This window comes from Lytechinus pictus, chromosome 13 (assembly GCF_037042905.1).
Source record: "Lytechinus pictus isolate F3 Inbred chromosome 13, Lp3.0, whole genome shotgun sequence".
Lineage (NCBI taxonomy): Eukaryota > Metazoa > Echinodermata > Echinoidea > Temnopleuroida > Toxopneustidae > Lytechinus > Lytechinus pictus.
Genome location: NC_087257.1, coordinates 15,172,581 through 15,316,759, shown reverse-complemented (window position 1 = coordinate 15,316,759; position 144,179 = coordinate 15,172,581). Strand labels below are relative to the sequence as shown.

The 144,179-nt window shown below is 35.5% G+C and overlaps 5 protein-coding genes and 1 long non-coding RNA gene across 15 annotated transcripts; 2 read left to right on the top strand and 4 right to left on the bottom strand.

Moving 5' to 3' along the window:
* Nucleotides 1–529: 529 nt before the first annotated feature.
* Nucleotides 530–3,635, bottom strand: LOC129273106 (uncharacterized). Of its 3 annotated transcripts, none has more exons than XR_010295479.1 (4): nucleotides 3,312–3,597; nucleotides 1,751–1,847; nucleotides 1,239–1,358; nucleotides 530–763 (listed from the first exon to the last, which is right to left on the bottom strand). It is a non-coding gene; the product is annotated as an uncharacterized LOC129273106 (long non-coding RNA). The 3 variants fall into 3 exon arrangements; XR_010295480.1 differs by having other exon boundaries at nucleotides 3,316–3,597; XR_010295478.1 differs by having other exon boundaries at nucleotides 1,751–3,635.
* A 2,119-nt stretch (nucleotides 3,636–5,754) lies between these two features.
* On the bottom strand, nucleotides 5,755–16,906 carry LOC129275063 (carbonyl reductase [NADPH] 1-like). Its single transcript, XM_064108186.1, has 6 exons — nucleotides 16,745–16,906; nucleotides 11,700–11,966; nucleotides 11,213–11,319; nucleotides 9,654–9,779; nucleotides 8,698–8,842; nucleotides 5,755–8,234 (listed from the first exon to the last, which is right to left on the bottom strand). The coding sequence occupies exons 1-6, from the start codon at nucleotides 16,763–16,765 to the stop codon at nucleotides 8,028–8,030; spliced, it is 873 nt and encodes a 290-aa protein (XP_063964256.1). The 5' UTR covers nucleotides 16,766–16,906; the 3' UTR covers nucleotides 5,755–8,027.
* A 13,464-nt stretch (nucleotides 16,907–30,370) lies between these two features.
* On the top strand, nucleotides 30,371–32,203 carry LOC129274079 (uncharacterized). The gene is made up of 3 exons (XM_054910938.2): nucleotides 30,371–30,701; nucleotides 31,270–31,321; nucleotides 31,821–32,203. The coding sequence occupies exons 1-3, from the start codon at nucleotides 30,371–30,373 to the stop codon at nucleotides 31,972–31,974; spliced, it is 537 nt and encodes a 178-aa protein (XP_054766913.2). The 3' UTR covers nucleotides 31,975–32,203.
* Nucleotides 32,204–35,432: 3,229 nt separating this feature from the next.
* Nucleotides 35,433–51,692, bottom strand: LOC129275057 (oxidoreductase NAD-binding domain-containing protein 1-like). Of its 2 annotated transcripts, none has more exons than XM_054911832.2 (7): nucleotides 51,492–51,692; nucleotides 49,133–49,196; nucleotides 47,648–47,754; nucleotides 43,831–43,972; nucleotides 39,908–40,153; nucleotides 38,383–38,476; nucleotides 35,433–37,124 (listed from the first exon to the last, which is right to left on the bottom strand). In XM_054911832.2, exons 1-7 carry the CDS (start codon nucleotides 51,572–51,574, stop codon nucleotides 36,958–36,960), a joined length of 903 nt encoding a protein of 300 aa, XP_054767807.2. In that variant the 5' UTR covers nucleotides 51,575–51,692; the 3' UTR covers nucleotides 35,433–36,957. The 2 variants fall into 2 exon arrangements, with proteins under 2 accessions (XP_054767807.2, XP_054767808.2); XM_054911833.2 differs by lacking the exon at nucleotides 43,831–43,972 and adding an exon at nucleotides 40,885–41,026.
* Nucleotides 51,693–64,282: 12,590 nt separating this feature from the next.
* Nucleotides 64,283–70,342, top strand: LOC129274564 (uncharacterized). Its single transcript, XM_064108486.1, has 2 exons — nucleotides 64,283–64,576; nucleotides 65,583–70,342. Exon 2 carries the CDS (start codon nucleotides 65,704–65,706, stop codon nucleotides 67,579–67,581), a length of 1,878 nt encoding a protein of 625 aa, XP_063964556.1. The 5' UTR covers nucleotides 64,283–64,576; nucleotides 65,583–65,703; the 3' UTR covers nucleotides 67,582–70,342.
* An 8,711-nt stretch (nucleotides 70,343–79,053) lies between these two features.
* On the bottom strand, nucleotides 79,054–140,746 carry LOC129275056 (ATP-citrate synthase-like). 7 transcript variants are annotated; one of them, XR_010295444.1, is made up of 30 exons: nucleotides 140,626–140,742; nucleotides 133,619–133,834; nucleotides 128,148–128,270; nucleotides 127,231–127,392; nucleotides 123,840–123,931; nucleotides 121,867–121,946; nucleotides 120,602–120,729; nucleotides 119,422–119,540; nucleotides 118,729–118,927; nucleotides 117,849–117,966; nucleotides 116,741–116,886; nucleotides 111,418–111,447; nucleotides 109,283–109,333; nucleotides 105,490–105,624; nucleotides 104,309–104,415; nucleotides 103,691–103,859; nucleotides 102,942–103,046; nucleotides 101,604–101,800; nucleotides 101,142–101,223; nucleotides 99,316–99,426; nucleotides 98,328–98,455; nucleotides 97,215–97,308; nucleotides 95,340–95,494; nucleotides 94,718–94,868; nucleotides 94,099–94,242; nucleotides 92,567–92,680; nucleotides 86,974–87,056; nucleotides 84,908–84,984; nucleotides 80,968–82,995; nucleotides 79,054–79,839 (listed from the first exon to the last, which is right to left on the bottom strand). XR_010295444.1 is itself a non-coding variant. In XM_064108460.1 (29 exons), exons 2-29 carry the CDS (start codon nucleotides 133,769–133,771, stop codon nucleotides 82,907–82,909), a joined length of 3,342 nt encoding a protein of 1,113 aa, XP_063964530.1. In that variant the 5' UTR covers nucleotides 133,772–133,834; nucleotides 140,626–140,742; the 3' UTR covers nucleotides 79,054–82,906. The 7 variants fall into 7 exon arrangements, 3 of the variants coding, with proteins under 3 accessions (XP_063964530.1, XP_063964531.1, XP_054767804.2); XR_010295446.1 differs by lacking the exon at nucleotides 109,283–109,333 and having other exon boundaries at nucleotides 79,054–79,806; nucleotides 80,231–82,995; nucleotides 140,626–140,746; XR_010295447.1 differs by lacking the exon at nucleotides 109,283–109,333.
* Nucleotides 140,747–144,179: the final 3,433 nt, after the last annotated feature.

Here is a 144,179-nt window from a genome sequence, read left to right as displayed (position 1 = left end):
CGTGTTCTGTGCCCTTTCATCTGAGGGCCCGTTTCATGTGTTAAAGAGTGCCCCCTTGCCTTCTTGTAAGTGCCCTTTCTCGAATCACTGCCCCCCTTTACCCAAGAAAAGTGCTCATAAAGAACTTGTTCTGTGCCCCTTTCACCTGAGAAGGACCCGTTTTATGGTCACCATGACGATTGCCCTTTGAAACAAGAAAACAATATTCTCATTTCGATAATATACTTATGAAGGAAATCCTTTGTGCATTAAGTTTAATAATTCATGAGTGGGGTATATAAGCAGTTTCGTACAGATGGAGGGGGGCTTGAAGGACTCTTGCCCCCCCCAAAAAAAAAAAAAAAAAAAAAAAAAAAAAATCACGACCAAGAAAAAAAAGAGAAAAGGAAAGAAAAAGGTGAAATATATCATTCTGAATATTTTAGATTTTCTTTTTCAAAATGTCAAAATTTTGCTCGCTCGCAACTTCTTAAAAATTTCATGTAATACAGCATTTTCCCTATGCCCCCCCCCCCCACTTTCAACTTCACTCCGCCGCTCCTATTTGTATGTTTATAGCTTCTCCTTTTGCAACTAGTTTTAATGAAAATCAACAAGAAATTTCATACGTCATGAATTTGGGGTTGTGATAATAATTTTTTTTTGGTGAAAAATTGGACTTGGAAAAAAAAACCTTTTCCATCTTCATCAAGTGGTTCCTAAGTCAGACTCTTCAATGTTGAATTGTTGGATTTCTTGAATGAAAACATCTGTTACACCAGTCCTGCAGATTGAAAAAATAGAGAAAGAAAATCAATGAATTTAAATTAAAATTGTCGTGATTTATGAAACTTAAATGTTTTAAGAAAAGTGAGACTATACATATATATGTTTCTTCAACACATAACAGGAAATCTTACTTCTACTAATTATAAACTTGTACTTATATAAAGCATATCACTTAAACCTGTTCTATGCAGTTTACATACCACTCTCTATTATAACTACATGTACTCTATGAACAAATGCCAGAGATTTCTCATAAATATGAATATATGAATCAACATATGTAAATTATATAAATAGTCAGAATTAAAGTTGATATGTTTGTTGCACAGAATATTTTTATCTGTGATTAAAAACGACACTAACTATAATCTAAAAACAAAATTGAAATGGGTTTTTCAAAGGCAGGTCTATTTGTTGCCAGAAAAATGTGAACAACCTCCATTATTAAAAATATTCACTAATTAACTCACTCATATAACTGCTGTAGGTTGTATTTCTCTTTGTGGTCTAGTCGCTGTTCTATTAGGCCTACGTCACCAATTATTTATCATCATCAATCACCTCCATGGAAATTGTAAAACTGCATCATCCTATTGGACAAAATGTAAAATAACACGATTTAAAAAAAATCGTAAATCTACAAATATGAAATATGAATATCAAACTAAAGAATGCATAAAATGAATTTTGTAAAATATGACAAATAAATATTGCTTTGTTTATAAACAAATAGGAAATAAAAAGGCCATTTATTTACTAGTAGATCAAGGACATGACCTTATTTTATAAATTTGCCCAAGGTACATAACTTTTGGCATTGGTTCTATTTTAGACTCGAGAGCCTGTATATTTAAGAAGTGTATATTCATTACAGATCCTACCTCTTTGTGGCTCAGATTATTTTTATTTAATGTAAACATGGTTAACATTCAATGCATGTAATGTATCTGTAATTTTGTATGGGTTAGTTTAAGTTTTATACCTGGATGAGAATCTGCAAAATGATGCATGCACTTATGATCATCATCTTGAACCATATAGGTAGACCTCTACTGTTTTTCTTGTTCTTCAAACTCAACCTGTTTGTGAAAGAAGAGAGAGAACAATAATGAGAAGTGATCTTTTTCATGGCCGTATGTATAGGGGGAGGGGTTTGGGTAAGAGCTGAAATGTGAAAACCTTCATCAAAAAGAGAATTGCATGACATCCTTCAATTTTACTTTAGAAAATGCACAAAACGGCCCTAGGTAATATTGGTCGCTTCTGGCCCTCGCTTTCTGAATTTTAGGTTTCTCTAAATTTTTTCACATGTCTGCCCCCCCCCAAAAAAAAAAAAATCTGGATCTTTTTATTTCCGAATCTTATTTCATTAGATTTTAACATAATTTCATAATCTCATGCACTAGGTCTAGATCTATTTGTAAGAAAGTATAGATCTAGTCCAACGAGACTCAATGCTGTGCGACAGCATTCATGACTCATGTATCTAAAATAGGTCTAGATCTAGACTAACGATGGACTCTCGATCTATCTAGACCTAGAAAGTAAAGCTTCGGTTCTAAACCCTATATCGGTTTAGAAATTTTTGATGTCTGACTTTGACTTTTATTCCTGGCTAAGACTTCATTGCCATTATTGACCGAGAGTAGATCTAGATCTAGTCCGACTCCTTGGTCCACTGACAGTCATACTCGTAGTAAATGGAGTCGTTTAGGCCCAGACCTAGATCTAGGCCTAAATTACAGACCTAGATCATAAGCCCTGGGGGTAAGTATCGAGGGTTGGGAAAGTATAAGTTAGACTAGATTTCAATTAGGTAGGCCTAGCTCTTGATAGCATCGATTAATAAATAAAAGTAAAGTAGCCTAGGCCTAGATCCAAGTATAAAGTAAGTAGGGCCTAGGATTAAGAAGATAGGTCGTAGATCTATTGATAATAAGACAAACATGCAGAGCAGCATGTTATTTCTAAGACCGAGTCTATATATTTATGAATAACACTAAGAGTTAAAAAATGGTGGGGGCTAAATGCAGAAGCCTGAAGTTATGCAAAATAAATTTGATATCTGAAACAAAGTGAGGACTGACACAATGTCAATGACAGGCATGACCGGCGTATCTTCATCCACACTCCGCTTCACAGTTTATTCCTGACTGAGTCTCGATCTACTGAAGACAGATGCAGATCTCCCTCTAGATCTAACGTTACGGTGTACAAAAAGAAGCCCCAAGAAGCCTCATTCTTCTTGTTTTAATCAATCGTGGGTTGGTCCTTGTTGGAGGTGAACCAAACCAGCCCGATTATCTCTCGATTCCCAGCCGGCTAGGAGCCCGTACAAAATACACTGCAAGCAACATACAGGCTGCACTGGGCGACGATGACAGTCTAACTTCAATTTCAAAGACCAAATTCTGCTTTCCTTTAACAGAAGAATGATAGCAAACTCTCTAATTTGTTAAAGAAATAACCTAAGATCACAAAATGCAGTGTGAAATGTGTAAATAGTCCACTGAATTCATGTGGTTATATCAATTAATACGTACTCACCGGAGTGTTCGTAGGTCCATTTTGTGTGTGGAAAGAAAAGTTTCAGAATGAATAAATTAGATGACGTAATGAGGTCAAATGAATAATTATTTCTGTAACACGATACCACTAGTATCGATGACAAAGAATCGGGGAAATCGCGTATTAATGACGCTCTTAGCCAATGAAAAGGCCGGATTATGAATATCTTCATGCTCATGAATGTCAATGAGGGCTTATTTTTGTCTTCAAATGATCGCGGTAGGCGGAGCCTAATCTCATTTGTTTTGTGCTGAACGCGCACGCAGCTTTCGGTCTAGTAATATATTATAAGGTCTTTGATTTGCGCAGTACGCGCACCGATGTGTCCCGGAAGTTTCGGCGCGGCTTTGCCAGAAGATCAAGGTATTGGCTCTCGTGTTGGCTGGTGTAGCTTTGTAGGGGCAGCGAAATTAAGCAGAAAAGAGGTAATTCAATGTCATCAGACTATGTATGTTTATTGATGTGCAAACTACAAGAATCATGATTACGTTTTGTCTTACTTTTTTCAAAAAATAAATGAACAGTTATTAAAGAATATTTACATTATTTCGTGGAGTTTTCAGTATCCATAAAAAATAGTAAAATTGAACAAACGAAAAAAAATCAACTCTACAATCTACCAAAAAAGTGCGCTGAGTGAGGGGCGGGGCTTAAGTGGTCACAAAATCTGAGCGGAGTGGACCTTCCTAAAAGCAACACTGTCGTGTGTTGCTGCCCTCTACGTTCGTTGCTTTGGACCAAATGCAAATATCATGCGCCGCTACGCTATAGCGCTAGCGCGCGCTAGCTAGCTGCTGCTAGTGATCTATGGTACGCTAATACATTTACAAGTTACGCGGTGTTTCAGTTTATTAAATAACCCCGATTCATAAATCACTTCGGTCATTTTGATGATATTTGTTCACTATAAGCGTTAGATTTTATGATTTTGTTATCAATATGGTAACTATGTTGCTATTCTTCGTAATTGGATATGAATATTTATTAAATTAATTGCATCAGGCTGCTTACCATACACCAAGGAAATGTAAAAGGGGCGTGGTCAATGGATCTGCTGTACTGTGCAGACAGTACAGACACAACAGAGAGAACGCGGTCCCTCTCTTTCTTTTTTCCTCACATATAAATGCCTCTCAGTTTTTCCTGAGGACTTCCCGTCACTTTCTCTTCCATCATTCCTCCTTCTTCTGCCCTCTCTGATCTTCTCCTCATTCCTATATCCTTCCCCTCTCCTAATTGCTTTCTGATTCTTCTCATTCCCCTCCCCCTTTGATCCGGGCCTTTGATTAAATTTTTTTTTTCCCTTCTTCACCTCGCTCTTACCTTTCTCCTCTTCCACTTTAAAAGGAAAAGCAATTCATATTTTCTTTCTTCTGTCTTTTTTTATCCCTTTATTTCTCATCATTTCTTTTCCCATTTCATTATCCTACCTCTCTCTCCCCTTCTCCTCCCCCATGATCCTTCTTCTCCTCCACTTTCCTTTCTTCCTCCTCTTCACCTCATTCTTTATCTTTCTCCATTTTTTGTAAATATCATATCTTATACCTTATATTAAAAGACAAGTCCACCTCAACAAAAAGGTGGTTTGAACAAATAGAGAAAAATCCAAGAAGCATAACACTGAAAATTTCATCAAAATCAGATTTAAAATAGGAAAGTTATGACATTTTAAAGTTTTGCTAAATTTCACAAAACAGTTATATGCATTTCCTGGTCAGTATGCAAATGAGGGGAATGATGACGTCACTCACTATTTCTTTTTCTTTTCTATTTAATAAAATATGAAATATTTCAATTTTCTTTTCATCGGAAGGTAAAATAAGTTTTCTTCCTCCATGAACATGGGGAATTAGAATTGTTCTAATATTTTATGGTTCAGTAAAGCTGGTCCTTATTGTCAAATCTGTAAAAATTGAAATATCGTTTGATTCAAACAATAAAAAAACAAAATAGTGGGTGAGGGACATCGACTCTCTAATCTGCGTGTTGCTGAGTTGTGCATATAACTGTTCTGTGAAAAATAAGCAAAACTTTAAACTGTCATAACTTTCTTATTTTACATATGATTTTGATGAAATTTTCAACGTTCTTGTTTGATTTTTCTCTATTGATGCAAATCAACATTTTCTTAGGTGGACCTTTAATGATGATGATTATGTAAAATGGTAAGAATCAGTACCACTTGATCTTTATATTTCTACTCTTTCATTAGTTCATCTTCTTCTACCTTATTCTTATATTAATGGAGATTTCATTTTTTTATCTTCGTTTGTCTCAATCCTTTTTCATCCCTCTTATTCGTCCTCCTCGTTTTCTCTTTTCCGTCTCCTCTTCCTCTTCTACTTTTGGTAGCAAACTTTCAAAAATACTGCCATATTCCACACATTGAACAGGATGGAATCCACATAGCCCTTCTAATTAAGAGAAAAATTATCTAAATTTTATTTATAATGTGTTACAAAAATTTTACAACTTCTTCGACCTAGATGAAAACATGTAGATGCTACACCAATGTATTAATTCTGTTAGTACAAACATTGTACTGCTATGCACTATAGAAAAAAGAAAACACAAAATTGAAATAAAATAGACTGAATAAAGACTGAATGAATAAATTCATCCATACATAATATCACATACAAATAACGTGATCAGATTGTGAACAATCTGGCTTTTCTTTCTGTTAGGGGTGGATTTACTTGCCCATTTTCATTTCAAATGACCCTTTTACCTAATTCACTAGGTTGTTTGCAGTTACAGGTGCTCATATTGACATTTCAAGTGGCAACGTCACCCTAATCCCCGAGTATCTTCAATTTGTTTTATTTATTTTCTTGTTGCTACAGTTGAACAAGAATCTGATTATCTAATGGTAACTTTAACTTAAGAAAAAGAAAGAAGATTAATAGCATCCTATAAAATCAGCAAGCCATGTCACATCAAATAGTCTGCTGACAGTTCAACTTTACCCCTACCAGAGCATAGTAAAACGATAGTTAAAATCAAATTGGCAGAAGCTTTCTAAACAGGGTTGATCATAAATCTTTAATCTGTGCAAAAATCTACAAAATATAATCTCATATTGCTACTCAAACCTATTCAGGAACAGTTTAAATTATATCCTGGAATGATTATTACTATGCAACAACTGTTGTAATTACCTTTAGACCGATGTCAAAAGGGAAACCCCACCCATTCAAATTGAGAATCCACTACCATATTAGTTATTAAGAATCTATCACAATTGGACAGTTTTACAAGCATTTGACAACATATGTATCTGTATGGTAAGCTGATTTAACCTTTTACATATTTTTTTTCATATCATGTTTTCAATTTTTTATATTAGGACTTGCCAATTACTAAGATGACAATTATTTCTTGATATCAATAAATGAATGGTTGACATGAGGAATTTGATTATTTTCATGATATTACAAATTGAGTTCTTGAATAGGATCAAATGATAAAATGGCTGGTCATACATACATTGGCATACACTGGCTATAAGGTTATCAAGGTGTGACAGCCCTACATTAAATCAAGATTTATATTTTAAGAAGTATCTGATTCAGTATTTTTACAAACAGGGCATATAGTTCCATTTAAATCATAAACTAGAATTAAGTATATATTTTCTTTCATATATAAAAAATTTGAGGGTGTTCATCCCCAATGAATGGACAGTGATTTTGAGTTTTCAACTTAACCCTATCTAGGACAGGGGGGGGGGCCTTGGAGGCCCCCCTCAACGATTCGCGCAATATTTTTGGCACGCGGAATTTTTGAGCGCGCCGCTCGCTGACTTTTTACTTTCAAGTCTTGCGCAATTTTTTAGACCAATTTTGTGTCACCCAGGTACGTGGTTCGGAAATTACGCAACATTATTTAAGTGCATGTCAGATCAAAATTGTTCAAAAAAGTGATTTTGTGTACAAAGTCAACACAAATTGTGTTTTCAACCAAAAATCATAAATGTATGATTATTTTTATTTTTACTGGTCTAAATGTATTTATTTTATGCTTTTTATGATCTCAGAAGAGTCCCCAACAAATTTCATTGAAAAAGCAATGAAAAACAAAAGGTACAAAAAACAAGGAAATACATAAGAAATTGCAAAAAACAATATAATACATAAGAAAATGAATTGATATCGCAATTTTGTTCATGTCTACTTGCTCAGAACACCACAAAGAGTTTCTATACCAAAAATTAGAATATTTGGAGCTTTATTTAGGGAGTTAGAGGAAAAAGTATGATTTTGCATACTAATTACGCATAAATTACTTAACACTTAACAGCTATTCGCATGAAATAAAGTACTATACCATTTTGTAGATTATGTCCTAGACAACCCGTGTGCCAATTTTCGGCGCGATCGCGCGGTCGATAGCCGAGATCTCAAGGGGGGGCCTGGGAGGCCCCCCTGGCCATATGAACTCCCAAAATACCCCGGCCTAGATAGGGTTAAAAACAGAATTAAGAGTAATACTTAAAGTAATATTCATAATATAACTAGTACTAAGAATTTAATAATAAAAAAGAATATTATCATAATTCTTTTTTTTTGGTCTTAGAAAATAAATCACATTTTCCTGATATTCTGCGATCTACCAATATCCTCAGAATCTCTCTCATTTCCACATCAACGATAACTGAATACTCTAATTTGTGTATAAAAGCTATCAACTTAGTTGAATGTAATGGGCCCAATATCACCAGCAAAGAAATCTTTAACCTGTCTCTTGGAGAGCAGCTTGCCCTGAATGTTGTTGGTCCCGGCCGGTAGGAGGGACAGGTAGACCGGGGTATCTGCCCCCTGGTCCGGAGTGAGCCTTTTTGCGGGATCACCTTTATGATGTGCCGTCATGCCGGTAGCAACGTAGCCAGGGCAGCACTGTCGAAAAGAAATAATGGACATAATTATGTTAAAGATTAACATCATCATTACCATGGACGTAGTCAAAGCCTGTACTTACAAGTCGAGAGGCTGTTAGAAAAAAAAAATCCCAGAGTTTGTTCACATGATTCAGCCCGAGGCCGGCAAAATGTAGCCTCAAGGCCGGCTTCGACTTCATCCTGTTCACAAGAAATCACAACCATGATAAATAGAGAACTGCCAATAAGAAGTGGTCGTTCAACTTCCAACCTGGGGTCAAGTTGGTTTTCATAAAAGTAGAAAAGTTTGAGAAAGGGTGTTTTGGTGATGTACACCAAGAAAAAGAGCAATCTTTTTTCTTTTTTTTCAAGGGTCAAATGCATATTTTGTGAAAATTCAAAGTGAAAAGTAAATTTTCAAAATTAAACATACATACAGGCTCGATCTCCAACCATGTATTTAAAAGAGATCAGGTACTTACACAATTGATGAGGACATCCTTTTTGCTTGAATCCTTGCTTACGCTTTCACCCTGTATTTTGGTGAGGGCTACGACTCCAAGTTTACTGGTCCCATAGGCCCAGTCTGCCCAACCTTTCTTGACATGGTCTCCAGTCTTGGTAGCCCTACAAAAAAAGAAGGCAAAGGGTGAGGGGCAAGTTTTAAGAGGAAAGGGGCATGAAAGATGGAAATGAGAAAAAAGAAAAAATTATCAATTATTATTATCATTATGATTATTATTATTAATATCAGTATCATTATTATCATCATCATCATCATCATCATCATCAACATAATCATCATCATCATCATCATCATCATCATCATCATCATCATCATCATTATTATTATTATTTGTCTGGCATCACCTGTTCCTGGGAGGTGAAAAGCAAACTGAATCACTCTGAACCACAGGTCATTCTTCATTATCATTGGGTAACCTATAAAATGCTTTTCCAAATCGCAGTATATGAATTCAAGACCTTAATTCAGTTAAATAAATAAGGTCCATAAATCGGTAGAACTGCTCAAATGAGTGAAACAATGTTTCCTTTGGACTATGCAATAGTTACAAATGTCATATTTTCTCCATTTTATCTGTAAAGTTGTGACTTGCCTCTTTGTAACTTGATGTATAATATACACACTTCCCCAATTATATATGTAGGCAAGTGGCATATTTTACAATAATGGATAAAAGCCAAAAGTTGTTGGTACAAAAGTCAGCCTTTTCATGGCACTATTGCTTATTTGAGAATTTATATTAATTAATTAATCATTGAATCTGTACCAAACTCCAACAACTCTCCAAATACTCTAATACCAATTTAAATGACATTCAGTTATTTTCAATCATTGAAACTCTCTATCCCGTTGAATAATTAAACTATACAAAATCTTTCCCCAAATATTTTGGTTTCCCTTGTGTCTACTCACTCGATGAATTCATTCATGAGGTCCGTCACATCCTGTACAGTAGAGACTTGCTTGAATCGCTGCTGAAGCTCTTTGCTCATTTTGTTGTAGGTCATGGGCGCCACCATGCTAGCTACATGTGTGATTCTGTCGAGAGAAAAGCAGACGGGAGAGTGGTATTAACCAAGGGGTCATTTTATGTTTTAAAAAAATAATAATTCTAACTGACATTTGTAACAAGCTACTGAAATCCTTGAATCTGATTGGCTGAGAGCAAATTGTCGGAAAACGTCACTGTTTTGTGAAATGCTTCCAGTGGCTAGCTGCACCCGTAATCCTATCAAGAGAAAAGCATGTGGGAAGTGGTAAACTATAATCCGCTGTTATATAGCACTTAATACATTGTAACGACGTGTCTAAGCGCTTTACAGAAATATTATAACCCCGGTCATCAGATTCAATCAGTCATTCCAGCACACAATGTATGCACATCCTCCACTCCCCGGAGAGTATTCCAGTCAGTCGCCGTTTAGACACACACAGTACTGAAAAAGTTACAATGACTTTCACATCCTACCGGGTATCCATTTAGCACCTGTGTTGGTAGTGGCAAAGTGTGGGTTAACGCCATGCCAAAGGACTGGGGAGCATTTCATGACCGAAACAGTCAGAAATCATCAGCGACTATCGTCATAAGCTACTGAAATCATTGCATCTAATTGGCCATAAGAAAAAAGGTCGGTACAAATTACTGACAATCCATTTTGTGAAATGCTTCCCAAGACTGGCTACATGTGTGATCCTATCAAGGAAGAGATAGCAGGTTAGGGTGTGGTAAACAAGGGGTCAATTTAAGTAACAATTTTCTCTGAATATTGTTACAAGCTACTGACATCCTGCATCTGACTGACAATGAGCAAAATTCCCAGTATAAATATACCGTATAACATTGAGGTTTGGTTCCATGACATTTGCTCTGACCACAATTGCTCCGATGGAAAATCTGCCATTATGCTAAACATTAAACCAAACCTCCCAAACTAAATAAACCCTAATCCTTATCTTTACATTATTCTGAAACAAAAACTCAATTACATTCCTCACTCTAACACTATGCCCTCTGGGATTTTAAGACCGGAGCTATTTAAATGCTGTAGAAGCAAATTTTGTGTCACCTTACGTTTAAGCATGATTTTGAATCACACTTTGTGAACACACCCCTGGAGATTTGAATTAAGGAGGTGTTAGTACTGCCAATCAAATATTTACTTTTTTATTCTGGTCATCTTTGCAAGGTTGAATGGAGTTCGCCCTTTTCTGTGTATATTGATTAATCATATTTAATACATGTATATATATATTTTTGTATACTGTTCTGTCAAATTTATATGTGAATCATTTTACCTTGTTAAACATTTGTAATTCAGCCTTTGGCTGCCAAGAATGTTTTGATGCTTAATAAGGACCATTATTGTTATTATCATCATCTTTAAAAAATTATTATTAGTATAATTGGTGATTAATAGCCACAAAGTGTGAGGGAAGGGGAGAGGGCCAAGCTAATCTCTGGTATACTTTACCTTCCACCATCCCTGATGATCGGTAGGAACGTATCAGTCATTAGACGGACACCATGGTAGTTGGTCTTGACAGATCCTGCAGCTTGCTCAGACATTGGAGGGTTACCCTTTCAAGACAAATATCAAATAAACAAAACTCAGCTCTCTATTCTATAAATAGTAAGTAGTTCTACAATAAATAGTTGGCTCATATACAGTACTCAAAATTGAATATTGCACTGTGCAGTTCTTTTAATTGATATATTGATCCGTAAACATTTTACATTGTGGTTTATATTTAGCCCCCCATTTTAAAATAATTCCATACATAATTACTACATTTTCATTGGTCATCCTATCTTTCAAACTTATTTCTTCAATTTTTTTTCATAGTTCATACCCAGCCATATTTCTTGGCCACCAATTATCTACTCTCCTAATTTCCAGACCTGTAAATACCCAATTTTGTGGTGCACTCCTATAGAACTGTATGAAGAGTCTTGCTCACCTTATAGGCGATTCCTGCATTGTTGACCAGGATGTCCAAGCCCCCATGCTCAGTCTTGATATCATCTCGAAGCTTCTCCATACTGCTAACATCGTCCACATCGAGAAGATGGAATCTAGGATTAAGGCCTTCTTTCTTCAAGACTTCCACGGCCTGCATCCCTCGCTCCTTGTTCCTTGCCGTCAAATATACAGCTCCATTCTCACCAAACTGCTTGCAGAAAGCTCGGACGATGGCAAGGCCAACTCCCGAGTTGCTTCCAGTTACCTGTAATTTGACAAGAAGATTATTGTAAAAAATATTGAAAAATCACCTTTCCTCCTTTTTATTTGAGGGGGAAGGGGGGGGGTTGCCCATTGCTAATCTGCACTAAAGAAAGCCCTGACTTGAGCTTATTATCTATTTCATGCTTGGTACGCAATTCAAAATTTTCTGTCTGAAAAATCAGCATAACTTGATGGACTGAGCTTCAGTCCTGCCATTATAAATATAAATTTCGCCTTCTATAATTGATTATACTGTAGTTTATAAAGACTAACTGAGAGACAAGTTGTGAGCTGCGGAGTGATCGCATTATGAAATTGGATTAACAGATCCATAAAAATTTGAATTGTGCGTACATGTAGAATCGAATCCAGGGTAGCATTTCACGATTCAAGCCTGAAAGGACATTGGATGTTTTAGCATCGTCTGTTTACAGACAGTTACCATAGTGAGTGTTTCTCAGCCAATCAAAATCTAGGAAAATTGTCAGATCGGACAACTTGTCAAAAATTTTGATGAAATGCTCATAGTACATCAATAACATGGCAACATGCTCTAAGATTTAAAAAATCAAGAAAAAATTTCAAACCAAAACAATTCATTATGTTTCCTCTGTTTAAAAAATACCCCACCAGCTACTTATAACACAGGAACCCTGTTGCCTTGCGTGTTATGTCAATGGGAGCTCAAGTGGGGTATTACCACCCCACTTTCAGTTTTTGAGAGAGTTTTTGTTTCTCTCGTTATTGTAATAACTATTTACAATCAAGTTTCAAATTTTATTATTTGTTAAATAATAATTTTTATCTACAAATTGTTCTTCAATACGGCATTTTTTAACATTGCTTATCGAAGCTACGTCATAACAAAGTGGTCCAAGGGTCAAGCCTATTGTATTTGTGGTGTTTACGAATGGATCGAGAGATCTACACGAGATCGATCTGGTAAGAAACCTCTCATTTTTCATATTTATACTAACAGTTTTTTTTGGCACCTTCATACGCATTAGGCGTATGAAGGTGTATTCAAGGTGCGACATAAGCGCTTGCCCGATTTCCCGGGGCAAGAAAAAGTTAGAGTCGGGCAAGTGTTTTGAAGCAAAGACAAAAACTGATTGCCCGAATCGGGCAAGCAAAATTCTCCTATGGAAATTATATTTTAGAAAGATTCCCCATATTTCACCCCCGGGGGGGCCACTTCCATTGACGAGTGGATACCATGCGCGATCACGGGGTCTTGAAAAGCACCCTAAACACGTATTTTCCATATTCTAAAAATGCACCCCTTAACAAGTATTGGCGTGTGAAACCCTACCCTTAACAAGTATTGGAAACAAATACTATTGTTAAGTATTCCCAGAACTGAGCCCCTAAACAAGTACAGCGATGTATTTTCCATATTCTGAAAATGCACCCCTTAACAAGTATTGGAAACAAAACGATACTCTTAGCAAGTAATCCCTGAAATGAAACCCTAAACAAGTACAGAGATATTCTATTGTTATGTCACGCGTCCGTCGATCGGTCGTCGGTTTTATCTTTAGACACCATTATTTTGGTTTAGTACGGCCCCACCTTCCACACCTCGCGCAAATCGGACTCTAAACACGTAGTGTTGGGGCAAAAAGGACATCCTTTATAAAACATTTTGATTTTGTTTTATCATCCCCGCATATTTGACCCTAAACACGTATATTTTTCCGAGCGAAATAGATACCCTTTTTTCAATATTTTTGTGTTTTTGACACCCTTATCACGTTACGTACGTAACGTGCCCTATCTTGAAAAAGACATCCTTTTTACGTGTTTTTTTGGTCGCGCATGGTATCCACTCGTCAATGTAAGTGGCCCCCCCGGGATTTCACCATCAAAATATAGAAAAGAAAAAGAGACAAAAAAAGCAATATCATTAATTTCTTCTTTCAAAAAAGTTTATAAGTCATGATTCGAATTGCAAAATTTGCGCCATTTTCTGCAATAAACACACAGCCCAGAGACGTACACACACACACAGAATCAATGGCAGTCTAGCATACCTAGCTAGCTAGCGCCTAGTCCACGCAACCGATGCTTGTAGTTAAGTTTCTACGGAGTACGGTGCTGCACGAACGAAGTTTTCTCTGGAAGAAATCTCCCACAGAACTGTCAAAATTCACATTTCTTACCAATGAAAATTCTTGTAATGTCCATATTTCCTAAAAATTGGGGTAGCTCTGTCATTTGTAAGCAGTAAAAGGAGAAATTTTCACTTCTGTTATGCTTCAAAAAGATCGGGTTTCGAATGATCGTCTGTATTGCACACACTGAAATACATTGTTTGACAGTCCCACATATATGCATTTGTTTGTATGTTGATAAACGTGGTTTCTTTCGTAACTTTTTTTTTAGCCAAGGAAATTTATAAATTTTCTTCTTGATTTATGACTGCATGGATAGTTTGAGCTTTCTTCCTCTTTATTTTCTTTCTTTCTGTCTATCTTTCCTTTTCTTTTCATTCTTTCCTTTTGAATCTCTCTTTATTTCTTTAAATTTCCTTCTTTTGTTCATTTTTTCTGTTATTATAGCTGTCTTTCTTTTTGTCATTCTTTTCTTTCTATCTTTTTTCTTTCTTCCTTCCATCCAACCTTTGTTTACTTCTTTCTTTAATTCTTCCTTCTTTTTCCCCTTCCTTTCATTCTTTTATACTGTCTTCCTTCCGTCCATCCATTCATTACCTTTTCTTCCTGTCTTTTTTTCTTCCTTACTTTCTTCATCACTTTCATTCTTTCTTTTCTTTCTTTATTTCTTTCCTTCCTTCATTCCTTCCTTTCATTTTGTCTTTCATTCTTTCTTTCTCCTCCCTTCTTTCTTTCTGATTTTCTTTATTTCTGTCTTTCGTTCTTTTGATCTTTATTTTTTTCCATCCATCCATCCTTTCTTTTCTTCCTTTTCTTTCTGCCTTTCTTCATTTCTTTCTGTCTTTCGTTCTATCTTTCTTTTTTTTCCTTCCTTCCATCTATCATTTATACCTTTTCTTTTTCTCTTTTCTTTCTTCCTTTCTTACTTTTTAACTTTTTTTCTTTTTTTATTCGTTCCTTTCTTTCCTTCCTTTCTCTTCCCCTCAGATTTTTTTCTATTTTTTTCTTTCTTTCTTTTTCTTTCCATCCTTTTTTCCCTTCTTTCTTCCTTTCTTTCTTTCTTTCCATCTTTCTCTTCCCCGCAGCCATTTTCTCTCTCTCTTTCTTTCTTTTTTTTTTTTTTTTCTTTCTTCCTTTATTTCTTCGTCCTTTCTGTCTTTTTTTTTTTTTCTTTCATTCTCTCCCCCTCTCTTAATTTCTTTTTTTTTCTCTGGTTATTTTCAGTGATTTACCCTTTTTTTATTGTGTGTCCTAGTCCCCTCCAAAATATATGGAAAATATATGAGATTAGGAAATTAATTAAAGAGCATATTGACCATATATTTTCTCATGTTCAAGATAAAAATCATAAAAAAAGAAAAGAAATACAATTACAAGGTACATCAGTAGTCATGTTGAAAAATGTATTTTTAAAGCTGTCAATGGTATGGTATGTACCATAAGGCTACAACTTGTTTTGAAGCAATAAAACTTTGTTGTGAAGGATTTTTTCTGGCAAGTGAAATCTATATTCGGGCAAGTATTTTCCAACTATTTGAAAATTTACTTGCCCGACTGGGCAAGTGCTTCAAAAAAGTTATGTAGCACCCTGTGTATAGATAAATAAAATCCAACAAATTTACATGATTTCTATCTTATAAGATGGATTTCCTAGGGAAATCCATCTTTTAGTATCGGAAGGGTTTCAAGGCTTCATGATGAAAAAGTATGTATGTCAAAATATTAAAAAATATCATCACAAAGTCCTCAAGGTTAGGCAATTCCAGGCAAAAGTTGACATTTTCCAAAAATTTATATTGGCTCTATTTAAAATCTGGATCAAATTTTTCTATCTAAACTCATGGAATTTCATAAATACAAATTAAAGAATTGCATGTTCAGAGGAACATAATCCCGGAACATAATTAGCCACAAAAAATTTTTAAGCCTTATTTTTCACTATTTACTAAATTTTTAGGTAAGATTTGAGCAATTTCTGTATTAAAGCTAATAAAGAATATATATATCTTTTTTTTTACCATAGCGCTCATTGAGGGAGCAGCTCTGGAACTCTCTCTTCTCTAAGTATTTTGAATGGAATTTGTTGTTCTATGAAGTATAATGTATTATTTTTTTTTTCTCCCCGTAACCCCTCCATCCCTCTGCGCCTCGGAATAGTTTACTATAGATAGATGGCGCATAATAAATGCTGTGTATTAATTAATTAATTACCATAAAAGGCGTAAATAAATGCTTTTTAGGCTTTGGCTTTGCGTGGCTGTTTCTTGTTTTTTGCATTTTCCTACCTAGCTAACTTGGCTAGGGCTAGGCATTCTCTGTCTCTGATCCTCTTTCATAAAACTGCTGAGTCAATTCACTTTATTCTTAAGAATTGCTGACTCACTATTGTTATATTGACAAATGTACTTAGCTGACCATAACACTAACACTGTAACAGCGCGGCCACTGACTGAGGATCACTCAGCTGTGCAGCATGCAGCGAAAAACAATACCACGACCACACTGCCCTGCCCTGAATGCTACAAGTCCAGGGGGGAAATGGGATAGAGATTCGATGCGTGTAGACGGCCGCTAAGTTGGCAAAAAAAATAGCTATTTGTCGCCGTTTAAAGAAACTGAAAACCTGACAATACGATGCAAGACATTTACAGTCAGATATACTTACAACAGCTACTTTTAAAGACATGACTGCAATAAAATATATAGCAATTCGGGCCTGGATGAATGGACGGACGTCGGAGACGTGTGATGCGCTGATGATCTCTGAGCAATGTGCAAGTGTAAAATGGCATACTTATGAGATGCCACATGAGTTTGACTGAAATCTTCAGTACAGTCTGGCCAATTCGTTTGTTTGTTTTTTGTCTTAATAAGATTTGTAGTTTTTTAAGATAGCTGTTAGTGATAAGCCAAATGGGTTAACATCTTTTTCTGTATACTGCGGAAATTGGGGGGACTGTGGGCAAAACCCCCACTTAAAAAAAAATGTGTGCAATAACGTAAATATTCCTACATCAAATTGTTAATTGTAGTTCATAATGATTTTGTTTTATAAAGGTTACGGCTATAGGTTTCATCAAAATCGAATGGAAAAAGTAAAAAAAAAAACACAAACAGTGACATTTTAGAATACGGTGATATCTGGTCATTTTAAATGATCTTAATGTGGTTTCTGCTACCTACATATATTTCTTTTTATCATTAATTTGCAAAAAATTTCCTCACATATAAAAATATGAGGTCTGCTACAAAATGAATATGAAGAAGATCGAAAGCAATGAAAGAATTCTGAAGAATAAAAGGTATGTGAATATTTCAGCCATATGCCTCCATCAGGAGATAAACACTGTTCACCTAAAAAAAATGTGTTTTTCGAGTGATTAACAATGTTTATTAGTGATAACTTTTTAGAATATTTTAAAATGGCACTGTTCATACTCCACTCCAGACCTGCCGAATATAGTACGACAATACACCAGTCGGTGGACTGTACTTTATCAGAAGAAGAAGAAGATAAACAGTATTCACTGCCTATTAAATGTTGATAAACACTGCAATATTTCGCCCACATATTAGTTGTTCTCCATATATGTAACCATCTTGCAAATTAACTGTTCTTGCTGCATATTTAGCCAATGTATTGTTACAATGTCTTTATTGTAGTTATGAATCTCTTGTTCGGGGTGGTTGATCACAATAAAGCTAAAATAAATTAACTAAACAAATTAAAACAGTGTTTATCGAGTGATAAACATTGTTTATCGCGAAAAACTGTGTTTATCGTCTTATTGTACAGTTGGCTTGCCATATGCGCTCATTCCTCCGGTTATACGTAAGTACTGCGCCCTGATTGGATAAAAGTCTTTATTCTGCAGTGTCATTGTGATGTCACACAAAATAGACCAATCAGGTGCGCTATGACAGGCCAAGGCTAAATACAGCACAGTCGAGTCATGGTCTAAGATATTCGCTAGTATAGTATTTTGAACGTTAATAAGACTGCGGTCAACAGTGGCGTAACTACGGGGGGGGGGGGATGGAGGGGCACGTGCCCCCCCCCCCCCCATCGGCTGGCCAAAAAAAAAAAAAACGGGGAAAAGGAGAAAAAGAGGGAGAAAAGAAGAGAAACGTAGTGGGAAAGAAGAAGTTATTGTTCATTATATAATGCTATATTATATTATAATTATGTTCTGTTATAATATAATATAATGTTTTCTTGTCCAACGTAATGGAAATTCATTTTGTTTACATGCAAACATACAAATTACAACACATAAGAAAATATGCATAATCAAGGAGTGACAAATACAAAATATTGGCATGCACATAATACATTCATTCTTATACATAAGACGATTAAAAGAGTATAACGAGTTCATAAGAACAACAAGTAGGCATATTCGGTGTAATTATCATTATCATCATTTTAGAATTGTTAAATGAGTAAAAGTATCAGGTTATTTTATTTTATTTGTTTATTTATTACTTGAAGCATAATTCACATATGAAAAATCATAACTTGAACGTTCCTTTTTCGCACTGATTGGACTTAATCCGTTGTTTGTATTTTGGTAAGAAGTGAACGGTGTGATGATCGGAAATTTGTATGCATTTGGTATCGAACTGTAACATCTGTCTAAAACATTTCTTACCCGTGTAGCAAAATCAACTAACTGATGATATTGGGACAGTGGCGTACCGTGGGTCACGGCATTGGGGGGGACACCAGCAAAATTTTTGAGTAACTTAGTGAGCGCGCGAAGCGCGCTCAGTAGCAAGGTATACTGACCTAATATAGACATTTTAAAGACAGTGCCACTAAACGGATATGTATCTCACTTATCACATAGTGCGAGATGAAGTTTTATAATATTCAGACCTAAAAAGGGACATGATAAGCAAATTTTTGTAATCATCTGCATCTGTCTCGCTAAACAAACAATGCGAGCGCGAAGCGCGAGCTGAAATTTTTGTATATATTGACCACAAACGGACATTTTAAGAACTCTAGGAATCCATTAGGAGTATACATATCTCACCATAGTCATCTAATGCGAGTGCCAAGCGTTTGTTGATTTTGTTAGAATTACTTCTAAATACATGAAGCACTAGTAGTCATTGGAATCATGATTAACATACACATCTCACTAATCATATATTGCGAGCGCGAAGCGCGAGCTGAAAATTTAGGAAAATTCAGACATGAAGAGGGTAATTCTAAGGCTTGTTTGTAGGAATTCATGAAGACTATACGTATATCACCAACCCAAACCTGCGAGCGCGAAGCGCGAGCTGAAATTTGTGTATATATTGACCCCAAACAGGGATACTTTAAGGACTATTTTTCGAGGAATCAATTTAAAGTACACAACATATATTTTGCCATAGTCATCTAATGAGAGTGCCAAGTGCATCCTGATTTTGTTAGAATTACATCTAAACACATGAATCACTTTTTGTAGTCATTGTAATCATGATTATCATACGCATCTCACTCATCAGATATTTCGAGCGCGAAGCGCGAGCTGAAAATCTAGGAAATTCAGACCTGAAGAGGGGCATTTTAAGGGTTGTTTGTAGGAATTCACGAAGACCATATACGTATTTCTCTAACCAAATGCAGCGAGTGCGAAGCGCAAGCTGAATTTTTTTTATATTCATATCACAAAAAGGAACATTTTAAGGACTGATTTTAGGATTTCATGAAGAGCAGACATATCTCACCAATCCACAAATGCGAACGTAAGCACGGACAGGAAATGTTTCATATTAGGACCTTAAAATGGGGCAATAACTTTAAGTAGTCATAAAAAAGAAGCATGTCATTCATAAAACAATATTAATTCGAAGTGCGAGGAAATATGTCTGGTGTATATAGACTTGAAAACGGGAGGTTTCAGTACAACAGGATTATATATCTCGTTAAACAGGCAATGCGAGCACCAGGAACAATAAAGACATAGGCCCTGAGCAAATTATGTTTCATAAAGTTATGAAAGAAAAATGCGTTTTATGTAAGATAAGCTAATTATAACATAACATTATAATGAACAATAATTTCTTCTTTCCAAATACGCTTCTCTCTCTTTCTCCCTCTTTTTCTCCTTTCCCCCCTTTTTTTTTGCCAGCCGATGGGGGGGGGGCACGTGCCCTCCCCCCCCCCCCCCCCCCCGTAGTTACGCCACTGTATTGGGACATGGTATCCTCTAATTCACAATGGTTGAAGTCTCCAAAAATAATAACCGGGGAATCAGGGGATCGCGTTTCGAGTTCACTCACGTTATCTTCGATGATCTGAATAGCTGTTACTTTATTTGCATCAGGGGGGATATACACCAACACAACGTGAATTTGTGGAAATTCTCGAGGGAGATAGAATGGTCGAAAAGAGAGAGACAAAAGTTCAATATCAGTATACATGTAGACGATCTTACAGTATAAAGTTGTTGCACCACTGTTTGTTTACAAATACACATATCCCACCTCCTCTCTTTTCGTTTGTTAATTCAAAAGAACGATCAAGCCTTTCTACATCAAAACCGGCTATATCAATATTGTTGGAATAAATGCCATTATTAAGCCACGTTTCTGTATACAAATTAAGCTAGAGTTTCTATATTCGTGATCATATCTGACGTTAGCCGAAGTTCGTCCATCTTATTTACAATCGATCTCACATTACCGAGGGTGATCGTTGGTAAAGGTGGACGATGGCCCCTCATCCGTACCCTTTGTCTGACGCTAGGATTTTTTTCCTAGGGGTGCACTGGGGGTCCTTGCTTTTTCAGGGGGGACACCTTTTTTCCGGTCTGTGTGTATGTGTCACAAGGGCGGATCCGACTTTCGCCAATAGGGGACGGGGCCCGAAATTATCTTCACCTATATTTTCCCCGATCAGTCACTTTTTAGTTTTATTCTTATAAAACAACATAAACATGAAATAATCTCATAAACCTTATAAAAAGTGCGAGCGCGAAACGGGAGCGATTTTTTTTCACTTTCATGTACTAGTATTTTGTCCTAAAAATTTAATATTCTGGGCAATGTTATGTGTGATCCTGAACAAGATTCGTATGTAACTAGATGGTTACTGCGACCGCCAAGCGCGAGCAAATTTTTTTAATTTTTTTTAGACAGGTATTATGATAACAAAATTTGCTTATAATGTCCCTTTTTAGGTCTGAATATCACAAATTTTCAGCTCGCGCTTTGCGCTCACATTATTCGATCAGTAAGATACATATCCGTTTAATGGCACTGCCCTTAAAATGTCTCTATTAGGTCAGTATACCTGGCAACTAAGCGCGCTTCGCGCTCTCACTAAGTGACTCAAAATTTTTGCTAGTGCTCCCCCCCCCCCCCCATGCCGTGACCAACGGTACGCCACTGGCGGTCAAGGAGAGTCCGGGGCAATGGTTTCTGAGATTCATATACAGTTTGTGTTTGTTCTGAACCTCCCACAGTTAACATGAGACCATTTGAAGCGCGCCATGAATCGATTAGAATTAATTCAGGTCGGACAATATACTCCTGTCAACATTGAAGCTAGAACTTTCAGATGGGGAAAGTAGAAACGCAAATAGCTCTTCTCTGCGGGTTTTTCTTGGTAAGCGGAAGGCGGAAATCTTGTCGCAACAGCAATATGGCGATTTCATTGACAAATATTCCCCCACAAAAAAGAGAGAAAATAATGATGATGATGATGATAATAGTAATGCCAATAATAATACTTCTACTACTAATAATAATGATGATGATGATGATGATAATAATAATGATACTACTACTACTACTACTAATAATAATAATGATAATAATAATAATAATAATAATGATAATAATAATAATGACAATAATAATAATAATAATAATAACAATATTAATAATAATAACAATAATAATAATAATAATAATAATAATGATAATAATAATAATCATAATGATAACAATAATGATAAAAGGGGCTGCTATCTTCTTCTCTCTCATGAGATTGCTCTCAAAGAACAATTGAATATCGGCTTTCATGTATTTCATTGACAAGGTATACAGGTACATAGTATGATACATGTTTAACTGTTACATCACTTTTGGTATGGGCTGAGAGGCCATCCTGGAAAATTAATTGACCTTATTTCTATTACCATTTTGGATCTAGTGATTTCTGAAGTCGAAAGTCTTTTTTATCCGTCTTGACAACTTAATCCACTTAATCGTGATTGGAAAAAATTAGCCGATTTTGGATTCATATATAGCCAGAAAAACTTAATTCATCTTTATTATGATTTCAAGTTACGGTATTTACTCTTAGACTTGCAAGGCTTAACACAGGCAATTTCGGATTGAAAATATTCAAATTACGGTGTGTTGGCCTTCTTATGGAAAAGAATCATTTAGTTGTCACAATGAAGGATTCTACTTTGTATTTTCCATCTATAATTTTGACATTTATTTTTATAATCAGCAATATTATTTATACATGTCAATTGCAATGTGATTTTCTTTATGTTGCCATGTCTACAACTAATTTGTTAATACTTTAAAACTAGAATTATTCTGTGTTGTTATTTTGCTCAGGTTTAGAATCTTTTCCAGCAGAAAATAATTAAGTTGATTATTATGAATCTTAACAGCCGTGAAAGTAGTAGTAGTAGTAGTAGTAGTAGTAGTAGTAGTAGTAGTAGTAGTAGTATATACTGATTTGTACTTTACAGAAACTATGTGCATATATTCTTCTGCTCTGTTACTATATAGAGCTACTGAAATTCTTGAAAACAGATTTATAAAATAAGTAAAGAAGAGTGTTGTAGTATCAATCCTTGAAAATGCATTGCTGAATTAATTTTTCTATACTGTATTAAGACTTTAAATTCTACATTTTAATTGACAAAATCTTTCACATCCCAACTCAGTATCTAAGGCTTATTTTCTCAAATTCAAATTAACATTTATTTGGTATAAGATAAAATCAAGATACAATCATTGATATAAAAAATGTATATACATGAAATACCAGGTTTGCTAACAAAACTTAAAAACTTGTAAACAAGCAACCCTCATACAAAATAATGAAATAAAATGAGAATACAATGAAATTAGATACAAAATAATATGAAATAATTAATAGAAATTTAACTATGAATTCATATGAAAACTATAAGAATTACACTCTTAAAAATGTTGGGCAACATACGGTCCACACAACAATTGGTTAAAACTTTATCCAATTCTGGGTAGTTTTACACCAATAATGTGTGCTTTGGGTGAAAACTACACAGTATTGGTGTAAAACTACCCAGAATTGGATAAAGTTTTAACCAATTGTTGTGTGGACCGTATGTTGCCCAACATTTTTAAGAGTGTAACGAACATAAAGAAATAATCAGAATCATAATTTCAATATATCAATAAGTGGCAAGTATTGTGCTCTTTAATTTATTTTGAATGAAATATAATTCAAAGTAAAATCTAATTGATCTATTTTGTAAAAAAAAAAAGTTGTAAATTTTGGAAGACGAAAGTCACCCATTTTTCTTGTAATGTGTTAACAATGTCTATCAAATCATCATTACCTCAAAGACATGTGTTTATAATCTTCTTTCCGAATCGGTGAAAAATCGAACTTGACTGACGAGGCATTGTGAAGTTATTTCCAAAAATGTAAGATAATGTCTGCGTGTAAAGGTGAAAATTCAATTACAATGAAGCGTCCGCAATGACAATGGCAATGACATTTATTCCCATGTCACCCAAAGAGTGGGTATTGGAGAAAAAATCATACAAACGTACAAAATCATAAATAGTATTTCATCAAGTAATTTACAAATCATTTAGAGTACATTTAGAAAAAAATCAATTAAAAAGAATAATGATGTTGCATGATGCTGCAAACAAACGTAACAAGTGCAAGGCATGCGCTATAGCGTGCACTTGGTTACCGCGCGCTGATTGGATAAAAGTTTTTACTTTATGGAGATGTCATTGTGATGTCACACCAATAAGTTCGGTCACAGGATCGGTTGGTCCATCATTACTTTAAGGTGAAGGTGTACTACACAATATCATTGATTGCAGACTGCATGTGTTTATTTTCTAATGTTGGCATTTTATGCACCTTTTGGCTATGCTTTTTTAACTAAGTTCGCTAGTATTTTTTTTTAACAATAGCCCATTTCTGCTCAGTTGGTTACCGGGAATCTCATAGATATCAGTATTGGCAAAGAATGGCTATCTCAAGGTTTCTTGGACAAAAAGATAAAGCCCCCCCCCCCCCCAAAAAAAAAAAAATAATAATAATAATAATAATAATAAAATAAGGTAGGCCTACTATATAATCTTCTTTCGATGATTGCTTCAACTGAACGATATCAGCCTACGTACTTCAGAAGATGGAATATTGAACAAAAATTATCGGTATGACTTTAGTTAACTTATTTTGTACCTTTCTAAGTATAACATCCGGGATAACATCAACTATCCTGGGCCGAAATGCCATGGCCTCGGGAGGACTTGATTTTCAATGCAGATGTGTAACATTATAATATCCAAGGGCGGAAATCTCTCCCCAAAGGTCCGGGCCAAAGGTACGGGGACCAGGGGCTGGAAAATTTGACAAGCAAAAAAAAATAAATAAAAGGTTATCACCCCAAATGAAGGTCATTTCGCCCAAAATCAATTTGACAAGCAAAAAAAATAATTATAAAAAGGGTAATCACCCAAAAGTAAGGTCATCATTTTATTTCGATTTTGAATGATGTATTTCTTTCCATCATAAAAGACCAAAAATAGTAGGGTGGACATTTGATATTGTGTCCCCTTACTATTTTGGGTGGGGGACGCGCCCCCTGGGATTTCCGCCCATGATTTTATCACCAATTCGGATATACTCTAACAATATTTTCTTTTTATCATTGCTACAAAAATAATTTTACCATCTAGACATGTTAGACGTACCGGTATTTTGGTAAGGTTTTGGTCATATTTTGTTCATTTGATTGTTTGGGGGGTTTTTTGCCTTCTACTTAGACGTATCGGTATTTTGGTAATGTTTTTTTTTATTTAAAAAAAGTTAAAAAAGATTTTGGAAAGCTCAGGCGCCCAAGATGCATGCTTTTTGGCCTATGACCGTAACCTTAACCGAGCCTCGCGGATAGCTCGCGTGCTTTATTTTAGCTCGATCTAGTTTTTGTCTCGCCTGCATAGCAGAGCGAGACTATAGGCGCCGCTTTTCCGACGGCGGCGGCGGCGGCGTCAACATCAAATCTTAACCTAAGGTTAAGTTTTTGAAATGACATCATAACTTAGAAAGTATATGGACCTAGTTCATGAAACTTGGACATAAGGTTAATCAAGTATTACTAAACATCCTGCCTGAGTTTCAGGTCACATGACCAAGGTCAAAGGTCATTTAGGGTCAATGAACTTTGACCATGTTGGGAGAATTATTTTCAAAATCTTAACCGAAGGTTAAGTTTTTGAAATGACATCATAACTTAGAAAGTATATGGACCTAGTTCATGTAACTTAGGCATAAGGTTAATCAAGTATTAGTGAACATCCTGCTTGAGTTTCAGGTCACATGACCATGGTCAATGGTCATTTAAGGTCAATGAACTTTGGCCGTGTTGGGGGTATTTGTTAAATTACCATCCTAACTCTGAGAGTTTACGGATTTAGTTCATAAAACTTGGACATAAGAGTAATCAAGTATCACTGAACATCCTGTACGAGTTTCAGGTCACATGACCATGGTCAAAGGTCATTAAAGGTCAATGAACTTTGGCCGTGTTGGGGGTATTTGTTAAATTACCATCCTAACTCTGAAAGTTTATGGATCTAGTTCATAAAACTTGGGATATAAGAGTAATCAAGTATCACTGAACATCCCCTGTGAGTTTCAGGTCACAAAACCAAGGTCAAAGGTCAGTTAAGGTCAATAAACTTAGGCCATGTTGGGGTAATTGTTGAATTGCCATCTTAACTTTGAAAGTTTATAGATAGAGTGATTGAAATGTGGACATGGATGTAGTTGACAAGTCTTAAGTCACCGTTCAAATGTCATTTATGGTCAATGAACGTGGTATTATGTCATTATATGAATGGAGTTTTTGTGAATGATTATTTTATAGTAGTTTTCAAAGTTAGCACTGCTGCTATATTAAATCGCGTAATGCAGGCGAGACTGCCAGATCGAGGCGTTCCACTTGTTGTCATATGCACAGGAAAAGGCGCCGTTGTTTGACTTGTTTTGAATTTGATAAGGTGATATTCTGGAATAATTTGTAAGAAATCATAAGATTTTCATTTAGTAATTTAGATAATCTTATCAGCAGTAGTTATACCGGTACATGACACATTTGTGGTTTAGCTTATAAATTAAAGTCTTTTTATTTGGCTAGATCTAACGTTGGATCTATTTTATTTAATTATTGGACAGCCGTACCACCACCCGCTGACGTTGCTATCTACGGTAGATAACGCCGTAGGCCGCCGTTAGCTGCAGGCAAGGCAAAACCTTCTGCCGTCGTGGGGTAGGTTGGGCCACCACGTGAATGGACAATTTATGCCTGGCACTGGGGGGCGCTTCCGTGTAGGTTTGATAATTAAAAGTTAGATAGAAATTAGCTGATATTTTGAACCTATATGCTATACTTTTAAATTTTAAGTTAGAACTTGAGTTATAGATGACGGATCTACTACAAAAATAAAACTAAAAGACCTCTCTAAAGTCTAATGAAGTCTACGGTAAAGGGTGTCTGAAGCCACACTGAAAAGTGTCAGCATAAAACAGGCTGATTTAGGGGAAAATATGGCACATATTTTGGGGGAAGTTCAGGCTACTAGAAAAATGTGATCTGAATTGATTATTAACTTGTGTTTGGCATGTATGGAAAGAGAAAATTCAGGGGCTTCTTTTGACAGTAAGGACAAGTTTATATGATCATTTTAAATAAGGATTTAGTCAGAGATAAATTGCAAACCCTTATTTTTGTGTGTGTTGAGATTGCCATTTCTCCATGCGTTTTCTATGGGAAAATGAAATTTCTGTTTTGCACAATTTTTTTCACTTTGTCGCAATTTTTCATTGTGATTTGGTTTCCAAATCTTTATAAAAATCATACCATCAGATAGAGCATAAAAAATCCTATTGGACTCTTTATGGACAAGTTTTTGGCATTAATAATAAATTTATAACAGCTCTCGGAAGCTAAAAATTTGGATTTGTGTGTGTCCATTTCTTAACTACACAGTCTATGGCAGAGAAATGCTGAAAATTTACCTAATTTCTTTCTTCTTTTTTGCAGCCAATAATTGGATTTTTTTCAAAAATGTTACATTTCTGTCAGTCTGAAGGTAATTTCTCTTCAAATTCACAAAGAAAATGTGATATTTTCTTGAAATAAGAAAAATAATTTTTTTCTCCAGACACAGTGAGTAAGTTAGATAGACAGAACTGACTTTGAATTGAATCTTGAAGTTTTGCTGTATTCTACTTCTAGGCCTACATCTAGAATATACTTAGATCTAACGTTAGATCTAGACTCTAGGCCTAACTTAACGGTTACACTTCGTAATTCCGAAACATGTAAATTGCCTACATAAAATAACATGTTCGTTACTCCGAAAATGGGTTCGTTAATCCAAACATTTATTTTGTGGCGTTATTCCAAAGGTTCGTCAGTCCAAAAACGAAATAAGGTTTGCTATTCCGAAGGTTCGTTCATCCGAAAACAAAATAAGATTCATTGTTACGAAGGTTCGTTCATCCGAAAACAAAATAAGGTTCGTTATTGCGAAGGTTCGATAATCCGAAAACGAAATTGTTCCAAAGGTTTGTTAACCTGTGAATCGCAAGCTCAAACTTTTGGAAATTTCAATAAGAAATGAAAAAACTTTCTGAGCAGTTTTTGCAATCATTAAAAAGATGTGCATCTAACTGAAGAATTAACATGAGCGCGAAGTGCGAGCTGAAATATACTGACCAGAAAAGGAACCTGTTAAGGGCTGTGTTTAGTGACTCATAAATAGGATACATCAAATAATGCGAGTGCGAAGCGCACGCTAAAAAGATATTCCAGTCTGAAAACTGGACATTCTAAGCCTTCTTATAACTATAAACTGGAAACAATAAATGATAACAATAACCAAAAAACTTGGGATTTTCTAATCTAAAATGTATACTTAAAAAGGGTATTTCATTTCGAAAAACAAAATAAGTTAACTAAAGTCATTTTGGAAAAATAGTATTTCGTTCCTACAGGGATTATTATTATTGGGGGGTGCAAGTACTCCCTGCCCCCACCCGCTTTCACCGCACCTGTGGGAAGGGGCTGAACTATCGTTACCAGGGGCGTTAACGACTACGTACGCAGAATTCCAAAAAACTTGGGATTTTCTAATCTAAAATGTATACTTAAAAAGGGTATTTCATTTAGAAAAACAATAAGTTAACTAAAGTCATTTTGGAAAAATAGTATTTCGTTCCTACGGGGATTATTATTATTGGGGGGTGCAAGTACTCCCTGCCCCCACCCGCAGAATTCTCTCAAACGAATGATTCATAGGCTTATGAAGCTAGTTCATGTTTTTCGCTCATTTCTAGACCTGCAAATTTATTTGATCATTTTATTTATCCAGTTTAAAAGTAAATTAATGTACATGATACAAAGGCACAAGGACCTAACTGAACATGTTTACGATACTACAACTTTAAACACAGACTACAGAGCATCAAACAAATAAAATTTAAATGCATTCAACGAGAAAACTACTATTAACCTATTAACGAAAACCAGTATTAAAGCAGATAGCAGTTATCAAATCAAATATCGATAGGGGCGCGTTGATGCATTTTGAAATTGTTTTGTCAAAGTTCAAAATGCCTACTAAAGAACTATTCTTGATTGAATGTTTACCACTTATAAACCTATTTAAGAATTCGCTCTGCGCGCGGGATGGGGGTTGACTGTTTAGACCAGAATAGGGGTGATAAGACCCTTTTTTGGCCTTTTTTTTCATTTTCGGATTAACGAACTTCATTTTGTTTTCGGACTAACGAACCTTCGGAATTAAGAACCTCATTTCGTTTTCGGAGTAACGAACCTTCGAAATTACGAACCTCATTTTGTTTTCGGACTAACGGACCTTCGGAATTACGAACCTCATTTCGTTTTCGGACTAACGAACCTTCTGAATTACGAACCTCATTTCGTTTTTGGACTAACAAACCTTCGAAATTAGGAACCTTCGCAATAACGAAGCCTCGGAATTGCGAATGTATGCGAACTTAACGTTGGATCCTAACGACGTTAGTCTAATGTTAAGTTAGATCTAGATCTAACTTTAATTAACGTTAGATCTAAGTTAGATTTTTCCAGGGGTGGTATTCTGAGATCCATTTCATCTCAGATAAAATAAAATATTTTATCTCTGTTAAAATCAGTGAGATAAAATACCTTTGGCTTAAAATCTCTCCGAATTGGTATTCTGAGAACAATTTTATCTCCATTTTATCTCTATAAGACACACCTATTTTTTAATCAATATCCAATAAGAAATGCGCTTTTAAATATCTCTCATGCCACTCAACCAATGGAAATCCATTCCGCCAGGAGGTGTGGCAAAGGAGTGAGATTGCGTCAATTTATTGACTTCAAATACGCGCAAGCGTCTTTACAGAGATTTCTTTTAACAAAAATGACTATAATCATATCTTTTTTTCAAGCATCATTTAATTCAAAGACAATATTAGTCAAGAAAAGTCTTATGAAATACTTCATGATTGTACAGGAATAACGTTAAGGTGTTATTCTCAATAACTCCTCTTCATTTTTATGTCAACATTTGGGGTTAATTCACCTAGAAATATTGATGGAATCAACGTCATGGAGATAAAATGGCCCCTACTCTCTTTTAAGTTTATTTAATTTTTTCTTCAAAGTAACATGGGCGCAAGCACATCATCCGGGTTGCAATGGCCAGATACGCGATGGGTATGTCTAAGCAGGCACTGTTCTCTTGCGCATCATTTATCATGTTTATAGATACGCAAGATAAAATTTTATCTTGAGAGATAAAATGTCATCTCAGAATACCGCCCCAGATCTCTAAATCAATGTCTGAAATTAACACTTTCCAAATTTCATTTTGGAACAGATTAACGCTGCGTTAAAGTTTTTCTGGGCCTAATTTACTGCAGAAGAGTGAACCAGTCCACAGTCCAATTTAAGTTGTTGGGACCAAAATATAAAGGAGAGCCAGGCAGTAAAAAACCCAAGCCCAATTATAGGCAATGATGGACCAAGCAGCCTTTCCTACTCGAAGTGGAACTATTGTAAATGACGGGTCAAACTTCAACAAACCCAATGAATGCTTAGCCCCTGAAACTAAAGGTAGATTTGAAGATGGGTTTGAAGTTGCGTCGACAAGTCCTAAAGACCCAGTTGCTTTCGCAGACAATATTATGAAGACTGATGTTAGGCAAAGAGAAACAAGTTCACATCTTGATGAGATCGCCCAGAAAGAACTTGGAGCTGGTCCTGGTCCAGGTGGTGATATATCAGAGAGCACAGAAAGCAAGATGGTTTCCAGTCATGGACCCATTGGCATTGATGCTGTGATGACAGGTATCGCTACTCTTGAATAACTTTTTTTTCAATTATTTTCATTTTTTTTTTCAAAACTTTGAATTATTTGATGATTTAGTTATTTCTTGTCCAATTTTGTAGAAATTTTCAGTGTTTGTCTGATGTTAATCTCAGTCTCACTTATTATTTATCATATCTAAAAATGTTCACCTTAATTTGAGAACACAATTGACTAACACAAGGAATATGGAGAAATCATAGTTATTGCTGCAGGAGGATATTGGGTAAAATTTTTGAGAGATTCAAAATATCATGAGATTCATGATTAAAGTATACCACATTCTAATATGGGGGTACTGTAAGAGCGCATGGGGGGTCTATCATTTTAACTTCCACATAGTATTTGCTGTAGTAGCATCTTAAATAATTCACTTACAATGTTTCCTTTTAAATGTACTCTTAACCCTCTTTAATATGTTTTCTATTATTTTACTGCACCATGAGTATCTTCTCATGATGGGTACTAATGCATTACAAATGTTCATATTATTCATTATCAAATTTAATTGAAACACTAATCATCATGATTCTTTGTTCTTTTTAATAGAAATTGAAAGAGAAGTCAAGATGGAATGCATGCAATGGACTCCTATTTTTGTGTAAGTTGAGCAAGTAGCTTCAGGGTACAGACCACTGGCGAAAATATATATATATTTTTTTTTTGGGGGGGGGGGTCAGGGGCCTTGGTTCCCTAAAACATTAAAAAGGAGAAAAAGAGAGAAAAGAAAAGGAGAGAAGACTGAAATATGGTACTATTATTTGAGGTCAAAATTGAGGGCAAAATTGAATTTTCATTTTGAAAAGGCCAACATTTTTCTCACCCCCTTTGTTTGGCTCATCTTTTTAAAATGAATTTTGCCCTATATGCCATGTTGTGGCCCCTAAAATATTTTGGCTCATTATGCCACTGATAAAGGTGATCTTTACATTGGTTTCTGAAGGCTTCAAATGGCTACTTCCTCCTAGAACTAGAAGATTTATCATTCAATCATTAAAAGGTGCTCATTTATAGACAGATTTTCCTTTTATCTACTTTTTCAGTTTAGATTTCATATGATTGAGTATGTTTCACTTTTCCGCTTCCCTCTTTTTTTCCAGGGAAAGCGAGCAGTTTGAGCTCCTAAGCTCTGATCACGTTGACAAGCTGCTTCAGGATGCACACGCCTTGGAAGAGAATCTGATCGAGCAGAAAGAAAGATTGTTATCCCATCTGAAGCTTCTATCCCAGACCCTCAAGCTGAACGTGCCATAACCACACAAAATTGCTTTTGACCTTATGGCTTCGTGTTTTAACCCACGGGGGGGCAGTCAAATATATTTCTGTACACACGCATGACCAAGGAATTTCCAAACACCCCCTAAACGAGTTGTTCTCTGTGTGCAAAATAACCCCCTAAACAAGTTTTTCGCGAGCTTTATTTACACATTTTGGCCCCTAAACAAGTTGTCGCCAAAATATGACCTCGGTGAAAAAGCTTGGGGGGGGGGGGGAAACATACCCTAAATATGTTTGACCCCGCGATTTACCATTGACCAGTCTTTCAAAACCACCCTTTTTCCTGAAAATCTGTGTTTTTGATACCCTTAACGAGTCCACGCGCGGACCGCGTCCAAAACTGAAAATACACCCCTTTAAACGCGTGTGTACAGCAATTTTTTTGACTGCCCCCCCCCCCTGGGTTTTAACCCTCATCTACAATGGGGTCTGTAATTGTTACCATAGAGGTTTTTGGTATTGATTCAAATGTATGTATGTATGATTAACCAAGGTTTAAATGTGTTTGTGTATCTGTAATATTGACATTAACATTTAAACAAGCCTAGAATCTAGGCGAAGGCTGCAGTTATTGTCATTGCTGTTATGCTGAACGCATATGTCTGATCTGGCAAATACTACGCATTGTGGCTAACGCAGCCACAATGCGTAGTCTTCGCCAGATCAGACGAATCTCTTACACTCATCATAACAGCAAAGACAATAGCTGCAGCCTCCACCTAGATTATAGGCAACATTTATACCATGTGAGTCAAAAAGAAAATTGATACCTCAGTGACCTCACAAATACCCAATTTATGGAGAAAAAATTGTCATGAACACATAATAATTATATACTTGTATGACTGAAAAGTGTATCTTCTCCAAAATAATTTGATACCATATTCATGTTGTATGTCTTCATGCTTGGATAATCAGTGGGTATTCTTTGCAGTGATGTAAATTTTGAGTTGCACTAAAGTAAGGCATGGCTGCAATGAATAAATCCATATGCCACTGACATAATCCTACAGGGGTTGCATTATTAAAATCCATAGCAAAATTGTTCAATAGAAACTTTTTATTATCAATTCTCATTTAATTTCATTCTAAAGGGATTTGCAAGTATGTTAACTATAAACTCATGTAGAATTGTTACGTTATTGGCATCTAGGTTTATTCATTGCAGCCATGCCTCACTTTCGTAATAGGTCCATGCTTTGATGCAAATCAAACTTTACATCACAGTAAAAAAATACCTCCAAGCATTATCCAAGCATGAAGACTTAGTATCAAATTATTTGGGAGAAGATACTCTTTCAGGCCATATATATAATAATTATGTGTTCATGACAAATTTTATCCTTAAATTGGGGATTTGTGAGGTGTCAAGTTTTTTTGTTTCTTTTTAGTCACACAATAGATATTGAGAGGATGCTTTTCTTCCATTATGTATTGTAAAAAAAAGGTGAAATTTTTAATATGTAAAATCTATTTTAAAATCAGACTTTCATTACAAAATACCATAATTTTTGCTTCATCACATTGCTCTCTATTTCTTTACTTTTTTTGGTTGTTGTTTAGAAAGTTTGTCCCATACACCATACTTTGCCTCCTCAAAATTTTGGCTCATTACACCATTGACTAGAATTATACAATGGAGCTATAAATAGCTTGATGATTATACTGTCCTTTTGAAAATTCAGCATGTTATACAACCAACCCTGATTCAAGGACTCCAGTAATAGTTAAATAATAAAGTGTGACTTACTGATAGCAATTGTGTAATATTTCCCAGATAAATCAGAAGTTACATAATTTATAGACAACATGGCACTCAATAGTGAAAGCATATTTGTGCTTCTTTCCACTATTTTTTTGTATTGGTTTGAAAACATGACGGGTCATTTCATATACTAGTAGTATGAGTCAAAATGCTGGCATCGATTCTTTTTGCATTTTTAAAATATGTCTCTGCATTTGTAAATTTGAGAGCATATCGTCAGTAATTTTACAAACCGGCATAACCCTAATTTTTTGTCAGATTTTCGAAATTGAAAATAAATAAATTTGTCCTATCTGGCAAATTGTCAGGTTAAATAGTTGATGAAATGCGTTCTAGAACTAGCGGACTTATCCACTCTCTCTGTTAGTACACTCATTGACTTTCATGACAAGTAGAGATAATAATATTAACAGCTGGATTCATATAGTGCGTTTGGCCTGAGAAAACAAAGCGCTGCTATTATTACCCCAGCTTTAGCTCGAGCTACCATCACTGGCGCTCAGTGCATTCAAGGAATGGCGGGTACTCATTCGCCTCACCTGAGTCGAGTGCAGCATAGTGCAAGTAAATTTCTTGCTGAAGGAAAACACGCCGTGGATAAGATAAGATCTGGGACTGTTCCAACATTGTATTATGGTTTTTTTTTAATTAGTTTTCAAATTCACTTGAATAGTTAACTCGTATACGTCATGATTTTCTATTACAAACCAATTTGATTGCTCATCACACAATCTCCTGCTTCAGCTACCCTTCTTTCATCTCAATCTCTTTCTTTCTCTCTTCTCTTTGTTTTCCCTTTCTCTTGCTTTTATATTTGTCCCTTCATCATCTTTAGCATAATCTATCTTAATTGGCCGTGCTATCACTGTCGTTTCCTGTTCATTTCCTTGTTGAATGCCCGACTATCTCTTAATGCTTCCTGTGTCGCCTAAACCAGATGTCTTACAAAATTCAATTACTTCACTTAAACCTCATTAAATAAGCATTATACAATTGAGGTTTTGTAATTCTGATGCAATGAATTTACTTTTAAATCATTGTACTTGTGTAATTTGTAATTTGATGTTATACTAGTTATTTACTATTTGTGGCATGAAATGTGATTTTAAAATGAGTTTAATAGTCATGAGACAATAGGAAATAGTTCTAAAAGTGTCTTTGATGTGTAGATACTTCTGATAAATTTCTCAGAATATCAGTCATGGGCATAGTTATTGTGAAATATCTTCCTTTTTTCTGCAGCTCTCCAAAAGAATTTGCAATGTTAGTAAAATTTGCGTGATAAAAAGTCTGACCCTTGCCTTAACATATTAAAATGCTGAGCTGGATTTAAAAAGAAAATAAAGACAATTGTTTGTTCATTAGTATCCTATTACAGTAATACTGTTATTTCTTTCATATATAACAATGAAGCAGACAAGATATGTGCATCCAAATCTCTTCTACAATGGTGAAGAATTTTTTCTAAAAATTAACAAATATTTCAGGTATCTTTAAAAAAAAAAACTTGTCCTGATGGTTTATTTCAATCCTCAATGCATTTTGTGTAAACCTATGCATATTGACATCAACAGAGCACTTTAATAATTTGTGGAAGCATGTATAATGTATTTGTTGTCTCGTTCAGATGTGAAACTCAATGATGAACATTTTCACACAAGTTGGATGATCACAATGAAGATATTAGATTTATTGTCTAAATTAATAATTTGAGCATATTTGATATTTAATTTTATATCTCTTCTTTACATGAAATCCAATCATAATATATTTGTGTAAATAAAGATAATATGCAGGAAAGGGGGAAATAAGAATGATAGCAAGAGAAAGGGGGGTGGTAAGGGAGAGACGCAGAGAGAGAGCGAGAGGGAGGGACAGAGAGAGAAGGAAGGATAATACATACCTATTTACTGTCACACCAGGATTGGGCCAACATAAGAGATAGCCATTTTAACATAAATCTTATTTCCTGATTTTTCTATATCATATTCTTTCATACAAAGAAATATCAATGTTACCACCCCCAAAAAATATTTCTTGATATCAAGAATTCAATTTGTGAAAGTTGGATTAAATGATAAAAGAGCTTGCCATACCCACATCAGCGTACGTCAGCCCCTTGTATAAACTAAAATATACCATACATGTATCTAGATCACAATTATTATAGAACATTCACACACACAACTTTACATAGTGACTGTACAATTCAATACCTGATATAGTATCTGCATAGGTTCCCACAATAGGTAATTAGCAGTTTTCCCAAAAAATGACATGAAAAGAACCAGCACTTGCCATGTTTCATCCATTTTAAACTCCCTAATGCTTGTTATTAGAATCTATTCAAAATAAGAAGTTTTGAGTATATAACAATAACAAATCAACAAGTTCCATCAAAATCATCTGGCAAGAGCATGGTTTGTCCTCTAAATAAATAAAGCAACATCTTAAAACAAATCTTTGCTTATTAACTAATTTCAATCAAGAACATAGATGTTTTCATCATGTCTGCACATGGTGAGATGTTTGAAAAATATATATTATTTGTGACATGCATCTAGCAGAATACATGAACGTGTTTCAGAACAGTAAGACGCAATTATTGGAATGTCTGAATTGACTACGCTCTAATGCAGTACTGTACAGTTTATTTTGAAGAGCATTTGAACCATATGTAGGTTGCAAGGGCATGTACCCCCTAGGATTTCCCAACCCCCTACCCTCAAACCTAAACCTTCATTACAAATCTGAAAAAAAGAAAAATACAGGCGACATAATTGTACATGTATAAATGGAGGAGGGGGTAGGGTGGGCAGCCCCCCCCCAAAAAAAAGAATTATATATATATATGCAGTATCCTACATTGTATGAGAGAGGGTCATCCCCCCCCCCCCCCCCCCCCCCCCCCCGTCATGAAAAATTATCAACAGAAATTGCCTAACCTTATTTGAATAATAATAATATTCCACTTTTACATAGCGCTTAATACATCGGAACGACATCTCTAAGCGCTTGGCAGATTATTGTAGTGGTAAACGACAGTGGTTTGGCAGGGTTCACTTTTAACAGATTGTATCTTCGATAACAAGATGTCACATGATATTATAATGGAATGATTCACTTGCAACCGCACCTAAAGTATACCCAAGGTCTCCACCTATCCAATTATTGCATTTAATAATCTTCCATCATTACCACCACTTCTCACACAAAACATCTGATGCAGGGATGCCCTCGTTGCTAAGCAACCCTTCCATATCCGCTATCATGGTAGGAGGACCGCATACAAAGCATCTTAGAGGACCATCTCGTAACCTCTCCAGAGATGACTTAATGTCACTCGCATCTATCCTACGATCTGCATAAAGGACAAGAAAGAAAAGGATAATTAGAGGTTTTGATTTCTTTCCCATGGCTAAAAAAAGGGAACATTACCGGTAATCAGTATACTGTCAAACCTGCTTTTGTCAATATAAAAAAAACATGTATTATTATTCATTCAGCCATGAAAAAACAGAAAAATCTTATAATGTAAAATATATAAACATTTAAAAAAATGAATACAAGGACCATTCATCAAAAAAGGTCACATTGGATTCCCCTTTGAAACTTTTATTACAACCACATTTATGACAGTAAAATACTTGTAATCGAGTCACTTTGATCTTGTTTTTACATAAATTTTGACCAAATTTCTCTATACTAATGCTTTTTTATTTTACTGTTTTTGTTCACAAAGAACTTGAAAATAGGAACCGCCTTTTTGAACCATTAGCATATATATTACTCTCAGCTGGAACCTACAGTACATGTATTCAACTTAAATGAAAAAAGGAGAAAGAAAAGGAGAGATAAAGAGAAGGGGAGAAAGAGGGGCACAAAAAGAGAGAAAGAGAAAAGGGGGGTGAGGGGAGGGGCTTGAACAGATGAAACAGAGGTAAAGGACCCAGAATGCCAATTTTAGGGGATTACAGAGATGCGCCATCCAATTTGCTCCAATCCCAATCAATTATTCTGGGATAAAGTCTCATTCCGGGATTTGAAGTGAATCTTGGAAAATATATCACATGGATCTCATGACTAGATGGCCAAAAATGAGAGGGAATCCACTTTAAAATGGTAGGGTGTAGAATTCACTTTTTCCAAGAGAGAGAAAAAAATATGGTGATGGGTCTTCTGATGTGCTCAACCGTAGAGCCACTGTACCCCTATTACATTGGCTATAATAGCCTCATACATGGACAGGTACATGTATGAACCCTCCTGAAATTTGCTCAACCCATAAGAGTTATTCATTTCATAGCTCAGCAAGTGTTCTTTTCAAGCTCAATAAAAATATCAAAATTTGCTTTGGGTATTTTTGGGGGGTGCACACAAAGCAATTGCAAATTTATTTTATGATAATTTTTGCCAAATCCACATTGATTATGTGCTCAATGTGCAATTATAAAATCAACAGATCAATTTCAGCAGTAGCAGATCAGTTTACACTCCTTGCGGCAGGAAACAGATCAGTAATCCACTGCAAGACATAAATACATCTATAATTAATTGAGGACCCCAAATGGATTTGCAATCGATATCACAAGTTTCTTAAAATGCACAATAAGACTTACTTGATATTGGTGAATCAACGTCCGAGTCTTTGGTCACATAAAACCTAGCAGCAATGTCTGGTGAATGCTTTGAGATCAACTCATCAATGGTGTCCTTAAAGAAAAACCCAGACAAATGACTAACAAAGTAAGTATTTCATCGCAACTTTAATGAGAAAATATGAAGAGTTAATCACATTTAACAATGCTAGCGCTTCCAAACATCTTTATTTCACTCCCTTTATTTTAACCATACTCAAGGCATTAATAACAAAAGTAGTACACTACATTGTTCACAATCATAGCACACATATGGGATAACCCAATATTATCTTTTAAATCCCTAGAATAAATCTGAACAATAAACATTCAAATTTAACCAATATAAGCCAAATGTACAAAAAAAATTGAATTAAAAAACATTTAAATAAAATTAAAATAAACTAAAAGCAATCTCAAGCATTTTTTAAAACTAGGTATTAAAATTGACTGCATATTGAGATTTTTGTTACAATATTTTGAATTGTCACATAAACTTTGATGCAATAATCTCCTTTATCTTGGATTTAAAATAATCCTTATTTAAAAGCAATCAATGCCCAAACAAAAATTTCTTTGAATTCAGACTGGTTGTTCCACCCCGTCTATCCCACACATTCAGAAACTGTACAAGTTGATTAATTATTTCCTGTTTGGATACTGACAGGTGATCTATCTTCTGTCTCGGAGGGAATCCTAGGTTTGGTTTTCTCAGCTGCTTGACTTGACCAAAGACAGATAGAGACGGAAAGCTTTGACCACAAAAGACTGGAATAGAGCAAGGAGGCATCATAGCTTACTTGGTAGAGCGGTGGTCTCACAATCCAGTGACCTACATGTACGTTCAATTTCCACTGGAATCCCTTTCATGAATGCCCCTTTATTTCTATTCGTAAAAGTTGCATAATCCGGGGGCAGTTTCATAAAGCTGTTCGAAAGTTAATATTGACTTTAAGAACGACTGGTGATCTTTTCTTGTGGTAAATGATAATCACCATTTAATGTTCACTGGTTAATATTTAGCGCGTATTAAAGGAAGATTCACCAGTCGTTCTTAAAGTCGCTCATCCACCAGGAATATTTGAGTGCTGCTTGTATGACTCAACTTATGCTTTCAATCCACATCCAATTTTATCTTTGAATTCATGAACAGGATTCTCAAATCCTTCAGCTTTTATTCTGCACTGACCTTTGACAATAATCGGCCACGCTTTCCTCGCTGTACTCGTAAAAAATAATGCAGACTGTTTCTGAAGTCAGGAATGCAATCTTTACTGACTATTTGAGCGTGCATTCATGATAGGGGTATTGGTGCGCAAGTGCCCTTTGGTAAAGGCATTGATCCTCACTACCAGGTCCTCGGAGAGGAACATTAAGCCATTGGTCCCCTGGTTGCCTGTTTACAAACTCTTATGCTTTCTTATAACATGGCAGTTACAATCACCTTGTAGTCGAGGAAGCAATATGAATAGTCTTAATAATCAAGTTTATGCATTTTTCTACATACCTTGAATATAAGTTCATTCTTGGTTGAAGCGCTGAAGAGCAGTTCCATTTTTCCAGGGGTGTATCCCTGGGGATTAGCTTTCTTCTGCTCATGGAGATCTGCTGCATGGTCCATCAATGACATGAGGGGATTGATACCGATCCCCCCTCCGATTAGTAGAACATTCCAGGATGGGTCACCAGGTTTGGGGTCAAAGACCAGCTTGTCCCCTCCTGTTCTAACTTTGACCTTTGACCCGACGGTACACTGAAAGACAAAAGTGACGAAGGCAACTTAAATCATGGACCAAACACTTTCTGAAACAAAATTATTACATGAGCCACCCACATTCATTATGAGGGTCGTGACAACCTTTTTTACAAGATAGCACGGTCGAAAGTGAAGAGTTGAACGATCAAAGTAATATTTTTAACTGAAAAGTGAATCCCAAATACAATAAATAAGGATTAATCAGTTGAACTATGAAGTGTTAAATGTGGTTTGCATTCATTTTGAAAGAATGTGATTGTTGTGTACATATCTCAGGATCATGGTGAATGAGTGGAAATAAAGGTGAAATTTGTGAGCATACAAAACAGCTTTTATGAAACGCCACAAGCAAGAGGTTACCTGCGTTTTATGGTTGAGTGAGTGCATTTGCAGAAAAAAGATGAAACTTTTTGAAGAATAATTCAAGATTTATTAAAAACATGTGATCGTAGCTTAAAAGCTAAATTGACAGATGTTTTACAATTAAAAAAACAACAATGAAATTATTAAGCAAATAAGGAATATAACAAAACAAGAAATTGACAGATATTACAATATAAATTCAAAATATTATGGTATTCTCAAGGTGATAGTGGTAAAGTAAGATAATATTTGAAAATCTATGAGAAGATGCATGGAATATAAAAGAAATAAGATTGGCAAGAAGAATTTCTTCAGGGGTTGACATGTGCATCTAAATTCTAAATGTAAACAAATATTTACCGTACCTGTTTGTGGACCCAATATGCAGGGGGGTGTGTGCTGAATTTCACTGCTAGTCCCACATGCTTGTTTTCGCGCAAGGGCTTTGGTGATGAACTCATAGAAAACCCACCCACTGTTGGTACCCCTGGGATGAACATATCAACCCTGATGTAGCATTTTGAAAAGATGCAGAAAAATAAAAATAACATGAGTTAGTGGTTAAAGAATAGAGTTAATTCTGAAATAAAGTTGGTTTTGACTAAAAAAAGAATGTTTTCATAAGGTCAAAATTAATCGATGCACTTTGATTGCATAAAAATATATGCTGCCAATTATATGTCATAAGATTATCAAATAGTCCAAAGCAGAAATCAATGGATAAAAATGACATGAATATTTTGATTAAACCTCTTTTTAGTTCAATGAGAAAGAATGATGGAATAAATCATTTCATTTATTGGGAAATGTATGAAATGCTGCAAATTACACAAAATATCATTAGTGTCATGCTAGAATTACCAAATTGAACAGATGAAAAAGATGATATAAAAGTAATTGAACCATTGATCACCCATAGTTATGCACTGCACATATACTACACTCAAATGTTCAGTCCCACTTTCAACTGTACCCCCCCCCCCACAAATGTTGAAGGCAGATGAGGGCATTAGCATCTACAACCAAATTTCATAAAAATTACAAGATCAATATTAAAAATCATAAAAATGAAAGGACAGAATATATTTTGCATGTGCAGAATAGAAATTCATTTAAGGAACAATCACAAAAAATAATGCTCAGCCCGAATGTCAACTTGTTTTCCCCCTCAAATTTGAATGTGACAACATCTGCATATACATGTACATAGTAACACAGTGGACATTTTAAAGTTCTTAAATAAAAAATGCTCTGAATGTTGGCCTTTTCCCCACATGAGAAAAATATGTATTCAGGAATATCATGATAATTATAATTCAATGTATCGTAGTGGTACACTACATGTATATGGTGCCTGGCAAGACTTCGGATACAATAAGGGGATTCTCTTTTTAAAAAAAGGGGGACCCACTTTTAAAAAATGTCAAACAAAAAAAAAGTTATCAGCACTCATGGGAGGAAGGGGGATTTCCCATTATAAATAAAATTGACAGGCGAAAAAGAAAACTCATTAACAGGGGGAATTCCCCCTCCCCCTTTAGCTGCAAATACATGTACTGTGTACAACAGTGCTTCCACTTGCAAGGAAATTTCCTTGTTTTAGGGAATTTTAAGAATTTTTTGACTCCACAAGGATTTTTTAAAGGAATTTTGACAATTCAAGGAATTACAAGGAAAAATGAAGAGTCAAGGAATATTTAGGAATATATAAGGAAATCTGAGAATTCAAGGAAATTGATTGAATTTCGAGGAAAATAAATAAAAAAATAATGATGAATCTTAAAAATGTTAAATTTCTCACACAATAAACGACTGGATGTCAGACTACTAAATCCACATTTATTAAATTTTCTTTAAGACGTTTCTGTTAGTTCTGTTTCTTTACTTTCTTCTCTGTGCCTGATCATACACCGGGATCATAAAGCAACTATTAAAGGCTTAGCATTTGATCTGTTGATACATGTATGCAACATTCTACATGATCAGTGAAACAAGTAGGCTTGTAACGCAAAAATATAGACAGGTTTTCTCCAGACTCTAATTCAAGGAAATTTGTCAAAATTTAAGGAAATTTTGGAGCTCAAATAAGGAATTCGAGATTTAAGTTGTGGAAGCACTGGTGTACAATGTATTTTTATGAAAACTGATACGGTAGGGGTTCTATTTACTCTTTGTTGTTAGTGATGATTTTTATTTTTAAGTATTTTCATTCAATTTTGCAATTGTGATGTGATCAAACATGCACATAATGAAAATTTTGAATGATGCTTTTCGTATCATTGGCACCACTTCATTTTAAGCTTGCCAGCACAGACATCTGTCGTTCTCAGAATGTACAATAATAAAGGTGGAATAATAAATTGTCGAATATCAGAGCTTCATTGTATGAAGACCAAAGTTACCAAGAACCAGGTCAGAACTGACAACTTACAATGTAGTTTGTGCTGAGAAATTTCATACGTTGCCCAGATAAATGATGGCAAGACACATTTGCATACTAAAATAATTGTCACAAAGCAACAGGACGAAAACAAACAGGGTGGTTTAGTAGTTAGGACAAAGACAAACAAAAACAATTTTGAGATTCTTATCGTGTGTACATGTAGGCCTACTAGTAGTTGGGAGTGAGTAATGAGCAGGGTTGAGTATGCTAAAAATTTGTCTGCTCATTTAAGTATCCAAAAGACACCATGGGACAGGGGTAATGCATAATAATGTTACAAACATTTTCCTATCTTTAATAGAGGAGGAATTGTTCCGTCTGTTACTTTTGTCATGTACATCCTTTTGCTAACTGGTGTAAATTTGATTGGTTAACAGAAAAAGGCACTACCGGTACTTTTCACAATCTACTGCCTAAATCTGCAAGATAAAGCATAAAATAAAACATACATGTAGCCGTGAAAGGGGAATTTCGGGGGCTCTATTTTATTTTCCAGGGTTATTTTGAGTATTCCTGGTGTATGCCACATACACTGTATTTCTTCAACGTAAATTATGTAATAACTATCTTAAATCATGAGCATTAAAAACAACAAAATTTAAAGCTGATTTTACCTAATTTTGTGTTCAGGGTAAATACCCCCCAAAATTAGGAAAGTAGCAAAATAACAAACAAGTGTCTGTGGTCTGTACTCCAAATTCAAAATTAGACTTCAGTTATCTGAGGACTTATTTTCAAAAGTACATGTACATGTATGTACATGTACATACAACAAATTGTGTTTGAAGAAATCAGGCATGCGTAATTTCCCTCCATCAATTCCACCCCCCCCCCTAAAAAGTGTTTTAAATCATATGATATGATTTACCTGATTATGCACCCATACAGTGGGAGGGTAGTCGCTGAATTTAACAGCCAAGTCTATTGTGGAATCATCTTTGAGCTGAGTAGGACCAGAGCACATGGAATACCCAGTGAAGATATCTAACCCCTCTATGAAAAAGTCAACCCTACAATGCAAGAATTTCAAAGAGAAAAACGGGTTTCAAAGCTTTCTAAATTCTTGAATATGACCAGTTGCTGCAGTTATCAACTAGCAGGGGCGGATCCAGGATTTTCCAAAAAAAAAAAAAAGGGTCTTCAATTTCAAAAGAGGGGGCACACCTCTGTAATGGCATTTTTACATTTTAATTTTGCTTCTCCCCCTGGATCCACCAGTGTCAACTAGGCATGGCTTAATTCAATTCAATTCAATTCAATTCAATTCAATTTTATTTTCCACATTGAGTAAAAAACATGCAATATAATTACAATTGAATACATACATAGATAATAAACAATACAAATATAAAAAGTTACAATATATTACATAAAAAAGACATAGAATAATCAAAATGTGGAGGGGATTGACAAAGGCCATATTGATCTATCAAGGTCAATCCCCAATGAAAGAAATAAATGGAATACACAAATTACATATGGATAAAAAAAGAAAAAAGATACTAGACCTCAAAACCCCAGACAAAGCAAGAGAAAGTAAAATACGAATAAAGGGGGAGAGGCAAATATAAAACTACATTAAGGAGTAAGAAGGTAAAATTTATATTTCCGTTTGAAAGACAGGAGTGTGGGGGAATGTTTGAGTTCATTTGATAAAGAATTCCAAAGTTTGGGTCCGACATATTGAATAGTGTTTCGTGAAAATGTGTATTTGAAATTTGGAATAAAGAGATCATTCGCTTGTCTGGTTAGACGACCAGTAAGTGATTTATTTTGTACAAAACATTTATTAAGAAAGTTTGGCAAGAGATTATTGTAATAAGAATACATAAATATAGCAGTTTGTTGATTATTAATTTGATCTATAGTGAGTATTTTATATTTGGCAAAAAATGGTGCTGTATGTGTACGAGGGTTAGAGTTTGTGATAATTCTTATTGCACGTTTTTGAAGTATTCTTAATCTACTCAGATGGCAATCAGAACAATTTCCCCAAACAATATTACAATAGTTAAAATGTGGTAAAATCATTGTATAATACAGATTAAGAAGGATATTCAAAGGTAATATAAGTTTAAGTCTATTCATGACACCTAATGTTTTTGCTACTTTACAAGACACGCTGTTAATATGTTCTTTCCAAGTTAATTTGTCATCTATGGTAACCCCCAAAAATTTAGTAGAATGAACAAATGGAATATTACAACCATTGATACCTATATGTAGGCCTACATGTAGTGCACATATAGTTTTAGGCTGTAAATAATCAAGAATTTATGTTTTGTTTTGTACTTGGCGAGTTTGTGGTATTGCTTCATATTTCTCTTTCCTTGAAAGTTTACAACAAGACCAAAATAATTTCTAGCCTAATAATTATGAACTATTTGGTGCCATATGAAATTAGACCTAGTGTTTTAGGCTAGCTTCCCATTTTAAGAAAATAGTAAGATCATTGTCAAGAATTCATGTTTTGTCTTGTAGTTCGTGAGTTCCTGGTATTGCTTCATATTAAAGGCCATCAAAGGCCTTCCTTGGTCTTGTATCAAGAGCTAAAGAGGGTACATGTACAAACACTGCAACAAACAAAATAATAGACAATGTACAGTACAAAAGGGTATCAAACAACACTGCAAGATAACTACAGTACTACATATCTACAGTTAATTTTGACTAAGTAATCACACCAATATGAAGCAATACCAGGAACTCACGAACTACAAGACAAAACATGAATTCTTGACAATGATCTTACTATTTTCTTAAAATGGGAAGCTAGCCTAAAACACTAGGTCTAATTTCATATGGCACCAAATAGTTCATAATTATTAGGCTAGAAATTATTTTGGTCTTGTTGTAAACTTTCAAGGAAAGAGAAATATGAAGCAATACCACAAACTCGCCAAGTACAAAACAAAACATAAATTCTTGATTATTTACAGCCTAAAACTATATGTGCACTACATGTAGGCCTACATATAGGTCTAATTTTATATGGCACCAAATTATTTTGGTCTTGTAAAATTTCAAGGAAAGAGAAATATTCCAAGAGAAATATTCCCTTCTTTCTTGACTCTGAAAGATCCATCTGTGGAACTTTCGGAACCTAATCTTTGTTAATATAAACACAATCTTGCCAAAAGAACACATGACGTTTCCAGACACATTGTACATGTAGTTTTGTACCAATGGATAAATCTCAGAGATATTCAGAGACTCTTAAGCAGGAAATTCTCTCCAAGGAGGCGAGGACCCCTACCAAAGTGGAAAAAGCTGCCCAATACATATGTACGTGGGGAGGGGAGACCACCCCTCAGTCACAGTATATTTGAGTTTTGCACGAGACTATCGCATGTGCACACTTGGCTATCTTGACACTATGGATAAAAAATAATTTCCAGTTTAAAAATAAAGGTGTTTTACAGGAGAAACATTCTAAAGCAAGAGACACAAAGGAGCTGAGGAGTGGAAGATTTTGCAAAAATGGCTTCTCAAAGGGAGATTTGGAACTACTAAATTATCTTGTATATCCAAAAAAAAAATTTCAACTTGGAAATTTGTTGCATTTTTTGTTACCACATAAATTCCAACCTTAAAGGGGTGGTCCAGGCCAGGTTTAATTTATATCCACTAGATAGACAAAAACCTTCTCTTTCCTATACTATATTTTTTTTAAGAAATAAGAGGCACAGTTATTTTTTATTGAATTTTCAATTTTGCCAAAATCATATTCTGGCACGAGTCTGTACGATCCCAGAATGCAATGCGCAGCTTTTTCTGTGACGTAGCATCTCCACTTTGGCTTCGCTGGCTGCTGCTACGAGCGCGAGCGAGCTAGCTAGCTAGCTAGCTATCGCTCGCACGTACGTATGCGTATAGATCATCAGCGCCGGCCGCATACGTACGGTATTAGCTACATGTAGTTTTCGACTTGCATTGATTGCAGCCACCGTCGACCCTGTAATTCACAATTTGTTTGTTTCTCGCCGTTTATTTCATAATTTGAACAATTAATATGTCGGGTCCTGCGGGATATGCATTCCAACCAAGGTGGAATGCGGAAGAGTTGGAGAACCGTCGAAGAATAGAAGAAGAAGAGGTAGAGGAGGATCCGATCGTACCGCAGCCAGCGGCCGATCGAGTGGGGAGAAATGACTGGTGTCGGTGCGGGAACTGCCCGGTGATGCCGACGGCCAGAGAGAGCATTTGGTCCTCGCAAACGACTCTACTCGCGTTATATTTGTATGTTTTTATGTCAAACTTGTCAGTCCCAATATTGTGAAGCCACTGGGCACATCTCTCTCGATCTCGGATCGGATTTGGTATAGAAAACGCACTTTTATGGTTATTTTCTCCCGGCCGAACCGAGCAGCCGTATGCCTGACACATAGGCATATTGCAGCTGTGAGACGTCGCGCGCTGGATTGTTGCGAAACAAACCAAAGTGGAGATTGTACGTCACAGTCACGTGACCGATCTCGCTACATGTGCGCGAAATTTAATTCTTTTTGCCCCAAATAACCGTTACAAGAAATGCTCTTAAAAATCTCCAAAGTCGAGTAAGGAGATAATACTTTTTGAAATGGCTCCTGTAATTATTTACTACGGGCTAAATATTTTTTGGAGCTGGCCTGGACCACCCCTTTAAGCAGTTTCTTTGGTAGATTTTTAATAAAGTAGATTCTCACCATTGGCCAGCCTTGAACGTGAAAGAGGGGTCATCGACCTTAAGTTTTAGTACTTTGACCGTCTCTGATGCCTGATCAATGGACACTACTTCTGCTTCACTTATGCCCTAAGATAGGAAAAAGAGAGGCCATACAGGTATCAATATCAACAATAAAATAACCTGTGCATGTAGCTACATTTTCAGTATACAGTATAGTGAGTGATTGTATTACCGACCGGCCTTGTATTACCAAACACAGGCATCACACGCATCAGAAAATAATTTCATACTCTCGAATTTTTGCAACATCCTTCCAAAGAGAACTTGAATAGAAAGATGATGAAAAATGGTCAAAAACACATTTTCAAAGTCTTAATATTCTAAAAATGATAAAATATGGTCAAAATAGCTCATCAGTGATTTTGCTGTTTTCTCAACTTTTCCCATAGAAAACACACATTCGGTAATACGATACCTTTTTCAAGTGACCAAAATATTTTACATGCGAAGAGGGGTCCGATTGGAAGCTAATAAATATCGTAAAAAGGAAAAACGATTTCGGCAAGATTTGATATTTATACTTTTTAGGTAATTGTGTATTTATGGTGAAAGTTTGGTGAATTTTATGAGAATAATGTGTTTGATATGATTGAATTCATGAAAAGTGTTCGGTAATTATACGATCCACTACCATACAGCATGGTAGGCAATAATTTTCATTTTTAAGGGATCTACTTTTTCACATTAATTAGGGAAATAGTTAAATTTGGGGGTTATTTCTTTCATTTCAAAGGCTATTTTTCTTTCTTTTTTTCTTCTTTTTTTTGCGTGAAAAGCAGTTATGTGGTACATGTCATTCTTCTGTATTATGTATGGAGAATAGTGATTTTCTAAATATTATTTTTATTCTTCCTATATTGTTTGCACATCCTCCACTCCCCAGGGAGTGGATGTGTGTGGGAATGACTGATTAAATCCGATGACCGGGGTAATAATATATCTGTAAAGCGCTTAGACACGTCGTTCTGATGTATCAAGCGCTGTATAAAAGCGATTATTATTATTTGTGGAAGATTTCAGGGTGATAGATTTTAGAGTCACTCCAAAATCTTCCACAAACAACCCACTACACTATGACACCTAGAGCTATTTCAACTTTCAACACTAAAGAGAGATCATTCTCCTCTGGACAGGACTTGTGTAGTGACTCAAGAAGAGGATCTACATGTAGCAAGGTTTATGATGTCCAATTCATTTTCTAGTAATACTAATAGAATCCTCAACCTGTTTTTCTTTAAAATGTTGTATCATGCTGTGAGATCTAGACATTTAACGCCAATAAAGCTACATACAGATGTCTCGTCATCTGGAGCATATTGTTTGGAATAGTTTGTTCTTTGCCTGCTCTGTTTTCAAACATTTTCAGGTGAACTTCTATAAACCTGACCTACAGTATGTATAATACACATTTACAATGTACATTCACATTTACTCACAAACTCACCGGTTCTCTGAAGCTTTGAGCAGTTTTGTCCATATGGTCACTCATTGTTCTCACAGCAACTGAACTGAAAAAAAGTGAAAAGTAGCAATAATAGTATGGTGGTGTGACCTTAATCTGCATGTTACCCTAATTTTTTTTTATTGAATATCAACTTCATGATTTTTAAAATGTGTGCAAATTATGGTCATACTATTTCAAAATAAATGTAATAGAAAAGAAAATACAGGTATTAAAGATTGCCTGCACTATGTTTATCAAGGATTTTAATGATCATAAAAACAGCAAATCTAAAGCTTAGAGGTCAGTATTTTGTAGAATTTTGGATTTTGCTAAAAATGGAGCAATACTGACTGATCCATGAGATAACATTTCCCTCAAGATGAAAACAAGTTGTTTTATTGCACACATGATCGTGATTTACATCTTCTGTACGGTACTTGAATGTCAAGGAATAGTGCTTTAATAAATACAGTACAAGCATTTTGCCATAGATATTCCGCTACAGGATGTTGTTGTTTTAGTTCGTAGTGGGTCGTTTCCACACCCACAGAATGAAGTAATGTAATGTTCAACACCCTAGAGTAGCAAGACGCTGTGGCAAATGACAACATTGCGCATAGTGTGTGCGGTTAATGAAAAGAATGCCTATTTTAAAGTCAAATTTTCCTCTTAAAGTCAAACAGATTTCAATCATCCTAAGAGATTCAACTTTAAAGACGGTCCCGGCAAAATCCAGGTCAAGTACCCGATGCGTTTATGCCCAGAAGGGCCCTGCATCGTATACATCCAGATCCAGATCCAGAAGACGTATTCTCCTACATCATATACATGTATGAGTGAGCTTCAAAATGATCACAGTGATCATGTGTTTCATCTTAAAAAGATTTTTTTCATATTGTTTGAACATGTACCAAAAAAACTCCAAGTTTGTGATAGATTTTGACATAAGATTCAGAAAAAAATGTCATATTCCACCCTTATCCCTTTCCTTTTCTTTTTCTTCTTGGTCATGAAAATTATTTGGGGGGAAGAGCCCCCCCCCCCATCATCTGTACTTCCATGCATTAAACTGAGGAGGAGTAAAACTAAAAGAAGCCCCCCCAAAAGATGGCCAGTATGAGGAGAACCAGATAAGAAGACTAGAAAGAAGTCAGAAGAGGGAAGATCAAAATGATGAAGACTTAATAATATACATCTCATTCTCAACTCAACTCGGTGAATGGGAATTACGGTAAAATGTCAGAAAGTGTTTAATAAATCCCTAGAAACAACGGTTATCCCTGTCTAGTTTGCACTCATTTTTCCATAGTCTAGTCATCTAACTGTTAGACTTTGTCTTTAGTTTAGTGGTGCGCGCTGTATGGTTGGAAGTACCCCTTATCGACCACCTAATCTTCTAAGCATCGTATCTGCGAAAATATTCATCAATTTTACCCAGTTTTCGTCTCATTTGTGCAGAAAATTGAGCAGATCAGATTCCCATGTTTCGCTCGGCGACTCCGATTCAATCCGCGTATATATCGACGAAAAACTAATACGACGATTTTACATTTGCTCATTTGCACCCGTCTTTTGAAACCGACCACCCGCGGTACACTAAGTTTACGGCCGATTCTTGTCGCGGTGGCGAAATATTTTTACTCTTCCAAATCATTTCTATGATGTCAACATGCTAAATGATCGTCTCACTACTTCCAGTGCGAGCTCCGGCACATGATTCGACGATTGACGACGGGTATTTGTTCTAAAGCCATTTCCTATCAGATTTCTTGGTTTTTCAGCGGGGTTTGGGTTTGGTCAATACAATTTTGATTAATTCTACTAAATTTTTACTTTTTGTTGCTTCTTTTTTTCTCGTAAAATCGATTCTTACCGTTTCTATGGACACTGCGCCTACTCTCCCGCGCGAATCGTTTGTAATACGCAATAATTTTAACGCGCGCAAGGTGGTCGGTTTCAAAAGAGGTGGTCGATATGTGGTAGTCTCACCATACTACCTGTAGACGTGTATAGACTATAGACATAGTTAAGCGGCAGTTAATTTTGTTTGCTCCCCCATGGCATGCACCAAAGTCTTTTATGATATGAGCCTAATGTCCGTCATCTGTCCGTTTAGGAGGAGGACGACCAAAAAAATCCGAAAATGTTAAAAACTCTTCCAAAACAGCGGATTTATCAGTCTAAGTGTCTTAGACTTAGTCTTAGAATTAGAGCGGCAGCTGCTTCGCCTTCGCTTGAGCACGGCTTAGTCAGCGGCTGCTACTCGTCTTTACAGCCGCATCTCCGGGGACGCGAACCGAGAGCTCCCGCACAATTTAACAACATCCCGAACAGTACAGAAAAAACACTCAATACTTACCAAAGACCAGAAAATGTCCCGATTGTGAAGTTATGCAAAGGAGCAGCTGACTGCATACATCGAAAGGTTGTACTTAGTATCATTTCCTATTTGTCTGTCAGGAGAAAGAGGACGTCATTTATACAAATCTAGCAGCAGTCAGACTCAACTCAGCTCAGAGTCGAAGTCGGATATAGATACCAAAATTACGCAAATAAGGGTAGTCTCAATTCAGACACGCCATAACAAAGGATAATACGGTAGCTAGGCCTACATGTATAGAATTATAATTCATCTAATGTTTGATTTTGCCGACATAGCTGAATTTCTTTTCTTTTTGGTAATTATGTCGACGCATTTCACTCCTAAAAAAAACAAAATAGTAAAGTTAGAATTATCAACTTGGTCCGAATTTAAGAATATTTTTCGTTCATTTATCTCAGCGCGTTTTGAATCAATGACATAGCCCTACCACACAACAAGCATTTTCTTTCCTTGACGGGGGCTACTTGTACTTTAAAATTGATTTTTGGTAGACTATTACCGGGACTATTACAGTATATCTCGTTGGTAAACTCGATGTAACAAAAAGAAAACAATATGCCAAATACACTGAACATTAACAAGAAATAAATGAAAAGAAAAATAGAAAGGTGATGCAAAAAATGTGCTAATCCTGAGTCTACGAACTTTTGGATGTGACATCACAATGACAGCTAAGCAGAGTAAAAACTTTTATCCAATCAGCGCACGGTATGCTGAAAGCACACTGACCGTACGCAGCCATAAAATATGGATGATAAAATACGCAGCTGTTTATTATGAAACGTTTGCGGTGCGGAACACAGTCAAAAAACCTGCGACGTTTGCACCGGTCTTAATATCTCAGAGGGATTTTTTTTTTGGTTCAGAATAATGTAAAATAAATGATTGAGGTTTATTTAGTTTCCGAGGTTAGATTTTATGTTTGGCTCAACGTGCTCCGCCGGAGCAATTGGCGCCGGAGCAAATGTCATGGAACACTCTTTGCATCATAAATGTACATGCAGATGCGTCATTCAACGAACCCCCCCACCCCTCCCGTTCCTTCGTACACACAGACATAGGGCCTAAATTACTCAACTAGGAAACTTTGATTCATCCGCCGATTCGGAAGTTTTTACAATCAATCATCAAAATTATTTCCAGATGAAATCAGATTAAAACCAAACAGTTATATAGGCAGTGACGAGCCGACTTTTTTTAATCATAGTGCAAGCAATAGGTAATACCATTATGCTGCTTGTGCAATTTCTAATAGGGCCTATCTATGTATAGGCCTACAGTGCGTATTAAAGAAAAGGTTACACTTAGAAATAATGCTGTAAAATACGGTAATTGCAATATCCTGAAGATTTTTTCCATATTTAAACATTGGTACAGATCTCTTTAGTAAATGATGATATAACTATTGACAAATCTTTCTGCTTGAGTGAGCACCACTCACTTATGAAAAGTTCGTGAAAAATGATTTGCGCAGAACTTGGTGATAGTAATGTGAATAAAAGTAGACGTTAACCATGAAGAACACATGGACTTAAGCTAGGAAGATTGATTTGAAGATATCTTATACCGTTTTAGCTTGTTTCGTTGCCCAAAGCACTTCACAGAGCGCAATTGCGCCCCCCCCCCCTCCCCACACACTAAGGCCATCGTGATGATATCTGCTTCATACGGAGCTGCGATTCACATGAAATGGCTTAGGGCTAGGCTTGATTTTAGGTGTCTTAATCATTGTCAAGCTTGGGAAAAGTGAGGAAAAACAAGTATCAAATAAAATATAAATTGTGGTCCCACTTTAAATGATAAAACTTAGTGAAAAAAGTGCTGGCGATGTCTGAAATACACTTTTGTTTACAATCATTTTGTGTCCTCAGATCCAGCTGGCATAACAAAAAAAGTAAAGGTTGTGCTTACCTACTGTTAAAATGTTATTTTGGGTGGCAAGGTTGTTACAAAATATTCAAATTTTACTGTTTTATTTCAATTCACTAAGAGAAATGTATGAGAAATGTACCACACGGTTACTTTGTTTTCGCCATTTCTCCTTGACAAAGCGTGAAAATTAGCATTTCTGTGCAAACTGATTTCTGCGAGCTTTACAAAAATGGACAGTGCTCACTCAGGTGTAACATTCTGTTGAAAACTTTACTTTCATTTGATAGCTGAGACCCAAACCCAAGAATATATGTGAAAAATTTATCCCCATGTTGTATATTTTTCAACTCCCAAGACTTTTTCAAAGTGACACTGAAAACTTTTTATTGATACGCACTGTATAGAATTGAAACTCCAGGTAAATTTCCTCGAATCTGAAAAGTTACATTTTTGTTTTATAAACCCCATAACCATTTTTAGCCCGAATTGCTCTTTAGTTCAGCCTTTCAAAAATAAAGAACGTGAAACCACGGTGAAGGTTATTTTTATCAAGAATGGACCGAACCGATCAACTTGATATAAATCCGAAATCAGCGATATATAGATTGCAATCGGTAAAACGGTCTATTCATTGTCATAGAAAATACATTACCTTAAGGCGACCGCACACCTTACGATTGGTCTGCGACTCAATTTTGGAATAAAACGTAGTAAAATTTGATGCTAATATTGAGACTTGGAATATCTTACTGTGTTATGTTCCAAACCATCGTACAAATACCTATGTTCAAATCTGTGACTATGCTATCATTCTTCTTAGAATAAAATCAAATTTAATATCTAGTCGTAATGACGTCATAGCAGTCGTAAGATTGGCTACGATTTGATACTAATTTGGCCTTTACTCGAAAATAAAGGCTTGCAATCTTTCAAAATGGTTATATTAGTATTCTTTCTATTAATTTTAACCTCAAATAAAATGATATGTTCCATTCACATTTTCAGAAAATGAGCAAAATGCGATTTGTTCCAAAATCGGATCGCGAACAGTCGTAAGGTGTGCGGTGGCCTTAAAGTACATAAATCATAATACATTTTTAATATTACTTTTTCTCCTTCTATCCATGCAGTGCATGGAGACTGATAGTTACTATTATGAAAAGAAGGTAGTTCCCGTTTGATTTTATGGTTACTTTATAAATCATTGCTTAAGGGTATATGAGATTATCGCTAACCAAGAACAACAAGCATATAGAACTGTTATTATGAAACATCAAAATCAAAATGCAGGGACGGCGATCCTGGGGGCCGGGGGCACAGTTCCACCCCCCCCCCACTTTTTGAAGCACTAAAAAGTGCCCCTTTTACGCAAGAAAAATGCCCCCTTACGAACGTGTACTGTGCCCTTTTCACCTGAGGAGGAACCGTTTTAGGTGTTACCAAGTGCCCATTCTCGTATCAGTGCCAATCTTTAATAACCCCACCCCCTCGAACGTGTTCTGTGCCCCTTTCACCTGAGAAGGACCTGTTTTATGTGTGAGCAAGTGCCCCTTGCCTTCTTGTAAGTGCCCTTTCTCTAATCAGTGCCCCTTTTTACCTTTGAAACGTGCCCCTCACGAATGTGGTCTGTGCCCCTTTCATACCCAAGAAGGACCGTTTTATGCCGTTATAGTGCCCTTTTGTCTTCTTATAGGTGCCCTTTCTCGTATCAGTGCCCCTTTTTACCCGAGAAAAGTGCCCCTCACGAACATGTTCTGTGCCCCTTTTATCAGTGAAAGGCACGTTGTATGTGTTACCAAGTGCCCCTTTGATACAAGAAAACAATATTCTCATTTTTAGATGTTATTACTCAATATGAAGGAAAAAAACTTGTAAGAATAATTCTACGTGCCTTAAGTTTTTTTTTATGAGTCATGTGAGTGTGGTAGATAAGCAGTGGCGTACAGATGGGTGGCTTGGAGGCTCTAGCCCCCCCCCCCCCCAAAAAAAAAAAAAAAAAAAAAAAAAAAAAAATCACGACTAAGAAAAAACGAGAGAAAAGGAAAGAGAGAAGGATGAAATATGATATTATTTTCTGAATATTATGTCAAAATCTATCACAAAATTGGATTTTCGTTTTCAAAATGTCAAAATTTTTGCTCGCTCGCTTCGCCAGTTCGCAGCTTCTTATAAATTTCACGTGATCCAACATACCTAACCCCTCAAAGTTTTTGGCTCATGACACCACTGTAGATAAGTCTTTTTTTTCTTTGTTTAAGATAGTGCCCCTTTTTTCCCCTGTCCCTCCCCACTTTCAAATTCGCTCCGCCGCCCCTGTCAAAATGCGTGTTTAACTTTTCCATCTGAAAACATAAACTTTTCTAGCGAAAAGTTGACATGCATAATGGAGTAACGAAATATTTCTGCTTCAATTTAACGATCTTATCCATAGATGGCGCTCTACAAACGAACTCCGTCCACCACTGGGTCCACTGATTGGGTCAGAAGATTCTAGGACATCTACCCCCTGGACATCCACCCCCGGACATCTACCACGCGGACATCCACCCCCCGGACATCTACCCCCCGGACATTTACCCCCCGTATCCAAAATATCCGTGAGTAGATGCCCGGGGGTAGCTGTCTGGGGGGGGGGGGGGGTAAATGTCCAGGGGGTAAATGTCCGGGGGTAGATGTCCGGATACGGGTCAGAACGAATATGATCAATTTTATAGCCTAGCTATACAACTCTCGGAGCATATGACCCTCCTCCCCCGTCTTAAAGGGAAATCCAGCCTTGGTCATAAAATGTTGTGTTATAGAGAAAATTAAATAAAACGGAAAGGTGAAAGTTTGAAAGAAATTGGACAAGCAATAGGAAAGTTATGGCTGCTCTAAAATTGAGATCCATAAGACTGTGTAGATTTCAAATTGGCAACTGGGTGAGTAAATTATGACTATAGAGATAAATACTAATAAAAACTAGTAATATATCTCTATTTTTATGACAAGAGCAACTTTCCCATAGACCATACATGTAATTAATTATCGTATACATTCGTAATTCCGACGCTTCGTTTTTCCGAAGGATCGAGTATTGCAAAGGTTCATTATTCCCAAGGTTCGTAATTCCGAAGGTTGATACTTTTGAAGGTTCGTGAGTCCGAAAACGAAATAAGGTTCGTAAGTCCGAAAACGAAATAAAGTTCGTAATTCCGAAGGTTCGTGAGTCCGAAAACGAAATAAGGTTCGTAATTCCGAATGTTCGTGAGTCCGAAAACGAAATAAGGTTCGTAATTCCGAATGTTCGTGAGTCTGAAAACGAAATAAGGTTCGTAATTCCGAAGGTTCGTGAGTCCGAAAACAAAATGAGGTTCGTAATTCCGAAGGTTCGTTAGTCCAAAAACGAAATGAGGTTCGTTTGAAGTACTCATTCTATTAATGTATTCCATGAAGTTCTCAACAGTGGCCGCAGAAGCGGGGGGGGGGGGGGGGGGGGCAGGTGAAGGGGCTTCGGCCCCCCACTTTTTTCCAAAACCGTGTACAAAAACGTAAAAATTACCATTATGATTGTGATTTTTTGCATGGTCGCCCCCCCCCCCACTTTGAAAACCGTTCCGCGGCCCCTGCTCAAAATATTCCTTTTCAGGTCTGATCGTCAAAACTTATCAGCTTGCGCTGCGTGCTCGCATTTTCATTAGTATAAGCCTACTTCTATATGAATTCTAACAAACTACTTAAAATCCCTCTTTATGACAGTTTATCATAAATTTCAGCTCGCAATTCGCGCTCGAAGTAATTAATTAGTTCCATACGCGTCTTATTCAAAATCACAAACATTGCTAAGAATGTTCATTTATTAGGACAAAATTCCTGAACTTCCTATAAAATTTTGCTTGCTTCTCGCATTCGCATTATTCAATCAGGAATTAAATTACAATTACAGATAACAATTATCTTGTTTATAAGAATAAAGCTCATGCAGAAGTCACTGTTCGGACAACACTTTGAGAGAGAAAAAAAAAATCAGCTTTGAGCAGCCGATCGGGGAAAATGTGAATGAATCCCCCCCCCCGAATTGACAAAAGCTCGATGCACATCTGTAGACCTATATATGCATACACATATAAATTTAATGTGAAATAAGTGTGCCCCCCCCCCTCGTTCAGAAGAGCTGGCTACGATGTGTGCGGATGGCTTTTTTGCCACGCCCCAGTCATGCCAGTCAAAAAGGGGGTTTTATCACCCCTATTCTGGTCCAAACAATCAACCCCCCACGCAGAGCGATTTTTTAAAATTAGGTTTATAAGTGGTATACATTTAATCAAGAATGGATCTTTTAGAAGACATTTTGAACTTTGACAAAACAATTTCAAAATGCATCAACACGCCCCTATATCGATATTTGATTTGATAACTTGTATGATAATAATTCTGCTCTTCTACTGCATGGTTTTCGTTATTAGGTAAATTGTAGTTTTCTCGTTGAATGCATTTACAGTTTATTAGTTTGATGTTCTGTATTCTGTGTTTTACGTTGTACTTATCGTAAACGTGTTCAGTTTGGTCATTGTACCTTTGTATCATGTACATTTATTTACGTTTAAACCGGATAAATAAAATTAATAATAAAATAATTTTGCAGGTCTAGCAATGTGAGAAAAACATGAACTAGCCTCATAAGCCTATGATAATCCCTGAGAGAGAATTCTGCGTACATAAACGCCCCTGGTAACGATAGATCAGCCCCTTCACACAGGGGCGGTGAAAGCATGGTGGGGGCAGGGGACACTTGCACCTCCCCCCCCCAAAAAAAAAAAAAAAAAATAATAATAATAATCCCCGTAGGAACGAAATACTATATTTCCAAATTGGGAAGTTCCCTTGTTTTTTTTTCCAAAATGAAATGTGCCGTTTTTCGAAATGAAATACCCTCTTTAAAGTATACATTTTAGATTAGAAAATCCCAAATTTTGGGGTTATTGTTATCAGTTATTGTTTAGTAAGGTCCTCACCGTTTCCGGTTATAAAAAGGCTTAGAATGTTCCAGTTTTCAGGCTGGAATATCTTTTTAGCTCGTGCTTCGCACTCGCATTATTCGATGTATCCTATTCATGAGTCACTTAACGCAGTCCTTAACCGGTTCCTTTTCTGGTCAGTATATTTTAGCTCACACTTCGCGCTCGTGTTAATTCTTCAGTTAGATGCACATCATTTAATGATTGCAAAACCTTCTCAGAATGTTTTATTTTCATTTCTTATTGAAATGTCCAAATGTTTGAGCTTGCGATTCACGCTCGCAACACCTTCCAAGGATGCCCTATTGACCAGTTGACCAAAAAACGAGTTTTACAGCTTTGATTTTATCTTACCATAATAATTAAAAAAGGCTTTGCTCTACTTAATTACTCTACTTTGCTCCGCCGCCCTTCTTTTTGCCTCCCCATCCTCATAAAAATTGAACAGCAACAGTGTTTCTCCACCCCCCCCTCCACCACGCTTACCCTTCCGGTTTTCCCAGCTTCGCCACCGATTATTTCATTTTTCGGATTATCGAACCTTCGGAACAACGAACCTTATTTCATTTTCGGATTAACGAACCTTCGGAACAACGAACCTTATTTCGTTTTCAGATTAACGAACCTTATTTCGTTTTTGGACTGACGAACCTTCGGAATAATGCCACAAATGTTGGGATTAACGAACCCTTTTCGTTTCCGGATTAACGAACGTCGAGGTATAGGCAATTTACGTTTTCGGAATTACGAACCTTCGGAATAACGAATCTTCGGAATTACGAAGTTTAACCTTAATAACAAGTAAAACTTTTGAAAAAATGACATTTTAGCCATTTTAGGATTTGGAGTACTTGGAAGAGAAGTCCTTGTCTTACATCACTATGACATCACATATGTGGCCAATTTGAAGACTCCATTGGTATAGTGATTACCAGTATTTTAATACAACTTTGAAAGATTCATAACTTTCTTATTGTTTGTCCGATATTGTTCAAACTTGTCTGATTTTTTTTGTTCCTTTTCCTCTAAGAACAAGTTTTTATTTGGGTTGAATTCCTCTTTAACTCGAAAATCACTGAATCTTTTTCTAGATTCAATCAAGTATTCGTGTGGGTCGTAATAATCAATTTTGACAAATAGTAAAGCTTAGCATTTGTTTTTCAAGCTCATTAAAAATGTCAAAGTTCATTTTTGGCGACTTACCATTCATTCGGGGTTGCAAGCCATACATAATGAAAAGATTAAACAGGGAAGGAGGAAAATACATTGCAAAATTAATCAAACAGCACTCCCCACCCCAAAAGCAAAATAATGCCAACAAAAGAACATAAAATCTGTTATCAATGCCATGGCCGGTTGCTTGTGCAGAATCGTCAGTCTGTGACCTTTACGAACTTTTTGATGTGACGTCACAATGATTTCCATTGGGAGTAAAAACTTTTATCCAATCGGGGTGCGGTAACCAATGGAATGGTGAGAGTGCATGTTCACACCGCCCTCTTTGTTCAATTTTACATCATACACAATATCATTCTAATGGAATTCTTCCTTTATGAAACTTACCTTAGAACGTACGTCAGCAACATTGATTCATTCGACGATTTAGAAACAGGATTACAAACACAGGTCTTTTAGGTAGTTATGATTGTATTGACATTATTGCCAGATTACAAATTGATCTAAGGCTGCTGATTTCGGAGGAGGTATTTTATTCCTTTTTTTATATTTTTATTAGAAAACATCAAGAATTTAAATATTAAACGTTACAATAGATTGGCATGATAAAAAATAAAAAATGTGAGGAAAAACAACATTTAGAAAATAATGTACAGTATAAAACATTTAGAAAATAATGTATTTCCAATTTTAATAAGAAACCGTGAAATGTGCAAATTAGTTCTACAAGAATGCAGTAACACATTTCCTTACCTTATAGACAGACACGGCCATAATTTTTAAAAAGAAATTTAAGTAATATTTCACAAATCACTACATAATTTGTTTGGTTATGTCAATATCAATTTGGCGTAATTACTACTACTACTACTACTACTACTACTACTACTACTACTACTACTACTACTACTACTACCACTACTACTACTACCACCACCACCACCACCACCACCACCACCACCACTACTACTACTACTACTACTACTAATACTACTACTACTACTACTACTACTACTACTACCAGTGGCGTACCGTGGGTCACGGCATTGGGGGGGGCACCAGCAAAAATTTTGAGTCGCTCAGTGAGCGCGCAAAGCGCGCTCAATTACCAGCTATAGGCCTATTGACCTTATATAGAGACATTTTAAGGACTGTGCCATTAAACGGATATGTAATGTATCTCACTGATCAAATGATGCGAGCGCGAAGCGCGAGCTGAAAATTTTTGAAATTCATACCTAAAAAGGGTCAAAATAAGCTATTAAATAAAAAAAAAAATACGTATCTGTCTCGCTAAACAAACAATGCGAGCGCGAAGCGCGAGCTGAAATTTTTGTATTTATTGACCCCAAACAGAGACAGTTTAAGGATTATCTTTTAGAAATCAAATAAGAGAATACATATCTCACCATACTCATCTAATTTGAGTGCCAAGCGCTTGCTGATTTTGTTAGAAAACATGAAACACCTTTTGTAGTCATTGTAATCATGATTAGAATACGCATCTCACTAATCAAATATTGCGAGCGCAAAGCGCAAGCTAAAAATTTAGGAAATTCAGACCTGAAGAGAAGCATTCTAAGGCTTGTTTGTAGGAATTTATGAAGACCATACTACACGTACAAAATGATGCGAGCGCGAAGCGCGAGCTGAAAATTTTTGTATATATTGACCCCAAACAGGGACATTTTAAGGACTATTTCTTTTTTTTTAATCCATTAAGAGTATACATATCTCACCATAGTCATCCAATGCGAGTGCCAAGCGATTGCTGATTTTGTTAGAATCACATTCAAACACATGAAGAGCTTTTTGTAGTCATAGTAATCATGATTATCATACGCATCTCAGTAGCGCAAAGTGCGACCTGAAAATATAGGAAATTCAGATCTGAAGAGGGGCATTCTAAGGCTTGTTTGTAGGAATCTACTATGACCATACGTATTTCACTAAACAAATGATGCGAGCGCGAAGCGCGAGCTGAAAATTTTTGATATTTACATTAGAAAAAGAGACATTTTAAGGACCGATTTCAGGGAATTCATGAAGAGCAGACAAATCTCATCAATCCACTAATTCGAACGTAAGCACGAACACGAACAAGGATTTTTTTTATATACAGACCTTAAAATGGGGCTATCACTTTAAGTAGTCATGAAAAGAAGCATATGTCACTACATAAAACAATAATAACTTGAAGTGCGATGATATATATTTGGTGCATATTGACTTGAAAACAGGACGTTTTGGTACAACATGATTGTACATGTATATCTCGTTAAACAGACAATGCTAGTACCAGGAATAATGAACAAATAGGCCCTGAGCACATTATGTTTCATAAAGTAATGAAAAAAAAATAATTCTTATGTAATATAACACAACATATAATATAATATAACATTATAATGTCTCCCTCTTTTTCTCCCTTTTCTCCCGTTTTTTTTTTTTTTTGCCAGGCGATTGGGGGGGCACGTGCCCCCCATGCCCCCCGTAGTTACGCCACTGAGTACTACTACTACTACTACTACCACCACTACTACTACTACCACTACTACTACTACTACCACTACTACTACTACTACTACTACTACTACTACTACTACTACTACTACTACTACTACTACTACTACTACTACCACTACTACTACCACCACCACCACCACCACCACCACCACCACCACTACTACTACTACTACTACTACTACTACTACTACTACTACTACTACTACTACTACTACAACTACCACCACTATACTACCACCACTACTACTACTACTACCACTACTACTACTACTACCACTACTACTACTACTACTACTACTACTACTACTACTACTACTACTACTACTACTACTACTATTACTACTTGTACTACTACTACTACTATTACTACTACTATACTCCTACTACTACTATACTCCTACTACTACACTATTATTACTACTACTACTACTACTACTACTACTACTACTACTACTACTACTACTACCTACTACTACTACTACTACTATTACTACTACTGCTGCTACTACTACTACTACTACTACTACTACTACTACTACTACTACTATACTACTACTACTACTACTACTACTACTACTACTACTACTACTACTACTACTACTACTACTACCACTACTACTACCACCACCACCACCACCACCACCACCACCACCACCACTACTACTACTACTACTACTACTACTACTACTACTACTACTACTACTACTACTACTACTACTACTACCACCACTATACTACCACCACTACTACTACTACTACCACTACTACTACTACTACCACTACTACTACTACTACTACTACTACTACTACTACTATTACTACTTGTACTACTACTACTACTATTACTACTACTATACTCCTACTACTACTATACTCCTACTACTACACTATTATTATTACTACTACTACTACTACTACTACTACTACTACTACTACTACTACTACTACTACTACTACTACTACTACTACTACTATTACTACTACTGCTGCTACTACTACTACTACTACTACTACTACTACTACTACTACTACTATACTACTACTAATACAGTTACTACTACTACTACTACTATACTACTATACTCCTACTACTACACTACCACTACTACTAATATACTACTAATACTACTACTACTACTACTACTACTATTACTACTGTTACTACTACTACTACTACTACTACTACTACTACTACTACTACTACTACTACTACTACTACTACTATACTACTATACTCATACTACTACACTACCTCTACTACTAATATACTACTACTACTACTACTACTACTACTACTGCTACCTACTACTACTTCTACTACTACTACTACTACTAATACTACTACTACTACTACTGCTACCTACTACTACTTCAACTACTAATACTACTACTACTACTACTACTAGTAGTAGTAGTAGTAGTAGTAGTAGTAGTAGTAGTAGTAGTATTCTACTACTATTACTACTGCTGCTACTACTGCTACTATTATACTACTACTACTACTTCTACTACTACAGTACTACTACTACTACTACTACTACTACCACCACTACTACTACTACTACTACTGTTACTACTACTACTACTACTACTATACTACTACTACTACTGCTGCTGCTGCTGCTGCTGCTGCTGCAATCCCTATTCTCCTGCTGCTATAGTTCAGACTGCCTACCCCTCTCCATTTTATTCCTTCATCCTTAATCCAACAATCCTCGTATTCATCCTTTACCCCCCCCTCCTTCATTTTCCAACAAAATGGTGATTCGAGGGGCGGGGGGGGGGCACGGACCTCGATTCTGGATCCATCATCAAAACACCCTCCCACTCAATGACAGAATGATAAACTTCCTCATCACATCCTGGTATGACTCGGTCATTTTTAGTATCTCCTGCTCTAATGACTACATTCATGTACCCTCCCACTTTTACATACATTTCTGTGACTTGTTTAGAATCCATTTTCCCACCCACATCCACTTGGGGAAGCCTTTGCAATTATAATTGCTCAAGTATATATGAGGTAGTTCTGGGAAGTCCCTTCTCTGATGCCAGTTGTATAGCAAGCCCAGTTCGCTTTGGTTATTTTTAGAATCTCTTACAGACACAATGGGGCTCTAGAAGGAAGTGATCGCCAATATTAATGGTGAGAAAATATCCTATGTTCTATTACAACCCAACCAGCGAGACCCCTAGACAGCATGTTTACCATAATTTCAGGACTGCCCGTGTATGTTTGGCGGAATCAATCGCCCCAATGTACAGCCACCACTCTCCGTGGACTTTGAACAAGGAATCATCTTCATCCTCATCACAGTATTCAGACAATTTTCTTTTATTTCTCGAGCGGAATTTTGACAACCTGATTTTATAATCAGTCAGATCAGAATTGGTGGATGATTCATATCTCCGTATCTACCCTGGATTAACTTGACACGTTCTCACTTCAAAATCGGAATATTTTGGAATTGAACCTATAGCATCCGAATAGTAAGTATATGAAGGTGTAATTACTACATCATCTTTTTTTTTCATTTCATTTCATAACATTGTTGTATACCATAGATTTATGATTGAACGATCTACGTAAAATTTATTTTCGGCCTCCATGCGATTTAGTCAGTTTCTTATGATGAGATATAGAATGTACTTATCTTTAATCACACGACAGACATGTATGCATCAATGATAGCCTCCTTAGCTGTCTGGTGCACATGAGTTCAAATTATTATGTGTCCCGTTTATCTTATTACCCTAGTGAATATCACTTAGTTTCTATTAACTAGTTTCATGATGTAAAATAAGTGGAGAGCAGACAAAAAAAATGAGAATTGAAATTTAAAAGAGTACGTATTATAAGGGGAAAATAGCTATGAAAACTGATTAGAATCCTCAAAATAGCAAATTTTAGGTAAAATTTTCAGCTTGCGCTTCGCGCTCGCTTTATTCATTCAGGTCTTACGAAGTACCTAGTCTTGTAGAAATAAAGCTAACATTATACTTAAAAGTTTCGGTCTTAAGGATGATTTGCTTCCTCACCCCCCCCCCCCCCAGACGTGCATGGGCTTGGGGCCATAGCATGACTCCCAAAAGCTTTACGACCAAGAAATAAAAGAAAGGGCTGAATATGAATATCATGTCAAAACCTATAACAAAATTTTATTTTGCCCTTTACGCCATGTCTGGTCTCCTAATTTTTTTTAGACTAACTCCCTCCTCCTAAACTGCAAGAAAAAAACCGAGTATAAGGTAGATGTTTTATGGAATAGGTTGTTTGGTAATTGTATCTATTAATATTTATTAGGATGTGGGGTTCTCATTATGTCCTCGCGACAAACCCCCTATATTTTTTTAAAAGTTAAGTTAAGATCAGTTTACTTAGGATAGAGAAATTGCCCTTAACGCTGTTTGAAATGACACAATTTGAATGTAAATTAATATTCCTTGTGGGGATCAAGATCTAATTTACCAATATTCCTTTGGTTCTGCTTTACAGGCAACGGAGGAAGGACGTGGGTGTTGAAACACTTTTGTGTCTGAAACTTCCTTTGTACAGCCTTCATCTTTTTGGATCTTGTGTAAACTTGACTCTTTGGAAATCCCGACGAATTATCAATATGGAAATAGAAAATGATGCGATAGGAGAAGTTGGGTGTCATCTAACATGGCCAGAACTTCTTAAAATAACTCAGGAACAGCTTGAACGGTCCTGGAACTCACTTGAAACGCGGAAGGTAGAATTTTCTGAGCTGCCGACATATTATTGCTCCATCAAAAACCTTCAGGGGTTCATCTTGTATTCACTGAATGATCAGAAAACAGCTGAAGAAAAGTTTGATGAAATCATGGAGTTGGACCCTAACAACATCATCGCAACTGGAAACCTGGCAGTTCTCTATAGGCGCCAGTCCAAATTGAAACTTTTCCATGAATTCATAAAGAAGTTACAGAAGCTACTGTCTGATCGAGACCCTGTATATCTCGCTCGTGCGTATGCTGATCGCGCCCATGCGATTCGCCACTTTGAACAGGACGTTCGTCCTTTCAGTTACACGGCCTTCATTAAGAAGGCAGTCGAGATCGGAGCTGAGACCGACGTCCCAGAAAAGGCTGAATGGATTTTCGACTACGGCCTCGCTCTTTACCGCAGAGACAGTCAGCTAGTTGCAGGACAAGCAGCAATGGCAGTGACAGAACCCAGCTTCAAGGAAGCCATCGTGTGCTTTGCCTCTGTCACAGAAATGGTGGATGCTCCACCGGCCTATCGCGCCCTCTCCTGGGTGTTTATGGGAATTCTCTTACGGACTAAGACATCAAGATCCCTTGGACAGGCCTTACTCGATACTACTCACCTCCATTCATATACGTCAATGGACTGTTATGAGCAGGCACTGTCACTGCAGCCTGATCATCACATTGTGCTACGGAGAGTTGCCTCTGAACTGACCTTGATGAAGCAGTTCGACCGTGCAGAGAAAATGTTCCAAAAGTCAATTGAAAAGGAAGCTTCGTGGTTCGGACATCGCCACTTAGGTTTGCTATACCTAGCTATGTACGAGGATGATTATGGTAATGATTCGAAAGTAACATCGGAACAACTCAGTCTACTAGCGAAGGCTCAAGAGCAATTTCAGACAGCACTGAAATTCAAGCAGGTCCACGCAGATCATTCTGATCTAGGTTACATAGCCTTTCTCAGAGGTGATTACGACACAGCCGTTCAAGAATTCAGTCTTGCAGTGCGGTCTAGCCATGACGACAATTTCGACATCGTCGAAACACACTCACGGTGGGCACGGTGCCTCAAGAAAATGGGCGAAGAAGAGGGCGCCCTTCTGCAGCTTTCAGAAGTTCAGAAAGCCCAGAAGAGACTGCAGAAGCAGGTTGAAATCTTACGAAACATCTTTACGCACAATCACGGCATCAATTGCTGTGGTTTTGAATGCGACTTATCACGATTTGACTACTGCTCTTCCGAACGACAAGGATTCGTGAACATTTTATCCGAGAATCAATGTGCTTACATCAATCCTCTTTCACCTCTTCTGCACCGTCAACCCAGCTCGTACAAGTTTGATTTCTTCGTCAGCTTCACCCACATCGACCACAAATGGACAGTCTCGTTCGTGAAGAGACTGGAAAAGGATTTCGACGTCCGAGGTTGCATCCGCTACCGTGATTACGCGTACGGTGCGACCATCGCAGAAAACATCGCAGAGAACATCGACGAATCATATCGGATAATTCTGATCTTGAGTCCCGATTCGCTCAGGGATCACTGGTGCCGTTATGAGCTTCAGAGAGCGCACATCGAAACCCTGAAGAGAAGGTGCATCGTACCTGTACTTTTGCGGACGTGCAAACTACCCCGAGAAGTCGAGAATCTCACGCACATCAAGTGTAACCGGGGCCAGTTTGCATTGGAGGACTGGTATCGGCTTCGAGAAACTCTTCGACAAGACGAAAAGAAGACCAAGATGAACTTGGACAGTTGACTATCTGTACCAGCATCTCATACTGAGATGGGATCAGAAATTAAATCTGGTATGAAAAAAATTCCTGTCAAATTGAAAAGGACGTTGCGCAGATATGTTATGCATTAACGTTGGTAACTTTCTCAATTTCTTTGTCGTATAGGTTTAAAAACAATAATTAGAAAAATATAGCATCCTTGTAGTCAGATAACCATGACAACAATAATAAGCCATTATTTCCGTGTTTTTGACTGCATAATTATACTCAAGAATCGCTTGCCAACGCCATTTAACCAGTTCACAGACATAGGTCAAAAAGAGAAAACACAAATTACAGTTTCCAATCCACCAGTCAATGAATCCTCACTTTACTTTGCCACTACTTTAAGCATGTTCATCCAAGTCGTGGAATCATTTTGCCCGGCCCCCGCCCCCCCCCCCCGGATGTATATTCAAAATCAATCTTTATTCGATTTGTAGTATTTTAAATGCATTCGAAAACACACACACCCTGTATGAATGGAGGTACTTAGAAATTTGGCTATCTGAATTTTGAGAGGATTTCTTTTAATTTTGACTTTCCGAAATTTGTAAGGAGGTTAAATGCAGCTTTACCTCCCGCCCGACCCTTCATTATTATATCTGATTCTGATAGCCCCTATCCCCATTGATTGCATATAGCCGTAAAGGGTAGACCCACAATGTATACGTGATATAGGCAGAAGTGTTATAGCTCTGATTGGTATTAACAGTAAGCATTCCATCCATTAATAGGGAGTTTTAATTCACACCGCTACTCAGAACGAATCCTCGAACACAACATTGAAAATGCAATTTGAATTACAATGAAAAAATGGGAGGTCTTTGTCGAAAAATGGTGAAGAGTAGTTTTGTTTTACGTTTGGGAGCTGACGAAAAATTGCACATAATGTCGTTTGTCCAGAGTCCAGGACGAAACTGCTGTTTCGATCCACCAACCCTCGACAAAGACTTCGTTGTCATGAATGATATTTGACAATAGATTCTCTATGTTCTTGAAAGCGTTCTGTGTGGAGGGTGCGAAAATTCCGTGATTAATCTACACTAATGGGTTGAATATTTCACCCTTTAACTGTCACACTGGAAGCTCTTTCGAAGGCTAAACTTTTCACTAAAAATATGCCTTTTCCACCTTTATGAGTTGTACAGGCGGCTACATTCTACACCATGAAGGGGGTTCATGTAGAGTTGAACCGTCTACAATTGGTCAAAATCTGCAGCCTTTGAATGCAAAATCTCTGCACCATTGAACTCTGCAGAGTTCCAGCATTTAGGGTGCAAACAAGACAAAAGGGATGTATATTTTCATGTGGTTGCACGATATTACACCAAAATGTGCCACCATTGTGGCATGGGGTGCAGATTTAACCTAACACGAGTTATCAGAGTTATTTTAAATATGAAATAATAAGATTTTCATGAATGTGCTCCCAGTTCTTAGTAATTCGAAGCAATTTCATATGTTTATATTGTACATGTATAGATATCTATTTTTTTCATGAAAATAGATCTAAATTCTCTAATATTTGTTTATCTAAGACATCACATGATTATCATGATAATGATAACTTATATTTGAGATGAACATATATATATATATATATATATATAGACACATTTATTTGCAGCGAAATTTTATGTATTCTCATTTTTTACAGAGTGACAAGATAACAGAATGTTCATTCGATGTGTGCCTTTATAATTGATAATTAAAAAAAAAATATGTTTAACGCTAAATGAATCGGTAAAAAAATATGGTACTTTATTTTGATGAAAGGATATTCACAACGTTTAAAAAAAATTAATATGTATATTATTACTTAAGTTGTATACTCAAAATTACCCTTTCCTGCATGGTGGGAGTAATTGAATATAGATTCGAAAATTCTCGGGGATTTTCTCTTCCTCTTAAGTAGAAGTGTAATAGCATTGGTAATATCTTCATAACATAATAGCAAATTGTTTTCGATTGGATATTTTATTAGAAAATGAACATGGTTTCTATTTATTACATATTCTGACTATCAATATTACTAAGACGCTCTTTACTTTGTATAACTTTAGACTGTGTACAGTGATGTGGTGCATTTGTTCCGGGGGCACTGTAAGGTGGCCTCCATGCTTGGACTTTCAAAATGGACCCTAAAAAAAAGCATCCACCGATCTCCATGATCTCAGAGTACCCTAAACAAGTATTTGTCATGTTTTCTTACCCTGAATAATGCCTTATATATTTTGTTTTCATGAAAGGGGTGAAAAGTAATTTATTTTGACACCATTTTCACTGTAGGCCTACACACGTACATGGAGTCGGTTTCGTTGGTTTGCCCGGCTGCATCATTTAGCTTGAGGACGGTTGCTTCCTGTACAAGTATTTTTTTATTTCAAAAAGACAAAATAGCGTGACAGAGTGTAAAAGAGTTCTGCCCTTTTATAATGAAAAAAAAACACCGCTCTCAAATATCATGTCAAGAGGTTTTATATTTCCGGTATTTTTCCTCACTTTCATTTTCGAAATCATATTAAATTAACAGAAGCCTAAAAAAATGGCATACAAAGTGACAATTGACAATTACTTTTTATTACGAATTTGTGTCATGTTAAGTCGAAAGGAATTAATTCTGATAACTAGGAAAATGAGTAATGTTAGTCCAACCTCGGACGAATAATTCCCGCTATACTTACTCAAAGCCTGGTATATTTGTATAATATATTCCATAATAAATGTGAGATCTTTGCTTTATATCTTTGACTTGTTTAACAATCTTTTATTTTGGAAAGTCCTTCTATTTATCTTTTTTTTTTTTTTTTGGGGGGGGGGGCTAGGGAATAATGTATTGAATTTAACTGTAATTTTAAAAAGCAAGTTTAAATGGTGGTGACGAAATGATAAATATTTAGTGAGTATTAACGTATAAAAGATATCTACTGATGGGATCGCAATTGAAATGATAGAAGCAGTAATTGGCAATATGAATGTATGAATAACACTAACCTTAATGATAATAATCTTCAGTGATATATCTCCCTTCTTTTCCTCTGCACCTTCCCGTCTTCGTTCTTCTTTTATTCCTCCCCTCCCTGTTCTCCTCCTTTTTCATTTTTCTTCTTCTTCTCCTCCTTACCCCCCCCCCCCTTCTTCTCTTTCTTTTATATCATCATCAAAATCACGTAACCATTATTATCAGCATCTGCATCATCATCACCACCACCACCACCGCCATCATCACCATCATCATCACCATCATCACTATCACCTCTGTCACCACCATCATCATCATCATCACTACTACCACCACCACCACCACCACCACCATCATCATCATCATCACCACAATCACCATCATAACTATCACCACTACCACCGCCATCATCATCATCATCACTACCACCAACACCAACATCATCAACATCATCAATATCATCACAGAGACCCTCTCCTGGTGTGTATTTGAGTGTGGAGGTAAAGATCAAAATTTATATGAATCACACAAACATGTATAAATATCCAAGAAATTGAGTTAAGTGATCTAATCGGTCAACTCCACTACTTGAATATTCATACACATATTCTACTAAAATAAGTGACGGCACAACGGCAATCTCGAAAAGGTTTTTCACCGCTGCAAATTTTTGCCCCAATTCCAGATTTAACCGCGTCCACCATCATTGTCAATGTAATCATCGTTTTGGTTGGTGACTCTGTGTTTATACCAGTCAATTATCTTAAAATATTATCAGCTGTTATTGGAGAACCCGATGTCACATTATTTCAATCTTCTGAATTTATATTACTTCAGATATTTATATATCAAGGAGGTCCAGAAGACTTTGGAATTCGAGAGTCATAGGATAACTGAATTAGAAAGAAAGAACTTGGACCTGCATGGAGAAGGCAAACCAAGTGCTTGAAAAGAGGGCTTCTAGCCAAGATGTTGAGGCGAACTTGGCTGAACGTATAGCGAAGAAAGACAACTTTCGTGTTGTTGGATTGAATGAAGCGGAGGATGGCAAAGATGAGGATTGTATCAAGACTGTGGAAGATATTCTTTCATCAAAGTTCAGACTAAAAATTAAGGTAGAAAGTGCTCGACGTGTAGGAAGAAAAGGAGCAAAACCCAGACATAAAGTGGTAAAAACTTGTTCTCGTGAAGACAAAATTCAAGTTATGAAGGAGGCGCGAGTTGCCCTAAAGAAAGAAGGCTTTTACTTTATAGATGATCTGACAAAGATTGATCTTGAGGAAAAGAAAAATACAAGAGTCAAGTTCAAGATCTGTACGCTAATAGTCCAGGATAGAAGAGGCATAACCTTGTTTTTTCATATAAACAATATTTTTCTGGGTTTCTTGTCAATTCGAGGGTGCTGATTACGAATCTGAATGATGCCACTCGTGTAACCTTGAGCATTTTCCGCAAATTGGCAAAATCCAATATGGCCGCCAAAATATGTAAATTACCCATGAAAATCATAAAATTGCCAGCAGATTGGCTATAAAATGTATGTAATTGTGTTGCAGGTGTGAAATACTCTGAAATAATGTTTTTTGGAAAAAAAAATTATTTTGTTGATATTCAAAATGGCCGCCATATACCCTATTATGTACAATATGAATAGGGAAAACTAATTTTCATGAAAATGATCCCCAAAGTGCAAATATTTGTGATCTATGGACGAAGTAATGTATGGAAATCATAAAGCTAACAAGATATATCATTTATTATGTCATATGTGGGATAAATTGTTGCATTTTGTATTAAAAGAGCCGCCACTGGCTCAAATATACTATAGCAAAGGCGGTCAAAAAATCACAAGAGTGAGCACTAAAATGCATATTATGAAGACAAACGATTGGAATACTGACTAAAAACATAATTGTTCACAAAATATATCATTTAATATGCCATGTATGTGATAAATGATGTATTTTGATATTCAAAATGGCCGCCAAAGGCCCTAAAAGTATTATGTACAATAAGAAAGAGGACCAAAGAAATCACAAGAGTGAGCACTAAAATGCATTTATTCATGTTATTTGTGATAAATGAATGGGATACTGTCTAAAAAAACATAATTTTAACGAAATATATCATTCAGGTTTAAAGTTTGTGTTAAATACTGTATTTTGACTTTCAAAATGGCCGCTATAGACATTGATTGTATTATGTACAATGCGAACTGGGAAATCAATTTTCACTGGAGTGAGCACCATAAATGCACGTAATTTTGATCTATGAGTAAAATATTGTCTGAAAGCATAATTTCCAACAAGATATATCAGTTCTCCTGCCAGTAGTTGATAAATACTTTATTTTGAAAGTCTAAATGGCCGCTACATGCCCTCACATTATTATGTACAATGTGAAATGGGACAAATGATTTTAACAGATTTTTGCTTTGCTTGACTTAATGGTGGTGTCAGTGAGTAAAATATTGTCTGAAAACATGATTACTAGCGAAATATATCACATTATATAAAATTTTGGTGATTAATGTTATATTTAAAAATTCAAAATGGCCGCCATATATATGCCCTTTTGTGAAAATTATCTGTCCTCATTCAAATATTGTACATAATACAGTAAGGGCCTATATGGCGGTCATTTTCAATTTCAGAATGCAGCATTTATCACCTTCATTACACCAGATATGATATATCTCGTTAGAAATCATGGTTTTAGACAACATTTCACTTTTACATCACAATTATATGCAATACTTATAGTCAAGCAAAGCCAAATTTTGCCAAAATTATATGTACCAAATCACAATGTACATAATACTTTTAGGGCCTATGGCACCCATTTTGAATTTCAAAGTACAGCATTAATTACCTCCATGACCAATATGTGATGTATTTATTTGGAAATCATATTTAAGGCAATATTTTTACTCGTTCATCAGAGTTACATACATATTTTATGATTCCCACTGAAAATAAGTTTTCCTAAACGCATGTATTTAGTTGGGGTTTGTAGCGGCTATTAATTTTGAATGTCAGTGTTTATCACTTACATGGCAGAAGAAATGCTATATTTCATAAAAATCATGCTTTCAAATAATATTTCACTCATACAAAAGGATTACATTGATTTCACAGCCAAGCAAATCCAAATTCTTACAAAATGTCATGTCCCCATTTACATTGTAGATTATACTGTTAGGGCCTATAGGGGCCATTTTGAATTTAGCAATACAGCATTTATCTCGTGCATGACCAAAGAAATTATATATTTAGCTAGAAAACATGTTTTCAGACAATATTTTACTAGTATATCACAATTACATGCATTTTATGTTCTTATTCTTGTGAAAATTTGTTTCTCCATTCGCATTGTACATAATGTATAATGGGCCTATGGCGGCCATTTTGAATTTCAAAATACAGCTTTTATCACATAAATTGCATCTTAAATATTATATTTCGTTAAAATTGTGTTTCTAGCCAGTATTCCACTCGCTTATCTTAATAATATACATTTTAGTACTCACTCTAGTTATTTTCTTTTGTCCCCATTAACATTATTACTGTCAGGGCGTTTGATGGCTTTTTGAATACTAAAATGCTTCATTTATTATATACATGACATAACAAATCACACATTTCGTTAGCAATCATGTTTTCATCCATTAGTTCACAAAAAATCACAATTACTTGCATTTAGTGTTTACTTTTGTGAAAATTATTTTTTCCACATTCATATTGCACATAATGTTGAATACAGCGGTCTATGGCGGCCATTTTAAATATCAAGAAAATAATAATTTTTTTTCAAAAATCGGTGTTTTCTGAGAGTATTTCACTCCTGCAACACAATTTCATACTTTGTATAGCATGTATAGCCCATCTGCTGCCTGCTGGCAGTTTTATGATTTTCATGGGTAATTTGCATATTTTTGGCGGCCATATTGGATTTTGCCAATTTGCGGAAAATGCTCAAGGTTACACGAGTGGCATCATTCAGATTCGTAATCAGCACCCTCGAATTGACAAGAAACCATTAAAATATATTGTATATATGAAAAAACAAGGTTTGGTAAATTTTCTATGGGGCCTATCCTGGACTATTATAAGGGCACCAAGCTCCGTTTCTTTAATGGACAATGGAGAGTAAGTGGGGGAGCAAAGTATTTTTCACCATAATGCACCTTTAACTTTTTCGGACAAGATGAACATTATTTGCTTTGAGTATAGTCACTGTGTGATGATAGGAGTAATGTGCCTCTGGGGATCTATACCATTCATGAGGTCTTTGTTTCTGTTTAATCTCTCCCAGTTCCTCCCACCCACTTTCTCTCTCTTTCTCTCTCTCTCTCCCTACTCTATTTACTCGGTATCTACCCTTTATCTCTCCACTGCTCTCTCTCTCTCTCTCACACGTCCCTCTCCCTTTCTCTCTCTATCTTTTTTCTTTTTTTTCATTTTGCCTCCGACGGAGATTCTGCTAGGATCGAAAGCCCCTTTTTGACTTTCTATCTTTTTTCTTCTCAGAAACAGGTTTGGGTGTTGATGGATATTAAACAGAAAGTAATCTCTGATGGAGGGGTCTTACATGTGAACCTCTCTTTCTTTTGAATCTACATATTTCTCTTGTGTATCAATTGTGTGTGTGTGTGTGGGCATAGACCTACAAGTATGAATTGTTTGTGTGAGTGTTTTTTGTGTTTTGGTGTCTGTTTGTTATGTGTATAAGCCATGTGTGTTTGTATGGTAGATCAACTCTGAGTAGTATCATAACAGATTCATATATGTACAAAATATTTAATGTGTCATCGATTTTCTTTAATAATTACTAGTGGATACCATTGTTGAAGAAGATGTAAACATAATATTAAGAAGTTGTGATTACATTAATTGTGAGGTATTTGATCAGAATAAGGAGGGGAATTTTGATCATATGCATTTGAATGCCAGAAGTTTATGTAAAAATTATGATGATCTGTTACCTTTACTGTCATGCTTAAAACATGATTTCTCAGTAATAGGTGTTACCGAAACTTGGTTTAAAGATGCTACTGATATCCGACTGTTTCAGATACCTGGATATTCTTGTGTTCATAAATGTAGGGCAGGAAAAAACGGGGGTGGGACATTGTTTGTATGTAAAAGATGACTTAGATTTTGAATTACGTGAAGATTTGTCTGGTTGTAAGACAGGGTATGAAGTAGTCTTTGTTGAAACAACAATTCACTCTAAAAAGGTTATTATTGGTTGTGTATATAGGGCACCAAACTATGATAGTATGTCTTTTATTGAGGATTTTGAACATCAGCTACAAGTTGTAAGTAGAGAGAACAAGGAGATCTATTTGATGGGTGATTTTAACATTAATTTATTGAATTATGATAATGATCAATGTGTTAAAAGTTTTGTTGATTTTATGTACTCCTTTGGAATGTTTTCTCTTGTCACAAAACCTACTCGTGTAACAGAAAGCAGTGCAACCCTGATATATACTATTTTCACTAATTGCATTCAAAATGAGTTTTGCTCTGGTGTAATTTACTCAGATATTTCAGATCATATGCCCATATTTTGTGTAAGAAAGGATTCCTTAGTAACTCCTGTTAAGAAAAGTGAAAAAGATATGAAACGGCTTATTAATGATGTAAGAATCTCAAGGTTCAAACAACACTTAGCTGAAATTAATTGGCAGGCTCTGCCCTCAGTGGAAGGCGTTAATGATTTTTACGAAGTTTTTCTACAAAGGTTTCTCGGCCTATACATTTTTTATTTTCCACTAGTTAAGGTAGCAACAAGAACAAAATGTAAGAAGCCCTGGGTAACTCATAGTTTACTGAAGTCGATAAATCGTAAACATAAGCTTTATAGTACTTACATCAAGAGACCCACAGCTGAAAGTAAAAAGAAGTATATTGATTATAAGAATGTATTGATTAATGTTCTTCGCTCAGCCAAGAAAGATTATTACAATGATTTGTTCAACGATGTTAAAGGTGATATCAGGAAGACTTGGACTCACCTTAATGAATTGCTTGGACGTTCAAATAGGCATTCTATTCCACAAGAGGTGAATTTCAATGGTGTACTTTTATCATCAGCCAATGATAAGGCTAAAAGCTTTAACAAATATTTCATTGGATTGCCCCAGAAAATATCTACAGAAATTCCTCAAGTACCACAATCTCATCGTGATTATATGACACGATGTAAAGATAATGCTTCTCTGTTTTTAAACCCTGCAACAAAAGCTGAGATAATTAATATTGTATCGTCTTTAAAACCTTCTAAATCGAGTGGTTCTGATGATATCTCGCCTCGAATTATAAAGGAGAGTATTCAAATTTTTGTTGAACCTTTATGTAAAATCATTAATATGTCATCTCAGGGGGTCGTTCCAGATAAACTAAAGGTAGCTAAAGTTGTGCCGGTGTATAAAAAATCTGATGTCATAAATTATAGGCCGATAGCATTGTTACCAATTTTTTCAAAGATTCTAGAGAAAATAATTTATAAACGTTTAAATGAGTTTTTATCTAAAAAGAACATCTTGATTCCTCAGCAGTGCGGATTTCGTAGAAACTTCTCCACACAAATGGGTGTTTTTAACTTATTGAGTAATATCATAAAGGCTATTGATGAAAACAAATATTGCCTGGGGATATTTTTAGATCTGTCAAAGGCATTTGATACCATTGACCATGATATCCTCCTCAAGAAACTGGAACACTATGGAATTCGTGGTGTAGCATTGTCATGATTCCGAAGCTATTTGTGTGATAGGACACAATTTGTTATGATAGATAGATCTAGATCCAAACATGCTACGATTAACTATGGTGTACCTCAGGGTTCTGTTCTTAGTCCCCTGTTGTTTCTGATCTATATAAACGATATAATACATTCATCAACATTATTCTCATACTCTGTTTGCTGATGATACAAGTCTGATGCTATCTGATAAGTCAGCAGAAAATGTGTTACTGGTTGCAAATCAAGAAATTAAAAAGCTGTATTCATGGTTTTGTTGCAATAAGCTATTGTTGAATATTCAAAAAACCAAGTGCATTATTTTCCGCTCTAAGGGTAAAAAGCTTCCAGGGCGTACAACTTGTCTTCATATAGGGGGTCATGATGTTGAACCAAGTGCAAATATTTTGTTTCTTGGGTTATATATCGATGAGCACCTATCCTGGAAAATTCATCTAGATGCTGTCTGCACAAAGGTGTCTCGCAGTGTAGGTGTTATTTATAGGTTAAAATCAATTTTACCTGAAATGATACTGATAACAATATACAATAGTATTGTTCTACCTTATTTGACATATTGTAATGTTGCCTGGGGAAACACTTTTAAGTCTTATCTTGATTAATTGAGAGTATTGCAGAAAAGGGCAATACGACTTATAACAAATTCTAATTATAGACATCCAAGTACTCCATTATTTCTTCGTCTGAAAATGCTACCACTAAGTGTACTTGTGTCGTTCAATTGTGCATTGTTCATGTTCAAACTACAATCAATGCCTCAAGAATGTACCTTTAAAAAAAAAATTCTTCCGAATTCACAAATACATAATTATAATACACATCAAAAAGATCTTATTCGTCAGCCATTTGCGAGAACAAATGTCACTCTGACCTCCTTTCATATATCATGTATTAAAGAGTGGAACAGTTTACCTGTTGTTATAAAAAATAGTAAAACTCTTTTCATGTTCAAAAGATTATCCAAAACTTGCTTTCTTAACAGATTATGACTATTTTCCTTCAATATGTATTTTAAGTTGATGTATTTGCATTTAAGTTGATGACCTACTCATAATTTATGTTTAGTACATGTATGTGCATATGTGGGTGGATGTGGTTGTGTGTGTATATATGTGTGTTTGTAATGGTTTTCCATTCTATTTATAGCATCTTAACCTTATTTTATTTTTTTTCTCTCTCTCTCCTTTTGTATCTTGTAGATTAGTATATCCTATGTTTTATGTTAATAATCATAAGTATTCCAGGGCCCTACTCACAAGCTTTGCTTTTAAAGGGTCCTAAAACCAATTCGTCTATGCTATAATCTAATTGATGTATGTTTTTGTACTCATTTAAGTTGTATGTATATCTATTTTGATTATGATGTGATTTTTTTGGTTTTGAATAAATAAACTTGAAATTGACCAGCATGTGTTAATTCAGTTTGTAATGTTTCGTTTTGTAACCCACGTAAATACTTTGACCTGCCGTTCATTTGGCTGGACCTGGTCTCTTTACATACCTATATTTGTTTTATACATTATCAATGTCTTGAACTTGAACAAAGTCATGATGAAACTACAAGATGAATCTAAAATTAGTCTCTATCAAGACCAGATTCAATCTCAGATTATCTGGCCATGAAATTGAATTTGGCTCATTTGCTCATTAAGAGAGACCAATGTCATAGCTCTTTGATTAGAGCCAAAATACACATACAAAATCAAATCAAAAGCCACTGTTGATTTGCTCAATACATAATAACAAGGGAATGTTATTGCTTTATTACATTTTATCCACATGTACACCTTGCACCAAAAAAAACTATCAGAATAAAAATAAAATTAGAATGAAAATAAACTTAGTACAGTACATAATATATGTACGGCTGCTACAATGAACAAGGTGGTTCGTGAACCACAAGTCTCGCCTGATTTTGCGATGAAAAGAATATGCAAAGAAAAAATGCCAAGCTGTAATTACTTCGACTTTAAAACCTGATTATGGTTTATAAATACCAAGTAGGATAGGCAATTTCTAATTAAATGTATGAATTACATAAAATGCATCTACATGTACATGTATTGATGATTTGGTCACATAAATAATGGAAACTATTCAAAGAAAACTAGAGAGCTTTAAGCTACATGTTTATCATATCCTGCGACTTGGTCGATCTTGTAGCCTTCTTTGATTGCATTTTCATAAATCAATTCTTCATATAGAATGGATAAGGTGGGATAGTCATTAAATATACCACAATATTATTGTGCATCATTTTCACTTGCTAGACAAACAAATATACCGTAAGGGCACTAGTATTCAACCCGTTTGGAGAGTTTCCTCAAATATATAGAAATATAGAATTTACCTGAATCTCAGACCCGTCTTATTTCCAAGAGCAAATGCTGGTTATTCTTTTTCCGTTATTTTTTTCTTCAACCAGTTGACTGTGTGTGCGGGCGATCGAATTATAAGGCGACGGATTTTGGTACTAGTATTCAACCCGTCGGCACTAGTATTCAACCTAGCGATGAAAGATGGCCCTGTCTCTCAATCTGCCCTTGTCCCATCCGACTATGGACTAGACCAATTGAGATGAGACCAAACAGGGAATTAATCAAAGCCAGAGATTTACATAGATCTAGATCTAATTTAGCAATCTAAACCCTTTTGAGATTTGCTATCAATCCTCACTAGGTTGAATACTAGTACCATTCAGTGCAAAAGGCCATCGCCGCATAATTCGATCCTCCGCGCATACAGTCGACAGATTGACAAAGAAAATATCGACAACAGATTACCCTGGAAATAACAAAGGTATGAAATTAAGATAAATTCCCTATTTCTAAATATTTTGGAGAATATGTCAAAATCTTTGAATTATGCCGGGTTGAATACTAGTACCCATACGGTACCAATAGCAAGAATGAATACATAATGTTTGACCAAAACCAGGCTTTGCCAAAATGTCAAATTTCCAATCAAAACACCTAATAAAACACTATTCACTGGCGTAGTTTCCAGCAGCAAACTTATTGTTCAAAGGGGGGGGGGGAGTCTGTAGTGTCACCCCTCGCCACTTCAAACTTTAGTAGCATGGCATTATCATGTACAGTATCTTTGCCTGAGAATCTATTAATTTTTTACTTTAACAGCACTACTGTTCCAATGCTATTCTATTGCAGGTGTATGATAGGTCCTTAAAAGGACAACCCAAACTTCATGTTTAGACAAGTACGTTTTTGCCATCTTCAGAACCACTGTTCAAATCCATTGGTTTGGCAAAGATTGAATACATGTAATTTTCCCGCCATAACAAAGCATTTACACTTTTACAAAGATATCAACAAATTTTCATGTAACTGTCTACCATGATGAAACTACGGTATAGGGTTAACCACTGTAGTAATAATTCATTCTAGGAGGCTCCTTTGAAACAACACCCACTCCATTTGAAACTTCAATAGTTGCAATGAGAGTGAACATTCTTCCATATGCTAATCATATGCAAAATAAATAAAGGGGGCCATTCAAAGCTTTGAGCTGTATAATCAAGTTTAGAACAGAAGTAATAAACATTTCTAAAAGCATGAATGTACGTGTATCTAAACATTAATTCATTGTTTCCATTGCACATGAAGGAAGATTCAGCTAAAATTTATACCAAACAACACACACAGTACTAGCAGTAGTTTAGAACACAAATTATCGAAGTATTCTCCTTGTGTTTCCCCGTTTGAAATCTATGGAGCATTATGAATTTTGAGGCTTCATTATCATCGGTAAATGTAAATCTAACACTAATAGAAAGCTTCTAGAATGTACATCTCTCATCCTGAAATAACAAAAAAATGATTTTTTTTATACTTTGAATCTAGGGTCAACATGTGTCCAATCTAGAAAACAGATGTCATCATTAATTTACCATTATGACACTAAAGAAATATGATACTGAATGCGGAGTATTACGACACATGACAATGAGTTCAAAAGTTAGTTTATTTAATTAATTCCCCATCAATATGAAAACTTCTCACATAATGTAAAAATAATAATTCAAATAAGTTGATCTTTACACATAACCCATGTGATACATCACTATCATGATCTATCTTTCATCATACATCAAATTATATTACATTTATGAAGAACAAAAATAGCATAACAATCTGTAAACCTAACAATGCTTTCATACACCAAAAAACAATGGCTATTCCAACATTGACATTCTGTAGCAATATCCATACAAGAACTAAAAAAGTAACAATAATTATTCAACATAAAGAAACAAAAAGCTTACAGTTAGATAACCTTCCAACATCAAATCACGAAAATTATACATTCATATGGTTCAATACATACTTCATACTATAAATGAAAGCTTTTAAGCACAGAAAGTGATAATAAATATTGTTTTAATTACCACTTAACACTATGAATCTTTAGTATCTAAAACCTTTTTATGTTTACATAATTTATTTCATTGCCATATACATTAAGCTCAATGTAGGATAGTTCAGGGGATTCTTTAATCTATAATCACCGTACTTTACCTGGGTGAAATGAATCATGGGTAACCAGCAGGAATTCATTCCTTGAAATGCTGAAGCGCATGCTGGTTGCTCTGCTAAGGACGGGGTAATAATATGCAGTGCTTAGAAACATTATAGTATTAAGTGATATTTTATTATCATTATTAGCAAATTTTGGTAAGAATGAGCAACAAGGTAGATCACATTTTTATTTCTCAATCAGCAGGTTCACAGAATACAATTTCTTTTTTAAGACTTCAGAGGAGACAATGTTCCTATTCATCTCAAGATAGCTATGTCACATGGCAAACAATAACAATACATATTACTAAACAAAAACTTAATTTCCCATACCTTTTAAAACATCTTCAACCACATCTTGTAATCATCTAATGCATTACGGACATGATGTGTACTGATATAAATATAATTCAAGTTTCACAACACAATTCACAAACTCAGGAAAGGGGAATGGCAAATCATGAACCTTACAATCAATCACAAATCTATTTGGGATTCCCAATTCAATCACACACCTTGCAATTAATTACAAATTTCCATTTGATTGCTGACCTGCATTCTTGCGACAAGAAGTGTGAACTGATTTGCAAAAAATAAAATTAATCTTTCAATTGTAAATGTGTATCAGATACATGTATTTGCAATTGATTGCAAATATTCTTGCAAGACCCTTTCAAGAAAATATGCTCACAATATCCTGCAATATAAGTTAAAACACATGAAATAGTTATCCACAATCTGGAACATTGACATTTATGATGGAGGAGATGCATATGATACTTTGGTCTTTAGGTCTTTAGAGGACATCAGGGGGTTTTCACAAACATCTAAGTTTGACTAAGAGTCACACCTAACTTCCCATTTGCCAGTGACATATGCTGCATCATCATGTTATACAGGTATGTTCAAGGGACATGCACTTATGCTATTAATCAGTGACATTATGTGATGCATATAATGCGCACATATATGGCAATTAACCATGACTTTTTAATCAGACTTAACCATTCGTGAAACCGACCCCTGGATGCTGTGGACTCAGTGAGCCTCGGGGAGAACGTAAGAGATATCGTCCCATGGATGGCGGTACAGTCCTTGCTTCAGTCGCTTCTGATCCAGATAATGACCTAATGTTAGACAAAACAATGAATTAGACCAATGCATAATACACTGAAACTTGATTATGTCAATAATTAGATTATCTTAACCTGTTCTGTTAGTTCAATGATAAAACTTGCTGCCTGAGTATAGTACACAAATTAAATAGAGACCACTCAAGGCCAAGGAAGAGAGGTAAACTAGTCTTCATAATAATCAAGATGGCCCGTATTCTGAAGTCAGGTTTAACTTAGACCATGGTCTAACTCTGTGCTAAAATTATGGGAAGCCAAAAGTGTCAAAATTTGTATTACGTTGTATGTTTCTTATGTTCACTGTGCTCTTTCCTGATTCATCGATGGTGAAGACAATCTGATATTTATACTTCCTAGACAATTATGAATGATTTCAGAGCCAAATTAGCTGAAATATGATATCTCTTCTGTTAGTGATTTATGTAACAATTGGCTATCCATACTTAAACCACAACTTTAAACCTGAGTTTAAGTTAAACCCGACTTCAGAATATGGGCCACTGTCTTTAACTCTTTGCCCGCCTTGGACAGGATCACTCCTTTGCCACATTAATCTCAAGGTGCAACCTCAAGAGGAGTTTTGCATTAACTATGCTAATTCAGCTTACAACAGCTTTTGATTGGTTTATTGTAAAGAAAAGCTTTGTGTGTAAAGAGTACAATGTGATGCCCACATCATGTGCTCAGAGTCTATTGTGAATAGAATGTGTCTCGAGTTGAACTCGACAGCCTGCTGTACGTGATTCTAGTCGAAAAAAGCGGACAAAGAGTTAAGGACAGGTTGGTGTTTCAGAAAACTGTAGGTAAAGATTAACATGACTTTACGCATTTAACTAGAACATGTTCTTAGGTGATCAGCTACAGGAGGATATATCTCATCGCACAAGAAATGGTCATCAGGGTACCATTTCATAAAGACGGGTTATAATAACAATTGCACAATATCTACAACAAGTTTACTATCAGCAACTCAAAATGGATGATTTCAGTAGATTTAAACTGTTATTGCAAATTTGTTATCACAAGTTTTTAGAAACAGGCCCAAGTCAATGCGTTAAGTCATTCGTGACATACATGTACCAACAGCTTCGTGAAACAGCCATAAATTCTTTACGTGTACATGTTTCCTTGGGGATAACCATTCGCAGGCAATCAACCGAAAACTCATTATTGACAAGTGGTCAAGTGGTTCAATCACAAAACAAAGTTTGGCTGTATGTAATTCATGTTCATGTACCACTATGTATAACTCGATAGGCTTCTCCACAATATGATATGATGACAATATCAAAATACTGTCATATTTTTAATCTTCAAATGGATGGGCAATATTGGGTAAAAGGACGTTTCCACATCATGTTTCAGACAAGAAAGTGCAGCAAACTGGGGCCCGTTGCAGAAAGAGTTGCAATCAATCGCAACTCTAAAACTCATGCGCAACTTGATTTTCAACCAATCAACAGCGCGCATTTGGGACTTGCGACTGATTTTTTTACTTGCATTTAAACGCAAGTCTTTCTGCAACGGACCCCTGATGAGGTAAGGTCATAAACCCAGATATTGTCTCCATTATATGATTAATCTAATTCACCGGGATCAAAAGACAAAGGCCTTATGCTTTGTTAGGTAGTTAATGGTTGACTGCACTTGTAATTTTTCTATTTATATCTAATAATTTCTCTTTCTATTTTAACCCCCACCATCTTCATGCAAATCAATATTTCTTGACACAATGACTCATTAAATATCAGACAATGAAATTAGCATCTTAATCTTCATTCATTGGATTTCTCAAACAATGCAATGTTACAAAAGATGGACCAGGAAATAAGACGATTGCATGATAAATGAGTGTGACAAAATGTTCTTTGGAATTCTTTTAAATGATCATAAAAGTATGACTCACCGATGAATCCCATGCTACGGCCGAGAACAAAAAGACCATTCAAGACTCCAATTTCAACATACTCATTAGCTTCCTCACTGCAAAAAAATCAATTAATATCAACAATCAATTCTAGTGTTTTTTAACTTTTCAAAATATGAACTTATACTAAGCACAACAAAAAAGGTCCCCTATTTGATTTCAAATACTCTATTTTTTTTCATAAAACAGATTTTAGCGCAATGATAAATTTCGGTCAGGAAAAAAGCGCTTTTCATGAAATACTATGAATTTCATGATCTTTCTGTTTCCTGTATCGCAGAAAACTGGGGAGTGGAGACTCTTGCTTACAAAATACCAGTAATAATGCACATAACTAGCAATGCATTAGTAGCTTAAGAAAATCTCTGTATCGAACGTGAATATATTTAGAACATGGTCATAATGATCATCAATTTGAAGTTTTATTAGCCTTGAGGCCTTGTATCTTTTTCTTTTCATAGTAAGATGACATTTCATTTTTTTTTTCATTTACAAGAAGTGAGAGTAGCCAAATGGGAAGTATAAACTTCTAGACTTGAAGATGTAATTGCACATCTGATCTTAAAGCCCCTCTCTAAAGTTTTGGTTAAATTCCCCAAAAGTATATGTGACTATCTCAGTTTCATTACTACATGTACAGGTGTACATGATGTGTAAGACTATTTAAGTGTGATGACGTAAAATAAACATGAATTTACAGATATGCCAACATTTAGATATGCAAAATCTGGACAAACAATGTCCAGGGGGGTGACTATGCCCCAAGTGGGGGTCAGGGGCGGAGCCACATGCAGAGGGGTGAAGAAAGCAGTGCCCCAGAAGCTCCTGGATTTTAGCAACTTTAACCTTTAAAGGACTGGGCTATTTGAGATGATTGGGGATAGGGGGGCTTGAATGGGTCTATGGCAATCTTTCCCCACATATCTTTTTTTTTTCACATTAAATTTCAGAAATCATAACATCCTGATTTTTGCCATTTTGAAAAATGGAAATCAGGACAGTTGGTACTGTAGGTCTGGGTTTATTAGATGTAATTTGAACTTTTCATTTTTTTTTTTCTCTCCTTATTTTTTTTCCCCACATATCTTCTTTTTTCACATTAAATTTCAGAAATCAGAACATCCTGATTTTTGCCATTTTGAAAAATGGAAATCAGGACAGGTGGCATGCCTGGGTTTAGAAGATGTAATTTGCACTTTTTTTTTTTTCTCTCTCCTTTTTTAAAGCCCTCACTGACTTCTTATACATTCAATCAAGTACATGTACTAGTATCATTTATTGTTGATAAATTTGGGACAATTTAAGTGCCAGTAAGCTAAGGATGTGCATTTTTCAAGCTCACTGAAAATCAAAGAATTCATTTTCGGCAAGCTTTTGTTTGGTTAGGGGATGGCAGGTCGCATGTATCAGTAAACCATACAACCAATACAGACGTTTACTTTACAGACTTAAAACACTTGATATAGTATCATAAGTGAAGGTCCTTGTTTACACGACCTCAAATCATGAAATAAATGAATCACTTTCTGCTATCAAATTTGTCCTTATGATGTAAGTTGTATTTGTGGAAGCTTTTGGTTGATAAAAACAAATAGATACCATTCTCTGCATGTACATTCATGCTAATTTTTCAAAATGAGCAAGTCATGGTGCATTGGAAATGAAACTCTGTATCAATCACTTCAAGAAAGGAATACCCTATTTGCAGGTCCTTATAGAAAATGACTGGTAGCAAAATGTTTCTTAATTAGCATATACTTTTTTCCAAATTACTCATCATCACTTTAAGAGGGAAAAACTCTATTGCAGGTTCTTGTACAAAATAACTGTTACAGAAAATGCTTTCAAATTAGTATACTTTTACAGATTACCAATCATTTTTAAAGGGAAAAAATGAATTTTGGTACAGAAAATGCTTCCAGATTTATTGTGCTATATTACTTATATTATGTAGTATCATTTTTATCAAGTCAAATAAATATCAAAGTTGTTGCCAATTTTATAATACACACTACGGATACTGATTGTGTAATATGATTACTTACGCTGTGAAAGCTCCGCAGTTCCTGAAGAGGTCAACCATAGCGACACCAATAACACCATCAACATTCAAGATGAGGTTGGGTTTCTAGCAACATGAAACAAAAAATGAATAAGGAAATAATGTCAATGACAAATAAAATGCAGATTCAGACACATTCACATTGAGAATCCAAATCAAAAGTCAAGAGTTGCGTCTTCATCGGGAATATTGCAAGGGTCTTTACATATTATAATTCTCACACTCATTATAGACTAATTATGGGGGAAAAAATAATGCTGATGTGAAAGGGGCTTGGCACCATCATGACAGGATACATGCTGAAAGACCTGACAGACTTTTGCTATTAGAGTCTAAGAAACCTGAATCCTGCAAGCGTCTTTTCACCGCTAATAATGCTCAAATAATGATGGGGAATGTACGATAGCCGCTGTAAAAAGTGAACTTTCCTGCCAGAAAAGATGTAGGCCGACCTTTACAAAATTCTAAGCCAGAATTAACTACACGTCTTAGACGGAATTCCACTCAGCATCTTTTCTTTTTTCCTATAAAAAGTGCAGTTTCCTGCTAAAAGAGATGAACCTTAACAAAATTCTGAGCCAGAATTAGCTACATATGTTTTAGATGGAATTCCACTCAGCATCTTTTCCATCACAAACTTCTAAAACAACAAACAGATGAAGATTGGGAAAGCTGTTTTGTAATCATGCATGCAATTAAACCCTGGTTACATTTTGAAGATACCCAAAGCGATGCTCTTCTTCTCTCCTTATATTAGAGGTGGGCTATACATATATTTCATGTACAGTATTAGGTGTCAAAAGATGCAAAAGTCTGTATAAAACAAAATTTAGGAAGCGGCCCGGCATATAACACAGTGGTTTCAATTCAACCGCAAAACTTGATGAGGTGGGGGGCATAATGCCCCCTAAGGCCTTAAAGGGTTAAAATCAGTATGGCCTTGTTTCAATACCTTTTAGAATATTTTAAAGGACAAGTCCACTCCAACAAAAAGTTGATTTGAATAAAAAGAGAAAAATCCAACAAGCATAACACTGACAATTTCATCAAAATCGGAAGTAAAATAAGAAAGTTATGACATTTTAAAGTTTCGCTTAATTTCACAAAACAGTTATATGCACATCCTGGTGGGTATGTAAATGAGGAGACTGATGACGTCACTCACTCACTATTTCTTTTGTATTTTATTATATGAAATATTCTAATTTTCTCCACATTGTCAAGTGAAACAACTATTAATTCCTCCCTGAACATGTGGAATTAGCATTGTTTAATACTATAGGGTTCAGTCAAGTTGGTCCTTTTTGTCAAACTTGTAAAAAATGAAATATTGTATAATTCGAACAATAAAAAACAAAAGAAATAGTGAGGGACATCATCGACTATCTCATTTGCATGTCACTCAGTTGTGCATATGACTGTTTTGTGAAAAATAATCGAAACTTTCAAATGTCATAACTTTCTTATTTTACATCCGATTTGGATGAAATTTTCAGTGTTATGCTAGTTTGATTTTTCTCTCTATATTCAAATTCAAATTTTTCTTGGATGGACTTGACCTTTAAGCATTTTTGACAATGCCAATGGATATATCAGGCTACATGTAGTAAACATATAAATAGACACCAGAATCAGCTCAATGGGCCTTCAAATAAGAAAATGAGGACTTTGTCCATTCTCAAGATATGATGACTCGGCACTTTTAGGCCACGCCCCCTCAAAATCTTCTTTTTAGGGGGGGGGCCGCACTGTCCCATTTTTCAACCAAAAATGGTGTCATATCGACATTCTGCTTCAAATTAGATATGTAAAACTTGATTCTGGAATATCCCCCATTTTTTAACCCCTCCATAGCCTACCTCTCCTTAATTACATTGCGATCATGATTTTGAAGAAGCCTTATGCTTTGAGAATTTCCCTTTCATTCCCCTTGCCATCAGCCCCTTCCCGATTACCAACACATTTTTTGTTATATTTTTTTTTACCACAGGCACATGAATAACATAGCTCATCCTGATCAGATCTCTTCTCATGCAAGCTAAACCACAGCAATGAAAAAAAACTTATTTCATTTTCCCTAGCTTCCTTTGTAGGCATTATCTTACTTAAGCTATTTTAAGCATGTCTAATTTAATAAATGAAATTACAAGGAATTTCTGAGGTCTAATTTTATTCCCATTGTTTCATTTAATGGTAATAGGTATTCAATAACCTTAAGTGGCACTTTTGATAAAGCATTCCTGTGGAGACAGGAAAGAGCTGAGATGAAGAGTTGATAGTTGAAACATATAACATTATAACATCAAAACCATGTATTCCTAAAATATAGATTAAAAACTTTTGGGGAAGCCCTTTTTGCGAGGAAAATAAACTGATAAATCATCACAGTCACTGTCATGTTCGAGCGTTAACATTACTTGCTAATAATTAACAGGAGGAATAAAAAAAAATCCCACAAAAAAATGATTCTATTACTCATTATCAAAACTTAATATTTAGTACTTAATTAAAATCTGATGCCAATAGTAGTTAATGGTACCAAAGTACCATGCAGCTGGTTCAGAAAATAAAAATATATTCCCTAAATAAAGAATAAAAACCTTGGGGGAAATTCCCGCTTTTGAACAAGATGAACTGATAATGCTTCAATATCACTGTCATCTTCAACCATATAAAGGAAAAGGAAAAAAAAAACCCTGATAGAGAACCGTCAATGCAAAGAGCATACATGTACGTCAATGCCTATATATATGTGAATGTTCATAATAAGGAGAGCGATGTGCAAAAACAATAATAATAACTGGAATCTTGCCAAGAATAGGTACATTTCCTGTTTCCACAATGTGACAGGCCAATCGCCAATGGATGAGAGTTTAAGTAGCTCTCTCAAGTGAATTCTTGGTTATCAAAGCCGTTTCCTCATATCCACTTTCACCTACATGTACGTGTGGATCATCACGTGGTGTGTCGTGAGGGTGAAGTACCATTTGGTCTAATACCACTTGGTCTCGACCAGGGGGGGCGGGGTTGAGGCGGTCACTCACCATATCACGTACGACGCATGCGTGTCCACAAAAGTGTTAAAAAGGGTCTGTTTTCCTAAAAAAAGGGGTGTTTTTCAGCTTCAAGTGCTGTTTTCGACATTAGTACTAAATTACAAATTCTATTTTCGACGCTTAGGGTATCAATTTATAATAATCTTATAAAGGACAAGTCCACCCCAATAAAAGATTGATTTGAATAAAAAGTAAAAAATCCAACAAGCATAACACTGAAAATTTCATCAAAATCAGATGTAAAATAAGAAAGTTATGACATTTTAAAGTTTCGCTTAATTTCATAAACAATTATATGCACATCCTGGTTGGTATGCAAATGAGGAGACTGATGACGTCATCCACTCACTATTTCTTTTGTATTTTATTGTATGAAATATGAAATATCATAATTTTTTCCTCATTGTCAAGTGAAACAGTGATTAATTTCTCCCTGAACATGTGGAATTAGCATTGTTTAATACTATATGATTCAGTCAAGTCGGTCCCTGTGGTCAAATCTGTAAAAAATGAAATATTGTATAATTCAAATAATAAAAACAAAAGAAACAGTGAGTGATGGACATCAACGACTGACTCATTTGCATGTCACAGAGTTGTGCATATCACTGTTCTGTGAAAAAGAATCAAAACTTACAAATGTCATAACTTTCTTATTTTACAACCGATTTTGATGAAATTTTCAGTGTTATGCTGGTTTGATTTTTCTCTATTTATTCAAATCAATATTTTACTGGGGTGGACTTGACCTTTAAAATTCGACGACTTTCTCCACTCAGCTTGTCTCGGTCTCATGTAGTCAGGGGCCGCGGGGGGGGGGGGGGGTATGCCATTTAGGTTATATTCTTTCTACCATTTTTATGTGGGGTTTACGCCATTTAGGGTACGTTTTTAAACAGGTTTGCACGGGGATTACGCCATTTAGGGTCCATTGTTTAAGTGTTTGGACGCGCGTGGGTAGCAAAATATGCGGTGAGTGACCCCCCCCCCCCCGTCCCACATGGTCTTATCCTTTTTGCCAACTACTAAATTTATATGTTAAATGTCTTTGGGGTTCGACTACATGTACTACCATGAATAGTCCATTCTAAATTTGTCAGATTTGTCAGAAGGCTTCAACCCTTTTTGTCCCAACTTCATGTGACAGCACATGGGGTGTGTTGCAATCAATATTTTGTGATCAACTGCAAATGTATATTGCAAATTAGCAGATGATGAATCAATCATGACTGTGGCATAGGCTTATTCATTCCTTGCCAGGCAATATCCAATGTAATAATGAAGTTATAATCAAACTTTGTGTATAGAATGTACATGTAATTGTTAAGAGGGTGGTGGGTGGGGAGGGGAAAAGGACATACATGTAATGGGAACATCATGGGGGACCACATCAAGTTTTTTTTTTAACTGGTTGCAATGTAAATGATCCTGATTGCCCGATGATTGGTTTCCCTTTTATTTCATCATTTACAATGTATATTACCCTTTCTTTATAAATGTGTGTATAAATCAATTCATGCCATCGGATTGTGAATGGACACTTTCTAACATTAATGATACAGAGTAGAAACAGTGTTCTTAAAAAAAAACTTTCAAACTGCGTTTTTCGTTTTCCATTCTCTTCCCATTTCCCCTTTATTTTTTAAAGATATCCTAGAAGGTGTTCTTTTTTTTATGTTCTCCTGTTCAAGAGAAGTTTAGTTTCGCTTGTGATAAAATCACGCTATTAACCAAAGTGAATGCACCTGACATTATAAACATTCATCAAAACTAATTGGAGAGTACTAATGATATTGCTGAGATTCCCTATTATTCCTTTCTCGTCTACATGTAAAAAGTAGTGATCAGAGAGGAGATATTTCTGGCTTTGAGGAGGGAGATACCATATGCACTTCCCAAAGTAGTCTAATAATGAGGATAATATGGGTTTACTGAGGGAAATATACATGAATGTGTGGTATCTCCCGAAAATCAACATAATTCAATATCATTATTATTAACTATAAATGGGTAATGTAATTCAAATATTTTTAAAGCAATTCCCCCCCCCCCCCCACATTTCGTGATAAATCTGTATCGCGGAAATATTCTGCCACAACGTTTCTTGACTTTTTTCTTTCGAGTCTTATGCAACTTTTTGTGGACCAAATTTGTGACAAAAGGGACAGCTTTCCCAAATTACAAAAACATTTTTGTTGTGCATGCAGACTTAAAATTGCTAAAAACACAGAATTTGTGAACAAAATCCAAGGCAAATAGTTTTGTGAGCCAAAATTCATAAATTTATCATTATTTCTAGTTATACTGAATAAACTCAATTAATTTCATTTGGGCAATCTGGTTTCACTGTAAGCAACCACTATTAATATCAAGATATCTTGTTCAACTGCCAATGTACATTACCTTAGCTGTAGTGATCTTCTCAACTTCAAGTGCATATGTAAGAATCAGGCACACTAGTTTAACTGCAAGCTACCATTATTATTATTGAAATAAATTTTAAATGCCAACTGCCTTTACCTTAGCTGTAGTGATTTTCTCGACTTCTAGTGCGTAAGAAAGAAGTGGGCAAACTGGGAAATTCTTCTTTACAAAGTCCTTTAAGATCTCTACTCGTTGGTCAGGGTTGTTCAGCTGAAAAAAACAAAAATACCTATAGTTGTCATATGAAAAACAAACTACATATGTGACGGGCAACCGTCACATATGACTCCCAGTTTAAGAGTTGATGAACAGTATGGTTAGATATATATTTGTACGGACTAATTTTGAGTATTATTCTACAAGCTCTATTTTGTTTCTTAATGTCACAATTTAAATCACCAACAATAACAATGTTTTTACCAAATGAATCAAGGGAAGAAAGTAATTCTTCATAATAATTAAAAATTCCGATGGAACTATTTGGAGGACGGTACCATGTTGTAAGAATAAAAGATTTTGAGGTGGTTGGTACCCACCAACAATGGAATGGCTTCGATATGTTCTAAGCTACTGTGATTTAACAGCTGAAATTGCAGGTTGTTTTTTACAAAAATTGCTGCATTGGTTAGATCATTATCAGAGGATGTACGCAAATGTGTAGTCATCAATGTGGTTTAATGCAGCGATCCATGTGATCAAATTTGGATTACAAATAACAAATATATTGAATTTTAAAGATTTGCATTATTCCAGTGATACACTTCTAGGCATGTCTTCATGAATAGTCATTAGGTGGGCTGATGATGTCACATCCCCATTTTCCTTTTACTCATGTTATTACATGAAATCATAATTGTTTCATTTTTTCATAATGTGTAAATAATGTGTCTCCATTATTATGAAATAAGTTGCAGCAATAAATAACTAATGCAATTAATCAGTTATCAATCCAATTGTTTAAGTTCTTGGTAGAAAAATTTTGAATAAACCTAATCTCATATAATAAAATAAAAAAGAACAAGTGGGGATATGACATCATCAGCCCATCTAATGAATATTTATGAAGACATGCCAAGAAGAACTGTTTCACCGGAATAATGCAAATCTTTAAAATTCAATAACTTGTTATTTGTTAACCGATTTTGATCAAATTTTCAGCATTTTGCTCTGTGAATTATTGAGATATAAATATCTTCAGCCTGGAGCATCCCTTTAAAGGTATTGTTTAACTTTGTGAGCAGCCAATTTAAAAAAATATCAAACCAAGATGAAACATGTGTACAAGTGCATGTATTAGAACTAATAAACCCTGAAAACAACCATTATTGAGAATGAAAAGCTAAAACTACAAGGCAAACCCCGATTTTGTAAAAAGGCGTCTTATAGACGCCTAAATAGTACACATAAGTGTATGGGATGAAATTAAGATGGTGTTTTCGGTCACTTTATATTTCAATTTTTGAAGCACTAAATAATTATTTTCGAACGCAATTTTTTCTGGGCTTCATTTTTGCAACATATCACAGACACAGGTGACAAGTGTGACCTTCTAGCTCAGATTTTTTAAAAGTCAAACCAATGTTAACCAATCACTTTAAAGCATGAAGGGGATGGAGGTGAACACCTACCGATTTGACCCGATGACCGATTCCCATGATGAGCTTGTGCTCCGTCCTCATCTTGTTGACAAACTCCATCGGGATGAGAGAGGAGTCGTACGCCTCACTGAACTGTTTGGCAGCAGCGTCCAGCGCACCTCCAAAACGATCTCCCTGAAGAAGAATATAAATTTATAGAGCACATACAACAATGTTTCTAAGTGTTGCACAGTACATGTATCACAGTTCTTGTATAACACAAAATCTCATGATGATATGACGTCCCTATGCACTTCCAAAGGACTTGGATATTATTACCCCAGCTTTAGCCCTGCAACCTCTTACATGTACATATACCTCAATTGAGGTGAGTGCAGCACAATATGGATCAACATTTGCTCCTGCAACAATTGCTCCGGGCTTTAATTCGTCTAAGTTGTAGGGTTGAGGTTAGGACTGGAATAGGGTTTTATGGTTGGTTTAGGATTAGTTTAAGGGAAGGGTACAGTGCTTAATCCAGGATTAAAGTTAGTCATTCAATCAGTGTGTGAAATTTATAGCAGAGCAATTTTCACCAGAGCAAATGTCATAGAACCGTTAAAATTGACCAGTTAATGTATAAACTTGATAAGAAATTGGGATCACTTACAATTGTAAGAAGTCCTGATGTCAGAGATGAGATGAGATCCTTGCCTGCCCTAGCAGTGACGATGGTATTGTGAGCTCCTGATACTGCAGGACCGTGATCGGCAGTTACTATCAAGCACATCTCAATGAACTTGGTTGCGTATGGTGGTAATCTGCACGAAAACGTATTCACAAAAATTCACCAATTTCTAATAAGGATACAGGTCTTGAACATGTTTATTCAAAAAGTCTAGCTTCAATTTCAAACAGAAAAATAGAGAAAATCTACAAATTGAGTTTTTGTGCAAACAGGGATTTGAACCTGCAAGTTTGTCAATATAAGCACAAGAATTATCCCACTGCACCACAAGACCAAGTTAAATGAACCATTGCAAATTACTCTACAGTTTTACGGTTCATGTTTATGAATATTCATGACACGTGCAGTCTGATGACACCCAAGAAAGAAAGATTGGTACTGTGAAATCGGAAAAGAGCATTAAAAAACAGACATATATGTACTGCAGCTTTTGTTATAGCATTTTCTTCATTCATGCAATTTTTGTCAAAAAGCTTCAGTATGTCCGTTCTTGCTATTTTTCAAAAGAAAGTTTGAAGGAAAATATCTAGCGTTTTGGACTTACCTTCGTTGGAACCATAGAAGCGAAAGCACTCCACCAATGCCGATGTTCTGCTCGAAGATCTCTGAGATGGGCATACCAGCATAGATCAGCTCCTGTCCTCTCTCGTCGACGATGCTGGTCATGAACGATGCGGGCTTACGGATCAAACCAAGCTCCTACGGAACAAGATTAAATTCTGCATTTGTACTACTGCTCTTTAACTAGATATGGCTCTTCACATTTACAGTGGTGCTCAAAAGTTAGATAAAACCCCACCACAAAATGCACTCCTTCATGCTGAGTGTTGAATGTACACAACAACACTACAGTGCTCGGCGAGCCCAGAGAAACAAACTTGTTGAATGTAATATATTATCACCTGACTTCACAATTAATATATAAAACCTGGCAAAACTTGAACACTTTAAGGCCACCGCACACCTTACGACTGGTCTGCGACCCGATTTCAGAATTAAAATGTAATAGAATTTGATGCTAATATTGAGACTTGGAATAAGTTACTGTGTAATGTTCGAAATCATCGTACGAATACCTATGATCAAATTTGTGACTATGCTATCATCCTTCTTAGAATAAAAGCAAATTTAATATCTAGTCGTAATGACGTCATAGCAGTCTTACGATTTGAAACTAATTTGGACTTTACTCCAAAATAAGGGCTTGCAATTTTTCAAAATGGTTATAATATTATTATTTCAATTAATTTTAACCTCAAATAAAATGATATGTTCCATTCACATCTTCAGAAAATGAGCAAAATGTGATTTGTTCCAAAATCGGGTCCCAGACCAGTCGTAAGGTGTGCGGTCGCCTTTAGATATGTTCATTTTCTGGTGGGGTTCACTAACTTTTGAGCACCACTGTACTTTCCAAGATTCAAGATTCAAAATTATTTCATTGGTCCATGAATGCATAATTAGGCATGCAAAGAAATTTATTTTCCGATGGCTTTTAAATACATTTACACAAAGATGAAAAATATGATGCATCATAAAAATAATAATAATAATAATATAGGGTATTTATATTGCGCACATATCCACCTTGTTACATGTAGGTGCTCAAGGCGCTCCTATATTACCCATCTAAGCTAGGCGTAGAAATATAGAAAACTATACATGAACAAACAGACAAACAAATAAATTCAAATGATTGATGAGTGAATGATTGAAAAATGTTTGAATGATTGAAAAATTGAATTTTCAAATCAAATCCTCCAACCTCCATTTCATGTACTTTAGCATCCACTAAATACCAATGTTCATATTTTTATCCAATTACAACTAACAAGGGTGTGAGGGATCACAGATAAAAAGAGTTGAAAAAAATATAGCTGAAGATTGTCGAAAAAGCTGATACTGAAATACTTTTGTACAGTGGAAGGCTGAAATTACGAGGAAATTCAAAACAAAAATAAGCTGAAAGACAAAATCTGCTCAAAGCTAAACTCTCATACCCCTGAATTCATTTATATCACATTTTCTTTTGTTTTGTCTTTCTTTTTTAATACAGTAGACTCTGCATAAGTCGACCCTCCATCAAGTCAAATAATCGCCTAATTCAAAGCATTATTCTAGGAAAGAAGAGACAAACCATGTGTTTATAACATCTTTTAAATCGAATTTTGCCAATAATACTACTATTACAAATAATACATATGATTCATATAGCGTTATTTCCATTTTGATTAAATGCTCAAGGCGCTTAGAAGAGAGCAAAACATAAAAGTAATGAGAACTTACAGAAGTACAAGAAAGGGTCAATTACAAATGAGGAAAAATAAATAAATAAATAAAAATAAAGTCAAGCAGATTATTGTGGTCCCAGGAGAATAGTCTTAGGCAGCATCTACTGTAATATTTCTTATCCACTTACCCTTGCCCAGTTATAATCCATAGGAACAGTCGGTGGTGGTTGTTCTTCCTTAGGTGTGATGACACCCTGAGATACAAGACGTTGATACACCTCCCTGCAAAGGATATAAAAACATCCAAGCATAAGAGGACTGAAAGTACCCAAGCATTGTCCTCTGACACTGACATAGTCTCTGTACAGGCTACCGCACGTGGGCCAGGTCTTACAAAGAATTGCGATTGATTTGATCAACCACAACAGTATAGAAATCCATTCATTGTCATAATGTTTCCTACAGGAAATTTGCACAACAGTCCTTATAAACTAAGAGGAACACACTGACTTGTCAAAACAATGATGAATGTATTATCACATCTAGAAACTATTTTGAACAAATATGAATTTTAGATGTTGGTGTGGCTGGCTTTCCAGGGTAGCCACTTCAGTTCCTAAAACTGTTCTCCCAGCAGGCCAAGCTTTACATGAAATTATTATTACTGTTCACCCGGCTTTGGCTGGGCTGTTTATTTAAGCGCTCAAATCATTAGATTTTTTCCCTACTGGGTACCCATTCTTTCTCCATTCTTCTGTAATCTTACATCCAAATGATTATATTACAATGGTGACTGATTTCACAAAAACTTATGTTAGTCAGGCAGGTAATTATACTTTTTTACTTATTTTGAAATTATGTTTTTCATTTCCATTTTTCATTATGTTGTTTATTATATTTGTTTATTTGCTTTTATGTTTGGAAACCTGTAATTCTTCCTCTTGGCATTAAATAAACCATTTCTATTACTACTACTGTTACTATTAAGATCATCAGAGCTGTTAGGAAAATAGGCTCCAGTTACCCTAAGAGCTTTGTTCTCAGCACTACAAACCTATCCATTGTCTTAAACTAGTGCACCCTATGACCTTTCCTCTGTGATTTCTTAGAAATACCGTTCTTACACAATCTTATCTCCCAGATTATCAGAGCTGTTACATATATAAACTCCAGTTATCCTAAGAGCTGGCTGGGTGCTTAATAACACTACAACTCTACAAATGGCAAAAAAAATCATGGTCTTGCACTAGACGTGTACTGTAATCATTTTTTCTGTGATTTCTTAAAAATACTCTACTTACGCGATCTTATCTCCCAGATCATCAAAGCTGTTAGGTACATAGGCTCCCGCTACCCTGAGGGCCTGGTTCTTAGCACTAGACGTCTCCCTCTCACCATTCGCACATGCCCCAGCATGACCAAACTGAACCTGGAAAAATGGGTGAAAATACAAAGTCAAGAGTAACATTTTTTTTTCAAATAGAACAAGGGCACACATATATGTAGTATACTAAGAAGGCATTTAAATTTATGTGGATGTAGAATAAAAGAGCACAGTTGATTAAATGCCTTGCTCATAGGCATAGATGGTGTAACTGGGGATGAAACCCCTGATTCTTCAGGTGTCTAATCATGTGCCTTAGACCACTAGGCCATGGTAATAATAATAATAATAACAGCATATTTACCCAAGGTAGCCACTTCAGTTCCGAAAACTGTTCTCCCAGCGGGCCCTGCTATTATTACCCCGGCTTTAGCACGGCTACCTTGATCGGGCGCTCGAGCATTCGAGGAATTTCTTCCTACCGGGTACCCATTCACCTCACCTGGGTCGAGTGGTACCTCCACTTACCAAAAAATTATCTTTAAAAAAAAAAGAAATGTCCATGTATGCTCTTCATGTATTCAATGAGCCCAAATTAAATGAAATGGTTAGTAGTGGTAGCTAAATTATAATTTGCAGGAAACTAACAAAAAATGATCTCACATTGTCTAAATTCCATAAAATTATCATTTGATACTACATGGTGTTTTTTTTTTCTCAATGCAATCTGATGCAACTTGAATTTAGGTAAATCAAAGGGCTTATATTAAGGGATTGCTTTCCTCTAATAAGAACATTGTAGAGCATCTACTGTTACACCATGCTACTATTGGCTTTATGTAACAAAGGGCTTATGTTAAAGGATTGCTTACGTCTAATAAGAACATAGTAGAGCATGTACCTATACATGATGCTACCATAGGCTTTACAACGTAACAAAGGGCTTATTTTATGGGATTGCTTACCTCTGATGAGAACATTGTAGAGCATGTACCGATGCACCATGCTACCATGGGCTTTACAATGCGTCCCGACTCGATGGCCGAGCATACTTCATACTCCTCTGTACCGCCAACCTGTGGAGAAAAAAAAAGAGCACATGAAATCAAATATGAATTCAAGCCTATGTGTGTGTGTATTTGAGTTTTGTCAGACGTGTATCAATCAGATATGATTTTTTACGTCTGGGACCGACCTTTAACGTCACCATCCGAAAGACGTGACCAGGGCTCGAACCTCTGCATCAATTTGTAACTTCCCCGCATAGCTTGGATTACAGGCGCACGCCACAACGCCCAGTTGTACAGCCTATGGCTGTACATCGAAGGTATTTTTAGCTGAAAATGGATTGATTAAAGGGGAATCCAACCCAAATAAAAACTTGTTTTTATAAGGAAAAGAAAAATCAGACAAGTTGATAGGTGAACGTTTGAACAATATTGGACAAACAACAAGAAAGTTGAGAATTTTTAAAAGTTGTAAATATTGGTAATCACTATACCCATGGAGACATCAAATTGGCCACATATGCGATGTCATAGTGATGTAAGGCAAGGACTACTCTTCCATGTACTCCAATTACATATTATGGCTAAAATTTCATTTTTCCCAAAAGTTTTATTTCACATTATATTTTTCTTTCATGAGGACATAAAACAAAATACTACCTGGGTTATATTTAGATTACTGCCCCAGTGGAATGCGTACTTAGGAGAAAACCGCATGGCCTATGGGAAAGTTGTCCTTGCCCCTTGTCATAATTTACTTACCCAGTACCCAATTTGAAATCTACAAAGTGTTAGTGACCGCAATTTTAAAGCAGCTATAATTTTCTTATTGCTTGTCCGATTTCTTTCAAACTTTCACCATTTTGTTTAATTTATTTAACCCTCTCCTTCCCAACACAACATTTTATGGCCAAGGCTGGATTCCCCTTTAATACAAGAGGAACAGGGGAGCATTTCATCAATATTTTCATCCGACAAGTTGTCAGATCTGACATCTTTCCATGATTTTGATTGGCAGAGAGGCACTGGTCCTATGGTAACTGTCGGATAAAATGGGACTTGTCTGATAAAACGTCCGACAAGTCCTTTCATGAAACACCCCCCAGGACCCCATTTTATAAAGTTTGTCAGCACTGACACGTTTTAATTCTCTGAAAAAAAAAGTGATAGCAACAGTCATAGGCCAGAGCTTCTCAGCCAATTAAAACCTAGGATTTTATCGACTGTATTATCAGAGCTGACAATTTTAACTGACAAACTTCATGAAACGGTGAAAAGATGGTAACCTTACAAAGAGTAATGTGGTGTGGTGATTGTTTGTGTGGTGATGTGGGGTATGATGGAGGGGAGCACTATAGGTGAAAAAAAAACGGTGACACAACATTTGCTCCTGTGACAATGGCTCCTGGCTTTATGTCGTCTAAGATTTAGGGTAAGGGTTGCAATAGGGTTTTATGTTAGGTTTAAGATAGGGTATAGTGTTAAATCCAGGATTGAAGTTGCCAATTCCATTGGTGTGTGGAATTTGCAGCTGAGCAATTAAACTCCAGGGCAAATTTCACGGAACTAAAAAAAACAGCATTTCCATCTTTTTCAAATAAACATGCAAATTTAAATAATCTTATGAAAAAGAGTATCTTCCATAAAACCTGTTACTTTGACTTTAATTTTTTTTTTGCAAGGATACTTCAAACAGTTGGCGTCACTACAAAGGGAGAAAAAATAAAAAGATGAAAAAAGAAACTAAAAAATGTTGGACTCTTTCACCTAAAGGGAATACTGACCTCGCCAAGCATGACCAGCATCTTAACCTCTGGGTCATCATGGTAACGGAGGATGTGATCAATGAAGGTTGTTCCTGGGTACCTTGAGTAAAATAAGTAATTAAAAAGGAATTATCAGAGTCGTCCAATAATTCATTGTCCACATTTTGTTGTCCGAAATAGAAATCCGAGAATAGAAATATTCTGATAATTCATTTTGCTCAATTGATCGTGGGCCCGGCAGCCACTGTGCAGCGCCAGATCGACGAGGCTCTATCCCTTAAATGTAACAGGGTAGCAGCAGCTCCCATCTTTTTACTACTTCAAGTCTTAAGGCTCCAATTATGTTAAGGCAAGAAAACCTACAAAATATATTTAATACATTCATACAGTAATATAGAGAGTTAAATTTCCAATTCTTGTCTACTTTGTATGCCTTTCGTTAGTTATTATATCATTATCGAATGAAAGAGTTCTTCTTACCTGTCTCCTCCGATAGCTACACCTTCATAAACACCATCGGCATTCCTGGAGATGATGTTGTTGAGCTCGTTGGACATTCCTCCTGATCTTGAGACGTAAGACACACTGCCTGGACGGTAGAGCCTGGAGGAGAGGATGTTGTCCAACATTCCACCGGTGTTACCAATCTTAAAACATCCTGGTTTGATACCTCCAACCTGGGATAGATAGGAATGTTTGAAATATAAAACACCAGAGATGGGATATCACACATATATTGCCTACATACCTAGAGGTGGAATATAACATTTCATTCTCCAACTAAATTATATTTCGGGCATGTACCATCATGACATAATTCAGACTAAAGGAGAGGATATTATCTAATAATTCCACCGGTGTTACCGATCTTAAAACATCCTGGTTTGATACCTATGAACTGGTATTGGAAAAATAATGGAAATAAAGATGTAAAGGTTTAATGACATTTGCTCCAGCGACAATTACTCCGCTGCAAATTCCACACATTAATGGAATGACCAATTCAACCCTGGATTTTACACTCTACCCTATCCTAAACCTAACATGAAACCCTATTGTAACCCTAACTCTATATCTTAGATGAAATAAAGCCCGGAGCAATTGTCGTCGGAGCAAATATCGTGTCAAGGATGTAAAACACACACACTACACTATAACAATGGTTGATTTCAGGTCTGGTGGGTGTTTCATAAAGCTGTTCGTAAAGTTACGAGCGACTTTACGCACGACTGGAACATGTTCTTAGGTCATAACTCAATTGCATAGGGATATCACATACCACAAGAAAGGATCACCAGTCGTGCGTAAAGTCATTCGTATCTTAAGAACAGATTTATGAAACGGCCCCCTGGCATTGACATTTTGGTTACTGTGCTGGGCCTACTTTTAAATCAGTAGACCACCATTTATAAAATGAAGCTACAGTAGTGCAGAAGGAGGGGTACATGTAGCTCAGTCAGTTGTGCATCGTGCAAGCCCAGGTCCAGGCTCAAATCCCAGGCAGTTTCCATTTTCTAACGTTCCTATTCAGTTTCCTAAATATTACATCCCTAGTTTTTCAATAATTATTAATATGTACAAACATACAATAAAGTAATACTGTAGTGAGAATCTTTAACAAAAACATGATTTTCCTCGTAAATTGTAGACAAAACTTGCTGAACACTGCCAAAATGGTTTGGAAGGCAATTTTTCTTTTACTGATGCCAGGTTTTGTTTTATTGCATTTTGCTTTGATTTTCATGATACTTTATTTTTCGTCATTCATTATTTTAAACAACTGTATATTACTGCCATCTTTTGGTATAACAATCTCACCGTAGCTGGACCGATGATTGTGACATTCTTCTTGTTAGCCATGTCAATCAGGATCCTCGTCTTGTTCTCTGGAATGCCTTCCGCAATGATGGCAATGGTATGGATCTGTTAACAAGACAAAAATCATTACATGATTTCTTACTCTTCTTAAATAAGAATGAATAATAACTAAGTTATATTGCACTATTTCTATAAGATATAATCAATATTACATTACAATACATACATGGATATTACATGTACCATGCATGATTTCTGGTTACTTACATGTACATGTAGTCCCATATGCCACAGTGAGCATGAACTACATTGCCAGTGTAATGAGATCAATGCACATTAATGCGCCAACTGCACTGAGTATCATTTTTAAAACAATGGATGCAATGGATGCTTCAGTGTAAACGATTTGTAAGGATGCTGTAATTTTCAACCATCTTATATCGCACATAGGCAGTTCATGTCTAATGTTGCTAAATGAACCATAAAAGGTGCAATCATAGATCAAGAATGTCTCTCATGAATTATATCTCAAACATAGAATAATAAGGAATTTGAGAAATTATACATCTATGAATACATGTACTTATATCATGGTATGGCAAAGTCCAGAGCATGCACTCTGTATAGTGTGGGTTTTTATTATTCTGCTGAACTTTAGAATTTCTTGGATTAATCCTTTTAGTCATAGCAATGGTACAATTTTTGTTTTAAACCATTTGTAGAGAGAAAATTAGTGAGGATTAACAAACCTGGGGATATGTCATGACTTCAACCGTGCTATCATAAGCAGACCTGAGGGAAGCGAAGTTGATGACGACATCTACTTCAGGATGTGCCTTCATGGCTTTGGCCATGGATTTATAGACAGGGACCAAGATCTCCTTATGACCCCAGTAAAACTTCTGCTTGTGGTCACCACTGGAAAGTGATATAGAATGCACAGACAAAAAAAAAGATATCAGATTGTTGTGCAATAAAGCTGTTTATAAGTTATGAATGAGTACATGAATGGCTCCAATCCTTTCCAACATATCATGGACAGCTCTTTGTTGCATTCAAATGTATGGAAATCACTCATTTACACTTTGGCAACTACAAGTAACACACTTTATTACACCCCACACTTGACACCTAACAATAGTTCAGTGTAGTTTCAGTTCAATATCTCACCTGAATGGTTAGACCATGCCAACAACCTTTAGTTTATCTCTTCTGCAGGAGTGATCAGAGTCCAACATACCTGGGACAGCTCTTGCTTTCCCAGAGTAGAGATCATAGATCTACAATTAGTTTACGGAATTACACCTCACACTTAATAAACATCTAACAATGTTTCAGTTTACCGGTAGTTAAGTTTAATATCTCACCTGAATGGGTAGATCATGCCAACGACTGATGGTTCATCCCTTCTGCAGGAGTGATCAAAGTCCAACATACCCTGGACAGCTCTGGGCTGCATTCCAAAGATGAATGACTAAAGAAATTTACAAAAGAAGAAAATAAAAATAATGATAACAATAATGAAGTTCTATGCTAATAATAATAATTATAGGCATTTATCTAGAAACAATCCATTCCGAGGCATATTGTTATTATTATTATTACCCTTGCTTTAGCTTGAGCTGCCTTTCAGCATTCTTATTGTACTACCCTGTCAATTCAAAGAAATGTTTTCATCAGCATTCATAGAAATTTGATATTATTCTGATCCTCATCCTTTCTATGGGTGAAAGCAACAAACAAATACGGAACTGTATCACACATATTCTCATAAAACTGCCCATGGCCTGAGGCTGAAGTGAAGAGTGCATTTGCTAGGACAGAAAGTTTAACTAAACTCCATTGATGTATAGTTCTTTTTCACATTTTTTTTTCAGTAAGTGAATTACAATCCTCTCCCCTTGAGAGCTGAAGTAATGTCAGAGCTACCAACCTGAAAAAGACAATTTCAGTATTCTTTAAAGATGAAAATCAGCATTTTGGTGAGGAAATCAGTATTTACAAAGAAATACCATAGGACAACACATATAACTGAACTTTAGAAATGAGTATTTTGCATGAAACCATCAGTATTCTTCTCATTTTTAAGTACTAAATACGGAAAATCAGTACTACTTGGCAGCTTTGTAATGTTCTTGAACACTTAAACATGCCTCCTAGTGATGTTGAGCATGGACCTCTGTAGGAAAGCAGCCACACCTCAAGACATCCTCAACAAGTTTTGATCATGGTCAAAATCTGGCTGCACGAAAATCAGTCTTGTGTGTGCCCCTGCTAGCAAACTAGGTACAAGATACCAGCTAGATACTGTCAAGTGTCAAGTGCGTGCCGTCTTTAGGGACCAAGGCTACAAGTTGCAAAATTTGTATCCCGCTAGTTCCAAAAAAAATTATGATATTTTTTTAGCTCAACAGCCCTACATGTATTTTGCTGCATTGTATTACAGTTTACATTGGACCCTATGGGAATTTTCAGGCCTCTGTAGGGTATTCCATGCGGGGGGGAGGGGCGGGCGTAATTGTTTGGAAAGGTGTGACAGGGCGTTTACCTTGGTTGATTTGGTGAAGAGTGTCCTAGAACCAGAGGCAGCTCCGGAACCATCTACTCCTGTGACTGCCTGGCTGATCTTGACAGTATCTGCATCAGAGGCAGCCTTCTCCTTCCGGTTGGCCACTGGCGAGACCTGCAAGATGGACAGACAATATCAGATTAACTAGGTCCAAAAATAACTAAAAAATATAAGCTTGTTCAGCAAACATTCAATACTGGGCCTCGTACCTTTTGACAACTTGTCATAGGTCTATGTTGAATCTTCTATTACGAATCCCCCTATAAAGGTGACACGCATATTTTCATGGCGGCATCAATATTCTGCGTACCCCATTACTTTATGAGAAATTTTGAGAATTGGATATGAAAAGCTGCTTGCGAGATTCCTGTGCAAGAGATGCAACTTGACTTTTGACACGGAGCCTGAATTATAAAATTGATTTTGAAACTCAAGTTTTTGTATCTCAAAAATCAATTTTGTATCTCTTTCTACTGTATTGACACCCACCTCCCCAATCTATTGGGCCACCCACAAGTAAAATTATTTGAAAAAAGCATCTGAAGCTACTGACTCCCGTACAAACAGAAATTATGAAATTTCAAAGGGAAATGTGCATGTATCATTTGTCAAGGTAAATTTCATTTTCAAGAAAAATCTTAAAGTGCCTGCATTTTTCAATCATCTATTTCTATCATCAAACTTGAAAAGATCCAACACATTTTCTTTTTCGTGTATAAAGTTTGTGCATGTACGATATGATGCACAACTAAACCATGATTAACATTTTATACATACATCATAAAGGCTAAAACTAATTTCTTTTTTTTAATAACATGAAGAAAGAAATATCAAGAAAATGAGAACATATTTCATACAATAAAAATCAAGCTATATGAATTAAATAGAAACAATTAAACTGATTTCATGCAAATAGTATAAAAGGAGAGAAGTTGTGTGATAAATGTTAGGGTTAATGAAATCAATTCTAGAGTAAATAATGCAAAGAGGCAAAGGTAACAAGAATGGGGCAAGGTAAGTGTTAAATGCAAAAATACACACAAAGATGGATTAAATGCAAGATACAAACAAGGAAGAAAATGACAAAGTTCTTGCAGATATAATATTGTATATCTACAAACTATAAGCAATTGTTAATAAAAGCATGAAAAGTGTTGAATGCAAAGTGCTGAATGCAAAAATATGCACAAAAGGTAGATTAAATATTATCAGAAATAAACAAAGAAGAAGTCTACAGATAAATTATAAACAACTGTTTAAACAAATTTGTAGGAAGAAGCAGAAACATTCATTTTCAGGCAAAAGAAGTATCAGGTATATACAAACAAATTAATTCAAATATATATTTCAGAAACATAAAACATAAGAAATTCTATTTTCTAAAAAATCTTAACATTTTATTCGATATCCTGTACGTGAAAAAGTTTAATATAGAATCGTTAAAAAACATTTTGTTTAATTCAAGAATAATCAATTCACAAAAATTTTCAAGGCCTCTAATCACAAGTATTGCATAGATCCTGTAATACATGTAGTATTACAGGATCTCTGCAATACTTGTGAGGAGAGCCTTCAAAATATACAGGCCAAAGAATAATGAAAATACATCATGGAAACTGTATGCTGTATTAACGAATTTTGAACTAATTCAAAATTATTTAAATAAATAAAATTGAAATCAAGTACAGTATGTGTTTGATCTCCAAAACATTACTTACATGTACATGTACACTACATTTATTTTGAAAGTAATAGTTTTGTTATAACCAGCAACATGGCTGACCATAAATGAAGAAGAAAATCGTAAATGGTATTGAAAACTACTAATTAATCTGGAACGATTTTGTAATTTAGAAATCATATGTATGACAAGAAGAATGATGAATATCCAGAGATTTCCTAGTAAATTAAATACTCACATCAGCATACATGTATGTGTATGCTCTATCAAGGAAGCTCTTTGAGGCCAAAATATAAATAAAATAGCTTCTTTAAAAATAATCGAAAAACAAAACAGCTGGGAAAATATTTCATCTTGCAAATTAGACTTTTACAAAAATCAGAATATGCTTCCAATTCTTCTTTGTTTTTATTTGATGTACTTGTCAGAATAGCTTTCTATTTACTCTTTTTCAGGGAAAGGAATTGTTTGAACCTTGAAAATCAAAGTACATGTAAAATTCTATGATACTACAGTGACCAGAGATCATCAATGCTCTTAATTTTCAGAAAGTGATAGAAATCCAAATAGGCGAGTTTAGATCCCAGGAAAAGAATTTACACCGTAAATATTTTTGCGATCCAGCTGAAGAGAATAAGGGATTTTTTTTTATTTATATATTCCATCTATTTTTCTATTCCATCTTTTGTGACACAACAGCACTGTCTATAGTGTCTAATATCAGAATATTTCAAATCAAATTACATATTGCACTTTGAATGTGTGCTTTCACATTGAAATAGGTATTAAAACAAGAACATAAAATGAATTAAAACTACATGTATAATAAAAATGAGTAACACGTTTTCTAATACAAGGGGGAAAACAATGCAACTACATGTATTTCACAAAAGAAACTAAATGCCATTCAAACGTTTGAACATGAGTAGCTGAGGGTAGAATGAGAACCTTCCCTTCCCTGCTTTTCATCCCTCTCAAATGTAAGATCTCCTTTCCCATGGGCATTTTCAAAAGGAGTCGAGAAAATATATCATCTAATAGGGTACATCTTAAAAAAATATCTAGTACACTGAAAATAGCATAATTCAGTAGATGAATTTCTAATTAGCTCAGATCCAACAGGGAGTTAATTGATTGCGAATTTGAATCGATTGCAACAAAATGGATTAAAAGGAGAAACGGCTGGTCACACGCTGGCTGAGAACGTCCAGTCGTGACAGCCCCCATATATGTATGGGATATATCTATTTTCCAAAAATATGATGGTACATCAATAAATTGTATTGGCCATTAGGGAAGTAGGGGAAAGCAGTGAGACTGCAAAATTCTTTAAGGAGAAAATAAGGGAAAGGGAAGGAGCAAGCAGGGAAAGGGTTGAGGCTCATTCTACCAGTATTTAAAGGGATGGTCCGGGCTGAAAGTATGTATAGCTTAATAAATAGATTAGAATTCACTGAGCAAAATGCTGAAAATTTCATCAAAATCAGACAACAAATAACAAAGTTCTTGAATTTTAAAGTTTAGCAATATTTTGTGAAAACAGTCGTCATGAATATTCATTAGATGGGCTGATGATGTCACATCTCCACTTGTTCTTTTGTATTTTATTATATTAAATTAGGTTTATTCAAATTTGTTCCTCCAAGAACTAGAAAAATTGGATTGACAACTGAATAGTGCATTAGATATTTATTGCTGCAACTTATTTCATTATAAGGGAGACATATTATTAACACAAGTATGAAATAATGAAAAAAATATGGTTTTATGTAATAACATATTAAAGAAAACGGAAAGTGGAGATGTGACATCTTCAGCCCACCTAATGAATATTCATGACGACTGTTTTTACAAAATATTGCTAAAATTTAAACTTCAATAACTTTATTATTTGTTATCCAGTTTTGATGAAAGTTTCGGCATTTTGCTCAGTGAATTTTACTCTATGTATTTAGATATAAATATTTTCAGCCCGGACCATCCCTTTAAGCCAAGGGGAAGGTGACTGTGCAGGCAGCTCTAGTATCAAAATGCTTTTCATGTCATATTTGAACTACATCTATACTGTATGCTCTAGAGTAGAATACTGACTTTGGCAGTAGCTCCGAGCTCTGGCGCACTCTTGCTGGCACCTGCGGGTACCTGTCAGGAAATAATTAAACCACTCTATGTACTCAATGTATGGCAAAAGAAAAAATAATTTAAAAAAAATTACGAATAATGAGCCAGAATCAAAATTATCACAATAAATGAAGGTAGTCATACATGTACACATGTGTAAAAGGCTCTAACTGATGGCAAATTATGAATTAGGCTCAATTTTGTGGTTACAATATTATAACAGTCACAAAAGGGTATGCTTGCTGACAAAGTTTGGGGCATTAAAATCCCTCACTGGCCATTCACAAGCATGGTACAGTTCTCCATTTCATACAGCTGTGTGCATGAGTAACGTATGACTTTAATAACACACAACTTAAAAAAATGACTGGTGATCCTTTCTTGAGAGTTAAATCAAGAACAATGAAATGGTGGTGTACATAATTTACAACAAGAAAAGGTCACCAGTCATGCATACATGTACATTGTACACTTAGCTGTACAGTATCTTAAACAGCCCCTAGCCTCTTAATGTTACTGTCACACATGCATGTACAGTACATCCCATTAAAAAAAAATATTTAGATACAGGACCCTGACCCATATTAACTAATCATTTCAAAAGACTTAAAATGTACATTTAGTCTTCCCAACTTTATTATAAGTGATTAGCTACTTTAATTTGCAAATACACTTTGTACATACAAAGCATTAATGATTATACAGTGATCTATAAAATAGTGATAAATATGAGAACATATAACATGTACTTTGCATAGTACAAACCCCCATAACAAATTTCATCTGGAATGTGCCGTTTGTACATGTACATGTATATGAATCAAAACAAGTTTTCCCATGCCTACAAAAAGACAAGTTTCACTGCATATACTGTGAATGAAAAATGCATGAATATATTTCTTATTACGATTATTTAACTACTTAAAATTGCTGCCGAAATATTTTGAGCAAAGTGAACGAATATCTATTAAAAGATCTTGTGATATATAGAAATATCAAAAGGAGGCTTACAAAGCCATGCCTATGTTTTGAATATTTATGCATGAATTGATAATTCTGGAAAGAGATGGATGTACACTAAAAAACAGAAGGCTAATGGTATCAAAAAGTTGAAAATATAGTGCAGAACTAGTGACTGTATATATATAGAGAGAATATAGAATGTGTTTTCAAGATGAAAATGGCGTACAGTACAATGACGACATAGTGTAGATAACAATCATGGGATGAACCAGTACAGCAGATCAGAGTGTGTTTTTGGACAAAGAGTTACGATGGATTGAAATCAAACTCAAAGTAAGATTGATATCAAATTATGCATTTAAAGCACTAGGACTCCGGTCCAGGGGTTGTTTCACAAATCTGTTCAAGTATTAAAGTTACGAACAACTTTACGTACGACTGGCAACTGACCCTTACTCAGGGGCTACATGTACAATGTAAAACAATATAACTCATACGACAAAATAGCTCATTTCAATACAGCAAATATTTCATGCTGCAAAATAATTTCAGTTTAATACAGCTACCACATAATGTATATGCAGACTAGTTTGCATTAACATTTTACACTTGGAAAATAACTTTTACTTCAACTATTTTGGGAAATAAGTACTGTACAAAGTGTACATGTATTTCAGAACATTTGGTAAATGTAACTATTTAAAAAGGCATGCTTTTAACAATGGACCCATAATGTTAGGACAAAAAAGACAAAATACTTTTAAAGCAAATATACATTAGTATACATGTAGTGTGATCAAATATGGATTAATTACATGTAAACACAAATCGTGAGTTCTAGCTATAATCGGTCAACATCAGAAGTTTTTTTTATACCACACTGTATATTAAAAATGCATTAATTTTATAGGAGGTAAGAGAGTAGTACATGTACATGTACAAAGAGGAGAATCAAAATATACACTTTACACCATGTACATACTTTTTAGATAGAAAATAGTGATACAATAGCCTCTAAATGTATGTTAAATTCAAGAAGTTAACTGAGATTTTGAGAAACAGGAATATACATGTAAATTGCTTAATAGAAATCAGTACACCAAAATGCAAGCTAGCTATATTTGTGCGTTCTATCTACTTACACCTCGAGTTTCAGCAGGTTTGGGCAAAAACTGTAGGTAAAAAAGTGGACTTACACACATTAAATCAAAACAAGGCAAGACATTTGTGATATTTAAGTACTGTATAATTTGTGTACATGTATCTGTATAGCACTACCTTTCAAAATCCTCTTATTGTACATGTAGCTCTCTACTTATTATCTCTAATTACCCTGCCAATAGCAGAGCTGCTGAACATCAAAGAGCCCATGCTCAGCGTTTCAAGGAACGAATCCTACCCTAAAAGTATCAAAATTTAAAGCCTGTTTTTCCCTGACCCCCCCCCCCCCCCTTCGCTTGATACCACCACCATGGCTACAATACAGTGTGACCAAACATGTATTGAATATATGTATGCTTGTTTTCTTTAATACTCACTCACTCATGTTTGTAATGAGTACAATATTACATTAACGTTCAAACTCATGTGTCTGTACAATACATGTACATAACGTTCAAATTTACTAGTGATGTACCGGTACATGTAATAAATCATGTATATTGAAGAGTACAAAATCAAGGACTGAAATATCCTTAAGTGAAGTTTTGTTTCCATGTGAAATGTATTGGATGTGAATTGCATACATGTGTGATCGGTTGTCACAATGTTTGTATACAAATGAGGGACCGATTATAAATAGTGAATATAGTAGATGTATTGAAATATTGTGGTGTGGTACGGGAATACATTGCACGTGCTATGAAACATTGCACTCATCTTTGTCTCATGCAATGAGCATCATCAAGCTTGTGCAATATATTCACCAATGATAGACAACTTAACATTAGCACTCATATGCTCACCTTTGGAAACACCTGTATAAGAAAATATTGGGGATATTATTCTTTACGTCTACACGTTCTTTTTTGTGGTATTTTTTTCAATTGGCCTTTATTTTGGCCTTTAATTAATTAGGTAAAAATTTGCATTAGACAGAAAATTATTATGTTTTAATTAATGTTAAGGAAAAACTTCAAGTTCATGAATATACAATTTATTAATTTAAAATTGCACATTAAAAAAAATGAAGGGCAACGTTTTGAAATTTTTACAAATTTCATCATGTAATGAGTCACAGCAGATAAAAAAAAGATGATCAAGTTTTATTCAAAATGAAAATGGAAATAATATGCTTCATTTGACACTGAAGATGCTGTGCCATGAACTGCACATTTTGCTGAACAAAAAGGTATGGAGAATGGTTTCTAAATTCATCTATACTTCGTCGTAATGATAAAAACATTTTTTTGTGTGATGTTATTAAAAAGAGATTGAGCTAATCATGTAAATATTCAGTAGATATAAATTTTAATTGCCAAACATTTAACTGCTCGCCCTGGGTAACGAAAAGACAAGATGCACTTTCCATTTTTATGCTTGAAGTAATATTCAGCACTAGGTAATACATGTAGGTATAAACATCATTGCTGCCAAATTTGATTCAAACTTATGAATGCATGCTGCTAGAAGTTACGTTCATTCCTTTTTTTTTTCAAGAAAAAAAAATTAAAGAAAAAATTTAGTTCTGGGCAAACACTTCTGATTGACACTTGGCAAACAGGTGGGTCTTTCATGAAGCTGTTCTTAAAGCCCCCATCACACTTATTCCGAATCAAGCAGAATTGGCCTGAATGAAAGGACTATTGTTTGACCACCAATTGGTCATTTAAATCTACTTCCAAAATCGTTCGAGAATACCCCTCGAATGTTTTGAACATGACCAAAACCTTCGGGACGGCTAAAAGAAATGACAAAAATATTTTGAATGCACTCAGAATGCAGTCAGAATATTTAGAATGCCCCTAGAATGTCCAAGAACGTAGCACGAATTATCAATCTGACTCCATTGCGGTTCATTTTGACTAGTGTATGATGATACACCTAGTCAATTTACTGAATTTCAACTCCAGTTTGATGAATTCATAAGTTCCTCCCAAAAATTTCTAGATTTTTTGAATATTTTTTCTTTCCAGCTTCTGCTCGATTCCTGCTGATTCCGAATAAGTGTGACGGGGGTGTAAGAACGATTGGTGATCTTTTCTTGTGTAAATGGTACATGTATATACCAATATGTTCATTGGCAATGGTTTAGCGCGCAAGAAAGGTTCACCAGTTGTTCTTAACTTACGAACAGTTTCATGAAACACCCACCTGGTATTAGTCATGATGACTAAATCAGGAGAGCAGTGGTTTCATGATTCAGTGACCTACATGTAGGTTTGATTCCATCTACAGTGGGTGCACTTATGCCCCTTGGTCAGGCATTAATCCTCATTACTAGGTCCCTCAGAGAGGACCTTAAGCCTTTGACCCTCTGGCTGCTAACTAATAATAGTAATAATAATAATAATAATAATAATAATAATAATACTCAATATTTATAACACACTTTTCCCACATGGCCCAAAGTGCTCACAATTTAAGTTAACTTATTTATACAAACAAAAAATCAGAATGACATATTAAATGATGGCAGTTGCCCAGAACAAAAAATTTTAAGGAACTTCTTACATTAAATGACTCAATTGTTGGGGATTGTCTTATTGTGAGAGGGAGTTTGTTCCATTCCAATGAGGATGCAACGGTGAATGTTCTAACAAGCATTCATGTGCATTCATTATGTAGAGCCTGACGTGTATGTACAGGTGTATAGTGTAACAAGCATGAACGCCAAGCAGACTGGAAATTGTTATGAAGAGCCCCTGTGAGTCATTAATTTCATTGTTATCCCATGCAGAAATTTAAATATGCTGCAAGCTAGTAAACTATCTAGTGACTAGCTGTGGCTCACAAGTCCACCCCAACAAAAAATTGATTTGAATAAAAAGAGAAAAATTCAACAAGCATAACACTGAAAATTTCATCAAAATCGGATGCAAAATAAGAAAGTTATGACATTTTAAAGTTTTACTTATTTTACACAAAACAGTGCTATGCACAACTAGGTGAGTCACTCGATGATGTCCATCACTCACTATTTCTTTTGTTTTTTATTGTTTGAATTATACAACATTTCATTTTTTTATAGATTTGAAAGTAAGGACAAACTTGACTGAACGATATAGTATTAAACAATGCTAATTCCACTTGTTCAGGGAAAAATTAATCGTTGTATCACTTGACAATGAGGAGAAAATTAAAATATTTCATATTTCATATAATAAAATACAAAAGAAATAGTGAATGATGTCATCAGTCCCCTCATTTGCATACCGACCAGGATGTGCCTAGAACTGTTTTGTGAAAATAAGCGAAACTTTAAAATGTCATAACTTTCTTATTTTACATCCGATTTTGATGATATTTTCAGTATTATGCTTGTTGGATTTTCTCTTTTTATTCAAATCAAATTTTCGTTGGGGTGGACTTGTCCTTTAAAATAAGCAATTGCAAGCTAGAAAACAGTACAAGTTTGCTATTAAGATTGCTTGATTATATCTCCACATGCCTATTACAAACTTATTAAGCTGTCCATTAGCTTATCACCAGCTACCCACAAGCTAGTTACTAGCTTGCTGTCAGCTTCCATTAATCTACAGCATCTATCCTTAACCCTAAATAGACTGGGCTATTTCGATGCCTAAGAAGACTGGGGGGGGGGGCTGATTCAGCCCCCCCCCTATGATCTCGGCCGTCGATCGCGCGATCGCGACGAAAATTGGCACACGTGTTACCCATGGCATTATCTACAAAACTATACCATCAAATTCTGCAAAAAATCTCATGTCTCATTAATTATGCTAATTTATGCGTAAAATCATAAGTTTGCTCTAATTAATAAAATAATGCCCCTGAAATGCTAATTTTTGTTTCACATACTCTAGATAGGCATCTGATCAAATTTATTTTTAAAAAATTTCAACATCACATTTATTTTCTTATGTATTCTATTGTTTTCTAAATTTCTTATGTATTTCTTTGTTTTTCGACTTTTTTTATTTTATTGTTTTTTCAATGGAAATTGTCGGGGACTTTATTTCGACCACAAAATAGATAAAATTAATTGATTTTAAGCAGTAAAAGGAAAAATAATGATACATTTATGAATTTTGGTTAAAAACACTATTTGCATTGGATTTGTACACAAATTCACGTTTTTGAGTAATTTTGGGTCTGCATGCACTTACGAAATGTTGCGTTATTTCAGGACCGCGTACCCGGGGGTCACAATTTTGGTCTCAAAAGTTGCGAGAGACTTGAAGGTAAAAAGTCAGCGAGCGACGTGGTCAAAAAATTTCGCGTGGCGGATTTATCGCGAAAAATGTCGAGGGGGGGGGGGCTGAATCAGCCCCCCCCCCCCAGTCTTTTTAGGGTTAAAACTATGCGAACCTATTCTATCTGATTTAATCTTGTTATCGAACAATACTACACCTGCAAATAATATTTGGTCTAAAAATTGCTTTAAAAAAGAAATATCATGATAAAAAAGCAAAGATATGAACTGTCATGCAAATAACAAGCATATTGCTAGAGCATACCAGGGCCCGTCTTTCAAAGACTTGTGATACATTCAAATCAAACTCAAAAAGTTGAGATTGATCAATTGAAATATGTGTAGTTAAGAGACACAAATTTTAGATCCATCACAGTTTGGGTTTGATAAGAAATCTATTGCAACTCTCTGTAATACGAACCCTGGAATTACTATTCATCACCATCTTGGCATAATCTACAAAGCTACAAGATCAAATTCTTCGAAAATCTCATTGCTAATTAATCATGCTAATACATGTATATGCGTAAAATCAAAAGTTTGCTTTAATTAACTTAATAATGCCCCTAAAATGCTAATTTTTGGTACACAGACACTTTATATGAATCTGATAAAATGTACTACAAAAAATTCAAAATCACATTTATTTTCTTATGTATGTTATTGTTTTCTAAATTTCTTATGTATTTCTCTGTTTTTTATTGTTTTTTCAATGGAAATTGGGGACTTTATTTTGACCATAAATAAGATGAAATTAATTGATTTCAATCAGTAAAAGGAAAAATAATGATACATTTATGAATTTTGGCTAAAAACACTGCATTGGATTTGTACACAAATTCAAGTTTTTGTGTAATTTTGGGTCTGCATGCACTTACAAAATGTTGCGTAATTTCGGAACCGCGTACCCGGGGGTCGCAAATTTGGTCTCAAAAGTTGCGCGAGACTTGAATGTAAAAAGTCTGTGAGCTACGCGGTCAAAAAAATTCGCGCGGCAGATTTATCACGAAAAATGTTGAGGGGGGGCTGAATCAGTCCCCCCAGTCTTCTTAGGGTTAAGTCTATTCTAAAATCTTGATAACTTTTCTTACCGCACTTCCCGAGAGCAAGAAACTGGCCGTGGTAGAATCGGTGGGAGGAGTTTCCGGAACTTCTCTCTTACCGAGGGCCATACCTACAATGGCGGTCATGTGAGTCTCAGTACCAAACACATACATAGGGACACCAAGGTTTCCACCTGTAATGAGAGAATACAACATCATCAAACACCAAATACCATACATAGGAACATCAAGATTTCAACCCATAATGAAAGAATACATCATCATAAAACACCAAACACCATACACAGGAACACCAAGATTTCAACCTGTAACGGAAGAATACATCATAAAACACCAAACACCATACATAGGAACATCAAGATTTCAACCCATAATGAAAGAATACATCATCATAAAACACCAAACACCATACACTGTACATATAAACACCAAGATTTCAACCTGTAGTGAAAGCATACAATATACCAAACACCATACACAGGAACACCAAGGTTTCAACCTTTAATGAAAGAAACACACTATATTATTTATTGCCACTTGGTCCACACTCTGTTTTTCTAATTTCCATAAGGTCTCAATCAGATTGGTCTAACCTAGTTCCTGAACTAACCATTTTGTCCAACTGCCATTTAGCCAAAGTATTTTGTTTTATTTCCAGTTAAGCTACATGTATATCCATTTCATCTGTTGTCAAGTTGGTCTATTAAACATCACAATAGTCTATATGATCAGATGAAGTGTTTAACAAAGTAAAGAATGATACGTACTGTAGATTAAAAAAAAAATCCCAAATCCATATTTTATTGTTCAAAATTTAAATCTGAAACAGAAATACTCTGAAAATTCATTTTGCCCAAATGATCGTGGGCACGGCAGCCACTGTGCAGCACCAGAGTTCAAGGTATTAGGGGTATTCAGGGAAGTAGATATTAGACGATCAGGGCATTAAACTAAATGAAAATAAGAATGTAGATCAAGTGTAATATATACCTAACGGCAAATAATTTATAATGACAATAGACCAATGGGTTTATTCCATGTGGATTAGACCTTCTGACGAGGAGACTGACTGCCTTTTATAGATTAAAAGAATAAAAATCAGTTGGAAGACTATTAAATTACACCCAAGTCTTACCCAGTTCTCTCATAACACGCAGACCTTCCTGGTAGTTAGGACCTCCTCTTCTGACGTAGATAGATACCTTGAACTCAATCAGCTTCTCACGAAACTGCTTCAAAGCTCTCACGATACCCTAAAAAATTCAATTAATAAAATATACATTTAGAAATCATGTAATCATATCAGAGGAGGAAGAGAATGGTAATGATGATGATGTAATGTGGATGATGATGTTGATGATGATGATGCTGATGATGCCGATGATGATGTAATGGTGATGATGATGATGATGATGATGATGAAGGTGATGATGATGATGATTTAAACCTAATCAGAATCTGCATTTTTGAAGTAAATTATTGTATGTAGAAGAAATCTCAAAACTCAGTTGGGGCAACTAATTTTAGGATTAGGGTGGAGGAGCATTTTGCTTTGACGTCCTACAACTAATCCACTCCACTAACCTTTATATATTTATATGCAGCAATGGCATTGCAAAAACTCTAAAGACAGATTGGGCAACTTATCTTTGGTTTTGGGTGAAATGGTCATATTTGCTCTGATATAATAATAATAATAGGCATTTATATAGCGCCATCTATCAAGAAATATTCTATTCCGAGGCGCGATGTTATTATTATTATTACCCCTGCTTTAGCTCGAGCTGCCTTTCAGCGCTCATGCATTCAAGGAATTAATCCTGCCGGGTACCCATTCATCTCACCTGGGTTGAGTGCAGCACAATGAGGATAAATTTCTTGCTGAAGGAAATTACGCCATGGTTGGGATACGAACCCACAACCCTCTGTTTTAAAGTCAGAAGACTAATCCACTGGGCCACCACGCTCCACATATATGTATATATGATATCCCGCGAAAGAACAATTCCACTCACCTTGAATGTAGATGCAACATTGGTGAAGTTAGCGATCCCTCCTCCAATGATGAGGACCTTGCCGTTAGGATGCTGTTCCCTTGTCATCAGACCAAGGATCGTCTTGGCGTACTCGTACGTCTGGCCCTCGCTGGGGGCTCCGGAGTATTCACCGTAGTTGGCCAACTCTGATGCGCCACCGAGGTCACAGATGGTGTCGCTAGAGGTAGACATAGAGATTAATTGCTTTCGATTTGTTTTTATTCAATTAAATCTCTTTTTTTTTTAATTCAATTCAATTTACTCGATTTGAATTCAAATTTAAACTTGAATTCCAATTCTAATTTCAATTTGAATTCCAATTCCAATTTCCATTCAAAAGTACATGTAGTTGGGAACGAAGCATGTGTACAAAGAATATTAAGTTAATTAACAAGTCCATTGTTTGTCTTGATTAATTTACAAAAACAATGGGCTCATAATACAATTACTTAGTACTAACAAGCCTCAACTTAGCACACTCTGATAAAAAACATGCATTCATCATTGGCCATTTTGTAAATACATGAATCAAGCGCTGAAATAAGCGCAAATTAAGGCTGAAATCTCCATAGACCATGATTTCAAATTAGAGCTTCTGAACTTGAGGTCCTTGTAATTCATACTGGTCAAAGGTAAATTAATCCGGTATAAACCGCATCAAACCAAACCAACCTGTAGATGACTGAAGCACCGCCTCCTGCTACCATGGTCCAGATACGACCGACTGGATTCAAGATCGTCAGTTTCAACGAAGCACCACTCTTAGCGTCTAGGTCTGCAATATATGCTTCCTACAGAGAGTAAACACACAAAACATAACAAAAATGAAATATAACTTTGCCAAAGTCAAAGTTGAAACTATATTGGGATGACAAAAATCTGTTCGATTTAGGAAGAAATACACTAAACGTTTGCAATGAATTGCAAATATGAAAGAACCCTTATGGTTGGTTCCTGGTCAGTGTTTTGAATTAAAGGGGAATGAAACCTTTGGAACAAGTAGGCTTGTGTCAAAACAGACAAATAAAAGAATAAGAACAAAGAAAGTTTGAGAAAAATCGGACAAATAATGAGAAAGTTATGAGCATTTGAATATTGCAATCACTAATGCTATGGAGATCCTCCCATTGGCAATGCGACAAGGATGTGTGATGTCACATGTGAACAACTTTCACTCTGATGGACTATAAAATACCCCCAAAATTTCTCTTTTTGCTTTTTCTTATGGTGATACAAACTCTTTATCCATGATGTATTCTTTAAAAATCTGTATTACATGTACATGCCACATGATCTACTGATAGATGTGATATAAGAGGCAGTTTAAGTGAAATATATACTAAAGTAATGGGGAGAGTTGTTCACACATCTTTGTGGCATTGCCAATGTGAGGATCACCATAGCATTAGTGATCGCAAAATTCAAATGCTCATAACTTTCTCATTATTTGCCCGATTTTTCTCAAACTTTCGTTGATCTGTTTCTTTGATTTTTCTGTTTTCACACAAGCCATCTTGTTCCAAAGGTTTCATTCTCCTTTAAGTACACATGCAACGATGATCTTGATTGGTCAGTAGCAATCAATTGCCCAGGGAAAACTCCCCTTCTCTATGGAGGACATTTCTTCAAAGGATTGTGGTCTAGCTAGGAGAGGCGGGGGAATCATATATCACAAAACTGTTGCTCATCTGTGACATTGCAAAATCAAAATTTTGAAAATACATAACCTCATTACATAACTTCATTTCTCTTTCACAAATTTTCATCAAAAATGTTTTTCACTATATTTTCTGCTTTTATTAAAACCAATTTATCATCAGGGTGATCTTGCCCTTTAAGTAGAATTATTTACCTCAGGGAATGCCTCCCTTCCGAATGGAGGAGGGAACTCCAGGTCTCCCCACTGTAGCTTACACAGATACTCCGCAGTGGCATCGATCTTAGCAGCAAGATCCAATACATAGACTTTATCAGTTACAACTGGATAAGAAAACATAGTAATCATAAAATTACCATTAAGATTCAATACATAGGCCCATATTCTGAACTCAATTTTAATTCAAACTCTCGTCTAAAGATGAGGTTAACTACAGTATGGAAACCCAATTTTGACACAAGTACACTTTATCAGCTCATCCAAAACTGTCTCAGAATTAAACTGATTTTATTTTTCTTTGCCATAGCATGATAGAGCACGGTGAAAATTAGAAATGCATAATGTTAACAAAATTTTGACATTTTCGGCTACCAGTAATTTAACACCAGAGTTAGACCATGGCCTACGTTAAATTGGACTTCGGACTTTAGGCCTTAAACTTTATCACTTTTAACTGGATGATTCTAGAAAAGAAACATGATATTGGCAAAAAGATTCAATACATATACTTTTATGATAAAGCATATGTATTGAATCTTTTTGCCAATTACATGTACTCTATCAGTCGGAACTAAGTGAGAGAAAGAATATTGAAAATAAAGTAGGCCTTGCAAGAGCCTCTTTACCAGTTACAATCTCCAGTGAGCTTGAACAGGGACCAGTAAAATGACCACCAAATAGTTGGTATTATGAATATAAAAACATATACCAAATGATTTTGTAAGGAAGTGCATAATACACTTTACAAATGACTAGAACAAAACATAGAAATCAAGTATGCCTGGAATTCATTTTTAGAAAAAAAAAGGTTTGATTGCTACTTTGGGAGAAGATACACTGAAGGATTTCAAGTTCAGTATACATGTAGGTGTTACTAGTGTTGAGAGTGTAAATTTGGCTCTGAATGTAGAATGATGCTTATCACAATCATGTTAACTCAATACCTAGTGGCAGCAGTCCCAGCACCAGCTTCAGTGCTGGTGTTTGCATTCAGGTTGGTGTTGATACCATCATTCAGTTGCCTATACTATAAAACTAAAGCTACTACACCAAAATGATATCCACAGCAATACTCCAAACACCAGCCTCATTTCATGTTTCATGGTAAGGCTGTTGCAAAAATTAGCCAAACACCAACACTAACAATCAACACAGAATGTCAAACCATCCACTGTAAATACTTGTTTCATTTAAAAACAATTCATCACCAATATAACAGTTGTTGATAATGTTAGACTCACCAAGTGGGTTTATCTCAAGGTATGTGAAGTAGAGATCACGAAACTGTTGATAAAGATCCTTGATGAATCCAGCCACCATCCTGGAAAAAAAAATCAAAGCACACGTTCAAAACATGACTTACTTTTTTTTCTTACGTGTGGTATAATCATTGTTTTTTTATTTTGAGAGTTTTTTCACAGTATGAAGGAGCAAGCAATTTCATATCAATATCATAGACAAGAATCGCACTTTTCAAATATGTCTGAGCACATCTTTTCTGAGGAATAAAAAGTATACATCATGTATATACACAGCTGGTTACATAACAGCTTGTAATGGAATTCCATTTTTGATAGATCTTGTACAAGATACAAATTTTAATATTACAAGTTACAGCTGGCTTTGCATGATTGATATTGGCATGTAACTTTCCATCATGTTCTCATTCAAAAATAGTAAATATCTCAGGATATAGCCAGTTCTCAAAAGTCATTTTGATATCAACATGTAGGTCTATTTGTCTGTCAGTATTTGTATCTGTCTGTCAGTCTGTAATTCTGTCTGTCTGATTGTCCTTCTGTTTGTTTGTCTATCAGACTATATGTCAGACTGTCTGTCCATTAGCAGGTATTTCTGTCTTTCCTCGGACTATCCATGTAAAGCATACATGCTTTAATAGCTTATATGTACACCTATTTAACTGGTCATGATGTCATGGCAAACAATTAAACATGCAGCCTTGATATAGGCAACAGGGGTTTCTGGGGTTTATAAAGTAATGATTCAGAACAAGGGAACATTTTATGGAATGAAATAGTCAGTGACTTTCATTGACAATTTTTTGTTCTCCGTCAATCAGAAGAAGGATTTCAGTAATTTATAACAAATATACAGGGAAAATCAAGTTTCCCATGAAATACTCCTCCAAACAATGAGTTCACAAAATAACATTTCAATACTGTGGTATGAGAATACATGGAAATAAATGCTCATTTTATCTGTTGTACAATGTACATGTACATGTACAGGTAATTATATAATATAGAGTCGTGTGTCTCTTATGCAATACATGTAGATGCATTTCTGATAATTCTAGCTCTAATGCAATATCAGCATTCTAGTGGGAGCAGGGTGTATTTGCTCAGCACTACACGTGTTCCTAACCAAATTCCTTCTGCACTCCTAAGCAAAAATACATATCTGGAAGAGTAAATTTACACAGTGATAGTGGATGTTTGATGTCAGAGGCAATGGCACGTTGGAGGTGGCTTGATCATCGGATCACACCAATTGCTAATTTTCTCCTACTGCAAAAGGACAAAGGTCATTTTAAGGGCTATTTCAGGACAGTATCTCATACATTTCCACCTAATCTCTCTCAAGTTTATACAAATTTACAGACTTACATGACCATGTATATGTATATGATAATGTACATCAGATTAAAACTGTATGTGATGATGTGCGTGATTTGCATGATTTGCTAATATTCTCTTACTGTGCCTAGGAAAAAGGTCACTTTAAGGGCTATTTCAGGACAATACAATGTACACTCTACCTCATACATTTCCACCTAATCTCTCTCAAGTTTATACAATTTACAGACTTACATGGCCATGTGTATATGATAATGTACATCAGATTAACTGTATGTGATGATGTGCGTGAGTGTGATTAGAGTTTTTACACAAGTGTATCAATCAGATATCAGGGGGAGGGGGTCTTTCACAAAGCGAAAGTATGAATAGAGTCACACTTAAATTTGCAGAGCTTGCGTGTGTATGTATCCCTTCATTGGTCAAATCATGCAGATGACACGCTACTCTGTATTAATCAATAAGATTGCGCATTACATATCATGTGCGCGTCAGCACTAAGCATGTCTTTAGGTCATACTTAAATCTTTGTGACCCCCCCCCCCCCCCCCCCGGTATAATATCAACCCATGATAATGAAGGCAGCATCTAAATATGTAGGATAAAGAAATACTTACTCCTTTTTCCCATCGGCTACATTGGAGAGGAGAGCAGCCCTAATACCCTCAGTTGTAACCTCTTCTTGGAGCCCAACCTCCATCTTGACAGCCTGTAAAAAAAACATTCACATTCATATTGAGAGATATATGTAGCAAAATTTAGCTTGGCAAGAATTGGCATACATGTACTCTTGATTTCATAGATTTGCATTTTTATTGAATGAAATTGATAAATATTTCAGTTTTTGTTTTAAAACAATATAAATATGGTATGACGACTATTTATTTGAAAGAACATCATGATTATAAATTTCCTGTTTGTACATGTGAAGCATTAGAAATTCATTCTGATCTTTGGAAATGACACTGATCATGATTCATAAATTTAATATTTATCAAATTATTTAACTCTATAAACAGGAATTAGAATTAGAAATCTAATGCTCACTTGCAAAATATGAACAAAAGATAAAAGGAAAATAAATGTATCAAAGTAAAATTAAAATAATTTTGAAAATAAAATCAACTGTGAATAAACACATCATAATCTCAAAGGCTATAAAAATATAAAATGTGCTTGCCTTTGTCCATTCTGTACAAACAAAGTTAAATAAACATTGTACACTGATAAGTGAGTATCAATATCGTTTGGCAAACAAAATCAACTAACAAATGTTATCGTACATTTAAAGCACTTACACATAAAAATAGAGTTAATTGTCTACATGTACCTATAAAGAGATCATATTCTTCTATTTTGAGGCATAAAAGATAATCAATTACTCTAAGATTAGATTTGTGAAATAATTCAAACATTAGCCCTGAAATACATTTAAGTTTGCAGTTTCCACATTCATTAGAAGATCATAAATGAGAAAAATTGAAAAAGCCACTAAATCAATAATCATCTAGTAATACAATTTTTCATCCTTTTCTAACATAATGCAATTTTCAAATTCCCTTGGTAGGATATTGCAAGATAAGTTCATTCTGTACAAACATAGTTTCAAAATAAACATTGTATACTGATAAGTGAGTATTACTATCGGTTGGCAAACAAAATCAACTACCGGTAAAAATTGTATCATACATAAAAGCACTTACACATAAAAATAGAGTTAATTGTTTACATGAATCTATAAAGGGATCATATTCTTCTATTTTGAGGCATAAAAGATAATCAATCATTCTAAAATTAGATTTGTGAAACAATTAAAAAATAGGCCCTGTAATATATTTGCAGTTTCCATATTTTAAAGATCAGAAATGAGAAAGATTGAAAAAGCTACTAAATCAATAGTACAATTTTCACCCTTTTCTATAATCCCATTTATAGAAAAAGCAGGAATCGACATTACGTAGCTGTGGCCTGGGGCAACCAAAAATGAGAGTAGGGCCAGCAAAATTGTGCAAAAGCCCACACTTGGTGGTCCAGTTGGGCTACCAAAGTTTTGATAAATAATGATGTTTTTTATTGTTTTATGGCCACCAAATTTGCCTTGAATAGGAAATTTATAATTTTGGTGGACCATTCGGGCAACCAAGAAAAAAAGCTAGTGTGGAGCCTTAGAAAAAGTGTAAATTGCCCTTTTTGTTTATCTTTCTTTTCAAATTTCCTTGGGAAGATATTGCAAACAGCTAAGATTAACAAAAGATAAGTTTTGACTACTGTATCTTACTACTTTCTTCAAGTATCATGAAATGGTGACATGGACCCTAATTACATGATTGCGTGAATTCTGTGAGTAGCCAGTCATTAATTTTTTTCTATCTCACATGCAAAATGCCTTATGACTGGTACCAATGAATAGGTCTATTCTGCCGTACTTTGGCAAAAGGAAGCAAGTTACAAAAGTATTATTTGTTGAAAATGAGCAATGTGTGTTTGTCATTTACGTAGGCATCAATGTAATTTAGCAGCATATTTTCTTCAATATACAGTGCGTCCCAGAAAAAACGAAACCGAGATTTAGCGATGATTTATCATAACTTAATCACAAATAAAATAAACAAATGACCTACCAATGTAAAGCTTAGAATCTCCTCTTTCATCTGATATTAATTAAAGGAGATACCAAAAAGTCATTTGGCGGGTTGTATCTAGCTTTCAAAAGGAAAACCACATTTGTAAAAAGTTCAATATCTGCTCTTTAATTTGATACCTCAATTACATAAAATGGTCAAGAAATAACAAAGTTCTGGTTATTTGAAATAAGGCTTGAATTTCAATAATTTCATAAAATGAAGAAGTTTTACAGGCTAGCGTTCAAACTCACTCGACACTCCGTTTTGTTTACGATCAGCCATGCATTAAGTCTTTTGTTAACCATGCGATAGCTTCTGTGGGAAACCGGTGAAAACAGTTTATTTAATGAAATTATGGAAATTCAAGCCTTATTTCAAATAACCAGAACTTTGTTATTTCTTGACCATTTTCTGTAATTGAGGTATCAAATTAAAGAGCAGATATTGAACTTTTAAGACATGTGATTTTTTTTTTGAAATTCATATACCCCCCCGCCAAATGAGTTTTTGGTATCCTTCCTTCAAATTGTTTTTGCTCACTCATGCGTGAACGAGGAATAATCTAAGTAATATCAGATGAAAGAGGAGATTCTAAGCTTTACATTGGTAGGTCATTTGTCTATTTTATTTTTGATTAAGTTATGATAAATCATCGCTAAATCTCGGTTTCGTTTTTTCTGGGACGCACTGTATATCCATAGAGCGATAATTTCTTCCCCAAACTTTGCCTCAATGTGCAACATACAAAGACTGTTTCAGAAACAACAATAACTCAAATATGACTGATGTGTCACTTGCTTCCTTTCGCCAAAGTTGGACAGCATTGACCAACCATGGTTTTGAGATCATGATTGTCTGTGAGGTGACCAGTCATTTATTTTTTTCTATCTCACATGCAAAATGCCTTATGACTGGTACCAATGACTAGATCTATTGACTGGTCATGGTTTTGAGATCAGGATTGTCTATCAAATGATAACAAGGATTAAATCACTATCTGACTCTATCTCAGGGAATAATTTTGCTTTTTATAAATTTGAATAACATTTTTTGTCATTTTTAAGAGAAAAGCTCTCAACTATTAAAGTAATGTAAAGTCCTAAGTAAAAATATGCCATACAAAAGATTTAATATGCATAGCAATCTTTAAAAAATGTGGAGCAAATTGCAATGCGATACCAGGAAATTTTTCCCTGCTATGTTATAAAACACACAAACACAACCTTTTTCTCAGGCATAGAAACTAATCACACACACTTGTTACTTTATTTGGCTACATGTACAGTATGCCTTGGGCATGTGAAAACTGTTCCCAAGATACCTCTGTGACTTCTTAAATGCTACTGATATTGTGCATTTTATGTATGATGTACATTTACGTTACCTTAGCATCGACATCACCAACATCAACTCCGCCCTCGTGATGGAAGAGGATGACATCACTAGCTCGTTGGCAGTAGATACACACATAAAACTCATCCTCCGGTTTATGAGCTACAAAGGGCTCGATCAAGAAGTTCTTCAGTTTGCCCGTTGCAGCTCCAACCTACGTTTAATATCAATGGAAAAGAAAGGTTAGTGGCAATATAGGGAGCATTTCATGACACAAACAGTCAGTGATGTTTGATGAGTATTTGTTATAAGCTACTGAAATAATTTCACCTGATTGGCTGAGAGCAAATTTGTCAGTGAAAATCACTACAAGATGCTTCATGAAACGCTCTTCTGTTAATTCTCTCTGAAAATATCTCCCATTTTGTATTTTCTCATGCTCTTGCACGCACAAAACTACTTTTACACTTCAGAAGAGAAGTTTCAATTGAAAAAAGATATGTTGTTATTATCATTATTATTACTGTTATTGTCTTTATCATTGTTCATATTAGCATTACACATGTAACTCTTATCATTATTATTAGTGTCATCATTACAATTAATGGATTTTTTTATGGTAAACACCATGTACATTTATTTTCAAGCCTACATACATGGTGTTTACCATAAAAAACTCCCACTATTCTCTCCACCATGGAAACCTTTAAAGATCATCATTACAATTGTTAATATTATTATTATTATTATTGTCATTATCATTATCATTATCATTGTTATTATAATTATCATCCTTTATTTTCATCATTATTATCCTTTTAATATCATTAATTTACCATTATTATTACAATTAATATTAATATCATCATCATCATCCTAATCATAATTATCATCATAATACTACATGTATTTTATTATCTCCATACATGTACACATCTTGTCTATAAAACAATTCAAATGGAATCCTACCTCAATGTTGTTTCCGAGTCTGGTAGAAAGCCAGTCTTTGACACCTTGCAGGTCCGCGTTGACTTTAATGAGACCAAGTTTACCACGACGCTTGATAAGCTGATCAGGCTTCACAACCAGACGCTGTAATGATTAATTCAGATAGAGACATGTATATTCAGTAATGTACATCAGGGGGGCGTTTCATGAAAGGACTTGTCGGACGTTTTATCCGACAAGTCCCATTTTATCCGACAGTTACCATAGGGACAGTGCCTCTCAGCCAATCAAAATCATGGAAAGATGTCAGATCTGACAACTTGTCGGATGAAAATATTGATGAAACGCTCCCCAGATGGAGAAAAAAAATGGTATGGTATAAAGGTCCCCCAAGTCAGTGCAGACCCCTTGTCTGCGCACACACGAATCTGCTAAAATTTTCTAAATACTGTAGGTCATAATAATAATAATAGTCTTGATATCAAAACATTCTTGGCAGCCATAGGCTAAATTACAATTACAATGTTTGTACAAGGTATTAAAAAAAAAAAATCGCATAAAAATTTGACAGAACAGTATACAAATATATATACATACAGTATAATATGATTAATTCAGTATACAGTCATGGGCAAACTACATCCAACCTTGCAAAGATAACCAGAAAAAAATATATATATTTGATTGGCAGTATATGAGGTAAAGTAACTTGAAACAACACATTAAAAAAAGGAAGGCCAAAAGAGAACATAATAAGACAAACTTTGTGTCTATTAGATGTTTCAATATTGCTCTCTTCCCACTTTCTCTTTACATCTGACTTTCTCTTCTATCCCAACACTCTCCCTCCCTCCCTCGTTTCATTTTATCCTCTCATGTTCCAAGGGACTGCATCCTTCCACCCTGGCTGTAAATTGCCCTTCCTACAGGGAGTGACAGCGTCTAAATTAGATTATCAAAGATAAATCAATCATCACCAATCAATACCTTTATCAGTGGGACCTTGCTCTGTGCATACAGGTTGCAGACTGTACCCATGTACAGTACATTGTTATCAGACATGAATAGATACATACATGTATACACTGTATGTCTGGACTTCTGAATACATTGGCCCGTATTCTGAAGTCGGGTTTAACTTAAAATCAGGTTTAAAGTTGTGGTTTAAGTATGGAAAGCCAATTGTTACATAAATCACTAATGGCAGAGATATCATATTTCAGCTCATTTGGCTCTCAAATCATTCATAATTGTCTCGGAAGTATAAATAGATGATTGTCTTCACCGTAGATGAATCAGGAAAGAGCACAGTGAACATAAAGAAACATACAACTTATTCAAAATTTTTACACACTTGGCTTCCCATAATATTAGCACAGAGTTAGACCATGGTCTATTAAAGTTAAACCTGACTTCAGAATACGGGCCATTTTCTATAGTGCATTGTGCATCAGTTGGTACAAGTCCTAGGTGTTTCATAAAGCAGATCATAACTTAATAGTTATGAATGAGTTGCGAACAACTACATGAAGTTACAAAATTTGCACCAGTCTTTCCTGCTTGGTATGATTACATGCTCATGTGCATTTTTTATGAGTAGAAATGCAACAAAATTAAAAAAGAGAGAACGAAAGGAGGGAAGGAAGGAATGCATAGAAATAAATATCAAAATAGATAAAATAGATGTATTTCAAATTAAATAAACACCGGTTATAAATATACTGAAATCAAAACTAGCATATATTCTCCAACAATAAGTACTGAAAAAACATTTTATGAAACTTTTCAATTATTTCACATCTACCCTAGACAGCAGATCTGCATACGATTCATTGGAAATAGCACTGATTATTTTATGTATTATCAAATCCATGGGCTCAGACCGTCAGGGGACATTTTTCTTTTTTTATTTCAATGACTACACCCTGTACAATTTACAGTCAGGTAAAATAATCAAGATTCAACGTGATGCTGTCTGAATTCCATCTCTCTAGCTAGAAAAAGAATAAAACCACTACCATGTACATATATGTACATGTAAAGAGAGCAGAATTTGGGATTGTGTTGTTGCTGCCATGTTTTTTTTTTTTCATTCTAAACATTTCATTTTATTCACATTGATAATGCTGCCCAAGCAGTGGTCTACATGTACTGTACAGTATGTTCTACACAATTCAAATGTTTCATCTGATACAGTATTAAAAATGTACAATGTAGATTAATACAATTTTAAAATCAAAGTGCTATTCCAGTAGTCAATAAATCAATGATATTTCAATTAAGCAGTAAATCAAAACTAAATTTGGAGTTTTTATGTATTTTTTTTTATTACTGATGAATATCAAGGATAAGCTTGCAAGGGTACAGTAGATTTGGAGACAGGAAAAGTGCTTTGAACGCTATTTTCTCAAACTCTCTTCCATCTACATGTACATGTGCACAGTACTATACAGGGGAATTATCACATTGCAAATCGTCAAGTTTAAACTCTTCTCACATTATTTTCAATATGATAGTAAAAGGTCAAAAAATATCAAAGCCTGTTTTAAACCTTTCCAATAGGTTGAATTACAGTACAGGTGTATATATCCTGAAATATTAATAACCCTTCAATGCTTGAGAGTTTGGTTTATCAGAAAGCTATACACTTGTCATTTTGATCCGGCAACTAATCCACAATAGACTTGCATTGAAATAATAATAATAATAATAATAATAATACAAATGTTTCTAAGCGCTGCATACTATTAAAGTCAGTCAGATCACAAAATTTATCAATTTAAACACATTCATACAATACTATACAGTAATAGGATACTCTATAAAATGAATTGGAACAGTGACATTAACTTCAGAGAGGGGAGGGGTTTACTGTACCAAAACTATATAAAGCTTTATCAATCAAAGATGAACATGTACAGGTATGGAGGAATACCTCTATGGCATTCCTACATGTATACTGTATGGATATGACTACATGTACATGCATAATGTCTAGAGGTTTTCTCTTGACTTGGTCAAATACCAGCAGATAATATCCAGACCTTAATAGGGCAGGAAGAAAGAATTCCATTGCACCCTATGATACCAGCACTTCTGTGACTGGTGGCATTCACATATCCTGTCTCTGAAGGGCCTGCGATATTTGCAGGTCCCCCTCAAAATCCTCGAAATCTAAATAACCCCACAGCGTATCATTCATTATTTGCTAGAGTACACTTTCCTAAAATCCAGGAAATCTTGCATTCAGACAAGTCCGTCTTTCTTCACAATTATTTTTTGAATGATGTATCATTCATGACAAACAAATTGAGCACATTTTGTGGTCTGGTCTAGTAATTACAAAGTCATACAATTATTTGTAAAGGATATGATAATATGGACAGTAATATGGTGCGATTTACTTATCAATAATAAATTTACTCATAGGATTTTTGTTTGCTATACCGATATAACAATTTAACAGAAAGCAGTAACAAAACCTCTAATTTTTTTTTCATTAATTGTGAAGATGGAATAGATGAAATTTCAATTACATCAAAATAATTTTTGAACAATTTACATCAAAATAATTTTTAACAATATAACAGAAAGCAGTATTAAAACAAAACCTCTAAATTGTTTTCATTAATTGTGAAGATGGAAAAGATGAAATTTCAATTACATCAAAATAATTTTTTCAAGCCTTTTTAAAATAATTTCAACAACATATATCTGTAGATGCATTAGCAGTGTTAAAGAGTACCTGATTGTATACTTCACTTGTCCTATTATAAATGCATTCTTCATTATCATCACGAAGAAAGCATGTCTTTCTCTAAAAAGCATTTTCATAATCAACGTCAAACAAACAACCTGTTTTAGTTCAGGATTCAGAAACTCAAAGCACTCAGACTTTCAGATAGTGATACCTTATCCTCGCTGCACCGGCTCTCCTCTCATCGCATTCCCAATATAAACATCCAAAATGTCAACCAGTACTTGGCAAAATCAATTAGGTTTTCTAACGAGATTGCCACTGCAGCTCTGATACTATTAAACGTGACTTGCTGGGGAATTGAATTCATCAATACAGTTTGGGAGGGTTGTATGCGCATATCCAAGCACCATGGGATGGGTGCACTCAGGAAGGTTTTTCAGAAAAAGTACATGGCTGCTTTATGTCACCATATAAACTCAACATTGAGAGCAGGCTCTGACACTGTGAATCTTGATATTGTTTTTTCTTTCTTGCAAATTTTGTGAAAACATCTGTTTTTCTGTTTAATCATTTTCAATACTGAAATGTACTGCATACATGTTTAATAATAGAGCTATATTAGGTTTTTAAAAGTACAAATTTTATATACCTGTACATGTATGCATAGAAAAAAGATAGAATTAACAAAACACACACTCTCAAATTACTGTTGCTATAATTTACAAGGGACCATTTAAACTATATTCCTAAATATTGATATTAAATTATTACAAAATTAAAAAATCTAACATGCTGATCAAGAGAACACAGGAAATATTCATATATTGATATCGGATGTTATGAGCTGATGAATCTTATTTTAGAAATGACACGTTGTCTGGAGACGTACCCAATATGGCTCTACTCTCATAAATCCTTTCAAGCAGGTAATAACCTTAATTGGCCATAACACTTCATCTGTCAATTTAACTATGCTAACAGCCACAGGCCTATTACTTTGGGAAAATAAATAACTAATCCTAATTTGAAAAATGGGGGGAAAAAAGAAAGTGAAGTTCCTTCCATAGTAATCTTACTCTGAACACTGGATATTCTTTTGAAAAATATAAATTATTTAAAACATTTGCTGTGAGAAAAGGGAGCCCGGTGTGCAATGTTCACTATCTTTTCTTGAACAAAAATGTTGTACATTGTATTAGATCAGTGGATAAACAAACAGTAGATTGTTCCATTGCCCCCTAACATTTGGGTGACTTGAAAACAAAACAGACAGGAGAAGAAATTTACCATTTTCGATGGGGGACAAAAAGGAGTCAATTTCTATCCTAATAAAGCCTCATTGATGGGTACTATTTTCTGTCAAAATGGCCAGGAGAAATGGATCCTTTCCTAAGAAAAACAGAACCCCCTCCCTCATACACAACAATCATACATGGATTTCATGGGCATCAATGTTTATTTTTACTTCATTTCAACTTTATGCATGCTGTTATTCTTCTCTATTCAAATGTTCATGTCAAAATAAATTTTCCTAAAGACCAAAAGCCCTTGTTTCATCTCTCAAACACAACACAACAATATTTACAGCTTTCACACCATAAAGATCTGTCAAAGTTGGGGCAGAAATTGTGACTTATTTCAAGACTCATACCAATAATCCAAACTTTGTTTGCATATTTGAGAACAACACCAGTAACAACACAAAACTCATCAGAACCATCAACTTCAAAGCCATTCTTTGATTAAACTTCAACACATCACACAACACATTCATTGCTAGGTTATTCATTACCTCTGTAAGAAGCCAAGGGTTTTCAGCAGTGAGTTGATCCCAGTTTACATCCTCCGTTACCGTGGCGCCACGGAATGGTGCTACTGATGCTGATTTGAGATGCCTTCCAAGAAGGGCTTTGCCTCCGGCCTCGCGGATTGCTTTTGCTGACATCCTGAGTTGGATCAAGTTTCTCACAAGTGGATTTCAAAAGGAGGTAAGGAGATGCGACTGTATCTGGAAAATAAAACGATGAAATGGGGAAAGAAGCTCACATGAAGTTTCATGTAAAGACTTTGTATAGTTGGAATGGGGAGATTGCTACACACACACAGTGTGCACGCATTACAGATTACAGACACATCAAATAGAAGTTACAGGTATTTTTATCCTTTTTGATATAGTGGGTACCTGCATATTACAAAACATGAAAAGAATTTTACTCAAAATCAGAGTCTAAATGAAAAGAAACTGAAATTGCAATTCATGATCTCTGTTCACAAGGCAAAACAAAAGTTGATGCCTTCAGTGCAGAACATGAACATGTATGTGGCCATTGGGGGCAAAAGAAATTAACAAACTAGAATTTTAATTCGTCATGAGGACGAATTAGGTGGCCTGTCTCTGATCTTCATGATCACGAATACAATCACCATGTTGATATCAATATGATCATCATGATGAAAACTGAACTTTTCTTACGAAAAGAACGTGTTCAATACTCTTGAAAAAGAGGGATATATGAGAAAGTTGTGAAAAAGTGTAGGTCATACACATATTGTACATGTACATGTACATATTGTACATATTTTTTATATAAAAGGGATTTTAATCTCTTTTATTGTCCATTATTTTATTTTATATACATTGTAATGGTCATAAAGGACCATTTGTGAAATGTTGAAAAGAAAAGAAAATTCTCATGTTCACCCCTGGGCTCGAACCGTGGACCCTGAAGACGAAAGTCTGATGCCTTTAATACCAATTGAGCTACATGTACACGATTTCCCATAGACTTTACACATAAGCAAATTATTATAAGAGGATCTCAAATCCAATTTTGCAAGAGAAATACGGGCATTATCCCGACATCTGATCAGAAAATGGAGACAACGCTCGCAATAGCTTAGAATCTCAGCTACAACATACTCCAAGCTCAGAGAAAACCGACAAGAAATAGTGGAGATATGGCTCGCGAAATAGAGGAATGTAAAATCCAGTTTTGAGAAAAAGTCATTTCCCATAGAGATTGCACACAAAATGAGCGAAAATGACATGCCTCTATAACTTGCCATTTTTAAGGATGATCTGTTCCTTTAAATTTAAATATAGCCATCATATTAGAAAGAGTATGTCCTCAGCTACAACATATAAAAAACTGAGCGAAAATTGACCAATATTTACCGAGTTAGAGTCAAATTTGCATAACTATGATGACGTCATATAAAGTAGCAAAGTGGAAATTTTTAGTTCCGACGCCATTTTGATAACGTCATGATGAAATTAAGAGTCAAATGTGGCATGATATCATATCTCCCATCCATACTCTAATCGAATGAAAAAAAAATTGGGGGTCAACGGACTTCCTGAAGAGCTACATGTACATGTATATTGAATTTTGTATAAGCATGTTTTTGCACATATATTGTCTATGGTTAGTGCGCACGCGCGCGTGCTGTAAACTTTGATGGAGGCTAATTCCGTCATTACTTGTCGTAGAAGGTTGATCATGGTATAAAATTACTCAGATTTATACTATCGATGCATTGATATTTTAAAAATGGCGATCCTATGCTCTATAGTGCCGTTACGCGCGAGAACGCGCGCGTAACCGTGCACACGCGCACATTTTTTAAATGCTTAAAATGACCTGAAACATACTATACTTTGGTCAAAAAGTGATTTTGAGCATTTTAAAATTTTGACGCACGCGTACGCGCACGTCGTGACCTTTACATGACCTTTGATGACATGGACAGTTGACCCTTGACCTGAAGTTAATGTGATGTAAATTTTGTTAATTTTTGATAATTGATAATGAAGATATGATTGATAATGTGATTTTACAAAATGGCATCTAGATGACGTCATGATGACCTTTTGACCTTGAACTTGTTTTATACACATGACATGATAAGTCCCCATAACTGATAATATTTTGAAGATAATTGATGGTGTAGATTTTGAGATTTTGTGCTATAAAAAACAAGAAAAGGGCGGAAAATGAAAATAAATAATAAATAAATAAAAAAGAAAATTCGTACGAAATTAATAGTTGATCTGTCGATTAACAGATCACCTAATTACAGTTCAACAAGCATGTGGCTACAGTGTACATGTACATTCATGGGTTAAATTGCCACATGGTCTACATGTACAAACTACATGTATACATCCACTTTGTCTGCTTTCCATTTGTTTGAGAGGTGTGCATTATTCTGGAATTCAGAACAGTTTGATATTGAATTGAAATGCATACTCTAAGGACTGTATAAAAACACAAATTTGTAAGAAGATTATACCTATTGTGCTTTCATTCAATCACAATTAATAATATTCAAGAAATAACTTTATACATGTATATTGAAGTATTTCAAGGTATTTCCTGTTTTTGTAAAAAAAAATTGCATAGTGGTATACGCCTATACAGTGCGTATCAAAAAAAAGTTTACACTTAGAAAACATCCTGTAGAATTATAAATAGGTAATATCCTGGTGATTTTTCCACATTTTAACATTGGTAGAGATCCATATAAGCAAAGGACGATATAACTGTCGAAAAATATTTCCGCTTGAGTGAGCACTGAGCACCACTTACTTTTGAAAAGTTAGTGAAAAATGATTTGCGCAGAACTTTGAAATAGTTATGCGAATAAAAGTAGACCTTAATCTTGAAGAACATGTGCAATTTAGCTAGTAAAATTGATTTAAAGATACCTTTTACCTTTTTAACTTGTTACCTTGCTCAAAACACTTCGAAGAGTGCATTGCGCCCCACCCCGCTCCCCCACACACCGAGGCCATCGTGACGATATTTGCTTTACACTGAGCTGAGATTTACATGAAATGGCTTAGGCTTGATTTTCATTTTGTTAATCATTGTCAAGCTTGGGAAAAGTGTGGAGAAACGAGTATTAAATGAAAAATAAAATGTAAACGTACTTTAAATGAAAAATAAAATGTAAACGTACTTTAAATGATAAAAACTTAGTGAAAAAATGCTGGAGATGTCTGATATAAACTTTTCTCCAGATTCAGTTATGTTCTCATATCCAGCTGGCACAAAAAGGGTAAATGTTGTGCTTACTAAGTGTTGAAATTTCAGTTTGGGTGGCAAAATTGTTACAAAATGCTTGAATGTATTCGTTTTATTTTGATTGACTATTAAAAAGGGCAAGGGAAATGTATGAGAAATGTTTCGCAGGGTAAGTTTGATTTCGCCCTTTCCCCTTGACACAGCGTGAAAACGAGCATTTCTGCGCAAACAGATTTCTGCGAGCTTTACAAAAATGGACAGTGGTCACTCAAGTGTAACATTCTGTCAAAAATTTTACTTCCATTGGATAGATGAGACCCAAACCCACGAATATATGTGAAAAAATTACCCACATTTTGTATATTTTTCAATTCCCAGGTCTTTTTCAAAGTGTAAACTTTTTTTTGATACGCACTGTATAGAACTGGCACAAATACCATTGGCTATATACTGCCTGATATTCAATAACAGCAATAATTAAGATTGTTTTATTTCCACCCAGTTAAGGAAACTTTGGTGACAAACTTGAGCCACAATTTCTTTTTTGTAATAACCAAAATTAAAGTTCAATCACCCCAATATATGTCTAGAAGGCTTTGTCTAGAGGTTTCCACACTACAAAAATAACAAAGAAGTATTCTCTTCCTAACTCATTGCCAATGATACTAAAAAGTGACAAAGCCCAAAAAGTCACATTAACCCGAATGACCCTAGTAAAAAAAAATATATGTGCCAACAGACGCTAAATTCCAAGAAAACAAGAAATTTGACTTTTTTGGTCTGGCCATGGACCTAGCCAGGCAGATTTAAACTTTAAAGGCAGCTGGTACTGGTCATCAAACCACTTGACCATGTTTTCCCCGTTGCGGCTAACAATAATAATGTGGGCCTAATTTTGATAGACCTTTATATCATAATTAGTTTAAAACAAAAGATTATGGGATCGAAAAGGGGGCAATAGCGCTGCTATTGTCCAGATGCGACCATGTGAACGCTATGATATCGTATACCTGTACAATAAATACAGTATTTTGAATCACAATCCTTGCATGAATTCCACTTTTTCCTTACATCTTGTCAAATTTGCTTGAAATTCTTAAATCACTCTTCTTCTTTATTACGGGTAAATCAGCGAACTATTTCATTCTCTTTATTTCTCACCCCAAATAACATATCTCCTGTCACTAATTTAATCTAATACGTGATTAAATATAACTATTATTATTATACTAATTATTTTTTAACATTTAGTAAAATCTAATACGTGATAAAAAATAATTATTATTATTTTTTTATCACATATTAGATTTTATTATTTGTTTTATTTATTATTCACAGGAGGCGCGATAGCTCAGTCGGTAGAGCGGGGGATTCGTATTCCGGTGACCCGGGTTCGAGTCCCACTTGGTGCGCTAGTGCCCTTTGGTAAGGCATTAATCCTCAGTACCAGGTCCTTCGGAGAGGACCTTAAGCCGTCGGTCCTCTGGTTGCTTGCTTACAAGCATTCATGCTTTCTTAGCAATCAGGTAAAAAATCACCACCAATACCTAAATTTATAAATTTTTCTTCAAAACGGCATTTTGTAACATCGCTAATCGAAGGTACGTCATAACGAAGCGGTTAATGGGTCAGACCTATTGTATTTGCTTTGTTGACAAACGGATTGAGGGATCTACACGAGATCGGTCTGGTAAGACCGATTAGTTAGGCGTATAAAGGTGTAAAAGTAAGTAAAATCACAAACATTTACATGATTTCTATCTTCAAAGATGGATTTCCTAGGCCAGGGAAATCCATCTGTGTTATGATGTGTCTCTTTTATATGGGAGGCGGTTCAAGGCTCAACGATTAAGTATTTATATGTCAAAATATTCAAAAATATCATCATGGAATCCTCAAGGGCTTTTAATAAGAGAGGTCTAGGTTTACTGACAGTACTTAGACTTAGGCCTAGACAGCTGGCAGCCGTCTGTTTCGAGGAGTTTTTCAACATTTTTTTATTTTTTTATTTCTCCTCGTACACAGACGGCTCGCTATCGTGCAGCCACCATTAGGGAGTGAACGATGCAAAATCCCCCCGACGGGGCACATCGATTTTTGTCTTTATTTCATAAAAATATTGAAAAAGAATTGAACCAAAATAGAGATTACGGTATTATTCCGTTTTGGCCTGAAATGCACCAAAATGGGGAAAAATAAACTTAAAAGGGGAAAAACAGTGACTTACTTCGGCTGTCGCGCAACTTCACTTCCCCGTTTTATCCGAGCTTAAGTACATAAACATATGGCCATTGAGTCCCCTGTACAGATCGCGCTAGAACTTCGGTCTCTGTATTTGGTGAGTGGAGCCAAAGTAGTTCAGCGGAACAACCAACCTAACAGAGACCGAAGCTTTTGGTCTAGCTTAGGCCTATCTAATGACTATCAAGACTATTGACGTGTTTCTACAGAGAATCGTTAAAATTGGTTTAGATCTATCTTTTCCGCAAGCAGAAGTATGTCAAAATATTTAAAAATTTCATCATGGAGTCCTCAAGTCAAGACCTCTAGTCTGTCAATGACAACGACAAGGCCAGGCGCTGGCATCAGGCCCGGGGGGGGGGGGGGGGGGGGCACTCAGTATATAATGCATAGTGGGTATGTGGCGTGGAGGGGACCCCCATTTTTACACTAAAATTTCCGTTCCAGGGCATAGCATTTTCATCTTATTGAGAAAAAGAACTAAGAAAGTCGCTCCGAAGCATAGTATTTTCTTCTCATCGAGAGAAAAGAATAAAGAAATCAGCTCCAAACTAAAGCTTGTTACGCCGTTCCGGTTGCATTGATCCGCCACAATGAGCTGCAAATTTTGGTGAAAAGCGGCCGAAGAGCGCTGTCCGACCATCGCCTCTGCGCGAGCGCACCCGGCACCCGTGCCGCTGGGCTAGCTGCATACATGCCCGTTCCATAGGGATGCACACGCAGGCGACCTGTTCCAAGGACCCCCGTTTTCACAAACATTTGTAGTTCCAAAGCACGTTCCGAGGACCCTCCTTTTTACAATAAGTCCGCTCCAAGGCCCCCGGTTTTTGTCTCGCCCGCGGCACATACCTAACACTTTTTTGGTTGAGTACCCCCCCCCCCCGGATCATCAGGTCATTGTGACAAATTGATTGACCTCACTAAAAAAAAAATCTGATTTTTCCTGTTTAGTGTTATTTTGTTAATATTAAATTTTGACAAGATTTTTTGGCATGTAACCATCTTCATAATAATATGGAACAATATGAAAATAAGTAAACCTTCTAGCTAACAAAATCTCGTTTAATAAAACTTCACTTTAAATTTAACGTTAAGCTGTTAAGTTTAGTTTCGCATAAGTAGCACACCTAATTTTGTCTGAAGGAGAGCAGCAATACTAATAGACATTCTACTTTGATCGATGAACAGGCTTAGTCCTACCATGAAGCTATTAGCTTCATGGTCCTACAACATCGTTGGAGTAAACTAAACTAACTAAACTAAACTGTGAATGGGGACGGGGAGCAGGGAGCAGGGCCCAGGGGGGGGGGGGAGGCCGGTTGAGCGCGATCTGCGGGTAGCTGCTACGATCGAGACTCGAGTCTCCGATCACGCGTGAGCTCTGGGTTGACGATCAGTTGAAGTTACGAACAAATTCATTCAACAAAAGAAAAGACAAAATACTGTGAAATTTCATCTCACACTTCACATTGAAATACATGCTCATGCACACACATTGCTAAATATCATATAACATATTTCAACTATTTACCTATCAACAAAATTCGCAGATATGCAGAAAACAAGGTAATATCCCAGTAGCATTCAGCGAACTAGCAGAAGACATGTAGCGTGTATCACGCGATGTGTGCATGAAATGTGTGATGATAATGATCGAGACATCGAGTTTTTCATCGAATGATCGGTGACCTCATGTAGTCTGTAATACAGACCTTAAACGGTCCTCAAAAGGGGAGATACTCTAGCAAAGTTGAGCAAACTTGCATGAAATGGGAAAAAAGGGCCTTTTAGATTTTTTTCACCTCCATGTAATTTTATATTATGACATCTAATGAGTTTTAATTAAAATGTTATCGCATTACGATCTCCATTACTGTACTTCACAATATTTAAAAAAGATGTATGTTTATGCAGACTAAATAATCAAGGTGACCAACCATAGTCTGCTCAACCTGGGGTGTGACGTTGTCCCTCGGAAAGGAGCAGTAAAAGCCCACATGTCCCCGCCCAGCCACGTGACATCATGTCATAAATAGGTAATTTCTAGTTTTTTTTCTACAGTGGAATCACCATCACGAACATGGGCGAATTTAACTCCCCCATCCCCCCCCCCCCCCCAAAAAAAAATAAGTGAAATAAATAATATATAAAAAAAATAATAATAATAATTAAATACATAATTAAATGAATAAATAATCAAATAAATAAAATGAAAATAAATAAATAATTAAATACATACATACATAAATAAATGAATAAATAAATAAAATAAATAAATAGATAAAAAATTAAAAATAATTACGATAGGGGGCCTAATGATAAATATTAAGAAAACTAGAGTAACAAAGTACCTGATAAGAAAGACACTTTCAGGAAAGAGAAAGTTTTATTTATTTTTTTTTTTTAGCAAAATGAAAAGTAGCCTAAATACACTCGTCCATATCATATTGCTCATTCTGGCTTACAGAGGAGCATAATATTATGTGTAGGCAATATATAATACAATAATAGTATGGTGATGCTGATAAGCAAAATGTCACATAGGTCCTATACACCATCCCCTATTAATTAAAACATGTCCCATGAGGAATTAAGACAGCTAGATTTTACATTTTACATTTAAATATTAGTTTATTGAAGATGAAAAGGTAATGGATGGCATCGGCTCAGACGGTTATGGAATTTCAATCTGAAATCAACTTTTTTGTCGGGGGCGGACGTGATTATGAGACATGGCACCGGCCTGGCAATATTTTTTTACCACATCCCTGCCGCTTCCATTACTTTGCCCAATCAAAATAAAGGAGTATTTTTTTTGTTTTACATCAATCCTCATCCCAAACATTGAATTGGCAGAGTGGCGACACCGGGTTTTTTTTTTAATTAGAGGGCAAAATTTAACTGTTATCACTGAGGGCAATGGAGAAAAATGTGTGTACCGCAAAATCAATAAGTTTTTAAAGTTTTCCAAGTCTTGACTTGGTATGTCCAACAATGCACTGACCCACTCCACCCTTAGTGCCGCCATTATAGTGCGTGGCGAAAATTTCAAATTTAAATTATAAAGAATTATTAGAAAGAAAATTATAAAAGTATATAATGAACATAGCTGTCGGAGAGATAATCATGTCTAAATATATATATATATCACAATTCAAATATTCACAAAGAATCAACGATTGAAAAAAAATCTTTATTTTTATGGCCACTATGACGATTATGATACTCGACTTATAATAACATAACACATTATTAACCATAGGGCCTATTACCCATTTCCCTTACCAAAGCTTTGTGTGAGACGGGCTTAAATATAATGAAATTCATATTTTGGACAAGTTGAACATCCAAATTGACCAAATAAATTGCTAAAATTGGTAGGATAAAACTGAACGGCCATAAAATGAATCTTTTTTTATTCATGTTTTTATGAGTAAATCATCAACATACAAATCCTTAGCTAGCCTACTACATGATCTGGAATTAAAGTTTTTTGTGGGTCAATCTTGTGCAAGCCTGTTGTGGATTTTTAAACGCAATTGTATACATTTTATGGTGACTTGGAGGGGTGGCGATCCTGTACAGTGGCTCCCACTTTTTGAAGCATTAAAAAGTGTCATTTTTTCACGCAAGAAAAATGCCCCCTCACGAACGTGTACTGTACCGTGCCCCTTTCACCTGAGGAGGACCCGTTTTAGATGCTATATATAAGTGCCATTTTTAAAGCACTAATGGCCCCTCTCAAACGTGTTCTCTGCATGCCCCTTCCATCACCTGAGAAGGACTCGCCCGATTTTTCATTGCGAATTTTTACAGTGAAAAAAAAAACGGCCCCCTCACGAACGTGTTCTGTGCCCATTTCACCCAAGAAGGGCCCGTTTTATGTGTGAGCAATTAGAGCCACCTTCCCTTCTTGTAAGTGCCCAATCTCGTATCAGTCCCCCCTTTTAACCAAAAAAGTGCCCCACACGAATGTGTTCTGTTCCCCTTTCACCTAAGAACGACCCATTAACGATCGAATGCCCGTTTAAAACGAGTAAACAATATTCTCCTTGGTATATATGTTACTAAACTTGTAAGGATAATCCTAGGTTCCTTAAACTTCACGTGTCACGTGAGTGGGGTAGATAAGCAGAGGCGTAAAGATGGGGGCTTGGGGGCTCTTGCCCCTTTCCTAAATTTTTAAATACCAAAGAGAATAGGAAAGAGAGAAGGATATAATATGATATCATTTTCTGAATAATAGTTGTCGAAATTTATCACAAAATTTGATTTTCTTTATGCTCATTTGCTTCGCTCGCTCGCAGTTTCTAATAAATTTAGGTGTCATATAACCCTCTTAAAATTTTGGCCCATTACGCCCCTGTAGATAAGCAATTTTTTCTTCGTTTGAATTAAGATAGTGCCCTTTTTGAACGAAAAGGCTTCCCGTTTCCCTGTGCCCCCCCCCCCCCCCCACTTTCAACTTCGGTCCGCCGCCCCTAGCCCTGGTGACTTGCCAAATAAACTTATAATGACCAAGATGTGTGATGGCGCACTTCATCAATGATCCATTAGTCACCTCAATTGCAGGTCTCACGCGCGTAAAACATTCCCCATAGACTTGTGTGTTAAAATGGCACTTAACAAAAATTCATAAAAAATAAATGTGAAATTAGAGGGTCGAATGTTTACTACCTTTGGATAGGATAAATATCTGACATTCCATATCTGACCAGAGAAGGGTATCGTAGCCAGCTCATTTTAAAAATAAATCGCCATTTATGAAGATAACTATGATATGGGATCAAATTCATCAACTGAAACAGTAAAATAGCCCCAATTCTCCCGCCAGTCAAAAAATAGTGCCAAATCATTGATATATCTTCCCAATTTGGGCAAAGGAAGTTCAGTAGTTACCATTTCTAGAATCAGTGTTAGATTTTGAATCATATTCATACATTTTTGTCAATCAGCATTATCAAATTGAAAAATTTCGAATGGGTTGGGTCGAACGAATATCTTTAGCCCCCCTGATGTAATTAGGCTCATGGCACCTATATTATATGACCTATGAATTTTATTTGTTTTAATAGCTACTTTGCT

Excerpts from the sequence above, each read along its gene's own strand:
- LOC129275063 (XM_064108186.1), bottom strand. The coding sequence starts at position 16,765 with ATGTCTTTAAAAGTAGCTGTT. Across the intron at positions 11,967-16,744 it reads TGTCTTTAAAAGTAGCTGTT|GTAACTGGAAGCAACTCGGG; the intron begins GTAAGTATATCT and ends GTCAAATTACAG. Across the intron at positions 8,235-8,697 it reads AGGATGTCCTCATCAATTGT|TGCTGCCCTGGCTACGTTGC; the intron begins GTAAGTACCTGA and ends TCTTTTCGACAG.
- LOC129274079 (XM_054910938.2), top strand. The coding sequence starts at position 30,371 with ATGGACCAAGCAGCCTTTCCTACTCGAAGTGGAACTATTGTAAATGAC. Across the intron at positions 30,702-31,269 it reads CATTGATGCTGTGATGACAG|AAATTGAAAGAGAAGTCAAG; the intron begins GTATCGCTACTC and ends TCTTTTTAATAG. Across the intron at positions 31,322-31,820 it reads CAATGGACTCCTATTTTTGT|GGAAAGCGAGCAGTTTGAGC; the intron begins GTAAGTTGAGCA and ends CTTTTTTTCCAG.
- LOC129275057 (XM_054911832.2), bottom strand. The coding sequence starts at position 51,574 with ATGATACTAAGTACAACCTTTCGATGTATGCAGTCAGCTGCTCCTTTG. Across the intron at positions 47,755-49,132 it reads CTCAAAGCTTCAGAGAACCG|GGCATAAGTGAAGCAGAAGT; the intron begins GTGAGTTTGTGA and ends TTCCTATCTTAG. Across the intron at positions 40,154-43,830 it reads CTGTATGGGTGCATAATCAG|TGTACCGTCGGGTCAAAGGT; the intron begins GTAAATCATATC and ends TTTGTCTTTCAG.
- LOC129274564 (XM_064108486.1), top strand. The coding sequence starts at position 65,704 with ATGGAAATAGAAAATGATGCGATAGGAGAAGTTGGGTGTCATCTAACA.
- LOC129275056 (XM_064108460.1), bottom strand. The coding sequence starts at position 133,771 with ATGTCAGCAAAAGCAATCCGCGAGGCCGGAGGCAAAGCCCTTCTTGGA. Across the intron at positions 116,887-117,848 it reads GCGTGTTATGAGAGAACTGG|GTGGAAACCTTGGTGTCCCT; the intron begins GTAAGACTTGGG and ends CTCTCATTACAG. Across the intron at positions 84,985-86,973 it reads AACTGCGGAGCTTTCACAGC|TGAGGAAGCTAATGAGTATG; the intron begins GTAAGTAATCAT and ends ATTTTTTTGCAG.